The sequence below is a fragment of the Lynx canadensis genome, chromosome A2, assembly GCF_007474595.2.
Source record: "Lynx canadensis isolate LIC74 chromosome A2, mLynCan4.pri.v2, whole genome shotgun sequence".
NCBI lineage: Eukaryota > Metazoa > Chordata > Mammalia > Carnivora > Felidae > Lynx > Lynx canadensis.
Window position 1 is genome coordinate 26,311,202 of NC_044304.2, and position 142,272 is coordinate 26,453,473.

General features: G+C 48.4%; 2 protein-coding genes across 8 annotated transcripts; both read right to left on the reverse strand.

The window, feature by feature from the left end:
• Positions 1–7,199: 7,199 nt before the first annotated feature.
• FAM107A (family with sequence similarity 107 member A) lies at positions 7,200–61,881 on the reverse strand. 3 transcript variants are annotated; one of them, XM_030307119.1, is made up of 5 exons: positions 61,548–61,881; positions 31,062–31,125; positions 12,037–12,211; positions 10,307–10,463; positions 7,200–9,787 (listed from the first exon to the last, which is right to left on the reverse strand). In XM_030307119.1, exons 1-5 carry the CDS (start codon positions 61,569–61,571, stop codon positions 9,680–9,682), a joined length of 528 nt encoding a protein of 175 aa, XP_030162979.1. In that variant the 5' UTR covers positions 61,572–61,881; the 3' UTR covers positions 7,200–9,679. The 3 variants fall into 3 exon arrangements, with proteins under 3 accessions (XP_030162979.1, XP_030162980.1, XP_030162978.1); XM_030307120.1 differs by lacking the exons at positions 31,062–31,125; positions 61,548–61,881 and adding an exon at positions 29,014–29,092; XM_030307118.1 differs by lacking the exons at positions 31,062–31,125; positions 61,548–61,881 and adding an exon at positions 20,579–20,853.
• A 7,669-nt stretch (positions 61,882–69,550) lies between these two features.
• Positions 69,551–103,578, reverse strand: FAM3D (FAM3 metabolism regulating signaling molecule D). 5 transcript variants are annotated; one of them, XM_030307122.1, is made up of 10 exons: positions 103,515–103,578; positions 89,729–89,779; positions 87,824–87,931; positions 85,473–85,493; positions 81,426–81,543; positions 79,954–80,012; positions 76,863–76,913; positions 73,248–73,332; positions 72,411–72,537; positions 69,551–69,938 (listed from the first exon to the last, which is right to left on the reverse strand). In XM_030307122.1, exons 2-10 carry the CDS (start codon positions 89,739–89,741, stop codon positions 69,849–69,851), a joined length of 672 nt encoding a protein of 223 aa, XP_030162982.1. In that variant the 5' UTR covers positions 89,742–89,779; positions 103,515–103,578; the 3' UTR covers positions 69,551–69,848. The 5 variants fall into 5 exon arrangements, with proteins under 5 accessions (XP_030162982.1, XP_030162983.1, XP_030162984.1 ...); XM_030307123.1 differs by lacking the exon at positions 103,515–103,578 and adding an exon at positions 91,884–91,974; XM_030307124.1 differs by lacking the exon at positions 103,515–103,578 and adding an exon at positions 91,558–91,620 and having other exon boundaries at positions 81,426–81,540.
• Between the last annotated feature and the right edge of the window lie 38,694 nt (positions 103,579–142,272).

A 142,272-nucleotide genomic window follows, 5' to 3' on the forward strand; every position in this document is an offset into this window, starting at 1 on the left:
TGATGGGCAGTTACTTATTTTTTCTTGGCCATAGTTTCCACATCTTGATTGTTTTGAGATTAAACTCAATGTTCTTTTAATATTTGATAAATTCCATGTTTAAAAAGTTTCTTCATCAACCTTGGAGCTGACCCTGCTCTAAATGTTTTGGATGTGATTACTTTATTTTATTTTTTTAAGTTTTAAATTTTATTTTGACAGAGAGAGAGAGAGCACGCGCACAGCAAGCTGGAGAGGGGCAGCGAGAGAGAGAGAGAGAGAGAGAGAGAGAGAGAGAGAGAGAGAGAGAGAGAGAGAGAGAGGGAGAGAGAGAGAAAGAGAGAGAGAAATCCCAAGCAGGCTCTGTGCTGTCAGCATAGATGGGCCCAACTTGGGGCTTGAAGCAGTGCTCTAGGGAGGACTTGAACTCACAAACTGTGAGATCATAACCTGAGCTGAAATCAAGAGTCTGACACTTAATTGACTAAGCCACCCAGGTGCCCCATGATGTGATTAATTTGTTGCACCAAACTATTCAATTCTCTAGCTAAAACTTTTTTTATTTTGAAAAATTTCAAACCGATATTAAACAATATAACGAATCCATATGTACTTAACACCCAGCTTTAACAATTATCATCTCATCTTTCCCTATTCTTTGTGTTTTAACTTTTATTTTGAAATAACTTTAAGCGTGCCTGGGTGGCTCAATTGGTTAAGCATCCAACACTTGATATCAGCTCAGGTCATGATCTCATGGTTGGTGAGTTTAAGCCCTGCATCAGGCTCTGTGCTGAAAGTGTGGAGTCTGCTTGGGATTCTGTCTTTTCCCTCTCAAAATAAATAAACTTACTTTTTTTTTAAAAAAAGAAATAACTTTAGACTTTCAGAAAGTTGCAAAAAAATAGTAGTTTCCATATAACTTCCCTCAGCCTCCTCCAGTGTTAAATCTTACATAACCATAGTGTAGTTATTGAACCCAATAAATTAACACTGATCCAATACTATTAACTAATCTTCAAAAGTTATTTGAGTGTATTGGAGGGTCTCCAAGATCAATCTCAGGTTCAATGTTTTGCAAGAGGGACTCTCGGAACTCAGGAAAACTTTTATACTCGTGGTTATGGCTTAGTACAGCAAAATGATACAGATTAAAATCAGCAAAGGAAAAAAAAATATGTAAGGTAGAGTCCAGGAGGGACCAGACATGAGGTCCCAGTTATCCTCTCCCAGTGGTGCTATAGGGACAGTTTTTAATTCTCCCTCCATGAGAGCACACATGAAATGCTGATAACCAGGGAAGCTCATCCCAGACTCAGTGTCCATGGTTATGGGCATCGACCACAGAGGAATGGAATGCTGGTTACTCAGTCACTTAGTTACTTAGTACCTCAAAGGTACTAAGAAGGGTCAGTCCCTTCTTTGGAATGTGCAGGGTTTGAAGTCCTGCTGAGTTAGCCATTTACTGTACTTTGAGTTTTGCCACTTTTGCCACTAATGTCCTTTTTCTGGTTCAGGATCCAGTCCAGGATCTTTCATTGCCTTTAATTGTCTTTTCTTCTCCAACTTGTACAGCTCCTCAATCTTTGTCTTTTATGACCTTGACATTTGATGAGTACTGGTCAGGTCTTTTCTTAGAATGTCCCTCAATTTGGACTGGGGTGTGAGAAGGTATGGGGTGACACCTCCCCAAAAAGGGGGGTACTGGGAGAAGCAACGGCACTTTGGTTAGCCAGCCACGAGGGAGAGATGGATGCTAGACACGCTTAGGGACTAAGAGAAATGAATGAGTGGAGACATGGCTCAAAGATCAGTGACAGATATGACCAAGTAAGCTAGCAGGGAAATGGAAGATGAAAATGAACTTTTATTTTTTCTTTTTTTTTCTTTTCTTTTCTTTTCTTTTCTTTTCTTTTCTTTTCTTTTCTTTTCCTTTCCTTTCCTTTTCTTTTCTTTTCTTTTCACCAATGGAATTTATTGTTATTTTTGTTATTTTCAGCAATATAAGTAGCTTTGATATTTTCTGACAGACAGATCACACTTCAAGTGTCTCCTTTTGATAAAGCTCTTCTGTATCTTTCTTTCTTTTTCTTTTTAATATAACTTATGGTCAAATTGGTTTACATACAACACCCAATGCTCATCCCAACAAGTGTCCTTCTCCATGCCCATCACCCATTTTCCCCTCTCCCCCACCCCCCCATCAACCCTCAGTTTGTTCTCTGTATTTAAGAGTCTCTTATGGTTTGCCTCCTTCTCTGTTTGTAACTATTTTTTTCCCTTCCCTTCCCCCGTGGTCTTCTGAAGTTTCTCAAGATCCACATATGAGTGAAAACATATGGTATCTGTCTTTCTCTGACTGTTTATTTCACTTAGCATGATACCCTCCAGTTCCATCCATGAATACCTTGTATATATAAACCACATCTTCTTTATCCATTCATCAGGCGATGGACAGAAAATGAACTTTTATTGAGTGCTGGCCATGTGCCTGCACTTGCCAAACATTTTTAAAATTATTTATTTATTTATTTACTCATTCATACAGTCATTCATTCATTCATTTAGTAATCTCCGCACTCAATGTGGGGCTCAAACTCATGACTCTAAGATCAAGAGTCACATGCTCTATCGACTGAGGCAGCCAGGTGCCCCGTCAGACATCTTATATTTGTTAACCCAGTCCTGTCAGCGACCCATGAGGCTGGCACTATTGGAACCCTCATTTAACAGACAAGAAACTCAGAGATGTTAAATAACTTGTCCAAGGTCACCCATCTGGCAAGTGGCAGACATGGATCCCCCACCTGCCAATTTGAAGTCTGACTTTGTAGCTTGGACTCTTAACCAGTTATGCTGTGCCACCTGTCAAGGTATCCTTAACGGGGAGAGTGAGAGAGAGGAAGAAGGAACTTCCATCCCTTGAAATGAGCCAGGCCCTGGGCTAGGCACTTTGTGTCTGGTCTCTCACATTTTAGGACCTGCCGGGCATACGGTCAATGCTCAATGCGTGTTTCTCTCTTTCCTGCTCCTTCACTGAACTTCTTGGGCCAAGGGCAGGCATGTGAGCCCCTGTATCCCATTGGCCACTGTCTTTTCTCTGAGCTGTGAGTGGGGTAGGCCTGGATTCTTGTTTCTGGGGCCCTGTCTGCCAGATTGGTGCGGGCTGGGCTACCTGCTGTCAGGGAAGGAGAAGGAGGAAGGCCACAGGGCCTCAGCATGCTTGCAGAATGTTTCTAGCGACAGATGGGAAAACTTGAACGTGGGTGCTTTGCAAAACATCCTCTGCAGCCTCCACCAGCAAATGCTGCCAAGATAAATGTGCAGGCTCTGGTCAGGCAGACGTGGGTTCACATCTTGCTTCTACCACCCGCTGATTGTGTGCCTTTGGGAGGTGGTTTTGCCTCTCTAAATTGTGGGATTCTTCACCTGTAAAATGGAGTAATGACAGTCCTGGGGGATTAAATGAGAGAATTTATATGAAGTACTTATCCTACTCCCTGGCACAGACACTGAGTATTCAAGAAGTGTAGAAACCATTACCTTTGTCACAGATGTGGAAAATGTGGTCCAGCAAGTTGTCCAGGCTTGTGACAAGTAGGGATTGTCACACCTGGGGCTTGAATATGGGTCTGGGCACAGGATTAACCTTTTTTTTTTTTTTTTAATTTTTTTTAGTGTTTATTTTTGAAACAGAGAGACAGAGCATGTGTGGGGAAGGGCAGAGACAGAGGGAGACACAGGATCTGAAGCAGGCTTCAGGCTCTGAGCTGTCAGCAGAGAGCCCGACACGGGGCTCAAACCCACAGATCATGAGATCATCAGCTGAGCCAAAGTCGGACGCTTAACTGACTGAGCCACCCAGGTGCCCCAGGATTAACCTTCTTTACAGGGCAAGCCTGGGTCCATCCTGGGAGGGGGAGCCCTAGCTCGCTTGACTGTTGCCAGGCAGCCCAGGAGAGTTGTCAGGGTCCTTCATTGGGAAATCCTGCTCATCTCTCTATGAGTCCGTTCTGAGAAGCAGGTGGGCACTCAGTGCCCTTTCTGGGTAAATGCCCCCTAATCATCAACTCAGATCATCATTTAACAGCTGAGATGAGGGCAAGTAGCCATTGGGAGGTACAGGCTTCTGTTCTTACAATGCCAGCAAAAGGGGCACTGTGAGGCAAGGTCCAGGTGGAAGCAGGGCAACTGGGGGTTAATGGGTCTGGGGTCAGGTCAGGGACACTGAAATTGGCTACTCCTCAACCATTGGTCCGGTCCTGCAAGGGGGCAGGACTCCCATCACAATGGTAGGTTCTAGCATGTTGGTTGGCCACTGAGACTGGTTGGCTTTGGAGGTGGGGGCATGACATGTAGGCATTCCTCATCTCAGAACTCACATCAGTCTATGTTAGCCTGAGTCTGTTTTTATTTTATTTATTTTTGAGAGAGTGCAAGTTGGGGGGTGCACAGAGAGCAGGACAGAGGATCCAAAGTGGGCTCTGCTCTGATAGCAGAGAGCCCGATGTGGGGCTTGAACTCACGAACAGTGAGATCATAACCTGAGCTGAAGTTGGATGCTCAACCGACTGAACCACCCAGGGCCTGTTTTTATAGGTGGAGATCAGATCCCTCAAGTTCAGACAGAAGGTCTGAAAGTGAAGGTGAAAATAGGTCCTTCCTTGTATCTCATGGCAAAAGGTCAGAATGGCATAGGGGCTCTTTCTAAGAGCAAAGTCTAGCTATATTGGAGAAAAGGCAGACTTTGCTGACAGACAGCTCTGTGGGAATCTCATCTTTCCCCAGGTTATTGTTTTGTGACTTCTGGCAAGTCTTTTAATTTACCCTTTTAATTTACCTAAACCTTGGTTCATTAGTCTGCAAAATAGAATGATACTGAATTGTCATGGGCGGTAATACGCTGGCCTTCCATAAATGCAGATATCGTAACTGACACCCATTCACAACTTTTTTGTTCTAAGTTTATTTATTTTTGAGAGAGAGCGAGAGAGCATGTGTGTGGATGTGTGCACGCCAGCAAGGAAGGGGCAGAGAGAGAGGGAGAGAGAGAGAATCCCAAGCAGGCTCTGCACTGTCAGTGCAGAGTTCTACACGGGGCTCAATCTCATGAACCGTGAGATCATGACCTGAGCCAAAGTCAAGAGTCGGACACTTAGCTGACTGAGCCACTCAGGCGTCCCAGCATTCACAACTTGGTTGATACTGTACTGTAAAGGTACTGTAAAGGTAAGCACAGACAGGGTCCTGCCCTCATGGAGCTTAGAGTGAATATAATCTCAAGTGTGGTGAGGCTGCCCCGTGAAAACTCCTGGGTTCTGAGCGCTCCCCTGGAGTACATAATCAGGGAAGAATCAGGGGAGGAGGGTCCCTTCACCTCCTGAGGTCTTCTTTCTGTCCCCCAGGTTCTGTATTTAGCACTGGTCTGCCACTGCAGAGGGCTCTTTCCAAACCCAGACTGGGACTTGTGATCTGGCAGGCGTGAGAGAGGGCAGCCTCCTGTGAGAATGGGTTTGCTGCTCTTGGCTCTCCATTTAGGGCAGGGTCTGATGTCAGAGCTACTGCAGCAGTGCTTTCCTTCTCCAGGGTCCCCAGGACTGGGTGATGGCCTGATCTCGGCCTTCAGGGATGATCTAACTCTCTGGAAGTCCAGTGGAAGTCCAGAGAGTCGTGTGTCCGGGCCACACAGCTCCAGTGTTGGTCTTGTAGGCACAAAGGCGAGTAAGGCCCAGGAGTACTGTCAAAAGCCCCAGAGGCCAAAGGAAAGCTTCTGGACTGAACTGACATCTCTGGGCCAGGGTCAAAACTGTGGAGGAAGGCAGCAGGCAGGTGAGGGGGAGGTGGGGTGCTGAACCTGGGAGGAGGCTGGATGTATCGCTGTGGGAGAAGGGGTTTCCCACTTATTCATTCATTCAACAAACCTTTATTGAGCACCTACTCTGTGCCCTATGCTCCATGCCCTATTTTTTAAAAAATGTTTATTTATTTATTCTGAGAGAGGGAACATGAGCATGAGCAGGAGAGGGAGAGAGAGAATCTCAAGCAGGCTGTGCACCGTCAGTGCAGAGCCTGATGCGGGGCTTGAACTTAGGAACTGTGAGATCATGACCTGAACTGAAATCAAGAGTGGATGCTTAATCCACTGAGCCACCCAGGAGCCCCACCCCATACCTTATTTGGCCATGGCCTTTTCTCAAAGCCATAAGTGGGATGGGGCTGGATTCTTGTCTGTGGGGCCCATTCTGCCAGATTGGCACAGGCCGGGCCACCTTCTGTCAGGGAAAGAGGAGGAAGGATGGCCATTTGGGATGCAGCAGTAAACAAGACAGAAAAAATCTGTGCCCTCATGGAGCTGACGTTATTTCTAGGAGAGACACATAAGCTAAACAAGTAAAATATGTGTTTGATGGTGACAAATGGTGAGGAGGAAAACTCAGGCAGGGAAGGAAGGGATAGGAGGGATGTAGGAGATGTTGAAATTCAAATGGGTTGACCAAGGAGGACCTCATCTAGAAAGAGCATTAAAAAAAAAAAAAAAAGACCTGAAGACAGGGAGAAGACTGTATGACTCTCTGAGGAAAGAACACTCCTGGCTGGGGAACAGGAGGTGAAAAGGCACTGTGGTGGGGTGTGTGTGTGGTGGGCATGAGGAGGCCAGGCAGGCCGGGGCTACATGAGTGAGGTGGAGGGCAGAGGGAAGTAGGTCGGAGGTCACAAGGAGCTGGACAGGCAGGGCCTTCTAGATGGCAGGAGGGACTCTACTGAGGGCCAAGGGAGGGCTCTGTGCAGAGGCGTGGTAAGACCTGCCTTAGATTTTAGCAGGATCATTTTGGCTGCTCTCTCGAGACTAGGCTGTAGGGGAAGGGCAGAAGCAGGGAGACCAGTAAGGAGGAGGCCACTGCACTAATCCAAACATTTTGTTTCCCACCGTGCTCCTGGCACACAGCATACTTCCTGGCACAGAGCAGGCACTCAGCAAATCCTTACTGAATGATGTGTGAATTAATGATGCCCAAATGGTGCGTGGGCTATGTGGAGAAGATATAGAAAAACAGATCTCAGGCATTGATTGCTGCTGGAGATCCTAATCTAATTGGTTTCTAATGGGAAAGAGGTATCTGGATTTTCAGTACAGTCTGTTGGTAATGCTGGGCATCGGGGCTGGCCTTCTGTGTCAGGAATATTCTAGCTGCAAGTAACAGAGACTGACCAACAATGGCTCAAACCAAGAGTTTTCTTTTTATTTACAGTTATATTCTGGAGGAGGATGACTGCTGGCATCGGCTTGGTCAAATGATAGGGTCAGTGTCTCTGACATTGTCTTGGCTTTTCTCTCATTGTAGCAAGATGGCTGTTGTGGCTCCAGGCATCACATCCTCAATCAAGGCAGGAAGAATGGAGGGGCGGGGAGGTGTTACCCATGTCTGCCTCTTTTATCAGAGAAACAAGCTTTCCCAGAAGCTCCTGTAGACTTCCTCTTAAATTTCACTGGCGCACCTGGTCACATGTCACCCCCAGCTGCAAAGGAGGCTGGAACAGTGGGAATTGGGATTTACAACCTCTACAGTGGGAGGAAGCTAGGGAGAAGGGGTTGGGACTGACCACTGGGGAGTGGACGAGGGTGTCTGCCATGGCTCCGCGGGATGACGTGGTGCTTGAGGTCCTTCTACTTCCGGGACTTTGTCTCCATGCAGCACCTCTGGGGACTAGTGAGTGGTCTCTCAGTGGACCACTGAGAGAATCCAAGCATTCTCCCCAGAGGGGCCTACTCCATCCTAGATGCTCTTTTCTTCATATGTCTGAACGGCACATAGACCACTGGTGGAGACTTCTTTGGGGAAAATGGTGGTCTTTATTTGGGGGTTTTGCTTTAGCATAGCTCTCACCTGGCAGGCATCTAAAATAGCATCACCATGTTCTCACTAAGACACTCACATTCAAGACCCTTTTAGAGCCCAGCTTACACACACGCAGACAGCATGTCTGTATTTACACTGGCCCTGGCACCCCACCCAGGAAGAAGGCTGCGTCTTTGGTCATCCTTAAACCACTCAGGTAGGAGTAAGACCAGGATGACCCCTTTCCCCCCGAATGTCCCACTTTTGGTCCAAGAATGAAATAGGATTCCTGTGGCAGCTTTTTCTGGCAGTTTTGGGGGGGTAGGCGAAAGGAAATGCTTTTTTAGCACTGCCCTAGCACCTTAAATGATGGGTCTGCAAAGCCAGAGGCAGGGAAAAGCAGGGCTGGTTTATTCTATAAATCTTTCAGAATGGGATAGAGGCAAAAGGTTAAAACATTTGGTCTCGTATGGGGAGGGATTTTTAGGAAGAACGGGTGAGTTCACTGAGGCCGGTTTGGGTGGTAGAGACCACGTAGAGAGTGGGCGCAGAGGCTGGAAATGGGGACTCAAAGGAGCCAGTCTGTAAGGGTAGCAGTGGGGTCTTCAAACCACAGTTTGTATTTCCAGAAGCCCACTGGAAATCACTGTATATTTGCTCTCCATAGGCTTCAGGAAAAGGTAAAACAGAAACAATCTTTTTTTTTTTTGGCCAGAATTACATCAAAACAAAGTGGTAAGAAAATGCAGATTGGCAATTATATACATCTCCAGTGACAACGACAGTTATATAACCGACACAATTTGCTAGGCAAATGTCTTCCCAGGCCTGGGGTCCCTGGAATGGGGTGGGCAATAAGGAGCCCTTGGGGCTCCACAGTCAGGGTAGGGAACCCCCAGGGCAAAGGTTCATGGCAATTGGGGGGGCAGAGGTGGCTTCAGAGATGATGTTTCCAGTATTTACCAGCCCCTGGCTGCTCGAGCCTGCAGCCTAGGGGTCAGACCAGCAGCCTAGGAGCTTGTGAGACATGCAGAGTCCCAGCCCCCACCCCATATCTACTGAGTCGGAAGCCGTATTGTAACAAGATCCCCAGTGATTTGTAGGCACAATAAAGTTTGAGAAGCACTGTTCTAGACTTCTGGGAGCAGGAAGGCTGCAGCCCTGGTTAGATGTGGTTACAAGGCCCAGGCAGGGAGGCTGCGGAGAGGAGAAAACAAAAGCATGGGTGTGGGGGAAGCTGGCAAACTCTAAGAAGCCGTCCTGGTTAGTACTCTTGCAACCTGGCATCACATGACCCCCAAGGCCACCTTGTGGGCTACCCTGCCCTTCATCACCGAGGACAGCTACCCTTGAACCATATTCCCCTCAGCTGGCTTTCAAGGCAGGTGTTCTGAGATGCTCTACTTAGCTGCCCCACACCTGGCTGCAGGTAAAACCCCAGTCAAGGACGTTTTCTGAGACCTGGGAGCTGGGCTGCCCAGAGAAGCAGGGCCCCATGGGGCCTGGGCAAAATGGAGGGCTGGTCAGGCCAAAGAGGTGCCTGTCTCTCCTTATTCAATTCTGCCAGAAAGATCTCCCTAGAGCTCAGAAGCCCCTTCAAGGAGAAGTGCCTTGGGAAAGTTTACCCCGCAGTAGCTTCCTCTTGGAGCAAAAGCAGTGAGTGCTGAGAAGGAAAAGCCTGGGTCCCAGCTTTTGGTGGGCGGGAAGGAGGGCCCAGGCCCTCTGGGGCATTTTTACAAGAGCAAGCATGAACATCACAGAAGTCCCCAGGCTTGGGGCCAGGAATGCTAGATACAGAAGGGCTGGAGGAGGGTGTGGGGGCCAGGGGTGGGCGGCGCGGGCTGGAGTTTCAACAGCCTGCTCTACAGCGCTCTCTCTTCACTGGTCAGCGTGGCGATTCTCCGCAGGTTTTCCCTGACTTTGATAAATTCAGGGGCGTGTTCCTCTTCCTTTTCTGGTGGTTTTTCCAGCTGAAGGAGAGAAGAAGCAGACGTGTGAAGTGAGTGGGGCTAGGGGAATTTCTGTTCCCCAAAACCAGTGTTTGGGCCAAGGATTCTCTCTGGGGAAACAGAACCGGGGATCAGTCTTGCCACCAGCCTAGTAGCTGGAGCGACAGAGCCTGAGACTGCATTCTCCCTGTGAAGCCCAGTGCAAACTGTTTGCCTCACCTGGGCCTCAGGATGCTCATCTCTAAAATGGGAATGCCACCTGGCTCACAGGCAGGTGTGAGAATGAAATCAGGATCCGGCATGCACTAGATTGGGCTGATCAAGAAACTGAGGTTCAGAGAAGGGAAGCCACTGGCTCAAAGCCACACAGCAAAGTGCATGGCAGAGTGAGGACTCAGGCCAGCGGTGGACTGCTGGTTTAGTCCTCATTTTGTCTCATCTCCTCCCTCTCGCCAGTGGTGGCCACATGCAGACGTCCTCCCTGGGCCAGGAGACAGTCTTGTAGGAGGCTTGGGCCAGGGCTGGGTGCTCCCCACCCACCTGGTTCAGCCTCTGCTGCCGTCTCAGCAACTCCTGCTCAAAGGGGCACTGCAGCCGCTTGGCTTCTAGCTCTTCCTTCTTCTTCTTGATGAGCTGGTTCCGCCTGCGGTGCTCCAGGACTCGCTGCAGCTCCGGCTTGCTGTCCACGCCCAGGCCCCTGGTGCAGAGCAGGGAACTTGTCAGGAGACCTCAACTCCACACGCCCCCTGCCCCCAACCAGTCTCAGGGTTGCACCCGCTAGTGACACCAACCTATACCCTCCTGGCAGCCTGGGAGGTGGAACCATTCCTGGCCCATTATACAGAGATGGGAAATGAGGCTCCTAGAACTTAAGACACCTGTCCAAGTCACAGCCACAAAGGGGCTGAGCGATGAGCCCACAAAGGGGCACCCAGGCCTGTCTGACTTCAGAGACCAAGTTTTATATTATTTCTGGTTATGTTCTCAGGATAAGTGTTCTAGAGGTGGAATTCCTGGGTCAGACTCTTTTAAAAGATTTTGGATACACATTTCCATCTGCCTGTTAGGAAAGGTTATTCAATTTATACTCTGTCATCAGTGTCCGAGAGCATCTATCTCTCCCCACCATCACCATCCAGTCTTTTTGTATTTGAGAATCTGGTAGGCAAGAAATAATATCTGGTTTTCATTTGTGTGCCTCTGATTATTAGTTCTTTTGTGAACTAACTATACCTATATTTTGTTCATTTTACCCTTATGGATTTATAAGTAATATGTACATGTTAATTTTTTATCTGTATTTATATTGCAGGTGTTTCCTTGATCTGTCTTTAGGCTTTTAAAAAATTGTGGTGGTGTTTGTTGACATTAAAAAGGGATGACTCTAAGAAAAACATCTGGAGAAAATGCACAAGATATACTAAGGAGGAAAAAAAGAATCCACGGAGGATACACACAGCTGTAAATAGGATGAAAATCATAGCCCTAGCCAATCCCATAACAGGCCAGTAGAGGGAGCTGCAGAGACGCTGCTGCCTTCCTCCTGGTACTAGTGAGCTGGGAGGTATTTCCCAGGCCGCCTCCACATTCCCTCAGTTACTGAGACCTGGCCCTGCCACCTCGAGCCTGTCTCTTTCATTGCATCCCTGGCCTCCCTGCTCCACTCATGCCCCCTCTGTGGTTGTGAGACCCCTGCTTGAGACCCTTTCCAGGTCAACACATCTCCTCTGACCAACCTCAAAATCTATGCTCCAAACACCCTGAGCTACTTGTGTTTCCTGTCTATTTGCACATGCCCTTCCCTTTCCTAGGAACAGACTTCCTTCCACTAGCAGACTCCCACCTCCTAGTCTGGCTGACTCCTGCCCACCCTTCAGGCTTTAGCTGAGGCATCCTCTCCTCTCTGGGGTCACCCTGGACCTCTCCTAGTTGCCTCCTCTGAGGTTCCGGGCCCATTTATGCCCCCCTCATACCACCTGGTTATGCATAAGGGCAGGACTGGGCTCTGGACGCAGTGTCTGGCACATAGTAGGTGCTCAGTAAATATAGGTGGAGGGCAGGCATGAAGTGGGTAGCTGGGAGGGAAAGCAGGGCTTTTGGGGATTACTGGGCACTAGAACTTCACGGTTTCTGCAGTGACTGTGGGGTACCCTCTGCCCTCCTCAGCCTCTAGGAGACCCAGCACTACCATTAGCCATGTCTTCCACAAGGGGCACCTCCTCAAGCCGCAGCAGGCCCACTGGGCTGAGGCAGCCGAGCTCTATCCCTACCTTCTGTGGTTCATGAGCAGCTCTCGGTGCAGCTCCTGGTGGCTCCGGGACGCCTTCACAGGGTTCAGCAGCTTCTTGGGCTTGATGAGCTCTGGGTTCCACTCTCTGTACTCGGGCCGGGCCATCAGGCCCCCGATGTCTGCCCGCTCCCTCTGGATCTCCGAGTACATTGACGCTGTAGAGACAGGCAAGGGGGCTGGTCAGAAGGGGGTCCACAGTCTCACGCATCCCCGTGGGGCACAGTTGGAGGGCAAAGGTTTCCATGCTAGATGTACTTCAGTCATCTGCTGCCGTACCGTCACGGGCAGACTACCTGACCTTCTGAGCCTTGGTGTCCTCATTTTCAAGATGGAAATAATTGAACCTAGGCACAGGGTTGTTGGAAGGATTGGAGGTGATGTTTGCAAAGCGGCTGTAGGGGTAAAATGATCCTGGGTTACAAAATACAGGTTGACACATGCATGTTTTTAGCCTGACTTTGGAGAAAACAATATCCTATAAAAAGAATTAGGAGTTTCTGTTTTTCAGGGAGCTTTTATCAGAAAAAGAAAAAATATTTAAAAAGAGCAGTATATATTTGTTAAATTTCGATAAAGGGTAGTGATCAAAAGAACACATCGCTCCTTATTGTCCAGTTTCCCTATTCCTACTTCCAAATTCTCTGTGGAAGTGTCCATCTGTGCACGTTCTCCAGATCAAAGAGGAGAGTATGAAATCCCAGGATGGCTGTGTCTCTAATTACAAAGTGATGGTTGTCACCCTCAATGCAGATATCTGGTTTCTTGATGGCCTTACTTCTACCACAGCAGCTTAAAATTTGTCAGTTTACCTGAAATTCAGGCAGAGGGGCTCCCTCCTCTACAAGCTGGCTGTGTATCCTTGAAATGCCCAAAACCAAGCAAGCGTGTGTGCATGTGTGTGCGTGTGTGTGCATGTGTGAGAGAGAGAGAGGGGGGGACAGAGACAGAGAAAGACTTCTTAAGGAAAAGTCTCAACAGGGGACACCTGGGTGGCTCAGTTGGTTAAGCGACCAACTCTTGGTTTCGGCTCAGGTCATTCATTACCTCACAGTTCATGAGTTTGAGCCTCTCATTGGGCTCTGTGCTGTTAGCACAGATCCCACTTGGGATTCTCTCTCTCTTTCTCTCTCTGCCCCTCCCCGGCTTGTTCTCCCCTCCACCACCAAATAAATAAACTTTAAAAAGCTTAAAAAAATGTCTCAATGGGATGACACGTCCTGGCATGGACGTTAGCTTCTTGTAGTAATTAAAGTGAAAATTGAGGCATTGGCTCTGCTCCCTTCATGAATCCTGCTTTCCTGAGGTTGGGCCTCTACTATATGCCAAGCCCTAGTAGTGTCTGGTCTGGTACGTACTAGGTACTCAGTAAATATGTTGGTAATTGACAATTAAACTTTTGAGATTGTACAGATGAGGAAACTGAGTCTCAGAGACGTTGGTCCTGGGGACCCAGTGCCTTAAGTCATGTGGTTTTCATGTGGCAATTAAGGGGAGTGTGTTCCCTCTTCACGCACAAGGCTCAGTCCCCTCTCTTGAGGACCACCATGTTGCTTAGGGATAGACCCTCAATTCTCTCTCACTGTCCCTCCCACTGGGAAGTGGATGAAAGCCATTCTCTGGTGAGTGGGGTTTTATGGACAAACAGGAGTTCTCCAAGTGAATTAGATAGGGATGGTGGTTTGTGCATATTACCTGCCTGGAAGTAGGTAATAGCTCAGTGGGGTTGGAAAATACAGGAGGAGGGGGTTTTAAGGGTGTAAATTGCAAGGCGACATGTCTGGGAGCATAGGCATCAAAGGGGAAATTATGTTTTGCGAATGGTGGCTCGCCAGACACATGTTTGGCATTTCTATTATTACCCATTTCAGGGTGCTATTCAGAGGATTAAGTGAGACCACGTTTGTTGAGGTGCTGTGTAAACTGGAAAAAGTGTTAATTGTTACAAGATATTTTGGAAGTAGCCAGATGAAGTGTCAGAGCATAAAAACATATCTGCTAATTTTTTTTCTTGAATTCACATTCTCAGAACTGTTTCTAAAATGAGAATGCTAATTAATTCCCCTTCTCTTTTTCATAAGGCTGTTTGTTTTCAGGTTATATCCTTCCCAACTCTTTGGTTTTTGAAAGTTGTGGTAGTATTTGAAAGTTAGTTAAAAATAGATACTTGACAAAATAAACAGTTGGCTGTATTAACTCTCTCATCTTTTAAAAATGTGGATGTTTTCCTTTTTTTTTTTTAAGTAAACTCTGTGCCCAACGTGGGGCTTGAGCTCACGACCCCAAGATCAAGAATCGTATGCTGTACAGACTGAGCCAGCCAGAGACACCCCTAAAAGACGTGGATATTTTCTCAGTCTGCGAGTTTCAGTTGTCTGGGAGCTGATGCTTTAGAACACCTGGTTGTTGCAATTCGAGGAATTTTTTCCCCTTCTGCTGCCACTCCTGTTCCCAAGTCCCACCAATCCTTTATCTGAGCAGTTTTCAGCTTTACTCTTTACTTCCTGTGTCCTCAGCTCTCAGCCTATACAGGCTGTTATCACACCACACTGCTGTAGGTCCTTGACTGTTCATCCTGCCTCTGTCCCTTTGTGTGCCAAGCCTTCCAGAACTCCACAATTTTCATCAGTCACACCATCTCTAAAATAACAAACTCTATTGTCTGTTACCAAAGCCATAAAGCAGGAAACAAATAAGTTGTATAACTTTAGGAAAGGAGAGGGCAAATTAATTTGCTTAAGATATCACTATTGACCTAGAATTCCCAAGTGGATTAACAGAAAAGCATTTGGAACCAATGAGAGCATTCAATAATGTGGCCAGATACAAAGTAAGTACACAAAACCAAGAGCTCCTGCATAACAGGAATGACCAGGGAGAAAGGACACAATAAAAACATTCATTTATTCTACAATATATTTTGAGTTCCTACAATTTTCCAGGTATGGTGATAGACACTGGACACACAGAGGTGAACGAAGCAAACACCAGTTCCTCCTTTCCCAGAGTGGACATTCTATTAGGGAGGCACACAGTAAACACATACACAAACCAGTAAAAATAAATGATTGCAAATTGCCAGGAGCCCACTGAAGGAACCAGGGGGCCTGGATAGAGACTAACAGGAAAGCCCATCTTCAGTCAGGTGCACAGGGAGGGTCTCTCTGAGGAGGTGACATTTAAGATCTGAGGGTTGAGAAGAAGGAGGGGGGCTGTTTGGGGCAGAGGGAACAGCATGTGTGACTCATGTACCTTGAACAAGCTTGGTCTGTTCGGGGAACAAAAAAGCATAGTGTGTATGGAGTGGTGTGAGTGAGTGACAGGGAGAGTGTTTGGTGTGAGGGTGGACGGGTGGGTTCAAGTCCGGGAAAGATCGCATCTCATTCGATTTTTAAAAAGGTCATTCTCTCTGGTGTTGGGGCGGGGGGGAAACTGTCAGCAGGTTTTGGGAAATTTTTGTACGACTTTGGTTTCTTTCACTTCCAACAGGCACTCTCTGCCTTTCCCTCCTGTTAAATTCCAGAGGAAAAACATCTTATTGGCTAGGCTGAGAATCTTCAGCCCATAGGTCATCAGCCAGCCAATGGGCTGGCTGCACCCACCCCCACCCCCCCCCCCCCCCCCCCCCCCCCCCGCCCTACTGCAACAGCAGGGCTGTTTTAGGTTGAGTCTTGCTTAGAAGAGGGGGCCCTGCATATTATTATAGCCAGTCTTGCACCCAGGTCCAACCAGTGACCAGCTCCAGGCTTTTTTTTTTTTTTAGTGAAAATCAGCATTTCATTTTTTTAGTGAAATCAGCATTTAGCTGTGGGGGATGGTGTCTTCCTGAGGCTAGAGTAGTGTGGTGGTTCAGGCAGGGGATCCTGAAGGATGTGGCTGGTTCTTCAGACGGGAATGCAGGCTGGGAAAACAGCTGCCTTTTCCAAGTTAGTGTGCCCAGCTCCAGAAATGACACGTGTGAGATCTGTGGACACACGTGTGGGGGCCCTCCAGGGCTTAGAGAGCTGCTGAGATAGCCTGCCTGCCTTTTAGTTTAATTAAAAGAGGTCCCCCGTGTAGAAGAGCCTCACATAGGTGCTGGAACAACAGAGGCTGCTTAACAAAGCCCAGATGCTAGGCCAAGAAAATACTGGCCGCCCTGGGGGTCAGGTGGGCCTCCGGAGCAGAGGTGGGGGTCCAATCCCACGGCTGCTCTGGCCAGGTCTCTCAGGTAGCTGGGATCCTGAGAGATCAGAGACTTTCAGGGAAGTGGCCATGATGGGGCAGAGTGTTAGGTGGTCTCTGAAAAGACAGAGATGAATACCCAAAGGAAGAGGAACAGGCTAATGGAGAAGAAAGTTAAATGGCTAGTGAATATCTTTCAGTGGTTGTCAAAGAAATGCAGAATGAAGCTTAGGTGTATGGACACTGAAGCCTTGTGGACCTGGATTTGGATGTTGGCTCTACCTCTTCTTAGCCTTGGACGAGTTTACCTCTCCTCTGCAGCAGGAGTCCACAAACTAAGCGTTTGGACCAAATTCAACTGCTGGAACACAGCCATGCTCACTCGATACTTACTGTCTATATGGCTGCTTTCTGCTACAAGAGCAGAGTCCAGAAGGTGCTCTTGTTTAGCACCCTTCTTCATGACGTTGTTGCAAAATAAATGAGGGGATACATGCATGGTGCTTGGTGAGTGCCTAGCACAGAGTTGAGGACTCAGTAAGTGCTGCTTATCTGGGCAGCGAAATACACCGAGGCAGGTTGTGCACTGTGCGACTCTAGGGCCTCACTCCTGTAAATTAAACTAGGAATGGAGCCCCCAGAATTGCACAGGGTGGCCATCCCATTAGTTGTTATCAACGATTACTACTAATAAATCCCAGTCCAAGTCTTGGATGGAGCTTTCTCATCCTCTTTTAAAAAACTGCACTGATTCAATCAGTGGCTCTTAACCCTGGCTGCATATGGGCATCACTAGAGGAAGTTATATATATAGTGATGAAGTTTATATATATATAAATATATATATATATAAACTTCACCACATCTTTATATATATATATAAAATAAATATATATATAAAATAAACTTTATATACAAAATAAATAAACTTAAATATATATATTTATTTTGTTTTATTTATTATATTATAATATATATAATATAAAAAATATATTATATTTTTGTATTTATTATAAGTTTATTTATTTTGAAACAGAAGGGGGAGAGAGAATTCCAAGTAGGCTCCACGCTGTCAGTGCAGAGCCTGATGCAGGGCTCATCTCATAAACCGTGAGATCATGATCTGAGCCAAAAATCAAGAGTTGGACGCTTAACCAACTGAGCCACCCAGACACCCTCATCAGGGGAAGTTTTAAAGATACCAATGCCTGGGGGCACCTGGGTGGCTTACTTGGGTTAAACGTCCGACTTCGGCTCAGGTCATGATCTCACAGTTTGTGAGTTCGAGCCCCGCATCGGGCTCTGTGCTATCATTTCAGAGCCTGGAGCCAGCTTCAGATTCTGTGTCTCCTTCTCTCTCTTCCCCTTCCCCACTCATGCTCTGTCTCTCTCTGTCTCCCCAAAAATGAATAAATGTTAAAAAAAAAAGATACCAATGCGTGAGTTGCACCCCAGGGATTCCAATTTAATTGGCCTGGGAGGCAGCTTGGCCTTTGGTATTATAAAAAGCTTCCCAAGTGATTCCAGTAGTCAACCATCTTTGTAAACTGTGGAGTTAAAAAAAAAGAAAAATCAATGTTCGCTTTGGCGTGAATGATTTCAGCTGACTGACTGACCTGGTTATCAAGGGTAGGTCTGGTTAAGGTCATAGTTCTTAGCAGCTGTGTGACCTTGGATGGGTCTTTAAACTCGAGGACCCTCCTCCTCTGTAAAATCATGATGCTGTGAAGACTGGCTGAGCTGGGCAGGGGCAGATGCACCCAGTAGGTGACAGTTAAATTGAGTGTCTTGCATGACCACAAGATGGGCAAGTAATTCTTGCTTACTCCTCAGACTATGGGACTGACTTCATCCCTGGGGGCAGGATGGAGCGGGTAGTAATAGGTCAGGGGAGAGATGGGGAGCTTCTCCCTGGTTCTTCCCTGGTTCTTCTGATAACCCAAGAGGTCCCACAGCTTTCCCCCAGGGGCTCTGTGGACACCAGCCCCACACCAGGCAAGGCTCAACTGGCATCACTCACTACTCCCAGGGTGAGCTCAGCAACCGCTGGGGCGTGCCTGGCTAATGTTAGCGTGGTGGCTTTGAAATCAAGCAATGGTGCCCACCCTGACCACGGAAGAGCAATGAGGAGAGACTGAAGGGAAGTGACAGCGATGGAGACTCAGTTCCTAGGTCATCCTGAGACCTGCAGCACACTAAACTGTTGAAGGCTTTAATGTCCTCTTCTTCTGCCTCTCTGCCCTTGTGGCTCTGGTTCTGTCTCTGATGGCATCAGTTATAACAAATGACATGTGAGCCACTAAAGCAGCACGGTTAAGGCAATGTTTTGGTGGAGACAGACTGGGTTTGAATCACGGAGGCTCCCCTTACTTGCTGTGTGACCTTGGGAAAATACCTTAACCTCTCTGAGCCTCTGTTCAGTGGGGGAGAATGGCAATACCTACTCGTGGGGCTGTTTGGAGGGTGAAGTGATGTCATGTGCATGATGTGGTTGGCCCACGTCTGGCAGAGGGATGCTCACAGAAGGCAAACTGTGGCTCTCCTTTCCTGAGGGGAGCTGTGATCAGCAAACATTTGGTGAGGGCTCATTCACCTGCAGCTGGACCTCATCATTGCCCTGGGAGGCAGTCAGCGGTACTGTGCTATTGTTCCCATTTTGTAGATAGGAAAACTGAAGCTGAAAGAGGCCAAGCTACTTGTCTCAAGATACACAGAATAAATGGCAAAGATGGGACCTTTAGACTGCAAATTCAGTGCTTTTTCTCCCATGCTCTTGTGTTGTCATCCAGGTACAAAGTGTCTTTCAGTTAACAAAGCAGGTTTACATCCCTTTTCCCTTTCTGGATACTCAAGAAACCCAATGAAGAGGCAGTGTGAGCCCACTTTATAGATGAGAAAATGGAGGCCTGCCAACTGGAGAACTCGTAGCCCAAATGAAATACAAACTTACTGGGGGAGCCCCAGCCCGGTCCTAGCAGCTTTGAGCTGGAGCCAGAATGCACAGGTCTGTCTGCCCAGGGGCTGGTCTTTGTTTAGGAGGGGACTAGGGGTGTTGGTCAGTGTTCACTCCTCCACCCGCCCTCCCCGCACTCTGGTTCCTCATTACCATTCAGAACACACCTGGGGCCTTCTTGGTTCAACATTTCAAGAGGTGGAAGGACAGAGGAGAACTTTTTAAATAACCACTGGCAAAGGAGAAAGAGGCATTCAGTGAGAATGATAAGCCTGGCCACTAGATTTCCCAGCCCTTCTTGCTCTTTTCCCTCCCAAGAGGGAAAGTGCCCATTTGTATTTCACCAGTCAGCGACCAAAGAACAGTGTTTATGGGAGCCACCTCCAGATCCACCAGAAGCCTGTGGCCGATGCCTAGAATCAGAGCTACTTGTCCATTTGGATGCAATCTCCCCACCCCACGGGAAAATGGCTCAAAAGTCCTAAACATTTTGCCTTGGGTCCACTATGACCTCCTAGTTTGCGAGGAGAAGATCTGGGTGGGCATTCAGGGTTTTGAGTCAATTCCATAGCGGAGTCTAGAGCTGGCCATGGAAGGTCCTTAGCAAGGTTGGTGCAGTGTGTTATGCAAGGAAAAAGTGTCAGCAGACCAGATATTCCTGCTAGCCCACCAGTGCACGACACCAGCCATTCCACTTGGAATACGCCTCCAGGGGGATGATCCGGCAGGTACTTACCATCAGCGGAGCTAAGAGCCACTCAGGATCCAAGCCACTGAAGACACAGGTACCCCGTGCTGCCTCACAGCAGCGGTGTGTGTGTGTGTGGGGGGGGGACCAGCCAGGTTTGGCAGCATTTCCAAAAACTGATACACTGTAGCCCCTGATTTCCAGCAATCTCAGACTTGCCTCTTTTGCAAAGTGCTAAAGCCAAGTTCCCTGGAAAGGCAGGCAGTTCACATGTTAACGTGCACCATGTGTCACATACCCTGCTAAGCCCCTCTAAGCCATATCTCATAACATTCTCACCGCAGACTGAGGAGGCGGGTACTATTGTTACCCCTTTTCATAGATGAAGAAATTGAGGCTGGGAGGGGCCATCTAATTTCCCCAAATCACACAGCCAGTAAACGAAGGAGCTAGAATCTAAGCCTAGAGCCGTCTGATGCCAAGACGTGTCTTCTCTCACTTGTGCCCTGCAGCACTCCGGCCTTTTGTCTTTCAGTAATGAGGAGGATTAAAACTGCTCTACTATGTGGTAGTGGACTTGGGTGGGGGACACAGGCCGGGACCCAAGCTCAGACAGCTCAGCTCCCCTGACAGGCTGCTCCACAGCCCTCCTTCCCTTGCACCTCCTCCCACACTGCACCCAGCTCGACAGCCCGTGAAACAGAAGAGAGATGGTCTTACTTCTCAGTTGCGTCTTCAGGAAGGGACCTCGGGAGCAGTGTGGCTGGGTCCCTCGCTCCACTGGGAAGTCCCAGGCTAGCACGGAGGGCCGCCTCTGAAGGGCGGTTCTTAAACCCCTGGGGATCGCAGGCGGCTGCAACGTGCCAACGAGCGAGCGAGTGAGGCAGCTTTGCATTCCTGTTTATTCTGGTATCAATAAAAAGGAACTGTTACTATAGTAACAGATATTTCACTTGGTGCGTGGCCACTTCCACAATGCGGAACACCGTGGCCAACCCACATGCTCCAGAGGCACAAATAAATACCTATTTTGTCAGACTGCTGAGGAGTAAGGGACATGCCAAGCTTTGTCTGAGCTAGGCGGCTCTCGGAGAGGCATTTCCCTTGTTCCTAATGGGAGGGTCAGCAAGAATGCATTCCAGCACTTGGCCCCAGGAGGGAGGGAGGGCCAAGCTTCCTGCTGCAGTGGCCAGAGAGCACGGGCTCTGAGGTGTGAAGGGAGGGGGAGACTACACTGGGTCAGCTTGGGGTCTTTCACTGATGGGTCAGAATCTCCAGACGCGTCCTGTACTCCTTACTCTGAGCTCCATCTGAGCCTCAGAGAGGAGCAACAGGGCCACCGTGCACAGTTGCGGACGTTGATGGGCTCTGGGCCCGAGCAGCCCCTTCTGTCAGCCCCACTGGGCTCAGGCACCAGCCCTGTCGGCAGCCACTCAGCGGACCTCATTCATTTCTGTGTTTGTCAGATGTGGAGAATAGCCTGGTGGTTGGGAGATAAGGTAGTGAAATAACATTAGTGAAACCATGTAGTCAGTGCTCAGGAGACAGGACTTTTCCTGCAGAGATGGCTGGGCCCTATGTGACCCGAGGCCAGGGCCCCAGCATGTGGCATCATGCCTGGCCGAAGCTGTGCTCTGTAGATCTTGGCTCAGTGTGTGAACGTGGGAATGTTCTGCCCACCTAGAACACATGGAAATGCTGAAGGCTGCCCTGGGTGCATACAGATAATGGAAACATTCTCCTGATTTCAGAACTGGTGTTCACTTGAACATTTGGAAGTGTTTTCTAGTTTTGTCATCATCCTTAGTCCCCTAGTGAGGAAGCTGGCATGTGCCAGTTAAACTCGGCTCTCTTCCCACATTTACCTCCTCGGGAAGGGTCTTGGTTGGCTGGAAGGCCATAAGGCCCAGGACGTACATCAACCACGGACAGGAACATTCAGAAGACAACCTGTGTCTTTTTTGGCCTATGTTAGTAATTTAACCGACATTTATTGAGTGCCTACTGTGTTCCTGGCAGTGTTCCAAGTGCTGGAGCTATGGTATGAATGATATCCTAGGGCTTAGGTAACCTGCATTTACGGGTGTGGGGAGCCAGACAAAAAATAAGGAGACAAACAAGAAACTTTGACCTGTAATGAATGTCAGGCTGAAAGTAAGACTGGGTGAAGTGAAAGGGAGGGGCTGAGCTGGGGAAGGGTGGACACTGAGGAGATGACCTTTTAGGGAGGCTGGGTGATGAGAAGGAGTCAGCAACATGATGTCTGTTCCCATACAAGAGCATTCCATGGAGTGGGAAGAGCCAGTGGAAAGGCCCCAGGGTGGGAATGAACCTGATATGGTGGAGGAAGGCCGTTGGGGATGGAGTGTTGGCATGAGGGGGGACATGGGGCTGGACAGGGAGGCAGGGGGTGGGCTGTGCCTGGCCTGGGAGCCTTGAGCAAGCTGGCCATCCTGGAGCCTCTTCAACTTGGAGGGTCACCAATTCTTGGGTGTAAAACAATTTTCTAGAAACAACATGTGTTCCTTTTTGTTCCTTCTTCCTAAATTCTGCTTCTCTTGAAGTACTTTGAATGGTAGCCTCCCCCAGCTTCCCATCCTGCCTCGGCTTAATTTCACTAAATTCTGATGGGTGAAAGACTACCACTAAATTCTTGCCAAACCACTCTTGGCTGCCACATGGTGTTCTGCTGTGCAAAAGACTCTTCTGGGCATTTCCCAGGGCCCACAGTGGATTATTTGAACCAATCTCAGTGCCCTCTGACAGTGGGGAAATAGGAGGGATCCTGGGGAGCTGACAGCTTCTGCTTACCCCTTGGAGAAGACAGAACCCCCTCATCCAGCTTACTCCAGAGGAGCAGACTCTGAAAGTCCCCGTGCCAGTAATGACCTTCATCTCCACTTTCTTTTCCCTTTATTGGAAGACTCTGATGGCAGCCCCAGAGCAATGGAAAGCCAAGGAGAGCTGGGCAGGCATTGGCCGAGGTTGGGCACCATTTTCTCCAGGCCATTTTCTGCCATTCTTATACATCTTCCAGTAAAGCTCTTCTCACAATCCAGCCTGTGTAAAAACCCACCAGGCTCACCCACCAGACTGCCAGGCTGATGGCTGAGGCCTCACCTTATCCTTCTTAGTATTCCTGTCTTAGTACCAAGGTGCTCAATAACTATTGTTGACTTATAGATACCAAAGACATTGATACTTCTGAGCTTGTTGTAGTACCATCTTGATGTGTGTGTGTGTATGTGTGTATGTGTGTGTTACTGTTTATGAGATCAACAGCTACCATTTCCCAAGCCACACCCATCAGTAAGAAATGATGCTATACTGCATAACAGGATGCAGTCAATAGCATGTCTATTTATTGACTTAAAAAGATGTCTGGTACATGTTTGGTGAAAAATCAAACTTCAAAATCACATATAGAATGATTCTTCCCCTCCCTTTTTTTTTTTCCAAGATAAAAAAGTTAGTATAGTACCTTTTAGTAGAGGACCAATCTGGAGGCATATATCCTGAACTGTTAAAAGTGGTCAGTTCTAGATCAATGTATCTCAAATGTCATTACTAGCCATTATTTGTCAAATGAGTGTTAAAATGGAATCAAAATGGGCCACGCTCCTGGACTGATGTATTAGAACCTATGAGGGAGGGGTCCACTAAAATCTGGATTTTTAACATGTACCCCTGGGGATTTGTTTATAGCTGGGAGTTTGAGAACCACTATCCTACAGCATAATATTACAGGCCCTTCTCCTTTAGTCACAATATTTCTGTAATGTTTGTGGCTTAAAAACAAAACTAAACTTGGGGTGCCTGAGTGGCTCAGTCGGTTAAGCACCTCCCTCTTGGCTGTGGCTCAGGTCATGATATCATGGTTTGACAGCCGCACTGACAGCATTGAGCCTACTTGAGATTCTCTCTCTCTCCCTCTCTCTCTGCCCCTCCCCCTCTTGCTCTCTATCTCTCTCTCAAAATAAATAAAAATGAACTTAAAAATAAAAACAAGGGGCGCCTGGGTGGCGCAGTCGGTTAAGCGTCCGACTTCAGCCAGGTCACGATCTCGCGGTCCGTGAGTTCGAGCCCCGCGTCAGGCTCTGGGCTGATGGCTCAGAGCCTGGAGCCTGTTTCCGATTCTGTGTCTCCCTCTCTCTCTGCCCCTCCCCCGTTCATGCTCTGTCTCTCTCTGTCCCAAAAATAAATAAACGTTGAAAAAAAAATTAAAAAAAAAAAATAAATAAAAACAAAAACAAAGCAGGCATTGCATTTGCTATCAGAAAACAATAAAGATTAAAAATTTGAGAAAGAGCAACCTTTGCCAGCCAACTATAGTTATGGTTCCCATCTGGTTCAGTCATGTCCATTGTGCATATTGGAAAACAGAGGCCTTCTGGGCAAATGAGCCTTTTAGGAGTTTACTCCAGGTAATGGCCAAATTCAGCCCCACTTGCTGCCTCCTGCCTTGGTTGGTGGAGCTTTCCCTGGGGACCTTCCCATTCGCCCAAAAGGATGGACTCTGGAACGCCAGGGGCCTGGAGGTCAGAGTTCTTGCTTGGCCCCACTAGAGCTGAAGGGGGATCCCAGAGGTTGAACACACCCCTCCCACACTCCCTTCTTGTCCCTTTGAAGTTTGTCTTCTTGGGAACTTAGAGGAGCCAAAAGGAAGGGAGATGGTGAAGACCTGGAGAGGCAGTCAAGAGTGGGAGCTGGGGAATGTTCCTGCATCCATAGTGGGCTGCGGCTGCAGCTTGCATTAAAAAGAAGAAGAAGAAGAAGAAGAAGAAGAAGAAGAAGAAGAAGAAGAAGAAGAAGCCGCCGCCTCCAAAAACATCTTTCATTTCATTTTTTCTCCCCTTTCTCCAAGCTCACAGGCGCCTGGAGCAGCTTATCTGGGCGCACAAACATCAGACAAGAAGTTCCCATGGCAACTCAAAACTTCCTCCTCGGCCCTGTATTCAGTCTAAATCTCCAGGGTCCCTTTTCAAGGCCTCAATGAGGTTTCTGAGAAGCCACCCACAAAACAACCTTAGGATCCAACCTCTTCCCCACCCCAACACTCGGCTGAAAGGACACAGAGTGGGGGGAGAGACTGTATTGGCAGAAAAACTTGTCATGGGATCCACGGAGAGATTATAAAAGGAATGAGAGTTGCCTTTACAACAAGTTTAAACCAGGAAGAATTTACCCGGTGGAGGGATTTCAAGTGTGCAAACAGGAAAGCACCAGGGAGTGGGGAAAAACTAAGTTTTGTTTCAAAAAGCTGGCTCTCCACTCAGCTGCGGTTAGGCATGGCGAATCTGGTCTCTTAGCTGCAGAGGGGTCCTGGGGTGCCCCCCATCTGCATTTTCACTCACTTGTAGCCAGATAAAAGAAGGACAGCATATCTAGGGATGGGGAGAGGAGTGTGTGTGTGTGTGTGTGTGTGTGTGTGTGTGTGTGTGTGTAGAGAGAGGTCCCTGGGCAGACGATAGCTTGTCAAGCCAAGCAAACTTCTATGACTGCTGGTTTGGGGTTCCCAGACGTAGCAAATAAAAATGCAGTATGCTCAGTGAGATTTGAATTTCAGATAAGCAACGAATAAGGTTTTAGTATAAGCATATCCATACAATCGTTGGATTATATTTACACTAAAATATTATTCATTGTGTATGTGAGGTTTAAATGTAACTGGGAATCCTGTATTTTAGTTTGCAACCCTGCCTGGCAGGCAGGGACGGAGGCTATGGCTGCCCTCTCTGGCTGCAGGGAAGAAGCACAGTGGCTGATGTCCACAGGCACCTGGAGTAGTGTCCCTCTGTCCCTGCTGCAGAGAGATGCCTCCCTCCCTGCTAGGAACCTGGCCTGAGCTCCAGGTAGGATGTAGGTAATGAACCTCAAGTGGGCCTTTACTACAGCACTGCGCAGCTTACCAGGTGTGGCCAAGCGTGAGTTATTCCCCAAAGGTGACTCTTCCAGCTCAGTGGTTAAGAGCATGGGCTGTGGTGTCGATACAGACACTGTTCCTCGCTCTACTGTTGGACAGCTAGGTGACCTTCAGCTTCTTGTTTCCTCATCTCTGATATGGGGCAGACAGTCTTGTGAGGAATAAAGGAGCTACAGCATGGGAGGCCCTTCACACTGACTGTCACAGAGTCTGGGCTCCAAAGTGGTAGCTGTTACTTTGATAATCCATTTAGAAGCAAAAAGATTTTGGGTGCTTGGGTGGCTCAGTCGGTTAAGTGTTGACTCTTGATTTTGGCTCAGGTCCTGATCTCATGGTTCAGTTCATGAGATGGAGTCCCACGATGGGTTTGCGCGGACGGCACGGAGCCTCCTTGGGATTCTCTCTCTCTCCCTCTCTCTCTGCTCCTCCCCCCCCCAAAAATAAATAAACATTAAAAAATAAAAACAAAAGTGAAAAATCCACGTGAAAAAAGTGGGATTGAAGACTAGAGTTGGCAGGGGTGCCTGGGTGGCTCAGTTGGTTAAGCGACCAATTTCTGTCACGATCTCATGGTTTGTGAGTTCGAGCCCCGCATCGGGTTCTGTGCTGACAGCTCAGAGCCTGGAGCCTGCTTCGGATTCTGTGTCTCCCTCTTTCTCCGCCCCTCCCCCACTCACACTCTGTCTCTGTCTCTCTCTCTAAAAATAAATAACCATCAAAAAATAAGGAAAAAAAAGACTAGAGTTGGTACAACCTCAGTGATGTAAAACGATGTAAGACAGGCACAAACTATGCATAGCAAAGATAGGAAGGAGACATCTCCAAATGTTATCAGTAGCTGCTTATGGTTAGTGGGATTGTGGATAAAACTTCCCCTTTGTTATTCTCAATTTCTCAAAATATTAATGGTGAACATGTATTACTTTACGGTTAAAAAATTATTTTAAATAATTTGTGATGAAAAATTTTCTAAAAGTGTTATATTACTTGGTGCATAGGACTTGAGGCTACTGTAAACGAAGATGGCTACCATCTTGGGTTTGACTCTATGATCCCATCCTTGGGGACGTCTAAAGGAGGGGAGCTCTTCTTGCCTATCACTAAATGCCCCAGTTAGATCCTCTCCCCAACTCTTACTTCTTACTTTTCCTTGTACGAGACAACCAGAGTAGTGCTTCTACAGGCACATGGCCCTGGGGTTGAATCTCAGCTCCACCCCTGATTGGCTGTGTGACTTCAGACAAGTCATGATATCTTCTGAGCCTAAGTTTCCTCACGTTTAAAACAGGAGTTAATACTATTTACCTCCCTGAGAGGAGGGACATATCTGTTGCATTTATGAGTACATCCCTGTGCCTTGCATAGGGCTAGTGCGTAATAGTGGTCAGTAAATATTGGTTGGAGGAATAAATGAATCAAGTTGACGAGATGACAGGTATACAGCATTTGGCAAAGAGAGTGGCAATAACAAGTGGCCAACATCATTTGCTATCATTATTACTAGTCTCAGGAGGTGTGCAAACTGTGGCATAGATGGGACTAGGTTCGCATGTGTTTTCTACCCCATAGCGGGACAGAAAAGTTCTCTTAGGACCGTGGGCAAGCTGCTTAACCCCTTTGAGGCTCAGTCTCCTCATCTGTTAAATGGGGATGACAATCAGCAGTGACCTTATAGGGTTTATTAAGACGGAATGAGCCATCAGTGTTTAGCACAAAATAAATGCTCCTTCCATGAGGCCCCAGTCCAAGGCCTTGCTCCCTCCCTGGCTTGTAGCTGTGTGTGGCTTGGGCAAACATGTGGCCCCTGAAATGACTCTGATATGCCTGCTATTCTGAATAGGTTGTAGGTGAAAGATGCTGCTTTTGGAATGAGGCTAATGGCTGCGGTTCCAGGTTAGAGGGAATTCAGGGTCTTCAGATTAGACAGCCCCTCCTCATCTTTGTGAGAAGACAGGAACTGGCTGGGAACACTTAGGAGGAGTGCTCTGATTTGCAATCAGATTCATCTCATTACAGAGCTCCTCCCTTTCCGCCTGCCCCAGCTCAGCCAGATTTAAGACGCTCCCCCCAGGAAGGCGCCGCTAGTCCTGAAGTCTTGGCCAGTTCTTGCTTTTGGACTTAAGGGAACCGTTGTTTCAGTGTCCCCAGCAGTAGCTCCTCGTGGGGAACTCCCGGGGGCGGAGCCAGGCTGAGTAAGAAGGGCAGTCAGTTCCAGAACGGATGTCGGGCTGGGGCAGAAGCTCCCGCCAACGGCTCGCCTCGCACCTTCGGCTCCAGGGGTCTGCGGGCAGGACTACTGGGTGGGGGCGTGCTCCTTGCCCATGGCCGATCGTGGCTGTCCCGTGAGCCCGAGTCCCTTGACACTTTCTATTCCCGTACCCCCAGCTGGCAGGGACCACGTTCGGGCCCGATTTTCACCTTCCCTAAACCTCTTTCCAAGCACAAATCTGGACGGAAACGCTCCGAACGCTCACTGCCGGCATTGCTTTTCTTTTTTCTACGTCTCTGGTTTTCCAAATTATTTTTACAGTGACCGTATACCACGTTTGTTTCATTTTCCTAAATAACAAAAATCTCTTATCGTTCTGGGTAGGAAAGTAGTATGTGCTTATTGCAAATAAGTAAACAAAAAGACAAATAGGAGAAAGAGAAAAAAAACCCCAAAGCCTTGTCATCCAACGTTTATCCTTGAAAATAACCACCCGTGTGTTTCCTTCTACATGTTTTTCTCTTTACGCGCATATATAGAGAAAACCGCTTTCTCACCTTCCCCTCCCTTGGCTCTCTCCTGCCCTTCGCCCGCCAGTGGGATGCCTCGCTGGACGTCACCAGCGGCTATGCCTCTGTGCTTCTTCATGCGGGGCGGCGGGCTACCCGGGTCTCACCCATTTTCCACTCTCCCACGCCTCCACACCCTTCGCGCGCTTAAGAGACCCGCCAGGGGGTGGAACGTTGCGGGACTTAAACAGTTGGGAAAACGAGCGAGTGTGTTTGGGCTGGCGCGCACGCGTGCTCACACATAGGAATGAATCTACGCGTAGGTCCCCAAAGGGAAGAATGTGGGAGGGAAAGAAGGAATGAAAGGAAAACAAAAGTAATTTAAACGAATGAAACAAGGGAGGAAGGCAGAGAAGTGAAGAAGGACGGAGGTGCCCAGCGGCGGGATGGCCAGGCTGGGCGCCCGACTGTCCTCGCTGAGTGCACGAGGTGGGGTGGCCTTGCCCTCACTTACCCGACCTGAGCAGCACGGCCCGGTAGAGCCCGGTGGCCTCGGCGGGGCCCCGTGCCCGCTCGCCCAGCCTCTGCGCCATGCGCCCGCGCGCCCGACTGCAGTGCCGGCACTGCGGGCCGCAGCGCAGCGGCGGATACTACTCCGGGGGCCGGAGTGTTTCCGCGCCGGTGACGCGAACCGAGGCCCAAACCCAGCCGCGGATCGAGTTACCACGGCGGCCGCAGCGTCCGGCGAGGAGGCGCCGCCGAGGGAGGGACAGAGCTCTGGGGCAAGGGCAGGTATCCCGCGCGCGCAGTGGGCAGGGCGCGGGTCAGGGTCTGGGGCCCAAGGAGAGCCTATATCCTGATTTCTAGCCTTGGTCTCCCACTCACGCTTCTCCATTTCCCTGGCCGCTGGCCTCCTGGAACACTACAAGCAGGTGTGCGTTTCTGAAGTGGCACCCTGGGATCACGTCCTAGCGCCACCAGCTTATAACTGTGTGACTCCACCATTTAATTACCTACCCTCGCAGAGCCACAGTTTTCTCACCTGTAAAATGGGAATAGCCACAGTACTTATCTCACAAGGTTGTGAGATATGAGATTATACATCTACAGTATATGATTATATGTATTACATATAATCTTAGAACAGTGGCTGGCAAAGAACAAACACTATATACTGATATATATATATATATATATATATATATATATATATATACTTTTAAAAAGTATCCTAGGGTGAGTGGCACTGAGAAGCAGGGGCCTTTACTGTAGGAGGAAGGTTGTGGTAGGGCTCCACAAGATTGATTTTCCCCAATTTGTACAATCCCTTTAACAGCCAGAGATGGGAGGACCAACCAAAGGAGTCCAAAAGTGGAGATTTGGAAGATATAAGAAACTGACAATTTTAATTATCTACTCTGTCTGGTGCTGTGCTAAGTTCCTTCTAAAATAAAAACTACTGTTTATTGTGTGCTTCATGTCCTCTTTCATTCTATCTTCACAACCCTGTGAATTAGGGTCTATTAGCCTTCCAATTTTACAGATGAGGATACTGAGGCTCAGAGAGGTTAAGCAATTTATCTGGGATCACACAGTGTGGAGCTGGAACACAAACTCAGGTATTTTGACCCCAGACATGGGCCACCCTGCTCTACTACCCCTCTGTTATCTCATTTACTCTTCACAAAAGTACTGAAGGGTAGGTATTATTTCCAGTTTGGAGATGAAGACATTGGGGCTCTGGAAGGTGAGGTGGCTTGCTCGTGCTCACACAACTAGTTGGAGGAACCAAGACTCAATCCAGTTCTCCACCCACAAAACCAGTGCCCCTGAAATCTACAGACCCCTGGAGCTGTCCAGAGTACCAGATGGCCTCTGTTCAAAGCTGTGCCTGTGTGGGCCAGGGAATCTCGAGCTGGCTGTCGGAGCCTCTATCACATGGTACCGTCTCCCTGTGCCCCTGTGTCCTCTCTAGCCTTGGTGCCCCCTAGACCAGCTGCCAGCCAAGTGCTCTCTGGCCGGTCCTTTGCCACTTCCCAAGCCCAGCTTCTGTTGGGACTTGGAGATTTCTGTACTTCTCTGCTCCTTTGTCACCACCCGGGGTCCCAAGGATCCAAGTGACGCACTTTGATCTTTGGGGACGTCACTGATTGGTCAGATTGGTCATATGCCTCATCCACAACCAACCACCATGAGTGCCAGGCACGATTACAGATATTTACTATTGACTATTCCATATCCATTCTTTAGAGGATGAAATTATATATGAGTTATTATTCATCTCCTTTAATCCACTCTTTGATCAAGTATGGTTATGCCCCTTTTAGAGATAAGAAAAATAAGTCTCAAGTGACTTGCCCACGATCACATAACTAGTTAGTAATGGAGCTGGAATTGGAACCCAGGGGATGACAAAACTTTGCTGTGGAGGGGAAGCAAAGACAGCTGTTGAATAAGGTGAGGATTCAGGAAAATTGTGATGAAGTAATGTGCTTTTAAAGAGCAGAAAGAAGGATTAATTTTGGTTGCATCCCTGAGGAATTCTAGGTGGGTCTGACTTACCTTGGCCATTTAGTCTCTGCTTCTCATTTTCATGATGAAATATGGCCTGAGGAGAGTATTCTTTCTGTGAACAGAAAGAAAGTAGGTAGAGGTGAGGACCCTCTCTTCCCTGGCAGGGGAGGAATGAAGTGATATTCATAGGGTTGCTGAGTTCCCACAGGAGGGACTGATCAAGGTTGAAGTCCTCTCCAGAGAAACAAATTACTATAGTCCTTGGAGTGTGTGTGTGCGTGTGCGAATGTGTGTGTCCACACACGCACATGCACACATGTTGAGGGACATTTATAAGACATGCTCTTTTAAAAAAGTTAATTTTTTGGGGCGCCTGGGTGGCGCAGTCGGTTAAGCGTCCGACTTCAGCCAGGTCACGATCTCGCGGTCCGGGAGTTCGAGCCCCGCGTCGGGCTCTGGGCTGATGGCTCAGAGCCTGGAGCCTGTTTCCGATTCTGTGTCTCCCTCTCTCTCTGCCCCTCCCCCGTTCATGCTCTGTCTCTCTCTGTCCCAAAAATAAATAAACGTAAAAAAAAAAAAAGTTAATTTTTTGAAGAACAGCTATAGATTTAGGAAAAAACTGAGAAGATGGTATAGAGAGTTCCTTACATCATGCATCCAATCATTCTGTTAACATCTTATATGTATGTCGATGTACATGTATGTAGGGTGGCAGGTGTGTTACAATTATTGAGCTAATATCAATATATTATTATCAACTGAAGTCCATACATTATTCAGATTTCCTTAGTTTTTACCTAATGTCATTTTTCTGTTCCAGGATCCTATCCAAGACACCACGTTATATTGAGTTGTCATGTCTCCTTAGGCTCCTCTTGGCTCTAATAGCTTTTCAGACTTTCTTTGTTTTTGATGACCTTGACAGTTCTGAAGAGTACTGAGATCCATATTCTTTTATGTTGAAGTCTTATCCATGCTGTTGCCTCTACCTGAACTACCTTCTCCCTACCTTCCTGGCAAACACCTCTTCCTTCAAGGGCCAATTAAGACTTCAGGGTTTGGTCCTCAAGGTCGGTTCTTAGACATCTTCTCTTCTCTCTCTAAACTCTCATGACTTTTTTTTTAATGTTTATTTATTTTTGAGAGAGAGAGAGAGAGAGAGAGAGAGACAAAGCATGAGTGGGAGAGGGGCAGAGAGAGAGGGAGACAAAATTCGAAGCAGGCTACAGGCTCTGAGCTGTCAGCACAGAGCCTGACATGGGGCTGGAACTCACAAACTGCGAGATCATGACCTGAGTCGAAGTCAGATGCTCAACCGACTGAGCCACCCAGGTGCCCTGAAACTCTCATGACTTTAAGAACAACTCTAAGCTGAAGATCCCCACATGCATATTTCCAAACCAGACTTTCACTCTGAGCTTAAACTTTGGCTAACACGCTGCTTGACATATCCACTTGAAAGTCTAATAGGCCCTACTCACCATGGCCCAAACAGAACTGTTGATCACTCCAACTTCCAACATGTTCCTCCCCTGTCCCCCCTCTTGTCAAGTGACTCCACTCTGGCTCTGTGGCTCAGGCAGGATCCTGGGGGGTCCACTTTGCCCTGTCTTCCCACAAGTGCACAGTCCTCAGATCACCAAGGCATGATGAATCCACCTGCTGACATCTCTTCAATCCATCCAGTTCCAATGCCCCAATCCTACCCCAGGCACCACTGCCCTGTGCCCGAATGCCTGCAGTAGCTTCTCTTCTTTCAAGCTGTTCGCCACACAGATTCCAGGGCAAGTTTTTAAATGTAACTCAGACTCCACTCCTGCCCTACTGAAAACCCGTTGTTGCCTTCCCTTTGCATTTCGGGACACACCTTCTTCTAGCCTATAAGGCCTTCTCAACCCAGACCCTCCCTGCCACCCTTTCACATCCCAACAATCTGTTCCTTCAAAGGTTCAAGGGCTTGTGGTGGTTCAGGTCCTGACACACAAAGGTCCTGACCTTGTGAAACTGGCATTCTAGTGGGGGAGCTAGACAATAAGCATAATGAATAAGTAAAGTAGATAGTATTTTCCAAGGTGATGGATACTGTGGAAAAGAGAAATGAGAATAGGCGGGGAGAAGGTTAGTGGTAAGTGGGGGAGTAGGGGTAATAGGTGGCTGCCCAGAGGGCCTCATTGAGAAGGGGAGGTGTGAACACAAACTTGAAGGAAGTGGGGGAGTTAGCCAGACAGATATTTTGGGCAAGAGAGTTGCAGACGGAGGGAACAGCTGGAGCTAGGGTCCTGAGGCTGGAGTGTGCCAGAAGGTTCAGGGAAGAGCAGGCTGCCAGGGTGGCTGGAGTGGAGGGACGCAGGAGTGGTCACATGAGGGAAAGTCAGCGGAGAACGGGGGCCACCTTCCTCCACACGTCACACTCCAGCCACTGAGAATTCTGCTTGGGTTCCTGAAAGCCCTGATGTTTCTCACCTCCTGCTTCTGCACAAGCCATTGCCTCCACCTGTGCACATTCCCCAGCTCTGCCCAGTTCCTCCTGCTTATCCATTAAATCTCAGCTGAAATGCCATTTCCCCAAGGAGGCCCCCTTAGATCATGTGCTCCAGTACCCCAGACTTCACTTACATGACTCCTCACCACTGAGTTATGATTGTTCGAGCCCCACTTCCTCCACCAGACTATACAAGACTTAAGGGGGAAGACCAGGTTCACAGCTGTCTCCCCAGGGCCTACTCCAGAGCTGGGCTTGGCTTGGATGTGGGATAATGATTTGTTGAAAGAATGAATGAAGTGAATGAATGAATGAATGAATGAGTGAGTGCATCCACACAGGGAGCTCTGGTCTGTAAGGAGAAAGTGGGCAGTTCCAGAGAGTAAGCCAGGACCAGAACCCAGGGAAGTCCTCTGCTGTCTGCTCAAGGATTATTCAGGGTGCACAGAAGGGGCTGGGGTCCTGATATTTCCCCAGGGTGCTCCCATTTTGAACTCTGCCACCCAGGAGGGCATAAAAAAGGGAGGGTGTCTGGGATTTGGCCAAGCTTCTTTCGTGGTTTTTAACAAAGGGATTAAGAAAACAAGTGACTTCATCCATGGAAGAAAGCTCCAGAGGGCTTGAAGGGGATCTGAGCTTCTTCCCACATCTTCCTACAGACCTGGGAAGTGGGGCTGGGGCCCAAGGGCAACCTTAGACTTACACAGCCAGGATTTTATCAGGAGAAGCTCTAAGACCTGGAGTTCAAAGAGTTGTCCCTTGCACACTCTCCAACCTCCCTTGCACGAAAGATTTGTTGGAAAATCAGGCCATCACGTGTCCAGTAACACGCGATGTGATCCAGGCAGATTCCTCTCTCCCTTCAATAACTAGAGTTCAGTGAGCAAGAAAACACTCCACTTGCATGCAACCCCTTGCAAAGGCAAAGCTGAATCGAAAAGCTGCTTGGATCTTTTGCTGATGCATTACTGGTAACTAAGAGTCTTTCCCAAGGACTGTGCTCATAAATACAGCCAGTTCTCATTTGCTCACACAATTTAGGGACTGGAAGATGCTGGCTTAGTTATAATTTTGGTTAGTGAACATCAACATACATGATTGCCAGAGGAAATACTATTGTGTATGGAACAACATACCCAACTGTGGCTGGGCAAACTCAGTGTGTTTGCATTTGTATTTCTCCTGACTTCTCCGTTATCCCCACCTGCTTCTTTTTCATGTCTCAATTGTTGAGAGAGTTTTTTGGGGTTGGTCCCTGGGGACGTCCAATGAGCCTATCCTCCAAAGTTTCCTCTTCTCCACTTTGCTCTGCTACTTTCCCTGAAGGCTGATTCCTCTATTTGAGAAGTGCCAAGGAGAGTATGGACCCATCACACATCCTGCTTAGTGTTCCCCATAGGATACATGCACCAGGTAACACTTAAGTGACCTTGCTTTGTTTGTTAAAAATTGAAGTGTAGGGACTCCTGGATGGCCCCGTCGGTTAAGCATCTGACTCTTGGTATTGGCTCAGGTTGTGATCTCGCAGTTTGTGGGTTCCAGCCCTGCACTGGGCTTTGCCAGCACAGAGACTGCTTGGGATTCTCTCTCCCTTCCCCTCTCTCTGCCCCATTCCTGATTTCTGTCTCAAAATAAATAAACAAACATTTTTAAATAAATTGAAGTATAGCACACATACATAAAATGCACTAATTTCAATTGTGTGGCTCAACAAAGTGTTACATATGTGTTCACCCTCAGAGCCACTCCAAGATTGAGATATGAAACATTCCCTGCACTGTAGAAGACTCCCTTGTTCCCCTTCTCAGTCAATGCCCACCTTTTCCCAGAGTAAGCACTAATTCTGACCAATATCACCGTAGATTTCTCTTATTCTAGAACTTCATATGAATGGAATCATAAAATTTAGTCTTTGGGACCTGGCTTCTTTCACTTACCAGCATGCTTGAGATTCACTAATGTTGTTGCCTGTATCAACATCTCATCTGTGGATGGACATTTGGGTGGTTTTCAGTTTAGGCTATGACTAATAAAGCTGCTCTGAACAACTTTCTATGACTTTTGGGGTAAACACAGTGCTTGTTTCTGTTGGGGAAATACCCAGCAGTGGAATGGCAGGTCATAAGATGGGTGAATGTTTACCTCTTGTAGATGCTGTCAACCGTGATTGTATCAGTTTCTCTGTTGTGCTTTTGACATCTTCACGACATAGATTTTTTTTTAAACACCTTGAGATCACTTCTGTGCACAATCTTTGGGATCGATGGGGGAACGGAAGGAGGTATCAACAAAATTGCATCTTAGATGAACATAGATGGACCTGAATTTTGACTTTGGAAGAGATGAGGGTAGGACCTCAGAGTATTTGTCCTTGTAACCTGGAGTGTATCAGGTGTGTGTGTGTGTGTGTGTGTGTGTGTGTGTAGGCATCCTTTTTTATCCCCCCACTCCACACCATTAAACTCTAAACACCCTGAGAAACAGGAATGTGACTTATTCAGGAATATGTCTTCAGTGTCTAGCATATCCTGGCACATAGATAGGTGCTTATTTTAAAAAAACAGTTTAATAATTGTTGCAAATATTTATTGAGCATGTCCTAGAGCTGAATGCTGTGATAAGACTTTACCAATATGGCTTCACTTAAGCCTCATAATAGTCCTCTGAGATTCGGTAAGAGTGGGGCTCTTGTTTTATGGATGAGGAAGGAAGCTGGGACCTTCAGCAGCTAGGATACAAAGCTGGCAAGCGGCAGTTCTGCGGTTAGCCTGGAGGCAGTGTGAGTGTGTGGTCTTTGCCACATTCACAAACTGAATGTGTGTGTGCTTGCGTGTGTGTGATGGCAAGAGCCTGCACCTCATTGTACAGAAGAGGAAACTGAGGCTCAGAGAGGTTAAGGAACCTTTCTGCATGGAGTCAGCTGGGCCTGCCTCCCTGCCACGCTTTTTTAAAAATATGTTTTTTAATATTTAGTTATTTATTGTGAGAGAGAGAGAGTGCAAGCAGGGGAGGGGCAGAGAGAGAGAGGGAGAAAGAGAGAATCCCAAGCAGGCTCCACACTGTCAGTGCAGAGTCTGGTGTGGGCTCAAACTCACGAACCCTGAGATCATGACCTGAGCCAAAATCAAGAGTCGGATGCTTAACCGACTGAGCCACCCAGGCACCCCTGCCATGCTAACTCTTAAAGGTGGAATTTTTTTTTAATGTTTATTTTTGAGAGAGAGAGAGAGAGAAAGAGAGAGAGAGAGAGAGAGAGAGAGAGAGAGAGAGAGAGAGAATGAATGAGCAGGGAAGGGACAGAGAGAGAGGGAGACAGAATCTGAAGCAGGTTCCAGGCTCTGAGCTGTCAGCACAGAGCCTGACGCAGGGCTCGAACTCACAAACCGCGAGATCATGACCTGAGCTGAAGTTGGAAGCTTAACCGACTGAGCCAGCCAGGCGCCCCAAAGGTGGAATGTTCTTAACATAGACCTTTGGCTTCTACCCCCGACTCCCATTCCCCACTCCTGAGCTCATGGCCACTGGTTGTCACAGGACCCTCTCTGAGCCTCTGCCTTAGTGCCTCACTCTCACAAAGTCACTGTGCTGTGTGAGGCAACACTGGCCTCCTCCTTGTCCTTCATCCCCAGGGACCAAGAGAATCAAACCTGGCAATCCTTCCTTTAAAGTGCTGGGCACTGCTTGGAGAGGGCCAAACCCTGGGACTCGCTCCTTTCCAGGGGTCCACTTACATCACACTGGTGTTGGGTTCTCAGCTGAGTGCGGTAACCAGGGCACTGTCTTCCATCAAAGGAAGCCTCCGTGGTTCCGGTCTCCAGGGTCTTCTCACTGCTCCATTCATTTCAACCCCTCAGGCCCTGGAGGCCTGGAACTCTGCCGCTCCCGGAACCCAAGCTAAGGCATTGGGCCAGGAGCACCCCCTACCCAGCCGCCAGAAAAGCCTTCCTCTCCTGGCCTGAACTTGGTGGCTGGGCTGCTTAATTATCCTTGAAAGCTCTTAATGTATTTAAACATTTGGAATAACCTAATTGCACGCAAGTTTAAAAGTAGCATTTCTCCTTACTGCCCCTCCTCAAGCCCCATCTCACCCCTTCCCCAGAGTTATTACTGGTTTGTTTTTTTTGTTTTTTTTTTTTTGTTTTTTTGATGCTGTGTGTGTCTGTTTTGGTCATTTTCCTGCAGATTGCTTTTTAAACTCTATCATATGTCTTCTAGATATTTCTGTGTCAATACACATAGATCCTCTCGACTATTTTGATCCACTGCGGTGTATAATACAGGGTGATGCCTACAGTTGTTTGTTTGTTTGCTTGTTTTTCCCCAACAAATCCCTTTAGTTGGACATGTAAGTTGTTTCTAATTTATCACCATTACAAACAATTCTGCTCCAAACATCCATGTGTTTACCGCTCCATGCAGGGATGTGGGCGTTTCTCTAGGGCAGACACTGAAGTGTAAATGCCAGGCCAATGCTAAATTTTAGCAGATGCTACCAAATCACCCTCCAGAATGGCTGTACCATTTCACACGCCCACCGTCAGTGTCTCAGATTACTGGGTTGTCTACACCCTCACTAAGTCTGGGTGTTATGAATCTTTAAGTTTGTCTACTGAAAATGAGTCTATGATATTAGTGGTTACTGTTGTGGGAGGCGATAGTGGTTGAGAAGGGGCACGAGGGGGCTTTTGGGGTGCTATTGATGTTCTGTTTCTCGATCTCAGTAGCAGCTACACAGATATTTTAAATTTCTCAAAATTCATTGAGTGGTTACACCTATGATGGATTAACTTTTCTGTATGTATGTTATTCTTCAATAAAATGCTCAAACTGTTTCCTCCCTCCCCCAGTCTGATAGGTGACAAACAGCATCCCACAATCATTTTTTTGGAGGTTGTACCTTCTTTTGTTGGTCCATGGGCCTTCTGGATCCCTTCTGGAATATTTTAGTTCTGGGTCTTAGAGAATGGTTTTTCTGACAGAAGAAAACCCCTTTAAGAAAGGGGAAAAGATACTTGACCCTCCCTGAGCACCAACCATATGTTTTAATGCTCACAGCAGACTTTCAGGATAGATGCCATATACCCCAGGAGGCTGGGGCTCAGAGCAGTGAGGTGACATGCCCAAGGTCATGAAATTGTCTGACTGCAGAGTCCTACACTCCTTGTTACCCTTTAAACTGCTTAGGTGACAGGCATTGGGCTAACCATACAACAGGCATGATCGCAAGTAATCCCTGCAACAGCCCAGTGAGGTATCTATATTATCATCCCATTTTACAGATGAGAACACAGAGGCTCAGAAAGGTTAAATAACTTGCTCAGTTCATTTCTGTTAGTAAGTGGAGGAGCAGGGTGAGCCCAGGTCTGCCTGGCTCTAATGCTGTGATAAGGCAGTTCTATCCAATAGAATGTTCTGAAATGATGGAAATGTTTGATATCTATGCTGATGATATGGTATCCATGAGCCACAACTGGCTATTTAGCACTTGAAATGTGGTTCATGCTTCTGTGGAACCGAAATTTTAGTCTTATTTAAATGTCATTAATTTAAGTAGCCTGTGTTGGACAGTGCAACTTTAGAGTCAGGTCAGGAGAAGGAGAAAAACTGTAGGGTGTAAGTGCAGATGACCAAGCAGCTGCCCTTGTGGGAAGCCAGCCAGCCCACCGGGAGGGACCCCCTCCTAGTGGTCCTCACAAAGCCCACACACAGCTACTTCTCTTTTCAGGCACCAGAATCATGCTCTGCAGCAAGAGCCAAAGCTTTGTACTCAGAAGTGGCTGTAACACAATGGAAAACAATGAAATCTTGCCATTTGCAACTACATGGATGGAACTGGAGGGTATTACGCTAAGTGAAATTAGTCAGAGAAAGACAAATATCATATGACTTCACTCATATGAGGACTTTAAGATACAAAACAGATGAACATAAGGGAAGCAAAAATAATATAAAAACAGGAAGGGGGACAAAACATAAGGGACTCTTTTTTTTAAAAAAAAATTTTTTTTTTCAACGTTTATTTATTTTTTGGGACAGAGAGAGACAGAGCATGAATGGGGGAGGGGCAGAGAGAGAGGGAGACACAGAATCGGAAACAGGCTCCAGGCTCTGAGCCATCAGCCCAGAGCCTGACGCGGGGCTCGAACTCACGGACCGCAAGATCGTGACCTGGCTGAAGTCGGACGCTTAACCGACTGCGCCACCCAGGCGCCCCAAGGGACTCTTAAATATAGAGAACAAACAGAGGATTGCTAGAGAGGTTGCGGGAAGGGGGATGGGCTAAATCGGTAAGGGGCTTAAAGAATCTACTCCTGAAATCATTGTTGCACCATGTGCTAACTAACTTGGATGTAAGTTATAAAAAAATAAATAAATTATAGAAAAAAAACCCAGAAGTGGCCATAACAAACCTCTCAACCTAAGACTCCGTTTCCTCATGTATTAGATGGGTATCAGAATAGGGCTAGTTTTAAGATTAAATGAGAGAATACTTAGTGCCTGGCACATATGTGACATTCAATAAGCTATTTAACAGTCATGCTATTATCATAATTATTGATCACAGGCTCACTTGTAAGGTTTTTCATTATATAATGGTAAAGCATGGGGTGCCTGGGTGGCTCAGTGGGTTAAGCGTCTGACTTTGGCTCAGGTCATAATCTCATGGTTTTTGAGTTCCAGCCCCGCGTTGGGCTCTGTGCTGACAGCTCAGAACCTGGAGCCTGTTTCAGATTCTGTGTCTCCCCCTCTCTCTGCCCCTTCCCTGCTCATGTTCTGTCTCTCTGTCTCTCAATAATAAATGATAAAAAAAAAATAATGGTAAAGCATATTCATGCTAATAATTTAAATAATGCAGATGGGTATAAAGTGGGACCTAAAAATCCCCAAATACTTTAACCCCAAATCCCCCTCCCAGATGAAACCACTGTAAGTAGTTTCTTATGTGCCCATCCAGGAATTATTTCCACTTTCATAAACATCTAGAATAATTCTGATCTATCCTTTTGAAAAGTACAAAAGGGATCACATGAAATGCACTATTCCATTACTTGCTTTTTTATCACTTTATGATATCTCAAGGGCGTTTTTCCACACGTGTAATTCAGATTCACAGCATTATTTCACTGTCTGCACAATGTTTCCCGGTAAATGTCGTTCGTAACTTATTTTGCAGGTCCTTACTGATGGACATTTAGGCTGTTAGCATTTATTTTGCTATTGTGAGCAATATTTCAATAAGTACTTTACACATGTCTTTCTGTCTATGGGTAAGTGCACCCACCAGAGGGAAAATTCTTACCAGTGGTATCCCTGGGTCAATGGTTGGGATATTTTCAACTATGATAGATCTTGGCATATGTAAAATCTCTTTTTAAACCTCTCAGGAGCACTGGTCTTTAAAAGGAATGTTCTAGTAGTTTCTTCTGAAAAGATTCCTTAAGCCATGCTAATAATCACCCCTGGAATGTATTTGCTGGGTGGGTTTTGAATTTTGGAGAAATGTTTTCTTTAAGTAGATCTAGTTTGTATGGTCCCTGTGGTGTAGGGTCATGGACAGGGCAGGAGAGGGGAATTGGCCAGGGGCAGGGCAGGAGAGGGGAATTGGCCAGGGGCACCCGGAAGTCAGGGAACTGGATCCCCACTAATCCCACCCCCATCCTCTGGCTGGCTGCTGGAGCCTGAGGGCAAAAACTCTGCCTTCCTGTGAGACCAATCCTATAGGAAGCAGGGCTTTGCTGCTTCTGAACTGACACTCTAGGGGAGCCACTGAGCCTGTGGATCTGGTGGGGCAGGGGGAGGAGAGGAGACACCTGAAGGGCCTTGCCAAAGATTGGACAATGGTGATTCTCAGCAGGTGAAATCCAAACAGCCCACAAGTGTAAGAAAAGATACTTGGCCTCCCCAGAAACCAAAGAAATGCACACTTGGGGCAACAATGCAGTATTTTTCACCTATCAGATTGGCAAAAATTAAAAAAGAAAATTATACCTAGTATTGGAGACTATTGGGATACCTAGTGTGGGGAAACAGACACTGCTGCACTCCTGGAGGGAGTGTTGGTAGTACAGTCTTCCTGCAGGGAAATGTGCACATCCCAATATCTATACTTTTCCATTTCTAGGAATTTGTTTTCAGGAAGTAACTGAACATATGCACAAGGATATGTGCTCAAGGATTTACTTTAACCAGCATTATTTATTCATAATAGTAAAAAGATTGGCAATAGGGTGACTGTCTAGAGATAGGGGATTGATTAAACAGTGTTATCTCCATAAAAAGTAAAACAATCTTTGGCCAGAACTGATGCTGTAGACTTGTGTTTACTAACATGGAAGATATCCACTACCTCTATATGAAAATCAAGTGGAAAAAAAACAGGTTACAAAATAGTATTTGTAATTCCATTTTTCCTGGTAACAAAATTGGTTATATGTATATTATTACATATGCAGTATTATGCTATGGAGATAGCATATTAGATATATACATATGTTACACATACCAATTATATATATGTTTACATGTATAGATATGTGTGTAAATGTGTCTACATATGTACATTATGTGAATTTATGTAGGAAATGTTTAGAAGGATATGAATGAAAATGTCCCCAGTGATTATACTAAAGGGGTGGGAAATTTTATTCATTCATTCATTCATTCATTCACTCACTCATTTTTGTCATTCTCTGCATTGCCTGAGGGGTTTATTCATTTTTTGGCAATGAGCTTGTATTGTTTTTATACTAGGAAAAATTATATGTTAATATTAATTTATTAATATTAATTAATCAGCAAAGTAAGATGATAAATTTGTCTCAACTGTGTTAGCCAGTCTAAGTGCAACTATCCTCTCATACCAAGACAGTCCACAACTCCTCCACTTTAGAATCCCTCTCTGATCCCAGGACTGTCTTTAATTACAATAATAATAATGAGGAAGAGGAGGATCATGATGTCCATTTATTGGGCACACACTGCATGCCAGACATTGGCTGGTACTTCAGATGTATTCTTTCATTAGAGATGTAGATACTCTCATGTCTTTGGATTTCCTAGGAGAGCCTGAAATGGGGACTTTATGCAAGTGATTTATTGAGGGAGGGCTCTCCTAGGAGGTCTCTGTGAAGGAGTAAGGGAGGGAAGAGGATGGGGCAGGGTAAGTTCGGCAAAGATGGGGGTTCAGCTGAAGTCTAGTCTCAGTCTGACCCCACGAGGAGGTCTGGACTATACGTGGTACTACGTTGTCCTGCTTTGAGGCAAGAGGACTGGCCTTTTTTCCCTCTACATTAGTTGGTCATTGGTTGTAGGACAATGGGAAGGGATAACCAGGCAGATGGGCTCAAGCTCCCAAATACCTCTGGGAGAGGCACCTTCCATCAGCCAATCGTTCTAAGAGTGCAGCTGTTAGCTGCCAACGCTCACAGTACCTGGCGGCTGGGTGTGCTGGACTACTACAGGGCACCTGGGTAGAGCACTGACCTACATATTATTATCCCCATTTTACAGATGGGGAAACAGACTCAGAGAGGTTGAATGACTTGCCCAAGGTTATTCAGTTGGTCAGAGATGGAGCCTGGTTTTGAACTCCGGTCCAAAGCTCTTGCTCTGAGCCCTGAAGCCAGACTGCTGGTAATTTCACTGCCCCACCATGGGCCCCCTCCACTGGCTCTCCGTGCCTCACATTAGCGTCTCTGCCGATAAGCAGTTCCAACCTGGGCTTTTGAAGAAGGGAGCCACAAAAAGCCTTTGTGTTTCTGCAGAGGTCCTTGAAGGTTGTATGTTGGTGGAGCTGGTTGCTAGGAGACATTTCTCAAGAAAGTTTCCTTTGGAAAATGAGCTCAGGCTTTGCCCATAGCCTCACACTATTATATCTGGGAGAGAGACATCTCAGCCTGTGTTTCCTCTATGGTATTAGCTGTGGATCCGATTCCTTCTCCAACTGGTTTTTCCAGGCCCCAGCCCAGAGTGTATCCTGGCTGAAAACAGCTCCTTGGCCAGACAAACTCAGAATCATGGAGAGAAAGAGCCCTTTGAGATGACCTGCCTGCCTTCCCCATTATGCAAATGGAGAAACTGAGGCACAGGGAGTTGAGGAGTTGAGGAGCTCACCTTGTGAGCTAGTGGCAGGGTCATGATTTGTGTCTGATTATGGCACGAGGCAGCCCCCCCGGTGTCTGAACCCTGTATGGTGAAGACAGCAGGACAGGGTGCATTTCTCTTCATTAATCCTTGGGTTTCAAAGCCTTCTGTGGACAAATGATTACTTTGCTCAAATGGAGATGAGCAGCTGGCATTAACTGGGCATCTACTCTGTGCCAAAGCCTAGAGTAAGTAAGTGCTTTAAGGTCTTTATCTGCTAAATCTGACCTCTGGACCACCTTGGGGTTCATTTCTACTGGCTGTTTTTTCCTTGACTAGAGATCATGTTTTCCTGTTTCTTTGCATGTCTAGAAAATTTTGATGGTATACTGGATATTGTGTGTGTGTGATGTGTTATAGAGACTCTTGATTCTGTTTCCTTTTGAAGTGTTAAGTTTTGTTTAAGCAGACAACACAATCACTAGCTGATCCTTTTGAAATCCCATGCCCTTCATTCTATACTTGATTAAGGGAGATTCATGCAAAGCTCGAGCTGTTTCCCAAGCCTCCCTAACTTGGCAGGACTCACCTTTAAACTCTGGCCTCTGAGGATATTGAAGGATTTGGCTTTAGGTTTTGTTAGGGCAGGTCTAGAGGGGTCCTTACACTAGAGCATGGTCCTCACTGCGAGGGCACAGCCTTTCCGGTGTCTCAGCTCAAAGCCTGCAGTGAAGGTCTCTCCAATGTCTGCCAGCACTGCTTGACCGGCAGGATCTGTTTGCTCTCCACTCCCGTAACAGCTGGTCTCTGCTAAACCTTAGATGGTTTCATGCTGTGCATGCACAGCCCAGCCTTTGGGCAAAGACTTGTGGGGTGTGGGGGACCCCCACATAGACTTCTGGGGCCCTGCAGCTATGCAGCTCCTTCCTCTCCAGTCCTATGATTCCTTCTTTTTTTATTGTCTCAGTTGCCCAAACTCGAATCCCTGCCTCCTGAGCTCAGAGGGACTGTTGCATTCTGTTTAAGCTCCACTGCCCTGTGCCATGCCTGGGAGATTGTCCTAGGATGAGAACCCAGGTGATGAGGGGCTCACCTTGTGAACCCCATTCCCTCAGCATCACAGTGTCTATTGTCCACTGCCTGCTCTCTGAAGACAACTGCCTCTGCTTTTGAAGTGTTATTTTTGGTGGGAGGGCTGGTCTGGTACTGGGTCCTTCATTACAGCTGGAAAAGGAAGTCTACCTCATAGCTGGACACTCTCTCTCTACGTTTGTCTTGGAACGTTTACTAGGAGCCTGAGAAAAAGGGCTAATTAGCATCATTTAATAAGCAAGGAAATTTAGATTCAGAAGGGTGCAGTAACTTATCCCAATAGCAAAACAGGCCAAGTTACTGAAACGAGTTTGCTAGGGGCACCTGGGTGGCTCAGTCTGTTAAGCGGCCGACTCTTGGTTTCGGCTCAGGCCATGATCTCAGTTTCGTGAGTTTGAGCCCCACATCAGGCTCTGTGCTGACAGTGCAGAGCCTGCTTTGTATTCTCTCTGTCTCCGTCTTTCTCTCTCTGCCCCTCCCCTACCCATGGTATCTCTGCTTCTCTCAAAATAAATAAATAAGCTTAAAAAAAAAAAAGAGTTGGCTAGATTTCAGAGCCCATATTTTGTCCTTGTACTTTCAGTGGAAAAGATAAAATAAAAACTAAATTTCACAGTTACCATCACCAAAACAGCAGCGTTTTCTGAGCCAGTTCACCTATTTTCCTATATCCCATCTCTCACCGTGTACCTTTATTCCTGTTTCTGCCACTGGCCCCTGTTCTGGCTGTTGTCCCCTTTCACAGGGAGGATTATAGTTGTCTCCTACGGGGCTTCCATCGTATTCTTCCTAGAACACTTTTGCTGTCTTATTCTCTTGCTCCACTGACTTCAGTGGCTCCCTATGACTCATGGCCCTTCCCAAAGTGTAGAATTGGGAACTGCACCTTAGGGAATGCTATACCTCACAGCTCTCCTCTTGGAGATTCACGGCTGGAAGTGTGAACATGAAGAGGCTCTGTAGGAAAGAAACCTGTTTAATTGGGCTTCACCCAGTCTGTTGATCCTGAAACCTTTAGCTCATCTAACCCCTATTAAAATCTTGTGGAACGTATTAGAAAACTTTGGACCACAGAGTAAAGGCTAGTATTTTCTGTCTGCATTCCAGTCCTACATTTCAACCTACTCTTTCAATTTCATTCTCCATGACTTCTTGTCACAAGTCACCCTCCCCCCGTACCTATTTCCCCCTCCAGTCTTCATACCCCTCTAGCTGTAAGAATGATATAAGCCTGCAGCTGCTGGGAGTTTCCCTGGAGGGGGACTGGTTCAGCAATGAGGTCAACCAGAGGAAAGTGGAACCATGAGGAAGAGAGGGACCAGGTCCATTTAAGACCCTGGATGCAGCCTTGCCTGAAGCCATTTCTCCTAGACTTTCAGTTATAAGAACTGATGAATTATTTTTCTTTCCCTCTTGACTCCAGACTCCTGCAACCAAAAGAGCAAACAACAGCCTGAGAATCCTATGCAGGGCTCTTTCCAGAACAGCTCCTTCCTCATGCCTTAAATAACAACAATTAACCTAAGAGCCAGGCACCTCAGCTGTACCAAACCTGCAAGGTGATAAAAATATCCCCAATTTACAGATGAAGAAGTTGGGGCTCAGGGAGGTTGAGCCACTTGCCCAAAGTCCCACAGCTGGCAGGTGGGAGAGCTGAGATTTGCCTCCTGCATCTGGAAGGAACCACCTAGTCCACAGCATGCAAACCTGGCCTGGATTCTAACTACCCAGACTCTCACGGAAGTGGCATGGGAGACACCTGGGCTTTCTGGAACGGGGCAAAGGCAAGGAAATCAGCAGTGAGACCTGGCCCCAGATCTCATTACGCCAGGGGAGATCACGTTTCCCCCATTCCGGCGCCATGAGCAGGGCAGAGAAGCGGGCAGGCAGCCACTTCCCTGGTTATTCAAGTAGAAAATTACAGGTGCCCAAAATAGCCTGGGCATTCTTTTATTTATGAATAAGCAGCAACTCTGTGAAGCTGGAATGGGGGCTTATATGTATTTCTTTCCTTTGACCACCTTCCTGAGATCTGCAGAGATCCCTAGTTCTTTCGGGGGGCTCTCTCAGGAGTTGGGGGAGCTGGCAGGATTGGGGTGGAGGTGTTTTCAGGGTATGGTGATGAAAAAAGGAGAAATGAGGCCTCACCATGCAGGGGCTGGGGATGCCCCAGTCCTGAGGCTTGAGTTCCCAGAGGGTGCAGGGGATGGGATAGCAGACCTAGGTCTGTCCCAGCTATCCTCTGCTGTGTGGCCTTAGGCAAATGGCTTACCCCCTCTGGGCCTCTATTTCTTCTGTAAAATGGAATGAGTCCTAAATGCACAGAAAAGTGTATTTTCTTCTGAGCATAAAATTAATACTTGCTCATTGTAGACAATGTAGAAAGTGAAAAAAAAAAAAAACCCAAAAACCAAAAAAAACCAAACCAAAACAACCCCACACAAAAATGACCATTATATCCCCCATTGTCTCTCCCTAATTAAGATAATCAGATTAACCTTTGGTATATATCCTTCCAGTCTTTCTTTCCATGCATGCATTTAAAAAACGGTTGGTAGAGCACAATACCTGAGCCACTGTGCTCTGAAAATGGAACCCTCACTTATATTACAGTCAACAAATATTAGTCAGTCAACAGACAGTGTTGAGCACCGTCCTTGGCCCTGGGTGGCTTGGAGACAGCTTTATTCCAACATCCCCTACATCCTCTTTCTGTTTGTCCAGCCCTCTGGCAACAACCCCAACCCTGGGTCCTCCCTCAGAAGCACCTGAGGGGTTGGTGAGGCGGGAAAGTCATTTTGCAGGTCTCAGACGTGGATGTGGGGCCCAAGGTGAGGCCTGCAACCTGCTGGTGCGGACATCTGTGACCTTGCCCTCCGGCAGGCCTGTGCACAGAAGGGCTGGCCTGGCCATGGCGTCTGGACCTCTGACTGTCCTCCCTGCTGCCCTCTCCCGGGGCTGTGTGTTGACTAGTTGATATGTAAAGGGTGCCTGGCACATAGTGTACAATCAATAAGTCTCAGCTGCTGATAGGACTGTTACATCATTACTATTCCTTGTGGGGTCTAGGCAGCCTGAGGCCATTCCCTCTCAGAGACGCTGGTTGGTAATGAATCTGAGGAGACAGCTGAGTCACTTGCAGGATGGAAATAACAAGAGCATTAATGACGACCGCTTCCATTTATCAGGGCAGCACCTCGCTGAATCATTCCATTTGCTGCTTACAGCCACCCGAGTAAATGAGTGTCATCAGTGCCCACGCACAGGTGAGGAAACCGAGGCTCAGAGATTTCAGTTAACTCTCCCAAGGCCACACAGCTGGCAGGTGGCTAACAGGGACTTTATGCCAGATTTGTCCTGTGCAGGATCCCTGGTCCCTGAGGCTCAGCCTGTTGGGATGAGGAAAGCCTGGTCTCTGCCCCTGGCGTGCTCACCTGCTGGTGGCAGACGCCCTGATTTGGAACTTTAAGTTCCCTGTGTTTGCTGAGAGGTAGAGGGAACTCCGGGGTCAGAGGGAGCTCCAGAGCCCAGCTCTGGCTGGGGGCTCCGGGGTCAGACGGCCTTCATATAGATTCCTACTCCGACACCTTTGAGCTTTGTCACCTGCCTAACTTCTCCCCGCCTCAGTTTCTCACCTGGAAAGTGTGGATAATCAAAGCGTTGGCAGAGGCTGGAGCTGGATGACATGAAGCTCTTAGCACAGGTGTGGGGCGTAGTAGGTGCTCAATAAATACAGTGTTAATCACTTTCTCACTGATGTTATTCCCAGGGGACTTACTGAATTTCCAAAAGCCACCTTCCTTTGCACTAGAGTGGTGGGCAGGGCTGTGGCTGGTGTAGTTCAAGGAAACCCCAGCCTCCCGCCAGCACTTGGGGTTGGCTGCTTTGTGCCAGATGCTGCCCTCGGGCTGGGCTGCTGCAGACACGAGCCCCAGAGTGAGAGGAGGTGGCAGGAAAGAGGGGTTCCTGCCCAAAGGCTCTACTTCACCCACTCTACTTCCCCCTCCCAACCTGGGATCAGCAGAATTTTGACAGCCAGCCTTGCCCTCCAGAGATGGTGCTGTTCTGAGCTATGGCGCTCTAGCAGGGCCAGCCACGATCGTGATGTTTGCCCACCCTGGATGGCTCCTTCAGCCCGCAGGCACTCTTGATTTTCTGCAGTGCGTGTTTATAGGCGGGACCCTGACACGGGCTCAGCCCAGAGAGCCTTGACAACCTGACGGAGAAAAGCGGGGGAACTGCCGCTTCCGGGCTTGATTCCCGGGCTCTGGGTGGCCCACCCGTGGCCCTGGGCGGTGGTGTTCGGGCAAGTGTGTGGTTCAGACGGTGGGCTCTGAGGTGGCCTCCTGGGTCCAATCCCTAGGTTCACCACTGACCTACTGTGTGGCTTGGAAAGGCCCCTGACCTCTCTGAGCTGTTTCCTGTCTGTAAAATGAGGGTAACTGCAGCACCAACTTAATGGGGTTGTTGTGAGATGGTGCTGTGTAAAGTACTCGGATGGTGCTTGCCACGTGATGATTAACTAAATGGGAAATGATTATTTCCTTGAAATGAAGTTGTTGGAAACCCTGTGGTCCGAGGTGCCAAACTGCTCTGTGTGAGAATGAAGAAATCCAGGAGACAAGTCACACTGTGTGGGTTGTGTTTCCTGCAGCAGTGATTCTCGACTCTGGAAACAACCTCCCATAAGGGTCTGATGGCCACGTTCCCCCTCGCTGGAAAGTCTGTCTGTCCTCACGTACACACAGCGTTTTCCACCCAACTTCATAGAAACCCACCCAGCCACCTAAATGTGGAATTCATCCCAGGAAAAGGACATAGGATGTCTATCAGGGCGTGGAAGAATAAAAGAATAACTTAAATTCTCTCAAATCAAAGATTCTTCAAGCAGATCGTGGCATGTCTGTATCAGGGGAACACTATGTACCCACGAAGAAGGGATTGACATGAAAGGATGCCCCCCACCCCAGGGTTGAGTGCCCCAGGGCCATTACCTCCCTGTGAATGGGGGAGGGAGGGAACCGGGAGGAGGCCCCGCTCTCTGGAGACCATCTCTACCCAGCCCTCCCAAGGAGCTCAGCCTCCCATGACTGTCGAATCCTCGCTCTGGGGTTGTGGAGCCTTTGCTGGGCAGGAGGCAAAGGCAGGAAACTTTAGCCCTTACAGGCGGTCTGAGGTCTACATGTCACGCCTGCCGCACACAGCTTGCTGGCTCGGCTCCTGCTGGCGCTATGGCCCAGGGAGGCAGCCCGGAGGCTCCTGGCCGCAGCACATCAGGCTGGGGGCAGGCAGAGGGGTGCCCGCAGACCACGGTGCCAGTGGGCAGGACTGGACCCATGAAGTCACCCCAGGATGTCTCTCCCTCTCTCCACTGTTAACCTGGCTGAGACTGATGAGACACCCTTGGAAAAACTGCCACTGGAACTTTCCACTAACCTGGCTCTGGAATGACAGGATTCGGAGGAGAGGGAAGCCCATGGGCATTTCATGGCCAACTTCTTAGCGGACTGTGAGTCAGACGACACTCACAGAGAGATGTTTGTAGTGCACAGGTTAAAAATAATTCCAGTGCCTCCAGGCTGTGGGATCCGGGAGTCCTGCTTAGAATTTTTTTGCACCGATATTTATGAGTGGATTGGACTGTGATTTTCTTTTCTTTAACTGTCCTTGTTTAATTTTGATATCACAGTTATTTTATCATAGGGGCACCTGGCTGGCTCTCAGTAGAGCATGTGACTTTCGGTCTTGGGGTTGTGAGTTCGAGCCCCACGTTGGGTGTAGAGATTACTTAAAAATAAAAGCTTTGAAAATAAAATGCAAAAAGTTATTTTATCATAAAAAAGATGGGAAGTGTTCTCTCATTTTCTGCTGTTTAGAAGACAGAGTATAAAACCAAACTGATGAATTACTTTAAAGCTTAATAGAACACACCTATAAAAATGATGATCTGATGGTTTCTTTATGGGGAGATTAACCCATGGCTCAATTTCTCAAAGTGTTACTAACTACTCAGTTTGCTTATTTCTCCTTAAGCCAGTTGTTCAGCAATGTTTTCTAGATGTTTCTAGAGAGTTTAAAATTTTACAGGCATAAAGTCAGCTGTATCATTTTCTGCCATCTTCTTCAAAGAACCAACTTTGAGCCATACTGATCTTTGTTATCACATATTTGTTTTCCAGTTCTTTCATTTCTGCTCTAATTTTTATTTTCCAGTTACTTCTGGAAACTACTGCAACTACTTCCTGTTACTAGTTTTTTAGATTGGTTCTGCTGTTCTTTTACCAACTGCTTAACTTTGACATTTGGCTCATTCAATCTCAGCCTTCTTTTCTATCTGCTTTTAAGGTTATAAACTTCTCCTTAAATACTGGGTTATCTGTGTTTTGATATACAGTATCTGTATGACCACTGAGGTCTGAAGATTTTCTTGATCTCTTCGTTGATCAATCTAGAAGTGTTTCCTATCTTCCAAATATATTTTAGTTTCTTTTTTGTTTATTATTGTCCTTTAATTATGTTGTTGACCTATACCATGATGGGTAGGATACAGATGCTTTGGTATCCGGATTTGTTTTGTAACCTAGAATGTGGTCAACATTTGTAAATACTCCATGAGTGCTTGAAAACGTTTGATAGGTTTCCAAATACATCTTTTAAATCAAATCTGCTTTAAAAAAAAAAAAAAAGAAGAAAGCAAAACCGTAATGAGACACTAGTATCTATCCATCAGGGTCACAAAAAATTAAAAAGCGTGAAAAGTAGAAAACATTGGCAAAGATGTAGGGTAGTTGAACACTGATACACTGTCTGTGGGCATGTAGTTTGCTGTAACCGGTCTCCTTTATCTAGAAAAGGTGTGAAGGGCGGCAGCATAGGTGACCCCAAACTATGCCACTTTGGCATAAGGATTATTTTGAGCTAGAGACACTTGAAAAACAGCAGGTACAAGAAGGGTACTCTGCCCCCACCTCATCTTCCTGAAAGCAGGAGATAAGACTCCGGTGTCAAAGATGCCTTCCCTACACCAGGAGGAAAGAAACATTTTTATCACCAGAGACGGGATGGAGCTGAGAGAAATCTATACAAACAGATCTTGTTAAGATAACCCTTGTCTTCCTTTAATCTCTCTGTATGTTTCAGTCACTTTCCCACAATTGCTGTTTTTTTTCAACTTGGTGTAGAAGCACTTGGGTCTGTGTGCTTTTGGGGGCTTTGTTTTCCAATGGGGACTCTCATGAACCTGTGAAAATCTTTAAGCTTTTCTCCTATTAACCTGTCTTAGGTTGATTTAATTCTCAGTCCTAGCCAGATACCCTAAGAGGGTAGAGGTAAAATTTGCTCCCTCGGACTTAGTGATCCCACTTCTGGGTTCACAGCTGAGGGACACATGGGTCCCCTGAGACAGAGAGAGAGAGAAAATTCACAGCAACATTAGTGTAATGGCACGTGATCGCTTTGTGGAATACCAGTGCCAGTTCAAGTCCTGAACCTGTGGTTGGCAGAAACATCTGTATCGTTTTGAGATCTTGTTTTTTCTTCCTCGGCTCTGGGGCTGTTGGGGGTAGAGGGCTTCAGGGGTAGAGGATATTAGGACATCAGGAAGGGGGCTGTTGGTCTGTGGGGACATCTCCATGCTGGCATCTCAGTGTAGTCATTTGTAGATAGCATAATTTGAATTTCCGATTTGCTGGCAGCTAATGGTGAAGGCCTGTGAGAAGGATGCCTCTTCCTAATTCCTGTCAGTCAGTCATTGTGGCCTGTACTCTCTGTCTCCCTGAGCACACTGTGACTGCCTCAGGCCTGACGCAGCATCTGGCTCGGAGCGGATGCTCAGGAAATATTTATGGAGTGAAGGAGTGAGTTCCCTCTATGACAGCTATGGATTCATTAATTTATTCACTCATTCACTCATACCTATCGTATATCCGACCTGCACTAGGTCCTGAGCGTCCAGAATGAGTGACAGGTAAGGTCCCTGCCCTCAGAAAGCTGACAGGCTGGTTGGGAAAGCCAGGTATGAAACAGTTAAAGAAATAACCAAAGAAGGTGATTTCAGATGGTGGTAAGTTCTGCGGAGCTCCTACAAGACTGGAGACAAAGATGGGGGTACTTAGCTAGGACGGGGGGTGGGGGGTTGGGGAAGGCCTCTCTGAGCTGAGCCCTGCACAGGCCAGCCCTGGGGAGAGCCAGGGAAGAGTGCACCAGGAAGGAGGAACAGCAGAGGCAACGGCTCTGAGGTGGGGAAGAGCTTGGTGGGTCGGAGAAACACACAGAGTCCAGCATGGCTGGATTAGAGTGAGTGAGAGCCAGTGTCACAGGAGGCCACAGAGGGGGCCACATGGGGGTCACAGAGGGCCTGGTGGTTGTGGATTTCCATGTATCTGCTCTCCAAGGGTTTTACCCAGGAGAAGGGAGGACTAGGCCTGGAATCAAAATGACATGTGGGAAGTCACCCCACTGGACAGGAGCTAAAGGGACCTGAGGCCCCAGGAGAGCCGCTGGCAGAGGATGGATGGGTTCCAGCTATGCTAATGTATAACTTTAGATGCGTAAGAAGAGTAGAGGTCCAGTGGGGTGACGGTCACAGTTATGGGTTGCATTGTGTCCCCCCAAAGAGATATGTTGAAATCCTAGCCCCTGTACCTGTGGAGGTCACCTTAGTTAGAAGTAGGGTCTTTGAAGATGTAATCAAGTTAAAACGAGGTCATTAGGGTGGGCACTAAGCGAGTATGACCGGTGTCCTTATAAGCAGAGGAGACGAGACGCAGACAGACAGGAGAATGCCACGTAATAGTGGCGGTGGCAGAGACTGGAGTGATGTATTTACAAGCCACAGAGCAACAAGGGTGGCTCACAGCACCAGAACTAAGAGAAAGGCAAACAACAGATTCTCCCCTAGAGGCTTATGGGATCACAGTCCCGCCAACAGCTTGACTTCAGGCTTCTAGGCTCTGGAACAAATTTCTGTTGTTTTCAGCCACCTAATTTATGGTAGGTAGGTGGTTGGGGCAGCCCTAGGAAACCAGTATGTCCCTCCACGGTCCCCGGTTGTGACCACAGCGTCACCATGGGCCCTTCACAAACTGACTGCTTTGGGGCCTGCTGATGGCAGGATTCTCCATGAACATCTGCCACATCGTATACCCCAATATGACCCCGAAGTGTTCCCAAGAGCTCAGGTGCATAAGGAAAAACTCTTGGGTGGGTCCCCCACACAGCATCTCCATCTGGTTTCTGGCCGAGTTCTGCAGGTTCTGGGTATGACATCCCTTGTGGGACACCCCATGCCCTATCCTAAGCTTCCATGGGAGCAAGATGTCGCTAAGACCAAGCCAGGCTCTCCCGGCTTCCCTGGGGCACCTTGCTGTTTTCTTTGGTCTTGTCTTAGATTTTAGATGACAGAAGGAAAGTTCCAGCTCCTTGCCCTTTCCCTACCCCCCAGGCCCTGAGATCTGATCGCTCACTTAAACAAAGCCCCTCGTTCATGTCAGCTTAGGAGACACAATGTTCTGAAAGCAGATCCCTGGGGCCCAGGGAGGGAGCTGCCTTTTTGGATTCCTGCCTTCTCAAAAGCCGGCTTTTGATTTGGCCCCTCCTGCCCCACCTCCAAGCCCTTTCATGAAGGAAATTAAATTCTTCTGAACTTTAAGGTCGCTCTTCAACCCAGCTCCCAGTGGGACTGGAGCTACCACCAGCTAGTAACTCTACCCAACAAGGTGAAGATTTACTCTGGCTTTTGAGCGTCATGGTTTCATCCAGATACTTGAAAAACAAGTCAGTGAGCCGTGGAGCCAGAGGCATCTGGGTTCAAGGCCTGGTTCTGGCAGTTAATGGCTGTGTGGTCTTGAGCAGTGAGCTCAACCTCTCTGAGTCTGGGTTTTTACCTTGGTGAAGTGGGGACATACATATGTATGTGGCCGGGTTTGTAGTGAGGATTCTGTGGGAGTTCAATGACTGGAAAGCATTCGTATTTTTACCTTCAAGGGATGCCCATTTTACAGATGAGAAGGAAGGAGGCCTGAGAGGCCTGGTGACCCCTGAGACTGCTGAAGCATGTGGAGTGGATTCAGTTCAGCTTATGGGTGTAGGCCAGGGTTGGCTGTGCTGTGCAAGGTCTCTGCAAACCTTTGGCTTCTGGAGCGTGTGGGAGGAGCCTAAGGCCATCTTGCATTAATATGACTTCCTCTGACCCCTTCAGGGCTGTGAAATGGGGGAGACAACCCAGGCCGGCCTGCAGAGAGGGGCTATTGCCATCATGTATGTGGGGTCCTGGCACTGCATCCTTTGGGGGATGCATGTTCTCACCTCCCCGCTTCTCCCTGCCTCATTTTGCCCCCTAAAGCAGTGAGTTGCACAGCTACCAACCCTGCATTGACAAGGGAGGAGTGTGGAAGCCCAGAAAGGGAGACCATCTCGTCCAGGGTGGCTCAGGGCCTTGAGGTGAAGGTTTTTGCTTGCTGGTGGATGAAAATTGGATTAAGAGGATGTGAGTGATGTAAGGAAGGAATGAAAATAATGTCCTGCCCTCTACTGTCCTGGAAGGATTTGCCCCTCATGGTCTGAGCATGAGGTGAAGCCTGCCATCTTGGTTCCTTCTCCCCTTTTCCTGTCTAGAGGCATTAAAACACATGGGAGTGGAAAAGAGGCCCAGAGGGGCACTCAGAGGGTGTGGGGAGCAGAGGGGCAGAGGTTGGGGAGAACAGGCTTGGGGTCTGCTCATTCGGCCACCAGCAGACTTTCTCTTGGTGATTTTCATCTCTTGTGTCTTTGTCTCTCTTTCTCCCTCTCTATCTCTCTTTCTCTTGCTTTGTTCTCAGCTGTTTTGAATACTTGAGCAAAAGAAAGGAGAGAAAAAAAAATATTCTCCTTGATCAAAGAGGCTGAGGAAGATCCATATGTGGTTTTTGGGGGGAAGGTGTTACTATAAGGAAGTAGAGGGGTAGGTGGGGCAGTGGTGAGTTAGGGCCTCACTTGACCCAGGCCCATGGCAGGTCCCAACCCCAGAATCAGGGGTCAGGGCACTGTGCTAGGCTCAGGAAGAGTGGCTGCAAACCAGCAGATTCTTTCAGTTCCTGGATGCACCATGCCTCTTATACCTCTAGGCCTTGGCAGGTCCTACTGTGTCCCTGGACATCTCTCCTGGCTCCCAGACCTGCTTATCCCTTCTTCATTCTTTGGATCACAGCTTGGGCCTCTGGGAGCTTCCCTGGCCTCTTCTTGCTTTGTGGACCTCCTTCTGTGCCCCAGCTCCTCTGTGTTTCCCTTATCAGGGCACCCAGTACCTGCTCTGTCATCACCACTGACTTATTTCTCTCTTGCTGGGCTGTGCAGGGACGGGGCCAGAGTCTTATTCACTGGTCTGTCTCTGGCGCCTGGGATCCTGGTACCCAGTGGTGCCCAGTCAGTGCTTGTTGGATGAATGGTGAAAAAAATGGTTGGATGAATGGTGAAAAATCCCAATGAGGGATTTTGCATTTGGCCAGGAAGTTGTGCAGGTGGAAAATCTGTGTGTGTGTGTGTGGGGGGGGGGCAGCTGGAGGCAAGGTGGTGAATGTGGGAATTTGGGTCAGAGTCTTAAAGCTCTTGGAAGGTAAGAAGGGGATGTGTGGGAGAAATTGAGGGACTCAGTCTATGTCCTTCCTCTCAGCCTGAGTTCTGTGTGGATCCTTCCATGAATTTGGCCTTCAGCCCCACCATGGAGTTACCCCTATGGAGACCCAGCCGCCATCTCTCCCTCTCTCTCTCTCTCTCTCTCTCTCTCTCTCTGTCTCCCTTCCTCAATCTATTGGGTACTTATTATCTGCTAGGTGCTGGGGACACAACTGTGAGCCACAAAGTCAAACACAGTCTCCCTCCTTGGGGAAATCACAGAACTAAATCCGAGATTACAGCCTTGATCAGTGTGGTGGGGAGAGCGTGGGGAGCATAATGGGATTTGCCCTAGTCTGGGGAACTCAGGGGGAGTGGTGGTGCCATGGGGTGTCTGAGGGAGCTTTACCCCCTTCTAATCTCTCTGGCCCCTTCCCAGCACCGCTGGTGATCCTCCAGGCTTAGCGAAACCTGCAGCCTGTTCATGCGGATACGGCTCTGAGACAGGCTTGCTCTGGCATCCCCGTCTTAGCCTCTAGCCCTGCATAGACACCAGAGATCCACTTGGGCCAGGCTTCCGAGGAGAAGCGTCAGCTGAGCTGGCATCTTCCTTTCTTTCTCCTTCAATGTCTTTCCCCCATAAGCTGGGCTTCCTGCCATAAGGATGGACAGGAGAAATTTTAGTCTTGGAAGAGGTGATTGCAGGACTGTAAGTGATGGCACTGTGCAATCACAAAGCAGCATTCTTTCCTCTGGGCAGACCTAGCCAACACCTGGGTACCAGGATCTGCTGGTAGAGAGTGGACTGGATTCCACCCCTGCTCACCCATCCACTCATTGCTTTTGTGCATTGCCCAGCCTGTGCATCTGTTCGAGGCAGCCCGGGGCATTCAGCTTCTGAATTCCATCTTGGCTTGGGGAAGCCAAGGGCAGAGGAGGAGGAAAGCCCCATAGGGAAGCCTCAGGGAACAGGAAAACTGCCTTTTCCCTGCCTCCAAAGGGCACTGTGCCTACTTTCAAATGCCCCTTTCAGTTGTTGCCAGTACATAGCCCTACAGCTCCCAGACCTGGCCCTGTGTCCTTCGGCTCTCCTAGGGAAGAAATTTCAGCTCCAACTTTTTCAAGGGTCCCAGGCGAGGCTATTCTGAGAGTAGAGGATGAGGTGGAGAGGACAGTTCACAGTGGAGGGGAGCACGGGGTGCTTACCGGTTTGCTCAGGCTGGGAAGGAAAACATTCAGGGGCTTTCAGATCCAGGGGGTGAACAGATGGAGTAAAAGGGGGAGCCTGGACCTGAATGACAAAGTCCAGGGTTTGGCAAGCTGCTCACAATGGCGGCATTTGTGCTAGTGCCTAATCCCAGAGCCCCCAGGAGTGTGCCCTGCATGCCCAGATGAAGCCCCAGCTCCCATCAGGGAAGCGGTCAGAGGCGGTGGGCAGGGGTGGGGGGGAGGCGCATGGCATGGCATGGGCAGCGGGCAGTGAGAGCCTTCTAATGAGGTCCTCCGGCCCCACTGAGCGGCGCCGGGGAGAGGAGCCATCCATCATCGGTGGGGATAATTGTTCAGGGAGCCAGTGGGGCCCGGCCAGATGTGTGCCTTTCGGACTCCATAAGAACAAACACTCCCTTTCAGGCCATTTATCAAATTTAGCTGGATCTCTCCTCTTTTATTCCTTTTGTTTCAGTCAAGGAAACTTCCTTCTAATGAAGATGAATACAAAGCGACGAGTGACTTGGCAAATATCAACAGAGTCAGAATGTAGGATTCGTTCAGTGAAAAACCTGGGTGGTGCTGAGTTTGGAGACATGTCTTGCAGCATGCTGAGTGTTGAGGGCTTCAAGGGGTTCCACTGTGGGTCTGGGGGCACAGCCAGCCCCCTCTCTGCTGAAGCTCCACCTTCAGCTTCCAGAGCAAGGGTACTATTGTGTGCCACCGTTTCTGACACCGACTCTGTGCCAGGCACCTCTGCTCATCCAAGTGTGGAAGGGGAAATCGTGATCCCATTTAGCAGATGAGGAGACTGAGGCTCGGAGAGGTTAAGCAGGTGGCCCTGACAGGGGTCCCAGGTGGGATTCGAACCCTGTTCTTCCTGCTCCAGAGCCCACCTTCACACACGCCAGCAGTGGGGTTCAGTGGTCAAGGCTCCTTAGACCGCCTGCTTCAAATCTCGACTCCACTGCTTACTGGCTGGGTGACCTCGAGCGTCTCATTTAATCTCCTTTAATCTCTCTGTGCCTCTGATTGTTTGGGTAATGAACGTATCCACCTCAAAGAGCTGTGGGCATACTGAATGAGAGAATCTTTGCCGAAGCGCAATGCACATGGGCTGTTATGAGTAACGTTTTCTTTTTAGTATCAGGGTATCATTTAGTATCTGTATTTAGCATTGGGCGCTTTAAGGGTAGAAGCAGGATCATGCCTGGGGTGCTGGACTTGTGTGGGGACTGCCTGTAAGAGCCTGTGGGCCTGTGCCCTTCCTGGGGGAGGGGCACTGGCTGCTGAGTGGAGGCTGAGGACGGAGTGCCCAGACCCCGGTCGTCTGGTGTCTGAGGGCTGTGAGAGTTGCTGTGAGGGCAGGTATGCCTTTCCCTCCTTGGCCCAGCTCCTGGCACAGGTACCCAGTTGATGGGTGTTTATGGGAGGATGGGCTGGGAGCCAATGAAGATGTGGCAGACAGTTATATACCAGGAGAGAGTGCTCTAAGTGGGCAGGGGTCGTCTCCAAGGGGCGGCTCAGTCCTGCCCTGCATGGTGCGGGGGAAGGAGACCCACTGCCTTCCTGTGTGCTTCTGGGGCTGGGCCCGGAGCTGCCAGGCCTTGTGGAAACGGTCTGACCCTGGCTGCATGGCCCTGGCAAGTCCTCCCGCTCTCTCAGCCTCAGTCTTCCCAGCTGTACAATGGGGAGAGGATTGGAGCACATCACCAGGGGTTTTCCAGAGCTGTTATTTTATAACTGTGAGTAAGCCACCAGCGTGGGAGGGGTCTGAGAAGCCCCCAGGGACAGCAGGGTGACCTTTATAGGACAGGCCAGTGGGTGCTGGACATCATGTTCTGCACGGCTGGGCCTGTCATAGACATCCCACAGAGGCAGCTGGGCTGTCTGCCTCCAGAAATGAAGACAGAAGTAGGCATATGGGGGGTTTGGTGGGGTGATCCATGGTTGGGGGAGCCCCACAAAGGGCCTGGCCTGGGCATGCTCATAACCTATGCTCCAGGCCGGCTCTACCACTGACCAGCTGGGGGAAGTTATGTTTGCTTATGAATCAGTTTTTTCATCTGCTGTTGGGTGTGATGTTAATGCCCTCATTGGCTCAAAGGGAGGACACAGGTGTGAGAGGATCAAACGCAGAGAAGAGACAACGTTGACTGAGCACCTATTTTGTCCCAGGCATGATATCATTTAGGTTTTATGACAATGTGAGAAGGATTATTATCTTTAGTTTATCGAGGCAGAATCTAAGGCTCAGAGAAGTGTATTGTCTTGTCCAAGGTCATAGAGCACGCGGAGGAACTGACTGAGGTCTGTCCGACCCCAAAGCCCATGTTCCCAATCACTATGCTCTTGCTGCCTTCTCCCCGGAAGGCCTTTTCCCTGCAGGGCCGGAGAAGGAGCTGGGCTCAGGGTAGGCATGGCTTTCAATGTAGGGGCTAGTCCTGGCTGACTGGTGGGGGAGTCCTGGGATGCTGTGCTGAGGGGGATTTTGACGCCGTCTACACTTAGTGGGAAAGGGTACTGGGATCCGTTGGTGATGTTTGTCACAGGTGGGGGAAGAGAGGATGGCAATACGTGAGCTGTATTTGCTGTTGCTGCACGAGACCTTGTCAGGGTCTTTTCTAGGCCTGGAAAGCTATTCTCCAAGGTGACTCAGCACAGGTAAGATCTAGAGGCTGAGCTCATTCCCCCTCGGGAAAGGAGAGGAGCTGGAAGACTGTTCCTGAAAGAGGGGATGGGTGGGGCCAGGGCGCATAGTGTGGCCTGGCTGGGACGGCCGCTCTGGGCTGCTCAGATAATCTACCTGTCCTAACTGCAGGCTGGCTCAAGGGAACACTGCAGGAGGGAGAAGGGACAGCCACAGACATCAACCTTGTAGGATAATGCTGCTGGGGGTGCTGAGGGGCGGCAGGAGCTCCCAGGTCTGACTGCTTCTGAAGCGAAGGAGGTGGGAAGCAGAGGCTGGCACTAGGAGGCCCCAGGGGGTTATCTAACCCAACACTCATTTTCCAGATGGGGAAACTGAGGTCCAGAAAGGCTTCCTCCATCAGGTCCATGATGTGTTTTACTTTAAATTTGAAAAATGTGGCATGGGCTGGGTTGGCAGAAAATTTGGAGCCAAGCACAACCATGAGCTGTTTGAGGATTACAGCCCCTGTTTACTGGGCCCTCTGGGTGTTAGGCAGTGTGCTAAGCACTTTATAGGTATCAGGTCATGGAACTTCCCAGGAGGTGGGGACTGGCCCTACTTTACAGGTGAGGAGCCAAGATCCAGAGGGGTTCAGCTCCTTGGCGCAGTGGGTAGATGGGGAGCTGGGACTGGGCTGCCTGACCACACCATTGGGATCACTGTCCTGGACAACCTGGGCTGAAAGCATGCAGGAGAATCCCCAGGGAGCCCTGCCTCCCCTTCTCCTCCAACCAGGAGGTGTAGGCTGGCCCCAAGAAGGCTTGTGGAACAAGCCCCCTCACACGCCCCATCTCTAATGCAGACACGGGGGTGTATCGACCACATTTTCAGAAACACGCATAGGCTATGCTGTCTACAGAACCCCTACTGGGAGCTCAGATGTAGAAGGTGATTCATAATAATATGAAGAGCATTCTATAATAATATATAATAATAATATATATAATATAATATAATAAATATATATGTATAATTCACATAATTCATTTAATATTTCACTGAGGTAGTGACTATTGTCCCTATGGGGAAGTGAGTTACAGAAAGCTTTGATACCTTGCCCACAGACACTCCCCTGGTGCATGGAGAGGGGTGGCCACAGAGCCTGTATGTAGGAAAGCAGAGAGGCATATGTATAAGACCAGAGAGCCCGTGAGATTGGGCAGCCCCAGGTCTGTTCCAGAGATGGAGAGATCAGATGGCTTTGTCTTAAGCCCCAGCCAGGTTTCTAGATGCAAATCTTGGCTGTGAGCTCAGGGAGGGATGCCGGGGGGCAGTGGCTGGGTGAGGCCCCCCAGAGCCAGTGGGTAGGTGGGTGAGGGCTCCCACTTGGTAAATGCAGTCCCCTCCCCACGTTCAGGGACCCAACAGGACCCTCGGGGGCTCTTACCTTCTTCCCCTGGACTGTTCCCATGGCACAAAGTAGGCACCAGGCCTGGGTGGGCCTCGGGGGCCAGGCTGGGGGTCCTCCCTGCTGATGTTGATCTCAGGAGCCGGGGCCCAAGGGGTTCCCCGGGCCAGGGCCCCCTGTCCTCTCGCGGCTCATTCTCCTCAGGCACAAAGGAGGCTTTCACAGCTGTTCCTAAGCCCAGAGCTCCTCAGACAGGCTTAGAGTGATTGATCCTGTCAGAGGCGCACGGTGTCCGCATGTGGCCCACACGTCCTGTGGTCCCTGTAGCTCCTCACTTCCTGCACCCCTGCCTCTCTCAGAAAGGGAAACTGAGGCATCCAGGGTTGGGGGGAGAAGCAAAGCAGTCCTCTCACCATGCAGCCGGCAGCTTGGGTGCGGCGGGTGACCTCTGGCTGGCCTAGCAGGCAGGACTTGGCCTTCTTGCCAGGCTGGGCACCAATCCGCAGACAGGGCCCAGACAGTGGAGACTGTGTGGGACAGCTGGGGCATGGGGCTCAGGGCAGGCTTGTGTGGGCACGTAAACCTCGGGCTGGACAGCCCCATTAATAAGACACTTGGGGGCAAGGGCTGTCCCAGAGCAGAGACTCTGAGAGCAGAGCACTTCATTCAACAGGACAGTTATCCAGGCGGGGAGGGGAGGGGGGAGGGCTGGTCTGGGCTCAGGCCAGGAAAATATCTGGAGGCTGGATTCCAGGCCCAAGGCCAAGTTCTCCAAGTTACCCCAGCAGTCACCCTCCTTCTCACTTGCTACCACCTTCCTTTTTATCGCCAGCATGGGGTGAGGTTAAAGCCAGAATCACTTGGGCTTCCGTCCTAGCTCGCTCTTCACAGTTGTGTGACCCAAGGGGGCATGATTTGACCTCTGGGAACCTCAGTTTCTTCATGTGTGTGTGTGTGTGTGTGTGTGTGTGTGTGTTCCTATAATCACACTGCACAGTGTTGCTCTGAGGGCCAAAAGAGGTAGGTGTGTACAGCCAAAGCCATTGTTCTGTTAAAACAAATCAGATGATGTCATTCCCTGTTTTATCGTCTCCCACTTGACCGAAGAAGGATATCAACTGCCCCACCCCATGGGGCAGTAAGGATGAAATCTGGTGACTTGTGTAAAGCTCCAAGCAGAGGATGTGGACAATAGCAATTCTCCAGAGAAGTTTGGTGCTGCTGTTATAATGTTGTTAATAACACTGATGATAAAATCACTGCCTATTGGCAAGTCCCAGGTAACCAGTTTGATTAAGCCTAACACCCTTTCTTAAGAGGTGGCTGGGCAGGGAAAACCTTGCCACCCTCACTTTGCTCTAGTATGGTGCCTCACTGGGAAGTGGTGATGACTTATGACACAGATGATTTATGAAATGGTAGTTGGCAGTGAAGGCTCAAGGATTAGGCATTCTAGACCCAACTTTGCCCACAGAATGAAATTCCCCATGGCCTAAAGTTCTGATCTATCAAGTTTTTCTTGCTTCTTGGACATCATTTCCCATTCCCTTTTCTCCCTGACAATTCCTGGATCATACCACCTTTCTCCTCACCCCAGGACCTTTGCACTGGTTGTTCTCTCTGCCTGGAATGTTTCCCATCTCTCTCCCTCAACTCCATTTTTTAATCTTGCATAATTCTTTTCTTTTTATTCAACAGACTCAATTATCTCCTCCTCAGATAAGCCTTCCCTGACCCTCAATGCAAACTAGCTTCCTGGGTTCTCTGTTTATTATTTTTTCATTGTTCAGCTCCTGCACCTGAATGGCAGTTCCACAAAGCCTGGGACCTGGTCTGTCTTGTTTATTAGTTTGCCCCCTGGGTCTAAAATAGAGCTTGGCACATTGCAGTCACTCAATAAATATTGGAGAAGTGGGTGAATAAATGATGGAGGATGAAATGAAATAGTCTAAGTGCGTAGAGTGCCCAACACAGTCCTGACTCATTGTAAGAGTATTAGTACTGTCCCCTCTAGGCAAGCAAAAATGTGGCTTCTTCCTTTGCTCCTTCTTCTGGTGCAGCCCCTGCCTCAGCTGCCCCCCGTTCCTTTTCTCCCTGATTCAGTCATGGCTGGCATACCGCTTCTGATTTCCTGCAGTACAGAGAGCATTCACGACATTGTAAAGGGCAGTGACTAAACTGGCCGTCAGCCAGAGCAGTAAAAATGCCGTAAGTCAGCCCTGAAGATCAAACTCCTTTGGCAGCCATCCCATAATTATCTACCAGCTTGGCTCTTGGTGGGATGGGAGGAGAGAAAAGGAATTTTACCCGCTTATTAATTTTTCCCCATCTGCTTGGAGTCTTGCTGAAATATGACTTATGAGCTGCACTAAAATCTTGGTTGCCTGGAGGTCTTGATTGGCTGAAGGTCCGAAGCCTGGCTTCTGGCAAGATGAGGGTCTGAAATGCAACATTTGGACCTCATGCCATGGGCAGGAATGGGGGTGGTGGACCCAGAACCTAGCACAGGTCTTGGCACCAAGGAGTGCTTGGAATGCAGACACAGGTGATTTATGAAAAGACGGTTGGTGTTGCAGGGTCAAGGACAGGGTCTAGATCTGGCTTTGCTTTGTCTCACTGTGTGGCCTGGGCACAGCTCGTAGCCTCTCTTTCTCCATGTGCAAAATAGGCTGCAAACATCTGTTCCTTCCGGACTCACAATCTTGTAGAGGGGAGCAAGGCTTACAAAATGTGGGACGGTTTTGAAAAGAGGAGTTGCATATCACTCAGACCGACTCCCTCTTCGTCTCTCAAAGCAATGATGGTGGATTTTGAGAACGTTGACTCAGAGGTTCTGGGCAATTTTCAAAAGTCTTCAGAGGCATTCAGGAGGAGGAGGAGGAAGGGGAAAAGGAGAAGGAGGAGGGGAGGGAGGAGGGAGAGAAAAACATTGTTCATCCCTGAGGAGTTTTAGGGCAAGTATTTCTGAAGGATTTGTTTCCTGTAGTGACGTAGATGGACTGGGATTCCAATCCTTAATCGGAAGCTTTTTAGGCGCGTGACTTTGGACAAGTCCCTTGGCCTCTCTGAGCCTCATTTTCCTCATGTGTAAAAAGAGGTAACAATGGTCCCCACCACATAGGGCTGTGAGGATGAAATGAGGTAATTCATATAAACCTCTCCACAGAGCCTACAGCAGCAATTCCTAAAGGGGTTGGGTGCTGCTCTTATGCTGCTATTAGTGTAATAGTAAATTCACTGCCCATTGGTAAATCCCAGGCATCCTGTCTATTAAGCGGAGCGCCTTTCGCCAAACTGGGTGGGCAGAGGTAACCTTGCTACTCTTCCCCTTTCTGTCTTGGTCTGCCACCTGCTGGTGAGGACCAGAATTACAGCTGCTGGAAAGCCCTCCCCCTTACCTCCCCTTACTTTCCCCCTCCTCAGTCTTGGGAGAGAGGAATGGCGTCTAGGTGGGGAGAGGGTAAGGAGATATGAGCCCCAAATTCTGAGGCCACGAGAAGCTTGCAGAGATTCCTAAAGGCTTGTCCACCGCAATGATGAGAAAAATCAGTTCTCATGTCTTATCTGTTTTACTTCCCAAATAACTGCGACTGGTCCCCTTTGTTCCATCCCTGTGCATCTCCTGGTCCAGGCCACCTCTTGGGATGATACAGCAGCCTCTTCACCCTGGCCTCGCTTTCTCCACTGCCTTCTCCTTACGGCAGCCAGGAGGAATTCTCAAAAACCGCAAATCTGGTCGTGTCATTCCCCAGCTTCAATCTCTCAGTGTGTCTGCACAGCCCCTGGACAAAGTCCTAGCCCCGTCCCCCAGCCCACAAGGCCCTTAAGGCTGTCACCCCTGCCTGCTCAGCCCTTGTTATTCATCTCTTCCCCTCCCAGGCCTATCCAGCTTGCAGGCCTTGTTCATGCTGCTCCCTGGCCTGGCCTCCTTCCCCTCTTTGCCTGGGGAACTCCTGCAAACTCCCAAGGCTCATTGTGGATGCTGCTTCCTCCAAGAGACCTTCCTTGATCCCACAGTCTTTCCCAGCATAGCCCTTATCAAGTCATATTGCCTTTTGATCTCGGTTCCCCACAGGGACTCTGAGCAGGGACTGTGTCTGGTCTTCTTCACTGTGGTATCCCCCGTGCCTACCCAGTCCTTGATGCATAGTGGGTGAGTAATGACTGACTCAACTCTCTCCAGCCATTTTCTTGGACTCTCTGTCTTGCCCCAATCCTGAGCTGACCTGGAGGTCCCTGTAGTGGCCACAGTGCCCTGGCAATGATGTTGAGAACCTCATGGGTGTTTGGCATTTTGTGATGCCCACCCCAGGGGACCCTAGGGGGGCTGGTTCTAGAATGCCATCTCCTTGGTGGGTTTTGGTGGTACGCCTGATGGTCATCTGGGCTCCCTTTCATCATTTGGAGGATGTGCCAGCAGAGACCTGCCCCTGGTTGAGGAGGAGGGGAGGCGGGAGGGGGCATGTCCCGTAGTCTCAGCCTCATATTCTCCAGCATGCAACAGCACATCCCCTTTATTCATGGAGACCTGACCCTGTGGGTGACAATTCCTACATGCTGGGTGTCTTGTCTCCTAGCCCAGGCCCAGGCTCAGTCCCATCCAGTTGGCCTTGGCCACTGCCTCTCTTGGGATGGGTCCCCCAGAAGCCGACTTTGGGGTGAGGATTCTCAGGGAGGTGATTTAAAATTTTTTTTAATGTTTATTTATTTTTGAGAGAGAGAGAGAGAGACAGAGACAGAGACAGAGACAGAGAGAGGCAGAGAGTGAGCAGGGAGAGGGCAGATAGAGAGGGAGACACAGAATCTGAAGCAGACTCCAGGCTCTGAGCTGTCAGCACAGAGCCTAATACGGGGCTCGAACTCAGGAGCATGAGATCATGACCTGAGCCAAAGTCGAATGCTTAACTGAGCCACCCAGGCACCCTGCAGGTAATTTATTAAGGATGGGCTCCTGGGGGACACACGTAGGGGAGTGGAGGAGCAGGACAGGAAAGGGGAAACAACCAAGCAAAGGGACACTTTCAGGCCAAGTTCCAGCTTTGGTTCGATCCCATGGGGAGCCCTGGACTGTAAATTGCACCTCATGGTTGTCCTGCTGCAAGACAGGGAGCTGGGCTTTCTGGTTCCCAGCCAGGCAGTCAGGAGCTGTGGACCATCCTGTAGTGATGTAAACTCCCACACTTGCTGGCCTCTCTTTTTTGCCCCAGTGAGCAGAGGAGGTATGAATAACCTGAGGGCAGTTCTCCAAGAGGAGTGCAGACTGGTCGAGGGGACTTGGGTGGGGCACCAGCCATTCCAGTGTGCTGCCTTTCCAAGCTCCCCCTCTCCAGGAGACGCTGTCCCCAGTTCTCTGATTCATCTCATTGATGCTTTCTCAATCTTCTTTAAAGTGCTGTGTGAGACAGCTTTTAGAAGAGTGCCACGAATCTTCTCTCTCAACAAGGTGGCCATCCCATGTCCTTTCATTTTTTTATTTTTATTTTTTAAAGTTTGTTTATTTATTTTGAGAGAGAGAGAACACAAGCCAGAGAGGAACAGATTGAGAGGCAGAGAGAGAGAGAATCCCAAGCAGGCTCTGAGCTGCCAGCACAGAGCCTGATGCAGGGTCTGAACCCACGAACTGTGAGATTGTGACCTGAGCTGAAGTCAAGACTTGGCCCCTTAACCGACTGAACCACCCACGCACCTCCCATATCCTTTTAAAATAGGGACCACTGCTAAGAGCTCTGCCTAGCCCTAGCCATGGACTTACTTTAGAAGTCCTGGGGTGCCTGGGTGGCTCAGTCGGTTCAGTGGCCGACTTTGGCTCAGGTCATGATTTCATGGTCCGTGAGTTCGAGCCCCTCATCGGCCTCTGGGCTAATGGCTCAGAGCCTGGAGCCTGTTTCAGATTCTGTGTCTCCCTCTCTCTGACCCTCCCCCATTCATGCTCTGTCTCTCTCTGTCTCAAAAATAAATAAACGTTAAAAAAAAAAAGAAGTCCTTATTGGTTTTTTAAATAAAAAAATTTTTTTAATGTTTTTATTTATTTTTGAGACAGAGAGAGACAGAACATGAGAAGGGGAGGGGCAGAGAGAGAGGGAGACACAGAATCTGAAGCAATTCCAGGCTCTGAGCTGTCAGCACAGAGCCCGACTCGGGGCTCGAACTCATGGACTGTGAGATCATGACCTGAGCTGAAGTCAGATGCTTAACCACCTGAGCCACCCAGGTGCCCCTGGTTTTTTAAATTTTATAAAGTATTCTGAGAAGTGAGTCAGCTAAGTGAAGAGGAGTGGTGCGGTCAGGGTCCAGGGCCTGCAGAAAACCCCCATTCAGCTGGCCTCAGTCAGTCCTGGGGATGCGGAAGGAAGGGCGACTGGGTTCAGCGGGAGCCCTTTGTTAGCACTGACTGTCAGGTGTGAACAGAAGGCCCTGCCACGTGGAACAAAATGGGAGGAGTGGAGCACATCCAAGCTGCCAGGCATTCTCCACCATGCACATGTAAGGAAGGGTCTGCAGAAGAGTCAGTTGGTGGCGGGGGTGGGGGGAGGGGGGCACCTGGGTCGCTCAGTTGGCTGTGCATCTGGCTCTTGACTGTGACTCAGGTCACGATCTCCAGGTTTGTGAGTTTGAGCCCTGCCTTGGGCTCTGTGCCGACAGCACAGAGCCTGCTTGGGATTCTCTCTCTCCCTCTCTCTCTGCCCCTCCACTGCTCATGCTCCCTCTCTCAAATAAACTTAGAAGAAAAAAAAGAGTTAGGTGGGGCCACCAACAAACTCCCCCTTTAATCCCTGAGAGTGATCTGCACTGGGAAAAATGGGGGAATGGGATTGTGTGGTGGGGGTGGGGGGAGCGGTGCCTGGCTGGGTCCCCTCTTCTGACTTCCTCAGCTAAGCCTGCTCAAAGTTGTCCTCTCAGGCTTTGAGCACCGATCTTCACCCTACTGGGACTGCAGCCCAAGTCCCAGCTGCCATGGCTCCTGGCCGAAGGTTCCCACACTCTGTCCCCTCTACCCCAGGCCCTCTTGGCACATTTGAAGCCCTGCTAACCCCAGGGCCCCGCACCACTGGTTTACACAGGACTTGAGCTGCTGCTGGTCTGCTGCGTAGGGTGTTCGCACCTCTCTGTAGGTTTTGCAGCCTCTCCAGTTCACGCTCCAGGAGCCCGGGTACCAGTGCTTTCTGCTCCCATGACCCCCGCCCAGGATCTGGTCTAGGCACTCCCTGCTTGGCCCTTCTCAGAGACCGAAGGCAGGGTCTTTGTACATGTCCCTTGGGCCTTACCACCTCAGGGGGCTCCAGTGGCTGGTATCAATGCCTCTGGGCTAAGGACTCTCTGCAGAGCCACAGATGGCCACTCTGTCCTCTGTAGGGCGGACAAAAAGTGCTCAGGAATTCGCATCAGCCCCAACACTAGCAGCACCCTCCCTAGCAGTGACTGACAGGACTGATGCAGACGCATCTCAACCTCGCCCTGGCTAAGAGATCTCTGGTGTGTGTATTCTACACGGATTCCCGGGGATCCTTGTGGGACTGAGCTCCACTTACCCACAGCTGTAGCAGAGCCGATAACACACCCTTTACTGGCTACCTTCCTCCCCTGTCTTACTTCCACACCCCCATTGGTGTTTTCTAGAATCACTTCCCAAATAAGTCTCAGGGGCTGCTTCTGCAGAACCACTCAGAAACAGCCAGAAGGTCTTTCCTGCAGCCTGCCTCTTCCTCCCAGTCTTCCTTAGGAACCCCCCCTCCCCCGCCCCTGCCCGCCCTGCTCCCACTCTGGATTCTCTATCTCTCATTCCAGCAGCAGATCAAGGCAACATGCTCTGTGTCCGTCCTCTGGCTCTCTCTAGTCCTGTGGGTTTTACAGCTTAAGCTGAGAGCAAAGGATTCATTTACCCTTCAGCAAAATCTCTATGAAACCAACCTCCTTTCCAGCTGCCTAACCTGGTGCTCGAGGCTGTCATCGACCTGTCCCAGCTTGTGGCCCAAGCAAACCTGGCCTGGACCAGTTTGATCTCAGGGAGAAACACTGCACATCGGAAGGTCAGAACGTTCATTCAAAGTCAGCAAAAATAAAATTTAATTGTGCGCTGCAGGTATGGGCAGTCTGTCCTTCCTCGGGAGTGACAGCCAGCCTGTTCTCTCCAGAGCAGACGGGCTCTGGAAGGACCCCTGAGTCTGGCCACCTTGGGTGAGCCGCCTCAGCCCATGAGAGGGGTCTGCTTCCAAACAGGGGAGGTGCACAGTGCATGGGGATTCCCCCAGCACTTTCCACAGGCCTCTTGGCCCCCTTCTCGTCACTGCAGCCAGCTCTGACTCCTAGAGTAGCCAGGAGCTTCTTTGGTCCACAGCTACCCTACGGTATCTTCCGGGGAACACAGCCTTCCAGCTCCAGCAGCTCCGGCCAGCCCTCATACTTGTTTGTGTTTGGGTTGTTCTTTAAGAACTAGAGAGAGAGAGGGAGAGAGAGAGAAAGAGAGAGACGTGGCCCACAGGGGAGGCTGTTCAGAATTCACACCTGAATTGTCATTGTGCTTTTAAACCGCATGCCTTCACTCACTTTGTTCTGGCTTTGGCCCCATGGGGAGGTGGTGGTGTTGGATATAACCAGCCCATTTCATAGGAGGGGAAACTGAGGCTCAGAGGGACTACAACTTGCCCAAGGTTTTACAGAGAGGATCAGAGCTCAGTCATCCCTCAGTGCCTTGGGGGTGGGGGGCGGCGGGGAGCACCAAGCATGGGAGGTGGGCTTGCTGAGCATTAGCTCCTCTGCCAAATTCTCTATCAGCCCCTCTAGGACACCCCCAGACAACCAGAACAATGAGAAGAAGCATCCTAGCAATTCGTGAACACTTGTCCTATGCCAGGCACAAAGTACCTTATGTTTTTATTCCTTATGGTAGCCCCAGGAAGGGCATACCATTATCATCCCATTCTATACATGGGGAGCCTGAGGCACAGAGGCCCAAAGTAACTGCCTGTGGCCACTTAGTTGGTAAGTGGCAGAACCACTTTGTAATATTAATTAAAAGTAAATAGAATAAAATCAGTTAAGATTGTGTTTAAAGTGCCTGGGCTTAGTTTACGGAAGAAACGAATGTAAGTGGCAAAGTCTACCAGTGGGATAATCGTGGCTCACCCTAGGGAATAAAGTCATTCTAGATGCTGCTTCTCTAACGCCCAGCGCCCCGTGTGTGGGAACAAAGGACTAGGTGGTTTCGGTCACACCGTGGCCTCCAATTCATTTCCGGGTGATGGGTCGACTTGCGTGCTTCTGCTTTGCTGTCTTGGCCCGGTTTTGATGGGTTTGGAAGCTGGGCTTTATGAAGAACCGGGCCTGTGGCCTGAAGCCTCTTCCCTGCCTCCCACCCTGCCCCCTCCCTGCACCTCACACAGGGATGCACTGGAGCCCCCGCCCGATGTCTGTGGTCTTCACCCGGAGGCTATCAACAGAGGGCTCCCTCCTTTTCTCCTCCAGCACAAGCTACTTTGTACAGTGATTTTTAAAAAGTAATTTCTAACGACCTGAATTCATTCTCTTAGAAACTCACGCAAACAAGGCCAGCATTTTCTAGACAGGGCAAAAACCCTTGCAGCCCATTGTGGTCCCCCCCCAACCTGGAGTTCAGCCTTCTGACGCTGTCCCTCCCTGCCACCCATGGCCCCTTCCCTGCAGGCTGCTGTGCCTCTTGTCTGATTGCTGCCTGGGCCTCCTCCCTGCCTTCTCCACACTTCTCCGTGCTCAGCCGGGGAGGCTGTGCTAAAAGCATCAGGACGAGAAATCTTTGTGGAGGCAGGCTGACCTGATGACAGCTGCATCTGCATCGCTGAGTAGCTCAGACCTGAGCAAGCTGGTTAAAACCTCTCCATGCCTCCGGATCCTGGACTGTGAGATGGGAGGATAATTGTACCTGCTTCATGTGGGAATCAAAGAAGGCGCTGCAGGTAGCTTGCTCAGCCGAGCCTGCACAGAGCAAGTGCTTGCTGAATGCTAGCTAGTCTTTCTTATATATCAATTTGTGCTTGTCCCTTTCCTGCTTAAGCCTTCCATGGCTCCCCACTGCCTTCGGGATAGAATTCACTCACCTCACTAGACCTTTATGCCTGAATCATCGACTCTTAGCTGCCTTCTGGGCAGAACTGAATGTTGTCACCTCCAAAGATGGGGCTACTTCATGCCCGGGGAAGATGTGGCTAGTTCTCCCACATTTTGGAACTGCTCTGAGCTGGGGACGCACAGATGGGGGACAGGGAGAGAAGGTGCAGCATTTCCCTGCGAGTTCCCAATGCTGCCTTAACTCCCCTTTCCTCCTCTGAGCAATCCTGAGACTCCACTGCTGGGGGCCTCCCAGACCCTGCTTGGGGACACCCCTGGGTAGTGGAGCCACATGTCATGGACCCCTGCTGACCCCTTCCATATCAGGTGGGCTCTCCTGTGTCCTCCTCTTGATGCAAGTTTACTCTCTCCACAGGGAGCTTAGAAGGGGACAGCTCCTCTGGTCCAAACCTCTCTCTTCAGGTGGGGAGCCTGAGCCCTTGGGGGAAAAGGGGTGTGGCTTAGGTTTCCATTGGGACCAGAAGCTAGGCATCCCCCCTTCTCTGGGCTCCCCTCTCTGCCTGTCATGCAGGCTTCATCTCTACATTCCTTTCTCTTTTTTTCCATGCCTCTCTTGCCTTCATCCTTCTTTTCTCCTTTTCCTTCTCTTTTTTGGTACTTATCCGATAATTTATTATGACCCACCTCCTTGCAAAATAGTCAAGGCCACTTCCTGCTGGGGGATTACCCAGTCAGGCCACCCTGACCTCTAGGGGTCCCTACACCATTCTTCCAAGCCACCCCAGTCCTTGTCCATCTATCCCTGGCAACTTCCCCTCACCCCACCCACTTCACTGGGATGGGATGCCACCAGGAACCCACCTGCTCAAAGGGGCTTTTGTCCTTGAGGTCTTTGGCTCCTAAAAAGACCCAGCTATCTCTGAAGCCCAGCTGCTTTGCATAAGAACTGCCCAGGCTGGAGAGGAGCTTCCTGGTCTCATCATTCAGTCTGCAGAGGAGCAGAGAACACGGTGAGGTGGAGGGGTGGGGGAAGGGTCAGGTTCTCAGGCCCTTGGCCTACGAGCAGAGTTGTGTTCAGGAAGAACAGGGCTGAGTGGCAAGGACTTCTCTCAAGAAGCCACTTGGAGGGGGCTGGAGAGGTGTTAGTACAATTTTGCTTCTGTTTACAAATATACATGTTTATTTTGAAAATATGGAACATCACAGAGGAACTAAAAATTAGAGTCTCACCCCGCTTGACATAATCATTATAAAATTTTAATATATTTCCTTCATGTCTTTTTTTCCCCCAGGTACTGTGGGATCATACCAATGCTTTTACAAACTGCTTCTTTTTTTCCTCTTAATGCTAAAAGGTGAACATTCTTCCATATCCTTAAATTATTTTCTACATCATTTTTGATGCAATATATCCATATATATATATATATATATATATATATGTATATAATATGTCACCTACTAGCATGTGTCATAATTTCTATAACTAGTAGGTCTTTATTGGACAGGGACAGTGTGTCCAGTTTTTTACTGTTGTAACCAAGGCTGTGATGGGCCTCCTAGAACATGTACACTTGTCTGGTTATTTCCCTAGGAAAAGTTGCCAGAAGATAGAGCCAGCAGGAGAGTGGGAAAAGGCACTTAGGGCTTGGAAGCATTTGGTTTGCCATGGCCTGGCAGGTGGAGGTTCCCACTTACCTGGTTCCTGGGTCGTCATAGGAGGCCACCAGCACGAGTGCGCCCTCTGGAATTTCTTTAAGGAATTTCACCAGCAGCTTCACTTCTGCGGGAGGAAGGAAAGCAGGGTGCTGGTCATTTAGGGGAAGTGGCCACTGGTCATTCTCATTCTCTGCTACTGCTCTGATCAACCAGGAGTGGCCAGTGGCAGGCTGACACTGAGCTCCGTCTGAAGCTCGGGGGCCGGTGGGAGGTGGCATCTGGGGTGGAGCTGTCTGCAGCCCTTGTCCGGGGGAGAGCAACGTGCACAGAGCAGGGGTAGCCTCATTCAGGTGGTTAAGCGTGGACATTGGAATTTGAAAATTCCACAGGCAATTCAGATGTGCAGCCATAAGTGAGAGACATTGCGCTAAGGGCCCTTGGGGACCTACACCCAAGGTATGGAGGTCTTTGGCCCCTAAGAAATCATCTCTCAACATCTCTGGGCTCTTTGCATACCCTCCACCACCTCCTTCTACACTAGTTAACAACCCAACTTGTCTGTCCTGACTTTAGAGGATAGACCCACTGGATCACAGGCGACTCAGGTCACTGAGAGAGAACATTAGTGTCCTACAGATCCCCAGCTTACACCAAAGAGCAAGCTTCCCTTTGCATCTTGAACACCACACTGCAGGTGCAAAGTCTGTGCATTTAACAGAGACAGGCCTAGCTGCAGCATGTTGGGGAGGGATCAGCACCCAGCTGGAGCTTATCTTTATGGCCATCTTTGCTGCATAAAAAGTGATAACTTAGGGCAGCGATATAGGTTCCTTTTTAAGATTATTTAGGTTAAAAAAGTGAGCTGATTCAAAGGAAAATACTAATAATTCAGACGGTACTCTGGACATGGCATAAAGTATGCAAGGGGCTCTTGAATGGCTGAAGAAGTATGGGCAAGACTGGCCTAGTGGGAAAATCAGGGCTGTATCTGTCACACGAGGATGGTCAGTAGCACTGCCCAGAGAATTTTTGTAAAGAGCAAATGTGACGATGACTCTCGGGCATACAGAAAGTGCACTATAATGGAACTGCAATTCTTAGCAGCATCTGTAACATAATTTTGGGGGCCCGGTGCACAACGAAAGTGTGGAGCCTTTCGGGGCACCAAGCTGGCTCAGTCGGTAGAGCATGTGACTCTTGATCTCTGGGTTGTGAGTTTGAGCCCTACGCTGGGCATAGAGATTACTGAAAAATAAAATCTTAAAAAAGACCAGGAGACTTTTGTTAAAAAAATATTAAGAATTTCAAGATGGCAAAACTAGAGCATCAAACCAAACCCGAATTCGCTCTAAGCACAGGGCCCTGTATGGCCACTCCACCCATAGGTCCATGCCCATGAAGACAAGCCAGTTCTTATATTCCCTGAGGATCCCTTGGACCTAGGGGAAGAATCAAGTCCTGAAAGCCAAGGTCAGCTGTCAACCAGCTCAGTAACACAGAGGCCTGTGTAGTCCGTGACCACAACCTGTCCTCAGATGCTTCTGTTTTTGGGTCCCCGTCAGTCATGGTTACATTCAACTTGATAATAGGGCAATATAAAATTTAGGGTTTTTTTTTAAGTTATTTTTTCCCCCTTTTCATTCTGACAATGACCTCCTTGCTTCTGAGCCCTGTGGATGGAGTGAGGGAGAAGGGAAGGGAAAGGAGAACACTGAATGAGCCCCCCAGGTCCTTTCTCCAGCCAGGCAGGGCCCCTCCCACTGATTAGTGTGGGTTACCATTCAATCCCCGCGTCAGTCTCATGAAGCAGACACTGTGGATTCCCTCCATTTTACAGATGACAGAACTGAAGTTCAAGAGGTGTCATTGCCTCACCCTGAAGTCTTTGACTCCAGAGACTGGACCTTGTCCATAAACCTGGCCCCCGGCCACCCTGAACACCTGGGGGGGTCCTGGACAGAGAACAAATGACATCCTCTGGCCCTCGGCCAATAGTCTGACCCACGTTCTTCTCACCCCTGTCTTAGCTCTGTCCCGCACCAGGAGGGGACTTGTGTGCCTGCATGTGGACACCCCCAGTCTGCCGGTCCAAGCTCTGTCCACACCACCCTCCCCTCCAGCAACTGCCATGCCCTGGCCAACCTTCAGTCCTAAAGGTGTATCTGTGGCTTCTGCCCAAGGGGGGTCACACCTCGAAGACGTCTGCATGGGCCCTGATGCAGGCTTCCAGTAGGCACATCCTCTGGCCTTGCAGACCCTACCTGCGAGGTGGGACTCAGGTGGAGGATGGCCATCATAGGACCCATGGGATCCTCTGAAGCCCTGGGCACAGGACAGGGTGCCAGCTCGCGTCTCTAAGTGTGGTTACCTTCCAAACATTCGCAGCTGTGACTTCGGGCACCAGACTCCCATTTCAATGCCTCCTTTGTTTGCAAGGCCAAGAGGGCTTCCCACTTTCTCGCTGCCTGGCTTTGTCTCCTCTTGGGCTTGTGCGGTTAGGTGGGCACAGTAGGGGAGTGATGCCCGAGCCTGGAGCTGGGCCCTGAGGTTGCAGGCACAGGGGAGGGTAGCCTAGCTGAGCTGGGCTCTGAGAAGGGGGGTGAGCTCAGTTCACTTATCCTGATGGAAACTGGCTTTTGCAGGACCAGGACTCCTGCTGCCTGCAAGGGGCCACTCTGCTGCTTTTCCACTCCTTATTGAGGCTCCTGTGTCAGAGGGAGGGAGGTGGGTTGCCAGCTGGGCAGTGGGTGGCATAATGGGTCTGGGACTTATTCCACCATGTTTTGGAAGATATCAGGATTGTTGGGTGAGAGTCCTGCCCCCACCATGGCTTTGCCAGTCAGCCTGTGGGCGAGGAAGCTGCTGGTGGGAAATTTCAGCCCAGGTAGGTCAGTGTCCTATGCAAGGAGGACAGTGGGGTGGCTACATGCACAGAGAGGTTCAGAAAGCATGCCTGTGCACAGAGAGAAGAAAAGATGTCTGTAGAAAGATGCAGAGAGCTTGGAGCTTCAGAGATATCCTTTCTGGGCCTTGGGAGGCCTTGTCCTGTCCTTGGGCCCAATGGAGACCCTGCAGCCTTAAAATATAATACTCTTCACCCAGCAGAGCAAACTAGGCCGTATGTCCTTGCCCTAAGCACTTCAGTGCACACATGCCTGGCCTCCACCTGCCAGCACCCGCATATCTTTGCCTGAAGGTCTTCTCCCACCTCCAGACCTTCCTTTGTGCCCTGGGGCAGGCCAGAAGTGTGGGAAGTGCCAAGGAATTAGGGGCGGGAGCACCCCAGCTCCCTTGCCCCTTGAGACCTCTCTGAGGCATGTGTTGGACACTGGCTCCTGAGTTCCAGTTGCCCGCAGCATTCAGCATGATGACACATCGCACTGGCTATCTTCCTTTCCCTGTCTCACTTCCCGCTGATATTTTCTGAGGTCACCTCCTTCCAAGTCAACTGCTGCCCTTGAATCCTTGTCTCAGGCTCTGCACCCAGGAGAGGAGTTTCAAAGACAGCAGGGTGGCGTCCCACCGCCACCATGCTTCTTTCTGGTTGTCTCCTGCGGAAACCAGAGCCGAGCGTCCTAACACCCCATGGCTCTTTTGCCACAGGAAGCGGCTCAGCCCACCCTGTGACCTCAGTGCCAACAGAGAGGTGCCTACCTCCAGAGTACATGTCGAAGCATTTCTGTGTTAGCACCATTCCTGTGGTTCCTAGGGATGAGAGAGCAAAACTGTGATTTCCTGGAATGTGTCATCCTGCCTATCGTTTTGCAGAAAATGGCTACTCTTTAAAGTCTAAAAATAGAATGATAATGGAGTAAAATCAGGTCCTGTGGAAAGCATGCAGCACTAAGTAGGTGCCCACTAACCTTTGGGCTGATCTGAGAGGTATAAGAACACAATGGTGGAGGATCTCTGGAATCGAACGGTATCCAGCTAATCTGGGTCTGTGTTTTGCCTTGCCACTTCCTAATGCACCACTTAGTATTTGGACCTCAATTTTTGCATCTGAAAAATGGGCTATGGGAACTAAGTGAGATGTACTTCAAATAGGTAGTAAACACAAGATAAATTTCAGCTGGAAAATAGTAATAAAAAGAACTACAGCCGTCATCATTATTCCTACCTAAACAGGAAACCTGTAATTTGAGTCCTCCGATTCTAGAAGGCAAAGGGACTTGCCGTGGGCTGAACTGTACCCAGTACTCGGAGTCTAGTAATCTGAATGGCGTTTGTGGGTTTTGCAAAGGGTCCAAGTCCTACAGAAAACCAGGTGTTCTGGGGAAGTCGCAGTTCTCACTCTCCGCCACTAGATGGGGGTGTTGCAGAGGGGATGGCAGATCTACGTTTTCACCCCTGGTCCCTTCCCCCTTGCGTTAGCTTGGGGATCCGGGAAGAGGGTGGGGACAGGGGCCTGGGTAGTGGAGGCTCTCCTGCTGGGTGGGGGAGCTCACAGTGCAGCCCTTACTGGACTCTCAGAGCCACTAGTGTAGGTCCTTGGAAGGGGGGGAGGGGTCTATGTACACATGAAACTCCGATCATGTGCGTTTGTGGATTTTTCTGGAATTAGGGGGAAAAGGTGCAGACTGAAGTTTCTTAAAGGAATCTCTGCTCCCTAAAAATTGAGAACTACCAATATTTACCGATCTTTTTGATGGCTTATTATACAGTTGAGACTGTGAGGCCCTGAGAGTGATTTGTTGGACTTCCCCGCGGCTGGCATGCAGTAGGTGCTACATAGATGTTTGGAGAGGATTTTAGTCTAGGGAAGTAAGTAATTCAGCTGGGTGATTAAGACCTGGAGTCAGCCAGATCTGGGTTCAAATCTATTGGCTGTGTAACCTTGGGCAAGTTGCCTAACCTCTCTGAATTTCCATGTCTTACCTCCATACGGAGTCCATAGCTCCATTCTAGCATCGGGGTGAGGCCGAATGACATAGCACACAGTGAATGCTCTGTAACAGCTCTTGGTGTTACTTATGCCTGTGTTCGTCTTTGGGCTTTGTGAGGGGAGGAGAGGGAGGCCCCAAGCTAAGCCTGTCTCATTGGACACTAGTCATAGAGGTCGTCTCCTGCAGTGGCCCATTTCAGGGAAGAGAGAACCAGCAGGTTTCAGCCAGATGGGCTGCAGCCAGGGCCAGTTCCTGCCCTTTCCACTGGGGTGAGGGGTGGGGGTGTGCGTGGAGATTCGGTGAAACAGGCCCTGTAGACTGAGACCCCTACGGTCATCTGCTGGCATGCCCTCCCTGTAGGAAGCGGCCACCAATGCAGTGAGTCAGGTCTTGCTCTCCTTCTCAAGACTGGAGGAGGCGTGCCCTGCTCAGCCTCCTGCCCCTCCCAGGCCCCGCTTTTCCTGGGCTGCCTTCCGACCTCCCACTCTGGGTGAGGCTCCATTTTTGCTTTAGGCTTTGACCTTTCCCCTGACTCAGCAGGATTTCTTGGCAGAAGGGGAATGTCTCCCTAGGAGTCCCATCCTACCCTGTCACTTCCTAAGTGTGTTCATGTGGTCATGACACACACAAGCTTGACCTTTTCCTTCTGGAGCATCTGCTGTGCCCTTTTTTCCACCTGCCCTGACCTTTGTCCCAGGAAGTAGCTCTTAGATTCAGGGAAATGGCCTTCGCTCTCCATCTAAGAGCCAGAGGCAGAGAGAGAGGAGGGTCTTGGCTGGGGCAAACCACCTGGTCCTTACTCCACCCCTGTAAACCCACCCCTCCTGAAATGTGTCCCTGTTTCAGGCATGGCTAGAAGTTGGTCTTCCTGCTGGAGATGCAGGGTAGTGAGGCTGTGGGCCTTCCTACAGGTCTCCTTGCCCCCAGCCTCCCTGCTCCAAGCTGGAAGGAAGTTTCTGGAATGCAGGGCTGGACCCTCATGCCCTCCTCAAAGCCTTTCTGAGGCTCCCTACTGACTTTAGCTTCAAGCTCACACTTCTTAGTAGAAGGCTTAGTCCCTCATCCTCTCGCCCTGCCTGCCTCCCCTCCGTACCTGTCATCCTGCCCGCTTCTCTGTGTAGCCAGGAAGACCCTGTGTGGCCCCCAAGCCCTCTTCCCCGCTTCTCCCTTCTCTGCTTCCTCTACAGTGTTGCCCCTGCCTCGAAGGAGCCTCCCCCACTTTTTCCCTGGCCAACCCCCACGATCCTTCAGGCCTCAGCTGACCAGCACCTCCCTCTGGAAGCCTCCCCTGACTACCCCCATCCCCAGCTGTATGTCCCAGCTCTCAGAGCTGTGCTTCCTCCTCCTTCATAGATGTTCACCACATTGTAGTGGTTGTCAACTCCATGGACAGGCCAGGACCTGTCCTTCTAGTTCATGGCTGACCCCTAGTGCTTCTGTACAGGGCCTGGCCCACAGTAGCTGCTGACAGTATTTGATGAATGAGTGAAGGTGTGCAATCAGCTCATGATCTCACGTTGTTGGTTGTCCCGCAGGGTTTCGTGTGTGTTGGCTTAGGCCGCATGGATGGGCCTTGAGGATGGGCTCACGTTTCATAGGAGAAGTGTATCTTCCTGGGGTAGTTGCTCACGGTGGGGCCCTGGTCAAGACTCTGGTGGGTGGGACCAGGTCTTTTAGACCTTCTGTCCCTTGGGCTTTCCCTCTGGAGCACTGCTGGATGGCCCCAAGTGTGTAGTAGGAGCTGAGCCAGTGTTGGTTGAATGAATGTGGAACTACCTCCCCCCGCCTCCCGCCCCCCGCCCCCGCCCCAGTCCTAAGAGCATGGAAGGGGCTGTCTGGGGGATAGGTCAGCAGCTCACCGTTCACCAGGGCAATGTTCAGGCCTCTGCCCACGTTGTTTTTCACAGGACTCATGATCCTGACAAAGAAGAGAAACAAAATACAACAGTTGGGCCCAAACGTGGAACGAACACTCTGCTTTTGTGACTCGGGAACTCCGAGAGGGCCCACATGGCACTCTGCAGAAGCATCAGGAAACACACAGAATAATTTGGGCCATCTGTTTTCTCCTGGAAACAAGCGGTGGGCTGGATTCTCTGAGGAATTCTCATGGCATGTTTGGACCAGAACAGTCTGCTCAGAAAAGAGAGAAGGTCCCTGCCTGGGGCTCTGAGGTGTTGGAGGTGGGACCAGGCTACCTCCCCAAGCAGTGAAGCCTGGCTGCTGGGAAGAAGGCAGAACCCAGAACATTGCTGCCGTCCTGCAGCCAGGGATGGCTTCGTAGAGCCCAGCTGTGGCCCTACCTGCCCAGCATCCACACCCCAGTCCTCTGGCTCTCTTGGGAAAACTGTCCTGTACTCTCAGACCAGGTAGTTCTTGGGACTCACCTCAGTCTCCCAGGTCCGGACAAATAGAACATCCTGTGCCCCTGGTCACAGTGATTGAGCCTGGTATGGTCATGTGACCCAGGCCAGCCAATGAAACTCAGTCTTGGGCCTTTTGCAGGGATAATTTGGGTGGGAGAAAGCTGTCTTCCCAGTGGGGTGCCAGCCTGGGCTAATATGCCAGCCAACCAGTGGCCTCCCTCCTTTACATGAAGCAGCCCATTCTCATGTCCCAAAAACTGAATCTAACAGAGGAGAACAGAGCTAAAGATGGTATGAAAGGGACCCTTGATGATGTGGTTTGAACCCCTGGATCCAGCTGGTCCTGAAGCCCGCTGTCTCTGGCCTTTTGTATATATGAACCACTAAGTTCCTTGTTTTGCCTAAGTGAGTTGGAGTTTGGTTCAGAAACCTGACTAAAACATCTGTGGCTTCTTTAGTAGGATAAACTTACTGTCCCCAGGGCCTTTACTACCTGGCTTGGATAATGGGTACACAGTATTTCTCTTGAACCTAAGTAGAAGTCTTGGCACCTGCTGCATCTGAACTTTGGTGCCTAGATCTTGACTTTGAACCCTCCCCAGAGGCATCCCCCTTTATAGGAAGCCCAGAAGTCTGGGTATCACACAGACCTGAGTTCAAATCCTGACTCTACCACCAGTTAGCTGGGTAATGCTGTCTGAGCCTCAGTTTCCTCATCAATTATAGTCCCACCTCTGGGAGTGTTGGGGGATTGAATGAGATGAAGCCACAAAGCATCTTGCAAGGTGCTGGCAGATGGAGATGCTGCTGGGACTATTGTTATTTGTGACTCATCCACCCAGAGTAAAAGGAAGCCAGTGGAAGGTATGGGCTGCTTTCAGGGCCTGCCCTCGCAGCTTCTGACTTTGTGAATGAATGCATGAGTGAATGGAAGGAAAAAAAAAAAAAAAACACAAGACACTTACACCTGGTTTTCGAAGCACATGGTGGGGCCCACGACGTTAGCAGCCCCGCTGCTGATTTTAAAGGCGAAGAACTCTTTGGGGCAGGGCTTAGTGAGGCCACACTTGGCCCTCACGACTGCTGTTGAGGGAACAGAGCAACTTTAGCATTAGCAGCTCAGGAAGGGACCCGGGAGGAGGAGGGGGAGGGGCCCGGGATCAGGCGCAGGACTGAGCTCAGAGGCCTCCTCCCCAAGGAGCCTTTGCTGACGGCCCGAGTCTGGGGGGTTTGCCCCTGTGTTCCCATGATGCCTCCAACAGTCCCTGTCAAAGATGTAGGACACTGGTCGTGTGGTCTGACCACCCCAGAATTCATTTTCGGGGTTCCCATGGCAGCTCTAGCCCCAGCCCAGTGCCTGACTCAGCACACAGCACCCCCAGAACTAGTGTGGAGGAACGAGTGGTGGTTAATTACCACCCTGGTTATTACCAGGGTCGCTATGATGAAGGGGTTCTCTTGAGAACCTCTCTCTAGGGCCACAGCAGCCTTTTGAGCCCCCAGAGGCCCCCTGTTGGCAACCTCCTGGGGGCCCCAGCATGGTGGGTAGGACGCCTCACCAGCCAGGTTCCCGAGTCTTCAACTTCCTTGTGTATCAACATCCTTATCTGTGAAATGGGATAAATAGGGTGCCTTTCCCACTGGGTTCTTGTGAGGAATAAGTGGGCACAGGTTGAGGCTCAAGACATATTGGGTAGTCTTCTTTTTTTGAAAAACTTTGTTTTAATTATTTACTGATTTTTGAGAGAGAGACAGAGAGAGAGAGACAGAGAGAGAGAGAGAGAGAGAGAGAGAATCCTAAGCAGGCTATGCTGTGAGCATAGTCTGTGCAGAGCCTGATGTGGGGCTCGAAACCACGAACCATGAGATCATGACCTGAGCTGAGCTCAAGGGTCAACCGCTTAACCGACTAAGCCACCCTGGCGCCCCTGGGTATTCTTCTTATCACTCATTTAGTGATCATACTGAACACCTACTATGGGCCAGGTCCTGGGATACAATAAGGAACAGGCAGGTGGTTCTGGCCCTCTCTCACTCCGTGCTTAGAATCCACTGAGGATTCAGTACGTGGCACCTCTGATTATTGTGGCTGCCACTAAGACCTGTGCCTTCCCCGCGTGGGCCTCAGAGGGCAAACCCAGGGAGGGTGTGAAAGGCAGGAAACGTATACAGGACTCCCAAACACAGCCGCTGAGCCACTCAGGCCTCAGTCGACCCTTTGTGAGCTGGGACATCCGTCACCTGTGCTTTCAGCATGGCAGGCTTTAATTTACATTAATGCCTTGTGTTTTTGTTTTTTTAATACCACCTGACAGGAAAATACCTTTAGGGAGGGCTGGGTAAACACGGACTTAGAGAAAGTTCACCTGCAAAAGGAAGGTGGTGATTGGGCAGCCCCTTTCCTTCAGCCCTGTGCCAGGCATCTAGCTGAGCTATGGCAGTGCCTGCTTGGAGCAAACCCACAGTCTTCCTAGGAGAAGCTGGCACATGCCGACGGCTTGCTGCGTGCTGGGCACTGTGGCAAGCACTTTACATTGATTATCTTGTTAATTTGTGCCTATAACTCCTGTGCCTGGCATATAGTAGGCACTCAATAAATATTCACTGAATAAACCCACGGAGCATGTGGGCAGGGTGATTAGGGGCTCCAGGGCCCTTGGCAGCCTAGAGGGAGCCTTTATGTGTATCAGGGCAAAGGGCCCCTCCGGAGGAGACACAACCCACTGGCACAAGGCTTGGCAAGCCCATGACACCTCTAAGTAAGTAAATGTGCTCCTTCCTAGGAGTGAATGCCACCCACCCCAGGGTGCCCTGCTGCATTTCAGCTCATGCGCCTAGTGGGCAGCCCTGGAGGTCTGAGTGCAATGCCTGTCCTAGGCTCCCTGCCCTGCCCCCCGCCCCAACCCGGAGTTTCAACACACCCAGAGCTCAAACCAGGACATTGTCCCCAGAGTGAAGGCCAGGGATGGAGACACCCACAAGGGGCTGTCCAGGCCTGTGACTCAGGACAGAGAGGGCTGGAGACATGGACCCGACTCCCTTTCCCCACCTCCTGGAGGGGACCCTTCTCAAGAGGCCTAGCACCTGCCTGCGGGGCTGGCTGAGGATGAGGCGGGGGAGGGGTCCTCCTCTCCTATGAGTCTTGGGGCCCAACCTCTGGCCCCCGGGCCCCTCATGGGAAGGCCAGTTTACTCTTGAGACGAGAGGTTCTCACCTATGCTGGAGGGATTGTTCCAGGCCCCGGCCACCACCTGAGAGTGTGCCCAGAGCCTAATCAACTGCAGCTAAGTCTGATAAACCTGATGTCAACAGGCTGGCTTAAGCAGGCTTTTCTGGAATTGATTTTCTGACCATCCAGCCTTCACAGTCAAGCTACTGGATGAAAGGGATGATGTCCAGGGGTCTGAGCCACCGGGAGGCAGGGGATTTGCTCTCTGGGTTTGGGCTCGGAGGTTGCCCCCACCAGCCGCCTCAAACCCTGAGGCCTGAGCCCTCTGGGAACCCCGAGTGCTGTTGGTGAGGTCATGGAGCTCAGCCCTGGAAGGGGAGCAGTCAGGAACTGTGGGCTGCTCTTCAGTAATCTGCGGTGCGACTTGCCAGAAATCTCTCCCTTTACCTTTGCTGACTGTAAAATTGGGAGTTGGTTTAGATCAGGGTTGTCAAATAGCCTTTCTCTTTAATGTCAGTGGATCTGCTGTTAGAGGCTTAATGATAAAGCTGTAGAGGCTGCCTGTGGGCCTGGAGGGAGAGGGTGCTGGGATTGACCGGTCATGTCGACCAGGGGAGTGGGCAGGGCGGGAGGCAGCACGTGGGCCTGGATTTGCCATCCTCTAGCAGGTGACGCCTGAGCGTTTGGACCAAGGTGTCGTGACACTGTGTCTACTGCAGGATGTGACTCAGGAAGTTTCAGGTCAATGGAGTTGAGGGTGTGGGGCAAATGGTTCGTGTTGGTCCATACGGTCTTTGCTCTCTGTAATCCCACAGTGCACCGGGGCTCTTATGTCCTTCTCAGTCAAAATTCTGTTCCTGGAACCACCTCCCTCTTCAGTCACTACTATGTCGAGGTGCAAGAAGGTGGGCCTGGGAATGTTGCCTCTCGCCAGGAGGTGTTGAGACCGTGGGCTCTGGACCACCACATACAGCTGTGTTGCCTTGGCCAAGAGATTTCACTTCTCTGAGTTTCAGTTTGCCCATCTGTAAAATGGGGATGATTATACAGCACCCACACAAGGCTGTGGTGAGGATTGCAGGAGATGCCTGTAAAGCTCTGAACATGGGGTCTGGCACATAGTAGGCCTTCCATCATGGTACTTTTATCATCATCATTACTGTCCTTACTCCCACCTTCTCCACACTTCGGGAGCTTGGGTCCTGGCCAAAGCCCTGCTCAGACGTGTGCAGTGTCCCACATTTGGGGCCTCAGCCATGGGCTCCCCTGCAGCCCCACACATTCCTGCCTCTAGGCCTTTGCCATTCCCTCTTCTCTGATGCCTTCCATGACCCCATCTCATTGGAAGGGGGCAGCTCTCCTGGAGCCCAGAACACTTTGCCCCATCTCTCTTGGCATGTTTGGCACTTCTACCCCAACAGACAATCAACACCCACTTCTGTTTGCCCCTGGGGGCCTCTGTAGTGCCCGACATGGCCCCTCATACTTGGTAACAGGAACTGTGAGTCAAGCCTGGGGTCCCTGCATGATGATAATAAGCACAGCCCCCATCTTCTGGCCCAGGGGCCCAGTGGGGAGGCGGCTGTGCTCGGCCAGGTGCCGAGACGGGGAGGCAATCCAGACTGCAGGGCGAGGGGACTGGGGAAGGGAGAGTTGAGCCATGAGTTGAGAATCTATCAGTGGGCCACAAAGCTCGGGGGCTTCGGAAGGCAACATTGGGCCATGGGAGGAGAGAGCTGGGCAGACTCTGGACACAAAGATGTTTCCAGGACCTGCAGGGCCAGGAATAGCAGCCCTGGGACATCTCACCCTAAAGCAAAGGCAGGGCTGGGGTGATACTCACAGATCTCCTTGGTGACCAAACCTGCCGGAGAGAAGACAGATCTGGTTAGAGAGGAAGTGCTTTGGGTGCTCCCTGCTGGAGGCTGGGGTGTGGGGTGTGGGGCATGGCATTGGCCTGGCCAAGGGATCCTCCTCCCCTGCAGAATGTCCCGCCCTTTCAGGGAGCCCTCGCTCACTTGCCACTGCTACCCCTTTACACACACACACACACACACACACAGCACTTCCTACTCTAACAGAGCATGTTATTAAATGCATAAAATAAAATAGATTAGAAAGGAAACCAACTGTATATCAATACAGAAATAAAACATTAAAAAATAAATTTGTGCTGTGGTAATATATGTGCTTCTATATTAATGCATTAAATAATAAGGTGGGGTGTGTGCAGCCAGGCTAGGAACCCCTGAAGACAATGAATGTTGTCTTTCAGCGGCTGAACATTAATGGTTTTCGATGACCACTGTTCCCACTGGTGACATTTTCTGTCACCGTAAGCATTTCTCGAGACTCTGGATCATGTTAATGCACTTCTCTATATTCTGTAATTAAGTCTGTTTGTCTCCCCAACTCAGACCATGAGTGGGGGCCACATGTTAGGTCCCTGGGACCTAACACAGAATAGTTGCTCCATGATTGTTGGTTGGAGGTATTGATTTACCTCAGGTAGCTGAGTTCCGGGGTATCCTTCCTTTCTTTCCTTCTTTCTTTTTTCAAGTTTATTTTCTTTATTTTGAGAGAAAGAGAAAGGGAGAATCCCAAGCAGGCTCTGTGCTGTCAGCATGGAGACCGACAAAGGGCTCAATCTCACAACCGATGGTGACCTGAGCTGAAATCAAGAGTCGGATACTTAACTGACTGAGCCACCCAGGTGCCCCTGGGGTTTCCTTTCAAACACTGTTCTCTTTCTCACCTCAGGCTTGGGCTGTCTCTTCTAGAGGACACACCTGATCTCCACTCCTGCTCTGAGCCTCCTGTACTGACCTGGGCCCATCCCTTCCCAGGCTGTCGGTACAGCCGAGTCAATCTGTATGAAAGCAGTGTCCAGGGACATGTTGGCCACCATGAATCTATATAAATCATCTTGACATGGGTGTGAGCCATGCTTGACAAGAAGTGTATGAGGTGAGGGATCTCGGAGACTCCTCTGTGGGATGACTGGCTTCTCACAGCTGTGAAGTTGTGAGCTAGCCTGGGCCACTAGAGGTTATTACGTTTGATTGTGTCAATGGAGGTGGTTCTCTGAATCCAAGGAGAACAAATGCAGAGGCATAGATAGCTGCCTTTTCTCTCCTTCCTTTAAAAGAATTTGGACCTGTGAGACCACAGTTCCCATTCCTCCTGACATCTACAGGGAACATTTGGGCAAGTTTCTTAAGAAAAGAAGGAGATGAGGAAACTTACACCACACCATGAGGTCATGTATGAGTCCACTCCACAACCAAATCTTGGATCACCTCATGGGGCATTTGTGCAGATTATATGAGATTATTCATGTAGGTAACTGGTATTACTTACTCATCCATCATCCCCCCCAACCATCATCCACTCATCTGTTATCCACCCGTCCATCTGTCCATCCACCCATCTGTCACTCATTCATTACCCACCATCCATCACCTATCCATCCATCCATTCATTTTTCTTTCACTCATCAAATGTTTACTGAGTATCTGCTCTGCACCAGGTGCTAGAGAAATGGATGTACACAAGATAAAATCCTTGCCTTCAGGAAGCTGACACTCTAGGGGCTGGTGATAGGCAACGACCAAGTAGACAAGTAAATAAACACTGGTGAAGCTCTAAAGGAAACAGGCTGACATGAGAGGCAAAAGTAGGACAAGGGGGTGTGGCTGCAGCTGGGGTGTGCAAGAAAGGCCTCTATGAGGAGGTCACATCTGAGCAGAGACCTGAAGTCTGAAAGGAGCTGGCTGCAGAGAGATGTGCAGAAAGAGTGTCCCGGGCAGAGGGAAAGCAGCTGCAGCTGGAAGCCACAATGCTCAGTTTTCTCCCTCTTGGCCTCCCTCTCTTCCTCCCTCCTTCCTTCCTTCTTTTCTTCCTCCCTCTGTCCTTCCTTCTCTTTCCTCTTTCTTCTTGGAATCACATTTCCAAAATGACCCCTTCATGTAGGTGCGTGTTTCGGCCAGGGCCTCGGAACACTTCCGTGTTCCCCATGGGCTCCAGCCTTCCCGACAGCCTCCACCCCCACAAAGGCTGGGATCCCAAAGGCAGCCCACACCATGCCGTATCTGGTGGCCCATCTCCTGGGCCACCCACGGACAGAGGGAGGAATATATCCTTGGCCCCTTCCTGGTCCATAGGCCCTACCCCCCAGGAGTGGGCCCCACTCACTCAGCCAGCGGGGCAGACGGATAGTTTTCGCGTTTAAGCTGATGTAGCTGCGAATAAAGATCCATGTGGTGACCAGGGCAAAGATGAGGGCCAGGAAGCGAAGCACACCTGCAGAGCAAGGAAATGCTGCCATGAAGCCACATCACAAGGCCAGATAGCAAGATTCTTACCAAATCCCCACAGTGAGACCATGCCACGGGACCCCACTGAGGGACCCTGTGTTGTAGCTCCAGATCAAGACCCACACCTTGGACCGGTTCAGGGGACCACGTGGTGAGACCACGTGTGAATCCACGCAGTGATCAAGTGGTGAGATCACGCTACAAGATTACATGGCAATATTTCCCAAAGTGAATCCACTGGGAGGAAAAGGTAGAAATGCACCTTCCGGGGCTCCGCTTAGCCATCCAGAGACAGAATCATTGAGGGTGAGGCCTGGAATCTGCACTTTGGAGGCTGGAGAGGTGTGTTGTGAAAACAGGAGGCAACTTCTACTGCAGACAGCCCTAAGAGGCGAGCCTCCCGGCAGGACGTGGAAGGCTGCGTCCAGGGCCCCGGGCGGCCGGTGCTGCTGTGTGATGTTGGGCGGACCTCAGGATCTTTGGGTAGGAGTGCCTCAGTCAGAGTGAACATGGTTCAACACCCTTGCCTCTGAGCCTGCAGCTTGTCGGGAGGGATGTGACAGTTGTCCCTGGTAGGCAGCCTCCAGGGTGGCTTGGGGCCGGCCTCCCACACTTTCCATCACTCCCCCTGAAAGCCACCACAAATAGCCACACAATGCTCTCTATAGAAATACACATGGCCTTGCTGCCACGGCTTCCCTGGCCTCGTGGCCAGATTGCTTCCGCATCAGTGGGGAGCAATCCCACACACAGGACAGACCCCCACCCCCACCCCCCACCCCTCTGAGCTCCGTGTCCTGTCTCTTCCCTTACTCTCCCATGAGGGTCAGAAGCGGGTTCCACTATGCCTCCCAGCTCAGGGACCCTAGTGGCCCTGCTGTCATCAGGCCATGTTTCTCTAGCTCCACCCCTGACCTCCATGTGGCCCTGAAATCAACTCCATGGTCTCATGCTGGTTTCTGGCTACTTGGGGGCAGGGGAGAAGACTCCCTGGATCCTGGGGTGCAGGGCTCAGGTCTGTGGGAGTCCCTCATCTTCTGGGGTGCAGTGTGACCGTAGGCACCCATAATTCTCCCTGGGTATTATACAGTCATTTTGTTAGGGCACCAGGAGAACAGCTTTTACATACATTATTTCAGTTCATCCTCACAATAAACTTCTGTGTTACATACTATTGACTATCCCCATTTTACAGATGAGGAAACTGAGGCTCAGAGAGGTGGTCACTTGGCTGGTAAGTGACAACAGTGGGGTTTGAACCCAGGGAAGTAAGCTAACTCTAAAATTTGTGCTCTTCCCTACAGCTGTTTGGGAATATAGATGAATTGTGTCCATTTCTTACTTGGTGCCTCAGTTTCCCTATTTGTACAGACAGAGTATAGCATGAGGGCGTGGATGAGAAGGCAAAAGCTACTCCTTGTGCCCAGCCCCATGATGTGAGGATTCTAGACTAGCCCTCCTTGAGACAAATATTTTGTCCCTAATTTCCTACCAGGATCAGATATTTCCAAAACAGGGTCACTCCCTGTGATCCCAGCCAGATGGGATCATCGTGCCAAGCTTCTCTGGTCCCTCAGCCTAGAGGCAGGAAGTCTCCTTTTCTCCTCTTCCAGGCTCCCCCTGGATGGGTTTCCTCCTGGAATTCTGGCCTGACCGTTTGAGAGCACATATGGCCAAACAACCTGGGAGTCTAGGACTGCCTGCACTGCTGATCGAAAAATGATTCCCAAATCGATTTCAGACCTCAGCCTTGAGCCTAAGAATCCTCAGAGCCTGACCCTACCTGACACTCTCATCTTGTCCAGGTGAGGAGTGGCTTGGGGTCAGTGTTAGCCTGTGGAGAGAAGGAAATCAAATTGGAAACTGGCACCTGGGGTCTGAAAACAAATAAGGCTGACAATTAGGGACAGGTACCTCGAACTGAGGAGATCACAGACCTTTCGGTTTGGTTCCTCACCACCTGCCATCTGTTCCCTCTCTGCCTCCACCTCTCCTTCACTTTTGTCCCTAGAACTTTATTCAATTCAGCATGTCTTTTTTGGTGCAGACATTGGCCAGTGGAGGAAGGTGAAGTCGGCCAGCCACTGTCTCTTGGAGGGCTGGCTTATTCACTCATCCATCCATTCATCCTCCCTCCCTCCCTCCCCTTCCTTCCTCCCTCCCTCCTTTCTTCTTCACTCCCTCCTTTCCTTCCTTCCTTCCTTCCTTCCTTCCTTCCTTCCTTCCTTCCCTCCAGCTAGCCGAGAGACATTGAGCTTGAGCTAGCTAGCCCTAGTCAAACCAGCAGGAAGACAGAAGCTCGAGTGAGCTCGAGTGAGAGTACCAAAATGAAGAGTAATGAGGACTCTCCCATGACAGCTGAGTTTGCACAGGGTGCTATATATGCAATTGAATCCTCCTTGAATTCTCACACTCCCCCATTTTAGGGGTAGGTAGACCAAGACTCCTTATGGTTAAGCCCAGGATTATTCAGATTGTAAGGATGGGAGTCAGAATTTGGATGCAGGTCTCCACTGCCCAATCCCCACAGGGTCCCATTGCCAGTGCTTTTGTCTCAGGAGAGTCGAAATTGGGGTTTCCTCCCTTCTTGAGACCTGGGCAGGGGTAGGGTTGTCCTTGGACCCTCCTCCTTTCCCCTGTGCCACCACCCAAGTGCTGGGCAGTTACCAGTGATTTGGCAGCTTTGAAGACCCCCAGTAAGTCTCTAGAGACAGAATGGAGGGGAGGGCAGGGCTGGTGGTAACTGTTCCACGTCTGTGACCCGCTGCAGCCAGCTGGAGGGGCCCTGACCTCAAGGACTACTCCCACCACTCTTCCTGCCCCTCCCATCCCAGAATCTTCTTTATCCTAAGAATCTATCTCAACAGACGTGGTCTCCAAAGTCCAACTGTCAAGGACCCAGATAAGAGACAGGAGGCTTGAGGTCTGCCACTGAAGCAGTGGGCTGGGTCAGTCCTTGACATTTAAACAAGAGCAAGCACTAGTGCAAATCTGCATTTCCTTTTGTTAAGCAGGTATAAAAACGCTCCCCTCCCCCCACTCTGGCCCTGCCTTCCAGGTCCTTCCAGGTGAGAGAAGTGAGCCGTGCCTGACACCACCCACAGAGATTTTGTGGGACTTTAACTTCCTGAAATTCAAATTACCAACCCCCCCCCTTTTTTTCCAGATACGAAAGCATGTTATGCTTTTGAATGTTCATAGGATGTGACCTATAGTGAACAGTGACTTACAGAGAGCCCAGGCCAGAGATGAGGCTGGCAGGACATTCTGTGGGATCCCCATATGTGGAGGCTCCAGGAGAGCTGGGGGCCCAGCCGGATGGAAGGAAGTATGAGGACAGGGTCAGATAGATGAGGTGGCACAGATGAACAGATACTGATATTCGCAGACAGCGAGTCAGAGATAGAGCTTGGAGAGAGCAAGGACAAGGGGACAGGGAGACGGCAGAGATATAAAGAGAGAAAGAATGAGACAGGGACAGAGGACGAGAACAGATAAAGGGGCAGAGGTAAAGAGCAAATACTCACAACATGCACTTACCCAGATTCGAAGGGAGAAAGAGTGCCATTCAGAAAGACACAAGAAAGATAGGACAGAGGCTGGGGCACATACCTGGCAGGGGGCTAGCTTCTCGCTGGCATGCCCATGCCAAGCAGGGTTCTGGCTTCAGGGTGGGGGTGGGGAGGGGCGGGGCAGCGACGGCTCTTCCAGCCCGACGGGTCCACTCTGCACCTGCAGGGCTCTCCAGTCTCCTGAGTCCCTGGCCGGCTCACCCTGGCAGCCCGTGGGTGCTCTGGAGACTCCAGCTCCAGAGTCGCGGGCTCCGGGACTGGACTGCTGGGGGCGGGGAGGGAGGAAGACCAGCCCTTGGGACAGGTACGCAGGGTGGGGCAAAAATTCCCTCTGTAGCCACCCAGACCCAAAAGTCTCTTTCCTACCTGTTCTTGCGAGATTTGTCTGTCACAACCTGTTATTCAGGTTACGTAGCTGTGGGGCAAAGGTGCAGGGAGAGAGGTCTTCCTGCCCTTGCATGCTGGCTTGAGGCCTAGGCATACATATGGTGGCTCCAGGGTGGTAGGTGGTCACAAGGTCAGTGGGGTGGGAGGGTGGAAAGTAGGGGATGGGGGAGGAGAGGTGCGGAGTAGGAGGGCAGAGCCCCTTTTTCACCCTCGAGGTCCTTGAGCCTCTCCCTTTGTCCTGCCCCTCCCCTTGAGCCCCTTTGGACTGGTTGCAGTTCTTTTGCATAAGCCCCAAGCATGGTTTTCTTTTCCAAGGCAGGCCTTATCTCCTGTAGGTCTAGGGCAATGCTGAGCACGGAGGAGGTGCTCCATGAATATTTTGGGACTGAATGAACTCCATTCTTGCCTAGTCCTGAAAGGTTAGGACAGTTAAAGTTCAGAGAGGACAAGTGACTTGTCTAAGGCCACACAGCCAATTGTGGATTTCCTTTCTGGAGCATTCTCTGAGCACTCATGGCAAGGCAGGCTGTGTATTAGGCAGGGGTGTATGGCTACGAGCAAGACACACTCTGGAGTGTTCCTGGGCCTTTGCACCCCTAGTCCCTGTCTGTACACTGTTCCTCTGCCTCTTTGCCTGGAACACTCCTTCTTATCCTCGGGTCTCAGTGTAGGAGTCACTTCCTCTGGGAAGCCTTCCTGGACCCTCCACATCAAGGTGAAATACCTACGTGTGGTCCTGGAGGAGGGGACACTTGTCATGGCACCTCACCCTGTCATAAGGGGCTGGTCAGGGAGAGCACTGTGATTTCTTTGTGATTGGTTCAGAAGGGGGCATGTGACCCAAGCAAGACTAATTAGAGTTTTTCCTGGGACAGATGTGTGGAAACAGGGGAGAAAGAAGCTATTTTTTACCAGGTTACTCTAAGCTAGCCATCTGTGAGTCTGGAGCCATTGTAACACATCACCCCCTGCTGTGGGCAAGTCCCGCCAGAAGGTGTAAATGCCAGGGCTGAGTAGTGGGGCATACTTGAGAGAATCAGGGAGGAAAAAGTCTGTATTGTCAGGAAAGAGGATGGACTTTGGGTCCATTGGACACACCTGGGTTAGGCACTCAATACTTGTGTGCTTTGGGGCACATCTCTCTGGGCCCCAATTCGTCCTTTGTGAAATGAGGGTGATGCTATCTACGTGTCCCGAAAGGGGTGTCAGGCAGGGAGGCTGTCTGCCTACAAGGGTTTTGCTGGCCTGTTGGCCCCACTCGCCCTGATGCTTCCTCCTAGCACCCTCCTTGGCAGGATTCTACTCGGATGTTTACTTTTCCTAAGAAACCAAAATGTCATCACAGCCTGCTTGTTTGTGACATTCCTTAATGGCCCTCTAGGAGCTGGGAAATCAGCTTCTTCCTGTTTCCTGGAGCCCTCTTTACTCAGGTGCCTTGGAGCTTAACCTTTGAGCTCTGTCCCAGAGCCAAGATGAACGGAGGAGGGGTTACTCTCTATCCAGTCTAGGAGGGTTGAGGAAAGCACCTTGATTGGAAAGCACTTATTTCAAGTGGGTATTTCCCCTGCTTAAACCTGGTCTATGGTCCCGAAATCTCTCAGGATGAAGGCCAAAGTATCTCACGTGGAGGCCTTGGATGATTTTAACCCTGGCACGAGATTGACCTTACCAAGCTCATCATCTGCTGTCCCCACTTTGCTTTCTGCTCTAGACACTCAGAGCTGCCCTGAATGAGGCTCTCTCTCCCCCTCCAGCCTCACACATGCTGTTCTCTCTATGTGGACTGCTCTCCCCTGACTCATCCACTTGGGCAGCTTTTCCTTGTCCTCAGGTCCTTACCCAAGCAGCCCTTTGTCGTTGGAAAGACAGAACCTGGAAGCTGTTTCCTAGCTCATCCCAAGGACCCAGGCTCAGCCAACAGTCACTCCTGAATCAGCCCTGAGCCACAGGTAAAATGGAAAGAGCTCTGCAAACAACGCTCTGCATTTTCCCTGGCTTGGGCGTTAGCCACGGGTTTAACTTCGCTCTCTGATTTTCAGGTCATTTCCAAGGAGGCATGAACTTGAGGCCAGATACGGAGCTCGGAGAAATCAGATTGCAGTTAGCACCAACTGTTGCTTTATGGCTGCACTTTTATTTGCTTTAGCCCTTCAGCTTTTCCGGCACCTGCTGGCAATCAGGTTTCCTCCTCTCTGCCCGGAACCATACCTCAAATTGCTGCCCAAATTCCGGAGCAGGGAAAAACCCGTTTAGATACACCTGGGAGAAGAAATGGCGAACACATGGTGTGTGTGCGGCCTCTCATCCTCCTGTGACTGTGGAAGACATCAACAACCCATACTGATCTCGGCTTCGGAGTCTTTTCTATGTGCGGGGCACCTGGGCTGCTCAGTCGGTTCAGCGTCTGACTCTTAACTTTGGCTCAGGCCATGATCTCATGGGTTCATGAGATTGAGCCCCACATTGGGCTCTGAGCTGACAGCCTGCTTTGAGATTCACCCTCTCCCTCTCCCTTCTGCCCCTCTCCCACTCACACATGGGTACACACTCTCTCTCTAAATAAACTTTTAAAAAAGAATCTTTCAACGTACTGCTTTAAGCAGAAGCAATCAATTTCCACTGCTGTCTTAGAGATTTACTGAAGAAGAAAATAGCAGACACTCGCCATTCTAGGAAATACCGTTAGTGTGATACCCCACTTGAGGGGTTTCTCTTGGCTCCCCTGGTCAGGCTGGGAGAGTCAGGGAGTTAATTTCCCTAGGAGCAGCTCTCAGCTAGTATGGTTGAGAGTCTGAGGATCCTACCCTGGCTTTCTCATCTTAGGTATTTTTTTTTTTTTTTATAAATCTTTTTTTAAGTTTACTTATTTATTTTTGAGACAGAGAGAGAGAAAGCAGGGGAGGGGCAGAGAGAGAGAGGGAGTCAGAGAACCAATCCCAAGCAGGCTCTGTGCGGCCAACACAGAGCTCCATTCAGGGCTTGAACCATGAACTGTGAGACCATGACCTGAGCCAAAACCAAGAGTTGGAGGCTTAACCAACTGAGCCACCCAGGTGCCCCTAGGTGAGTACTATGGGCTGATTGTGTCCCCTGCAGATGTGTATGTTGAGGTTCTCAGGACCTCAGAATGTGACCTTATTTGGAAATGGGGTCATTGTAGATCTAATTAGTTACGGTGAGGTCAATAGGGTGGGCCCCTAATCCGATAGGACTGGAATTTTTCTTTTTTTTAATGTTTATATATTTTATCTTGAGAGAGAGAGAGAGAGAGAGTCCCAAACTGAAAGCGAGAAGCCCCACATGGGGCTCAGACTCATGAACAGTGAGATCATGACCTGAGCCTAAATTGAATCAGACGCTTTACCAACTGAGCCACCCAGATGCCCATGACTGGAATTTTTCTGAAAAGGAGAAGTCTGGGTGCAGAGATCCACACAGAGAGAGTGCCGTGTGAAGACTGGAGTCACACTGCCATGTGCTGTGGAACTACCAGGAGCTGGGAGACAGGCTTGGACAGCTTCTTCCCAAGCACCTCCAGCGGCAGTGTGGCCCTGCTGACACCTCGGGGTCAGACTTCCAGGCTCCAGGACTGGGAGGCCCAATACACTTATGGCAGCCCAGGCTGTCTCAACAGGGGCCATATCCGAGGTGGCTCCCTGGCTGTCGCCCATAGTTCCACTAAAGAACGGGGCCTCAGTGGCCCACAGTAACCTGTTGGACACAGCACCCTTTATGGGGTCCTTCCCTTCCCTGTCTCACCATCTGTCCCATCCCCTGCCAGTGCCACCTGGGAGCTCTCCCCAAATAAACTACTTTCCTTGAATCTTTTTCTTAGGGTCTACCTCTGAGGAAACCAACTCAAAATGGTGTAAGATGGACCTGTCCTTCCCTCCCCTTGGGCTTACCTGTGTGGGGCCTCCTGGCTCCACACAGCACCACCCTTCTCCCCGCTTCTGACCACGGCTCTCCCAAAGACCTGGCCCCACCTGTGATGGGGTCTCTCTTCCTCCTCTTTCAGGCCCACCTGGGCCTTCTCACCTGGGAAGCCCCCTCACTTTCCCATCACCTCTGTCTGGGAGTGACAACCTGTGTCATCCTACCCCAAGGAGGGCGAGCCCTCATCCGGCCACCTCCACCTCTTCCTGGAAGCATGTTTTTCTGACTTTTCTTCTTGCCTTAACCCCAGCCCCGGGGGAGCCCCTCTGTCAGGAGAGAGGGGCCAGATTTTTCTCAGTGAGCTCTTGAGAGCCAAACTTGCTTGAGCTAATAATAAAAATAATAAACTATCAACAAAATAACACAACTAGCTACCATTTATTGAGTGCTTACTGTGCAGCTGGAATTAGGCTAAGAATTTTATGTATCTGTCTCGCCAAATCTCCATGGCAACCCTGTGAGTTGGAAACTACTGTCTCTTCTTCTCAGCGGAGGAAGCTGAGGCCTGAAGGGGGTGGGTGACGTGCCCATGGTCTCCCAGCTGTGGTAGCAGAGGGGAGATCCACACCACCAGCTGCAGGCAGCAGATGGTGACAACACCGGCGGCTGGCAGGCCTCAGGCAGGCTCACACTCACCAAATCCCAACAAGGAAGGGAACTGGGTCCAACGGGGGTTCTGTGTGCCTGGGACTAAGGCTTGACTCAGGAAAAGGAGGTATTTTAACTGGAACCCAAAGGATAATTCTACACCAGGAGAGGGTCCTAACCTCAGGCCACTGAGGGCTCACATTTTCCTTCATGTGAGTAACTGAATCTTTGGCGCAGGGAGGGCACGCACGAGCCTTTGTGCAGCCACTCTGTGACCTCCGTCCATGGCTGATCTAATGAAGCAAGCACAGCATTTTTCTGGCTAGGAACAGAGGGGGCTCAGACTGACTCCCACCAGTCTCCTGGGGCTGGCACATGAGATTTGTCATCCTTGGAGTGGGGACTTCTCAGTGGGGGGCAAGGGCCAGCCTGACTTGGAGCTGGGTCCTCTCCACAGCATGGGCCTTCTGGAGCCAGAGGAGACATACTGGATGTGACAGAAGCCTCTCTCTTCTCTCGGGCAAGCCTGAGACAGCACGTGGTCGTGAGCTGAGCAGGTCTGAGGCTTCTGAGTCTGCTTGGTCAGGAGTTATTTGGGGATCTCTATGACATCTTTTTGTTTTTAAAAGCCAACTCAGTCATTCATCCTACATTTCCTGAGGCTCTCTTCTGTGCCATCACAATGCTGGGGGGCCTGGGACAGAGCAGAGAACCAATCAGGTTCTTGCCTTCTGGAAATACACAGCACAGTTGGGAGGGACAAGTATGTGGATGGTTACAGTGCAGTGGGCTAGGTGCTCTGGTAGGTGTTTCTCCAGGGGACTTCCTGGCTAGGAGGCTATCAGAGAATGCTTCCTGGAGGAAGTGGCATCTAGGCAGATAGAGTTCCCCTGGAAAGTGTTCCAGGCAGAGGGAGCAGCATGTGCAGAGGCTCAGAGGAGAGGTGGAACCTGATACTCTGATGGTAGAGACCAAAGTGAAGGGGGAAGGGGACTATTCATTAGAGCCATAAGGATGGGGCTAATGTAATGACCTTGGGCTTTGTTCTCAGGGTCATGAGGGGGCCATGGGAAGAATTAAACGGGGCCAGTGATAAATCCTCAGCTCAGTGTGGAGAAGGTAGCACCTCCTCCAAGAAGCCTTCCCTGACCCCTGGCTCCTGGCCTTTCAGTGGAGAATCCGCCATAAGGCACCTTGTCATGCTTCGTGGTCAGCCTGATTTGGAGGCCATCTTCCTCTCTAGGCTGTGACTCTTGAGGGCCTTCATCATCAGGTCCCCGGTGCTACCACCAAGGCACAGCAGGTGTGCAGTAAGTGTCATTAGAAGGAAGTGAGTGGCTTTCTGTTTGGGAAAGAAACTAGGGGAGAAAACATCCCAAACACACCAGAACTTGCTCCCTCCACCCAGCTGGCTTCGTCCTTTACCCCACACTCAACAGTGCTCTCCAAAGTGAACTCTGTCCAGAGGATGGGCTCAGACTTTGGAATCTGAGTAGCCTCTTCTGGCTAAATGCAAACTCAGGCTATTTTCCTAGTCATCCTTGGAAATTCCGTGGAGTTTGTCTCCAAAGGCAGGGGGCGCTAATTACTCTTCCATGGGCTTCTTTCTGTTTGCCCGTGGGGGCAGGATTCCTCACAAGGGACAAATTCCGCATGCTTGGGTGTGGGTGGTGGACGCTGCAGGGGGACAGGGGCCACAGTGCCTGAGGGAGACACTCAGCATGTAGACAAGAAGACTGAAGTCGAAGGACATGATGGAGTGGAAAAGAAGCAGAGACACGAAGATACTGAAAGTGACAGACATATTGACAGACACACATGCACTAGCATGTGGTCATTCGTGTGTGTGCACCCCCCCCCCCCCCCAATGAGTCAGGTGCTTCTAAAAGTCCCACCTGGAACCAGGGGACATGTGTGACCCTGCCCAGACCTGGTTGCCACTTGGCCTGAGTTTCCAGTCATCCCTGAAGACTGTCCTGAATCCAGACCACGAGGTCCAGGCCTGGGAAAGGTAATCCAAGGAACCAGAGGTTGCCTTTCATCCTCTAAATGGTCCTTCTTGTAAGCCTCCGGTATTTATAGGCAATTATTGATCATGTCACCAATACAGACGGACAGAAACTGCAAATAAATCTGTAAACAATAAGGATGGTGGCTTGAGCCATTTGTTCCAGTGACATTTATTTCAGAAGGAAATAAACCCATTGTTTCCATTATGGCCTATTTTAATTTTATTTATTGATTTTTGATGGTCTTCTCCAGCTCCGGCTGGTGCTAGAATTACTGGGCCATGCAAGGCTGCACAGCAGGAGATGCGAGAAGGTGTGAGGACACACAGGAGGCCTCTTACTCCCCAAGTTCCTGGGATGTTTCCCAGAGTAAGACAAAAACACATGTGCCGGCAGCTGCTCTGAGGTTTGCGTATTTTAACTAATTTAATCGTCAGCAGCTTAATGAGGAATTTGGGGAAACCGAGGCACAGAACCTCAGGTCACAGCTGGTAAGAGACAGAGGAAGAAAAGGATCCCAGTGATGAGCTCAGGAGCCCTTTTGCATCACTTTGACTCCTCTAGACCAGGGTTCTGCAGTTTTCTGCAAAGGACCAGAGGAAATATTTTGGGCTTTCTGGGCCATATGTTCCCAGTCACAACTACTGAACTCTGCCATTGTAGTGGGAAAGCAGCAGTAGGAGCAGTATGTAAATGAATGAATGTGGCTGTGTTCTAATAAAACTTTATTTATAAAAACAGGTGGCTGCTGGATTTGGCCATGGGCCTTAGACTGTTTGACCCTGATCTGGGTGTTGCACCCTCTTAGCCCAAGGGGGACACGAACCTGGAGCTCCTGAGCTTCAACCTGCCTGAGTTTGGCTCAACCATTGGTGGTGGAGAAGGAAGGTTTCTGTGGGATAAGAGACAGTTTCTACAATTCTGTTCCTCCTACCCAGCAGCCTGTGTCCTCCTCAGGAGTGGATCTACCAGCCCCCTGCTTGCTTAGGGCCCAGCCACCTGTCCTTGGACTTTCCTCCAAATTCACCTGACTGGATTGTCACCTAAGGTGCTTTGTTCAGTGCCCGGCACTCAGGAGGTACCCAGGAAATAGCAGCTCTAGCCATATATGCACCTTCGGGTTTGCAGAGGCTTCGTCTGGCCCCAGGGATATCGAGTCTATATAATATGGTAGTTGAATGCAGGCTTTGGAACCCCAACTGCGCTCTGTCATGGGCTGTGGATATAGTCCTCTCAGCTTTAGTTTCCTTATCTATATGTGGCCACCACAATCCCTAATTTAGTAAAAATTAAATTCAAGAATACACCCCAAGCACAGTACCTGCTATGGACAGTGATGGTTATTGAGCAAGTAGGCCCCCTTGCAGTCTGCCTTGGGGATGCACCTTTGCCTCCATCCTTCCTCCCGAGGAGGCAGAAATCCCTCCAGAACGAGAGAATAGTGTGCTCTGGATAGGGAATGGGTTCCTCCAGGCCCTGATAGAGCAGCAGAGAAAGGAGGAGGTCACCTGGCCAAACATGCAGCCCTTCCCCTTCTTCAAGGGCGTAGGGTAATCTCAGGTTGTGGGGCCCTTCCTGCCTCCTCAAGGGGGTGGGGTAATCTCAGGCTGTGGGGCATCTTTGGGTACGTTAGCCGGAGAGGACAGTTTGTGCCACCAGAATTTCTCTTTGCTGAGAGTCTGGCTGTATGTCATTGGAGAGAACTATTGTATTAGGATGGGACTGTCTGGAGCATCTCGGTTCATCCCCTGAGCCATGGCAGGCTTGCTGGTGGCCTGTCTGAATCTCTTCAGCAGGTCAAGCATGACAAAATTCACCTCAGACCCAGTGGGCAATTCTAATTCTTTCCAGGAGAGACAGCTGGGTCTTGGCCTCTTTGATTAATCAAGATGGTGGCCTCCACAATGAAGTCAATGGGGTTTTGGGAAGGCTTTGGGAGATAAATCTTCCCGAGAGATGTGTGGGATCCAGACATCTCTAAAGGAGAAATAATCTTAATAATAATCATAATAATGATTCTAATAAGTATTAATACTGTTAGTTGGCCAGTTTGGAGCCTGGTGTCCTTTCACTTAATGTTCCCAACAATATTGTGAGGCAAATTCTTTTGTTTTTTCTTTTTTAATGTTTATTTATTTTTTAGAGAGAGTGAGAGAGACAGAGTGTGAGTGGGGGAGGGGCAGAGAGAGAGGGAGACACAGAATCCAAAGCAGGCTCCAGGCTCTGAGCTGTCAGCACAGAGCTTGACATGGGGCTTGAACTCACGAACTGTGAGATCATGACCTGATCTGAAGTTGGACGCTTAACCCACTGAGCCACCCAGGTGCCCTGTGAAGCAGATTCTTTTATTGACTTCATTTTTACCAGTGAGGGGCTTAGAGAGATTAAGTGATTTGCCCAAGGTCACCCAAGTGGAGCGACTGATGCAATATTGCCATCCATGACTTTACTAACTGTGATGAAATGAAGTAGGGGTGGCTGGAGATAGACTGTGGTGGATGCCTGCTGCTTTGGCCGTCTTTCCAGCATCCATTTTCCCTTTGTCTGGCGCTCACCCTGATTTTCCTTTGGGAATCAAACTCCCTTCCTCTGCTCTCTGCTGTGCAGTTGGCTAGGGCTGGCCCCATTCCTGGCTCTAAGTGTGGCCATGTGGCCCAAGCCTAACTCCATTTCATGGTCACAGAGATGGGCAGACAACCGAGGCCCTCACAGGGCTTTGGACACACTTACCAGGAAAGAGGATCTGCCTTTCTGTGGGGATTGCTGACTTGAGATGACTTAGAACTGGAGATGTTGATGGGTATCTGCCACTGTGTGGGAGCACCTTGCCTGAGAACAAAGCCACATGGAGGAAAGGATCCCAGAGATAGAGTCAGAGTGCTGGGGATGTAACCGAGCTTCTAGATCCAGCCTTGCCTGAAGGTGGTATATCTCTGGACTTTTCCATATGTGAGCCAATATACATCCTTCATTTGTTGGGCTGGTTTGAGGGTTTTTGTTTTTGTTTGTTTTTGTTTTTTTTTTGTCACTTGTACCCAGAAGGGTACCACCTGATACACAAGGATTTTCTCATTTTCAGCCAAAGTTACAACCACAGACAGGTGAGGCAACTTGCCCAATGTAACACAGTCAGAAGAAAGGCAGAGCTGGGATTCAAACTCCAAAAGTGGTGCTCTATCCACATCTACATCTTTGTCTCCCCGTGCTACGCCCTTGGGGAGCAGACCTTGACATTCCCACCTCTGTTTCCCAGGGCCTCCCAAAGCAAGGGATTGGCACCAAGCATAGCAAGTGTCTGCCCTTTCCACGAGGCCCACCCTGTGGGACATCAGACTAGCTGGCGGCCGCCACCCCCCTGCGGGCTGGTTGCTGCCCAGCCAGTATTAGACAGACTGGTCTCACCTGAGAAGGAGCTGCCCAACCCAAACACATGCTGGCAAAGCATGGCTTCCAGCATTCCCTGCCTGAGGAGATAACCCTCGGCCTTGCAAGCTTCCAAATTCCTATTGGAGCGGTTGGGGGGGCTGTGTGTAGACATGGAGGTGAGCTCAGAGAGAGGGGTGTGAATGGTGACCGTGTGACAGAATCTGTGCCTTGTCGCAGGAGACCAGCCCGTCTCATACTGGCGGGCCTGGCGCGGCATCCGGTGGGCAGTGGCCAGCCTGAATGGCGAGCTGCCAGACGCACCAGGGCAGACAGACCAACGGACAGACTAGGGCAAACACTGGATAAAGCCAAACTCCCCCTCACAACTATGCTCAGCCTGGGCACGAGCACCACGCCATCCTCACCTCCCTTTGCCAGCGCCTGCCCCCTCCCTGCAGGACTGCCCCTCCTCGCCCCTCCTCCCTCTCCTCCTTCTCTTAGATCCTGCCAAATGCTCACCTCCCCTGCCCTCCTGCTCTGGCTGGCATTCCTCAGCAAATTTATGCTCAGAGAAGTCTGTCCTGACTCCTACCTCCTTTATGGTACACGTCCAGAGCATTTTGAAATGACTGTACAAATTGTTTTTTACCGGATGACTAGAGCCATACCTGTTTTTTAAAAATCCTGTCTTGTTAATCATCGTGTCCTTGTTTAACTGCCATGTAGGAAGTGCTCAGTTAATGCTCACTGAGTGAGCCTCCTGTACCGGCTCTGTTCCAGCCACGGACTTTGAGTCCACTGAAGCAGAGAGGCAGTGGTACCTAGTGCCGGGGGCATACATTTTGCAGTGACATTGCTCAGGCATTTTGAGTCTTTCTGTGCCTTCGTTCCTCATCTGCAAAATGGGAGTGATAATGGTGCCTCCCTCACAGAGGTGATATGAAGATTAGATAAGCCCCAGATAGGACACAGAGCCTGGCACATAATAGATGCTCTTTTATGTGTTTTTGTGATTATTATCCTAGATGCCTAGACAGAGAACTACAGGGATTAATAGGGGATAGCCACACTTTCACTCCCATTTTACAGATAAGAAAACTGAGGTTTAGTGAAGGGAAGAGACTAGCCCAAAATTACACAGCTAGAAAATTTATCAAGACTACAACACCTTTGGGGCACCCAGGTGGCTCAGTCGGTTTTAAGTGTTCGACTCTTAATTTCGGCTCAGGTCAGGATCTCAGGGTCGAAAATGAGCCTTGTGTCGGGCTCTGTGCTGAACATAGAACCTGCTTGAGATTCTCTCTCTCTCTCTCTCTCTCTCTCTCTCTGTCTGTCTCCCTCTGCCCATCTCCCCACTCGTGCACTCTCTGGTCTCTCAAAAAAAAAAAAAAGATCACATACTTTGTTGTAAGTTTTCAGATCATTATTTTCAGAGAAAAATGAGATTTGGGGCCTTCTCTGTTCATTCCTCGAATACTGGTGTGAGTCATGGTTGATGCTCAAATGTTTTTTGAATGAAGAGATGAACGAATGAATGAACGCCAAAGGGCTCCTGTGGTTGAGGAAAAAAGCCTACGATGCAGATGATCAGATCCCTGGCTTGCATGTCCTGCCTGCACGTTCCTTATCTTCCGTCTGCCCTACTTCTATTTTCATTTCTGTCAATAATGTGGAACCCGAAGTATAGCCCTTTCCAGGCTGGTGAACATACCTGAGGGTTCAAGTCTCCCACGTCCCTGCGTCAGTAGAGAAGATGAGATGTTCCAGCTGGTGCTTTGGGTCCTGGACCCCAGCCAGTCAACCCCCTGGGCCGGCAGCTGAGGGAGGCCAGCCTGCTGGTTCTTGGAGGGGCTGGGGCCTCCCAGGTGGTCTCTCTAGATGCAGCAGGCCCAAAGGTAGGGACAAAGTGGCTCATGGGCACTTGGGTGGGCTCCCCCTGGCCCTGCCCTGGCCCTGCCCTCCTGCGAAGAAGCCTGTGAAGAAACCCTCCCTGCCCTGTTAAACAATCTTCCCCGGAAGGAGGAAATTAATCTAAGGGCTCACCGGGAGGAAATGAGTCCAAAGTCTTGCCTGGTTGAAGAGCCACTTGGAGCCCTGGCTTAGGCCTGCGTGTAAGTAGGTGTCTCTTCCCCACAGATCTCTCCTGGCCTTGGCAGAGGAACTTCTGGTGGGGATTTGAGCAACTCAATCAGGAATGAAATACCACAGTCACTGTTTGAGAAAGCAACACAAAACACAGAATGGCACCATGGCCCAAAACAAACCCACCCCACGCTGGCACCCTTTCCAGGCCCTGAGGGTGACGAGGGGACAGTTCAGTGAGGCAGTGGAGTGCTGTCACCCGCTTTGAGGTTCTAGGCCAGGCTGAGCGCTGCCAGAGGAAGCAGGCGTGGGGAGGAGGCACACACCGTGGGTGGGGGAGGTAAAGGCCGCTGAGCCTGGATGATGGACGAGGGGCCTCCTCCACCAGGCGCAGGGAATGGTCTGCAGAAAAGATTCTGGATTTGGTTTGGGGCACAAGTTACAAGTTGAAGCCAGAGAAAGAAGGAGGGAGGGGAACAGAGAAGGGCCAACAGGTAGTAGAATTTCAGCACAACAGTGAGCGCAGCGTTAATCGTCTCTCTCTTTCCCTGGGACTCAGTGTCCCCCACTCCCCGTCCTGCACCCCCAAGCTTCGCTACTGGTCATCATCCTCATTCCCAAGAACGTTTCCTCTTAGGGTGAGTTCTTTCCCAGCAGGCACCGCGTTCCACGTAGTCCCCTGGGGGTCTTCCTGTTTGCTGGCAGATGGTGTTGCTCTAGTTGGTGGTTTCCACCCTGTTTCCGAGAGGATGTGCTGCCCTCTTGAAATGAATACCCAAGGACATGAGGTCAGACCGCTGGTCAGAGGATAAAGACACATGTCCAGGAGCTGCCACGAAGGAAGGGTGGCGGTGGCTGCTGCGTGAGGCGGTTCTGGTGCCCAGCGGGTCCCGGGGGGAGCAAGTTGGGGTGTGCTTTCCTGCATCCCGACTGGTTTTAGGCCTGGCCTTCTGTCTGCTCCTGCCTTCTGTCTACTCCTCTCAGGAGAGTAGTTCTGGACAGTTCTCTGCATGGCTGGTGTGTTTTTATCCTTCAGGCCTGACCTTCCCTGTGGAGACCCTCTGCCTTGCCTCCCAAAGTAAACAGGTGAGTCATTGAATTAAAATTGTGGTAAGTTCAGTGAGGGAAACTGTAACAGCGAATAGTAAAGAGCAGGAGAATGCCTCCCAGCAGGTGGTCAGGAGAGGCCCCTCTGAGGAGAGAACTGGGAGGCGCTGTCCTATATCCTAGGGCTGCTATGGAACCAACAACCACAAACACAGTGTCTTTATTATCTTTCAGTCTGCTAGGTCACAAGACTGAGGGTCTCACTGGGTTAAAATCCAGGTGTAGGTAGGACTGTGTTCCTTTTTGGAGGCTCCATAGAGATTTTGTTTCCCTGCCTTTTCCGGGTCCTGGAGGTGGCCTGCTTTCCTTGGCTCATGACCCCTTCCTCCAACTTCAAAGCCAGCAGTGTCTCATCAATGACGCTTCTTCCTTCTCTCTCTTCTGCTTTTCTCTTCCACTCTTAAGGATCCATGAAGACATTGGGCCCAGCCACATACTCCAGGACCCTCTCCCTGTCTCAGGGTCTCCTGATTAGTAACCTTAATTCTATCTGCAACTTTAATTGCCTTTTGCCATATAACTAAGGGCACATGTTTGCAAGGCTCTGGGTTTTAGGACATAGGCATCTTCGAAGGCTGCTAACATCAGGAGCAATCCTGTTTGAGTTTCTGTGTAGCACTTACAACAGCCTGAAATGATATTTCTTTTTTCTTTTTCTTTTTCTTTTTCTTTAGAGAGAGCGTGAGCGGAGGAGAGGCAGAGAGAGAGTGGGACAGAGGATCCAAAGCAGAATCCATGACAGGAGAGAGCATGATGTGGGGTTTTGAACTCATGGAGCCTGAGATTGTGACTGAAGTCGAAGTCAGACGACACACAACCCACTGAGCCACTCAGGTGCCCCTGAAATGATATTTCTTGAATATTTGTTCACTTGTCACCTGTCTTGCTTTACTGGAAAGTGAATCCCACTAGGGCTGGGGCCTTGGTGGTTCTGCTTACTAGAATAATGCCTGGTGCCCAGTACATGCTGAGTAAAGGTTTGCTGAATGAATGAATGAATGAATGAGTGCCAGCTCATTTCTGCATTGGTGTCAATACAGACAGCCCCGGTCCATGGGCCAGAAGCTGTGACCCCTACTCTACTCAGAGCATCTGTGTGACCCTGGGCCTCCTCTACCCTGCTTTGGGTCTCAGACATCCTTGCAAAAGCCTTGTGATGAAGAGAAGGCCCAGAGCAGTCTCCTCAAGGGCTTCATGTCTTGGAGGGGTTAATAACCTTCAGGAAATCATCCTTTCATTTTCCCTCCAATGGCAAACCCTCCCTGAAGCAGCAGCCTGAGCAGGCCTCCCAGGGGACATTCTCTCCAGTGTTCACTCAGAGAGGAACCAGCCGGGTCTCAGCACTGGGGCTGGTTCCTGTGTGCACCAGGGACTCCCCCGCACGGTCCGCGGTGTGGGTGGAGAACATGGGCTCCGACTCATACAGGCCTGGGTGTTACCTGACTCTGCTCCTGACCTGCTGGGTCCCCTTGGCAGGTGCCCTCCCATTTTCAAGCCTTAGTTTCCTCTTCTATGAAGTGGGATAGTTCTTGTGTCACAGGATAGTTATGAGAATTTCTTTGAAAAATGAGGCCCATAGTGGATGCTCAGTAAACTCCGTGATTATAATTACTTCTTCGTGTAATATCATCTGTGAGGTGGGCTTTCCTGAAAGAGCCAGGATGCCTTCTCTCTCTCTCAGATGTTGACACTGGAGGATTGGGGATCAGTGTCAAAGTCTGGATTCAGGGTATGGGAAGAGGTCTTAAAAGCACAATTATTGTTGTATGACAGTTGATTCATTTCCTTGGGGAGTGTTGGTGTGAAAGGCTGACCCAGTGACCGGGAGGGACCGGTCAGCATTCCTCCCATTGCTGACAGGTTCAGGGGACTGGCTCTGCCACCAGCACGTCTTCAGGGGAGCAGTTGTAACACAACAGCTTATTTCTTTTATCTAATTATAAAAATAATATGGTCCCATCACGGAAATTTTGGAAAACACCGAATAGTGTAAAGGAAAAAATATCAGGCAAGCATAAACTCTCTTGGGAACGATGTCAATATTTTGCCCTTTTTCCTGCCTCTGATTGTTGGACAGAACTCTTCCTGTCCATCCGGTTTTGTGCCCTTCTTTTTTCACTTATCATTACAGCTGAGGTATTTCCCACGTTGCCGAAAACCCGTACACGGATTTCTTAACGACTATCGCCTGTTGCAGAGGGCTACCTTCATTTACCCTCCTCGGCTGCTGGGTGTTTGATCTTTTCTGTGTGTGTGTGTGTGTGTGTGTGTGTGTTCTAAATACACTGTGATGAATTCTTACAGGTATATCTTGTGATCTTTGTACACCTATATTTCCTTTATTTTTTAAACGGGAACAATTAATTCCAGCCTTCCTATTCCACGAGGTTTTATGAGGCAAAAAGGGGAACACGGATATGAAGGGGCTTTCAAAACCATGGGGGAAAGGAGCTGTCTAGATAGAAGGCCAGGTTTTGAGCATTGTCTCTTCCAGCACTGTGTGTTCAAGGTGTGTGCATGCATGCGTGAGTGTTCCTAAAAGGTAGGAGGATTAGACGAGTGTGGGTCTAGGGCTAATAGCCACAGAATCAGCATTTATGTGGCATTTCCTATCTGCATGGCACTCCATTAAGCAAGGTCCATGCATAATCCGAGTTCATCCTGAACAGCCCTCAGAGGGAAGTCCTATCATTAGCTACAGCTTCTGATTGAGGAGCCTGAGGCATAGAAAGGTGAAGTAATTTGCCCCTGACAACACAGCGAGTGGGAAATTGGGGAGCGACACACACACCACCCACCAGCACCTCCAAGAGCTTCAGGGGCTCCGGAACAGAAAGGCAGGGCCCCCCAGCATTTCCCCAAATAAGGCGCTTTTTAAAAATGGAACATGGCCCTGTGTTCCTGGCAGACAGAGAAACTAATCTGAAGATTATTTCCCCAGAGCTGGGGTAGTTTCTGAATTAGAATGCTTCGTTCAGAGAGGAAAAGCCCAGAGGAGCAGAACCCACCCCTGGCATGTCTGAGATAAAACGGCAGAGCTGCGTCCCGGTGTGTGTGTCCAAGTGTGGGTCCCCATCATGTGAGTGCATGTGTCTTGGATACCCATAAGCATGTGTGTGTGCACGCACAGGGGTAGGCAGATGTGTGTGTTTGTGTAGGCTGTACTTAGCTTTCCGGGTGCCCAAAGACAAAAGAGTTGGTTTACTAATGAAATAAATGCTCACCGCACCAATTTTTCTAGTTCTGATCTTTGAGAAGAAACTGGACCAGGACCTAGGTTGGGATTTCTGTGTATTCCCTTCAGCATCAAATCACCAGCATGTTTTCACAGCAACCACAGGGCCTTGATAACAAAGGCAAGCCAGGTGTGTGTCGAAGCCAAGGGGGAAAGGCACAAACATTACTATGCCAAGCGGTGCCACCGGAAACTACAAATAATTTACAGTTTTCTGTAGCCTCGTTAATTGACCAAATCCAATGTAGCCACGTGTGCCTTGTGCCTTGATCTGCTATGTAATAAAATCAGTGCCTTGGCATGAGAGGCTCAGCAAAGGACAGAATACTAATAGAGTTAGAGATTCTGTTTGCAAGCATTAATAATTCATTCCTTCATTCATTTCTTTTAGTGCTGTGGCAGTTCCTTTGAACAGCAGCAACAGCAACAAAGAACCATCCATGCCGGGACTGGTGTGGGCAGCTGGCACAGAAGCTCGTCGGCTTGGAGCCCTAGGCCTGGGCAGCCTGGCCAACTGCATTTCTCGGGTCTGTGGCTCTGCACTGGGGGGTGGGGAGGACAGCGGGATCAGGTTAGAGTCTGACATGGCTCTACATCAGGGGATCACAGAGAGGCATCCCTTTCTGGAGGCTGTTGGGGGAAATTTGCCTTTTTCCCTTTTCCAGTTTCTAGAGGCTACTTTCTTGGCTCTTGGCCCCTTCCTCCTTTTCACATGTCTTTCTCTGACTCTCTCCTCCCCTCTCCCACTTAAAAAAAAAATGTTTATTTATTTTTGAATGAGAGATGGGGTGCCTGGGTGGGTCAGTCAGTTAAGCGTCCGACTTTGGCTTGGGTCATCATCGTCTGTGAGTTTGAGCCCCATGTGGGCTCTGTGCTGACAGCTCAGAGCCTGGAGCCTGCTTGGGATTCTGTGTCTCCCTCTCTCTCTCTCCCCCTCCCCCACTCCCATTCTGTATCTCTCTCTCTCAAAAATAAATAAAGAAATTTATTTTTCAACGTTTATTTATTTTTGGGACAGAGAGAGACAGAGCATGAACGGGGGAGGGGCAGAGAGAGAGGGAGACACAGAATCGGAAACAGGCTCCAGGCTCTGAGCCGTCAGCCCAGAGCCTGATGCGGGGCTCGAACTCACGGACCGCGAGATCGTGACCTGGCTGAAGTCGGATGCTTAACCGACTGCGCCACCCAGGCGCCCCAAGAAATTTATTTTTGAGAGAGAGCAGGGGAGGAGCAGAGAGAGAAGCGGACAGAGGATCGGAAGCAGGCTCCACCCTGACGACAGGCAGCCCAATGTGGGCCTCCAAAGAATGGAACCGTGAGATCATGACCTCATCTGAAGTCAGTTGTTCACGTGACTGAGCCACCTCAGCACCCCTTATTTCTCCCCCTTTTAAGGACCCTGGTGATTACACTGCCCAACCCCCCCCCCCCCCAGATAATCCAGGATACTTTCCCTATTTAAAAATTTTAAAAAAATCTTTATTTCTGAGAGAGACAGAGTACGAGCAGGGGAGGAACAGAGAGAGAGAAAGACACAGAATCCGAAGCAGGCTCCAGGCTCTGAGCTGTCAGCACATAGCCTGATGTGGGGCTTGAACTCACGGACCACGAGATCATGACCTGAGCTGAAGTCGGACGCTTAACCAACTGAGCCACCCAGGTTCCCCTAATTTCTCTATTGTAGGGTCAGCTGATTAGCAACCTTAATACCATCTGTAGCCCCAATCCCTCTTTGCCATGTATTCATAATATATGAATTCATAATATTTGTATTCATAATATTTGAGGTGGGAAAAACACTTCAAATGTTTTAGGAGTTAGAAAAGGCTCGCTCATGGTAAAATATTCGAAGCAGTGCAGAGGTGATAAAATCACCATTTAAAGGCCTACTTTTACCTACTCTTCAAGATGGATCTACTGTACACAATTTCTAAGGATCCTTCTGGAACATTCTCTGCACACACAAGCATATATGTGTGTCTTCTTTGTTCTCTTTTTCTTTCTGTTTCTCTCTGTTACTCCTCTTTTTTGCCTGCTATCCAGATGGTCATCCATCAATCCACTCACTCATCCACTCAGCTGGTATGAATTTTACTCTACACCACAGGTATAAGGATTGTCATATTTCTTTATTTTTCTAAATCAAGTTGAATCTCACTCTAAACCACTTGTCAGGGTGGCGAGAATTTCAGTATTAACCATAATTCAACTTTAGTACCAACCATAATTCTGGAGCTCCCTTCGTCATTCCTGGTTGCCAAAAAATAGGGGTGAGGAGGGGCTTAGTGATGTTGCAGAAACAGGATCTGGCGTCTCCTTTTCTTTCCACATAGTCATAGATTTCTAAACAGTATTCTGCGAAGGATTTCAATTAAACACCATAAAGAAATAGACACATATAGTTGAAAGGCTGCAAGAAATTCAGCCAAGTACCAACAGTGCTGTCTCTCAGAAGTGGGATTACAGCAATTTTAATCTTCTTCTTGGCCCAACTCTTCCCTCACCTCCTACATTTTCTATACCTAATAGATATTACTCTATAATCAGCACAATAAAGTTTATTATCAGTACCCTGTGTTGCCCCTCCACTGGCCTTTTCTTTCAGTTGAGTGTACCACTCCTCAAGACCATGGAATCCTCCTTAGGTGGGGTCCTCCTTGGGTGGGGGAGAAAGTTTAAAAAGCAGATAAATCCTTGCAATGCAAACTGGAGGCTGCCCTGATTTTTTAGGCTGTGGGGTGGGCTTGGGTGGAGCAGCGAGTCTGATGGCCTATATGGCCACCTCATCACTTTTTTTATTGGGGTTCACAGCTATTGTCCTTTCATTCCAGAGGCGAGGGCTCACCCCTCCCAGCTTCCAGGCAGCCATATTGGCTCAAACCTGCCCTTCTGCTCTGGCCTCTGCTCCTTCAGGGACCATGGAGGATGTGGGTGTGAGAAGTAAGGGAGATGATTCATTTTCAGAAATACCAAATAAAAGCTTTGCTGTCTAGTTAATGATAGGTTTACAACCTATTGGAAATATGTATGAACCCTCCCCACAATGGAGTCCCAAACCCTTAGATACTTCACTCACTGGTTCTTCTTCCCCTCCCCATTTAGCAGGCTTGTTTTCTCGGGCTTTGCGATGAGCATGTGCCAAAGAATAAAGGGAGGAGGGACTGAAAGTCTCTGTGTCACCTCGGGGAATATACATTTGTTCCAATCAGACTACTTTTTGCCTTACATGGGAATAGACACTGTCTGGGTCAGGCTTTAACCTGTGTAGTACTCAGCTAATGAGGAACCAGGGGAGGGACTTATGTGCTAGGAGATAAATTGTCTGCTATAACTGCCCTGAGTGTGCCCGTCCATCAGACACCTGCTCTTGCAAGAACGTTGATCCCTCCTTTGACTGCGTCAGTGGGCTTATTTCTCTCCGGGGAAGCACAAGTCCAGGGAGCCATGGCATGAGGAGGGTGACCTGGAGCTTCCCTCCCAGGTACTGGGCTCTGAGTGGGTGCATCCATCAGGATGTGGGCTGGTGGGTCTGGGGAAAGCAGACACTGAGCACATTTGGGAGTTTCTTCATTCCGATTGTCTCCAGCACCTTTGGAATGGGGAAGGGAAGGTGGTATGATCACCCCTTATGGCATTCATCCATTTAGCTGTTCACCCACAAATATTCAATGAGTACCTTCTCTGGACTAGACACCAGGCCTTGAGCACAGTGAAAAGCAAAAATATATCTACTTCCTGACACGGTCTGGATGCCGAAAGAGGGGCTCTGCCACTTGTTTCCTGCTGTCTTTCTTCTTCTTTGCTGTAATTCCCACCCCTAGAATATAGTAGGAACTCCATAAAAATTTGTGAAAACAATGAAAAATTTGTTTCTTGTTAGCTGAAGGAGGCAATCTAATAGCAAAGAAATCTGAGAGCCAAATGAAATGGAAGAATTTTCTCCCCAGTTCTTATAGATGCCTCATCGTCATCATCATCATCATCATCATGGATATGGATGAGGCCTTATGTTCTCCATGTTTTCCTGTCATGTTCACATTTTGTCTTCACTAAGATAATGCTGGGGAAAAATCCAGCCTCGCCCATCACTGTACTGTGCACATGGTCCATTTATCTGGGTTCAAATCCTGGCAGGGTGAGCATGGTTGGACAGGTTACTCCCTCTCTCTGAGTCCTGGTGTCCTCCTCTATAAAATGAGGTTGATAAGGCAGATGTTCTCACTGGGTTGTCATGAGGATTAAATGAGATGATGCAGGTAAAAATTCACATGGAGCCTGGCTCAGAGCAGAATGCTTCCTCCCTGTCAACTGATGTCTTTCTTTGTGAACCCTGAACTACACTGACCTTCTTTGTAGGAGGTCCTGATGGATGCTGAGGACTTGCTGCCTCAGGGATGTGGCCCTATCTCCCAGGCCACGAAGAGTTCTGGAATCGGGACTCCGACAGGGAGCAGCAAAGGGAACTGACAGCTTCTAAATGCCTTTTTCCTTATTGAGCTGCAAGGAGATGCAATGTTGGGCCAGACAATGCCTAGGCTGGGGAGAGGGTGATATGGGGAGCTGGTGTCTTACCTTAGTCTTTGAACTACACCCTTCCCAACCTAGTTGAGAACAGTGACCAGTGTCAGAAATCACCTCTCACACCCTTTTGGTCAGAGAGAGAAATCACTCCCTGCTACTGCCTCACATCTTCATTCACACTTTGACGATTGCTTTGAACTCACTGATAGTCATCTGTGTCTGTCTCCACCAGCTGATGTGCTGACAGAAGTTCACAACCAGCTCTTCAGAAAAAAATGTAGACATATCTACACATACCTAGGTTTATTATGTTGCATGATATAAAGGATGTATAGCAAATACACATTTATTTTTTTTAAGTTTATTTCTTTTGAGAGAGAAAGAGAGAGAGAGAGAGAGCATGCATGTGGGGGGGATGGGCAGAGAGAGAGGGGGAAAGAGAGAATCCCAAACAGTTTCCATACTGTCAGCACAGAACCAGATATGGGGCTTGAACTCATGAACCATGAGATCATGATCTGAGCCAAGATCAGGAGTCAGATGCTTAACTGACTCAAACACACATTGATTATTACATAAGAACAACATACACAATGTTCTTTCTTATAAATTTCATATGGCCATTGACTCTCACAGAATGCCTTCATCCATTTTTGCCTACTCTTGTTTTAGCCAATTTATGGTTGCAATTCAGGCGTGATGTGACACAATTTGACTATGAGTATGTACTTGATCACTTTCTGATCAGCAAAGAGGCTTTCATGTCATTGAATGAGCAAGTGTAGTTCTGTCATGAACTTTGATTGATATTTTCATTTATGTTAATAAGTAAGATGAAGGTAAGACACTAAAGACGTCTGTCGAAACTTCACTTGATTGTCAATGACATGAGTGAGTTTTTTGCTGAATTAGATAACAGTTTTTGAATGCTGGAAGAACATTTCTTTGATTTTTTGTTCAATTTAAATGCAATGGCTACAGCACATGGCACACTTAATGTTTGCTGCATGGTTTTTTGTTGTTGTTATTTTGGTTTTTTCTGTTGGGGGGTGCAGAGAGAGTGTGTGTGTGCATGAGCAGGGGAGAGGGGCAGAGGGAGAGAGAGAGAATCCTAAGCAGGCTTCGTGCTCAGTGCAGAGCCCAATGTGGGGCTTGATCCCATGACCCTGGAATCATGACAGTTCAAATCTAGAGTCAGATGCTCAACTGACTAAGCCACCCAGGCGCCTCTGTTTGCTGCGTTGTTAACATTTCTCCACCACTTTCTTAAGTGTAAATCAAGCTCAGATTTGTAGTGGTTGCCAATTTCTGTGGTGTAAATACACACACTATGGTCAGTTTGAAGCTGTCATTGTGAAATCATTAACTGTGGAGCTGGGAAGACACACACAGTAGCACACCACTGTGTAACATTTCCACCATACATCTACAGTATCTGCCTACTGCTTCAAGAGCATAGATAGAAGTAGATAGAAGTAAAATGTAGAAAGATAATTAGGAACTGCTGAGTTTTGAGTATTACCGTTTTAAAATATAATTTATTTAATTCATAAGTTGAAATAATTTAACTTTTCATAATGGCTGTGTTCAACAATTGGGTCACAAGATTACTGGAAATTGAACAGTTGGCTCTTGTGAGCCAGGACAAACTGGCTCCAGCTCTCCATAATCTGAGTGACACTTCAAGCTGAGCAGGTCCTTATCCGTCTCTGGCCACAGCACTTAGCCACTGCCTGCCACACTGGCAGATCTCTGTAAACATGAGCTGATGAAGGAGTGGCTCGCATTGTCTGTCCACCTAGCCTGTAAGCTCCTGGAAAGAAAAACAATATTATCGTCACTTTGAATCCTCATTCCCCAACAAAGAGAATCATACATCAGGGATGTTGTGACCGATTTTACACCCTGAGGAGCACCTGAAATGCTTTGTCTGGGAGCAGAAATGACCCATCACAGGGCCCTCAAGCAGGACATACAGAGGGTGGGTATTAATGAATCTCTAGTAACTATTTCCTGGGATTAGCTCATGTCACTGCCTGTGTTAGTTGTCTCTGCTGCTAACAAATTACCACATACTCAGTGGCTTCAAAAAACAAATAGTTATTATCTCAAAGTTTCTGTGTGTTAGGAGTCTGGGCATGTTTTAACTGGGTCTTCTGCTCAGTGTTTTATAAGACTGTATTCAAGGTGTTATATGGGTTGCATTCTCATCTGAAGGCTCAGTTGGGAAAGAATCTACTTCCAAGCTCATTCGTGTTGTGGTATGCTGGACGTTGTCACATATTTCCTTGAGGTTTTGTGACTAAAGGCCCCAGATGTTTGCTGGCTGTGGACTGGAGGCTGTCCTCAGGTCCTAGGGAATTCCCACAGTTCCTTGTTATGCAGGCTTCTTCACCACAGTACTTCATCAGGCCAGCAAGGAGAATCTCTTGCCTCAAGGAGAGTAAAGTCTGTTTTAAGGACATTCACTCAATTAAATTACACCCACTGAGATAAGCTATCTTCTGATTAAGTCAAACTGATTTAGGACCTTCAATCAGCAAAATCCCTTCATTTTTGCCATATTCTTTTGGCTAGAAGCAAGTCATAGTTTCCATCCACACTGAGGGTAGGGGTTATACAAGACATGAATACCAGGAGGTGGAGGTCACTGCAGGTCACCAAAGGCTCTGTCTGCTACACTGCTTCGTATCCCTGTCCCCAACCCTACCATGAGGGAGGACTTTAGCTCTTGAGAAGAGTCAGCCAGTAATCCCTGCATTTTCCTGCCTTAGAACATTTTACCTTTCCCTTGTTGAGGTGGTCGATCTATGTAATTGTGGTATTTATCTAATGATAAATGTCTGATGTTGGACACATGGGAGGAACCAAGTGGTTTCCTTGGCGCTAAGTCTAGTAAACCCAAATACTTCCGTTTCTCTGAGACAGGTCTTGAGTGTTCTATGATGTCAGGAGGCCTCAGGGAAAGAAGAGATCATCAAAAACAAACACCTCAGGCTTAAGAATGAAGGTCACAGTGGCAACGAAACTCTTCCCTCTGATTGGGCTGTCATGATGAAGAGAGAAAATTGTGAAATAATGCAATGAGGGGGTGGGCTCCATAACTGCACTGATATGTACTCCAATATCAGGAGGGGAGGAAACATCATTACCTTACTCCCACTGGGCCACTGGAGAGGGCTTATGGCATCAGTGAAATCATCCCTCTTTTGAGTTCCATTGGTTTGAATTTTTTAAAAAAATTTTTTAAACGTTTATTTATTATTGAGAGACAGACACAGAGCATGAGCAGGGGAAGGGTAGAGAGAGGGGAGACAGAGAATCTGAAGTAGGCTCCAGGCTCTGAGCTGTCAGCACAGAGCCCAATGCAGGCCTCGAACTCACAAACTGCGAGATCATGACCTGAGCTGAAGTCGGTCGCCTAACCAACTGAGCCACCCAGGTGCCCCAGTTTGAATTTTTAATAGCAACATCCTCCAACATTAAGGAGGACAAGACCTTAAAAAGGCGGAGTTGGTATCACTCACAATTACTACAAAATTTGGGGGGGAGGGTTGCCACTTTATCCAATGTTTCTGCAGTAAATACTTATTGGTCCCCAATTTTATGCCAGGCTCCATGGGAGGCAACAGTAACAGGGCAGAAAACAAGGAGTTTCCAGTCCGGTAGAAAGTCAACTCCTCAAGGAATTTCCAGTCTGATAGAAAGTCAACAGAAGAATTATATAACAAGATGAAGTGTGAAAAGTGCTTTGAAGGAGACAACGTGAAAAAAAAAGAATAATATAGGGAGTGCTGTTTTAGATGAAATGTTCTGGGGAGGTCTTCAAGAGAAGTGACTTTAAAGATGAGAGCTGAAGATGAGAAGACCCTAGTCATTCTAAATGTTTTTTTTTTTTTTCGAATTTTTTTTCTTAGAGAGTGGGAGAGAGAACATGAGCAGGGAGGGGCAGAGGGAGAGAGAGAATCTTAGGCTCCACGTTCATTGTGGAGCCTGACGTGGGGCTCAGGCTCACGACTATGAGATCATGACCTGAGCTGAAATCAAGAGTCAGATGTTTAACTGACTAAAGTCATCCCCAGTCACTCTTAATGGGGGGAAGAACATTCTAGGAGGGACCGGAGTATGCAAAGTTCCAGACTGGCAAAGTTCTGAGCACAGTGATTAAGAAGGAAAGGAGTGCTAGGTGAGGGAGGAGGTGTCAGATAATGAAGGTGTATTTGGGAGACAGGATTGAGAGCATTTGGCGGATTGGAACTGGAGAACAAGAGGAAGGCATCTATCATGAATGGCTCTTGGATATTCCCATGAGAATGAGTGGAGCCAGATACTGAGATAGCTTTCCAAACCCCACATTCCTGCAACCTTCCTTTGCTATAAACCGGTGGTGTGCTGGTTAACAGGTTCCCTGCTCCTTCCATGAGAAGCCCTGATTTGTAGCATTTGCTGATTTCTATGCTGTACATACTCTCACCATGGCCAGCTTGGAGCTAGCAACCAGCTTGCAAGAATCCTGCATATTTGATTTTAGAGCTGGTAGGAGCCTGCTCCAGAACTCACAAGCCACTACTAGGTCACAGCATATCCTTCTCTAGGGAGCATTTCACGAGGTGGTGGCTTTGAGGCCTGCAAGAGCTCCTTCCCTTCTCTGTCACCTCTGTACCTGTTTCTGTATATTTTCTCATAGCCACCTGACGTGGCAGTCACAAAGGAAAAACACACCGTCTCATTGCTGACTGCTCTCAGGGAGCTGTTCCATAGGTTTAACGACAATTGTCTAATTATGTCTTACACGCTCATTCCAGTAAAAGCTGATAGATAAATTAACGCAATTAGTTGGTCTTTACAGAGCATTTAGGAAAACCCAGGCTGTCATAAGAAGCCCTAATGTAGAGAGTCTGTCTAGTTGAACCTGTTGTGAATGGAGAGAAGCAGGAAGGAATTGCAGCCTAGGAGTAAGCCGAGGTCAGCTCCTGAATCTGCCGAGCTCTGCTCCTTGAATTCCCTTGGACGCACGGTGATCCTTTAACCTCAGCCTCAACATGTTCCAGGTCAGACCCATCAGCATCCTCCACAAATCAGTTTCTCTTCAGATTTCCCCCTTCTGTTGAGCACCCCACCATCATCCTGGTGTCTAAAGCTCAAGATCTTGGAGGCAACTTTGACCCAGCTCTCTCTCTCTTGTCCCCGACATGGATTCCACGTTGTGGTATTTCTTGTGTCTATTTCTTTTCTTTTATTTATTTAAATTCAAATTAGTTAACCTAGAGTTTAATATCGGTTTCAGGAGTAAAATTTAGTAATTCATCCTTCACATATAATACCCAGTGCTCATCCCTCGATGCCCGTCACCCATCTAGCCCATTCCCCCAGCCCATGTCCCCTCCAGCAACCCTCAATTTGTTCTCTGTGTTTAAGAGTCTCTTATGGTTTGCCTCCCTCTGGTTTTTACCTTATTTTTTCTTCCCTTCCCCTATGAGTGAAATCATATGCTATTTGTCTTTCTCTGACTGACTTACTTCACTTAGCATAATACATTCTAGTTCCATCTCATGTCTGTGTCTTCGTTGTCAGGCTCATTGCCATTCTCAGAACTTGAAGTCTCCAATCTGTCACCGGGTCTATCCCCACTTCTAATCCATTCTCACGACCCCAGCAGCCCAGACTTCCTACATGGCCTGCAGGGCCCTGGGAGGCAGTCCCACCTCTCCAGCTTCAGCTCATGCCACTGGCTCCCATGCTCTTGCTGCAGCCGGAGGAAGTATTCAGTTCCTCCAAGTTCCTTCGTTCTTGCCTTTGCACATTCTGTTGGCCCTGCATGGAACACCGTCTCCTGTTGGATCAGTTAGGATACGAGGTGATAATAAATTAACCCCTAAATGTCAGTCACTTAACACACTGAAGTTGATGTCTCACTCCTGTGAGGTGCAGTGTGGGTTGGGTGGTCCTTTTCCCTCTGGAGGGTGGCTCCCAGGTCATCCCCAAAGAAAAGAAGTTGGAGGAGGTGCTTATCTTTGTTTTGTTTTTTACTTATTTATTTTGAGAGAGTGGAGGAGGGGCAGAGAGAGGGAGAGAGAGAGAATCCCAAGCAGGCTCTATTCTGTTGGCACAGAGACCGACCTGGGGCTCAAACCTACGAAGTGTGAAATCATGACCTGAACTGAAATCAAGAGTTGGACACTCAACAGACTGAAACACCCAGGTGTCCCCCGAGGCACCCGTCTTTTAACTGTCTCAGCCTAGAAGTGTCACAGGTCACCTTCACTCACCCTTTATTGACCAGAATTGGTCACAGCTCCAAGCTAATTGCAAGGGAGGCTGAGTAATGTAGAGGAACACATGGATGCTTGGTGCCAAATCCTTCTCCTTTTCTGACCCGTTCTTCAGGTCATCGTGTCACTTTCTCTGGGAGGCCCTCCCTGACCACCCAGCACTGGGTCAAAGTTTCCTCCTATGTTTGCCCTATACACACCATTACCCTGGCACCTGTTCCCCTGAATGGTCCAGTCGGATGCCGATCCCTTGCTCGGTCGGCTGTGAGCTCTGCATTGCAGGTACCTGGTCTGTTTCTTACTTGAGGCCACCTTCCTCCCGGTGCTCAACGCGGTGTCTGCCATACAGCAAGGGTCAGTGCCTGATCCTGGAGTGATTGACCGGTCCTTACCCCAGCAGCCAGGGCTCTCTAGGTTCTGACCTGGTCCATGCACTTCTCTCTGTGCCTCTCACCCAGCTGCTCTGGGTTTTAGGTCTTTCGTGTACAGTATGGTGCATAAGCCCTCGGGCTTTCTGATGGGCAGCTCCAAATCTGATTATCAGCCCTAGTATTTACTGGTTATGGGACCCTAGACAAATTACTCCACTGCTCTGTGCCTCAGTGTCCTCATCTGTCAAACGGATTTCATTATACCCATTTTGGTGAGGATTCAATAAAATATTGCTTTTAAAAGGCATCATCATAAGTACACAGTATGGCAAATGCCATACTTCACGGATTCTCAGATGCACATCTTTTTATTGCCTTTTAAAACCTATCTGAAATCGGATGCATCTTAACAGTGGTTGTTAGGAAGACACTGCGTCATTGTTCAGTTCTTGGCTTTTGCTCTTTCTTGGTGGTACATGAAATACTGGTGTGGCTTAGATTCCATGACACATGAGAGTTAATAATAAACCATTATTAACTATTATTTTTGCCTCCTAAAATGACCTCCACCACTGGTAAATTTTTACCAGCGGACATTTCTCTCAACCTTCCAATCCTTTGGATTAAAATGAGTGTGAAAATTTGAGAGGGTGTCTTCTTCTCAGGACCCTCTAGTGGAGCAGGTGTTGTAAATTTTGCAGTTAAGGTGTCTCCTCATCCAAGAGGACTCCCTGCTTCTCTCACAAGCGACTCTCTTCCTTTTGTACTCCTCACTGAGCAGCACTAACCAGAGTCCACCTTGGACTTTACACAAAATTAATCTACTAAAATTAGTCACACCTAATTTTTAAGCACTGACAATGTGCTATGTTCTTTACAATGTCCTGAATCCCCGCAAACTACGAGACAGGCATTATTTTTAAGATAAGAAAACTGAGGCACAGAGAGGTTTGGTAATGTACAAAAAGACACACAGCCAGTGAATGGAGGAGCATGCTTAACTGGGTTCTATCTTATGGGAGACTCCACTAAACAGCCTCTCATATGTGCCTGATTCATCTCTTCGTGGCCTATGGTCCACGGCACAGAGCACTGGGAACACCACACAGCAGGTACTCAAATTATCTTATTTGCTAGTGAGCAGCCGAGGTCATCTGGGCTCGGCATCTTACTACACTTAGTGTAAGACCTCAGGTCTCCCTCTTGCATCAAAAACTGTATTAGAGTCCTCTAACCTTTGCCCCAAAGAGAAACGTTCTTTTTTTTTTTTTTTTTTTATTTACGGCATTTGCCCTTCCCAAAGCCATCATTTGACCAGTGTTCCCACTGTTCCCTTTTGAATAACCCCCACCCACACCTAGTATGCAATCACTTTATGTCTCGCCGCTCCCATTCCGGGTAGCCCAGCAGACTCTCTGAGACAGCAGCTGGTGCTACTGTACTGGATGGCTGCCCAATAGCACGATAAAGGAAGAGCACACTTACAGTTACCGAAACGCTTAAATGTACCATTCCGTCCCCTCCCCAACATATGGCAGGAGCTGCCTCTGAAAGCCGGATGGATACAGCCCCTAGGGTTGTTGGAGAGGCTTTTAAAAAATCTGTGGCCTCTTCTCATGCGTTTGTGAGCATAGAAAACCAGTCTTTGCCCATGAGCAGTGAGAAGGTGCTTACAGAACTGGGAGATGATGCCAGATTCTCTCCTCGGGGATCTAGTGGTGTTGGTGCACTTATTAAAAAGATGGCCTTCAGGCGAGCCTGCGTGGCTCAGTCAGTTAAGTGTCCAACTCTTGATTTCAGCTCAGGTCATCATCTCATAGTTTGTGAGTTCCAGCTCCGTGTCGGGCTCTGCATTGACAGTGCGGGAGTGCTTGGGATTCTCTCTCTTTCCCTCTCTCTTGGCTCCTTCCCCACTCATGCTCTCTCTCTCTCTCTCTCTCTCTCAAAATAAATAAAATAAACAAAAAAAATTAAAAATGGCCTCCAGCTGCAAGTCTAACGGGGACACCTACATATCTCAAATGAAGTCCACTTCCTGGCAGGCTGCACAGACGAGGTCTCGGGGAAGAAGGGAAACAAAGAGAATGAGCATTCACAAGTACCTTTGCCTTTCATGGTGGCGGCAAGCTGGTATAGGAACTAAAGGCTGTGGTCTCAGGACTCCGTCAGGAGCCCTGGATGATCTGTTGCCCAAACAGGCTGTGGAACTGAACCTGTGCTTCCAATGGCCAAGGCTCTGGGCTCAGGCTGAGGCAACATTGTCACTTCCTTCCCTTACTATTCCTTCCTTTTCCTTACTTGCTCCTTGGTCTTCCTTGGCCATTTCTTCAGGAATTTTCTGTAGGGGAGAGGTAGCTATGGCAGGTCCGGGTCCCTTTGGAGCAGGTTGTGGGTTTAACTTTGCCTGAGGCTTCCCACTCCGGATGGAGCCTTATGATTACTTCATAATTTTAGGGCCTATGAGAGAATGTGTCTCTACTATGTTCCACTACTCTCTGGGTGTCGACGATTCCCAGGGTGTTCCATGGAAGGTGGATAAACTCTGGATAATACAAAGAAATTTCCTGATGTTGGTGGAGGATTGGGAGAGAATGAGATGGGCTCTGGGTCCTTCCAGACTCTGACTTTCTATTTATTCACTTGTTTCTCACCCCATAAGATGGTGTTGCATCCGACTATGACAGAGATGAGTGTTTCCTGCCTGTCTTTCCTGCTAAATTCACCTCTGACCACCCTGATCTGCCTTCTTTACATTTGACACTTTCTCCTTTTCCATCCAGGACGGGTTCTGTGTTTGCTTTCCCCGTTCTCAGAGATTTTGTCATATATACTGTCAAGAAAAGGTAGGGAGAGATTGCCAGAGAAGAAAGGGAGAAGGATGTAGCTGGAGAGGCTGAGCTGAAACATGATATAACGGGCTGGGATGTGGGTGAAGGAGGGAGAGAGGAAAAAAGTCCTTGAGGCTTGGTTGGTTGCGGGGGAGGGTAGAGGTATGGAGATGTTGCCTGGAGAGGCTGCTGGCTGTGAGAGACCCTGGGAGAAGAGGCATGAATACTTGGGGGTGATTAACTGGTGCCCCTCTCAGGTTTCCTGAGAAACACAAATAAAAAGATTTCTTTAAAAATTTTCTCTTACATGGGGCACCTGTGTGACTCAATTGGTTAAGCAGCTGACTTCAGCTCAGGTCATGATTTCCCGGTTTGTGAGTTTGAGCCCCACATTGGGCTCTGTGCTGACAGCTCAGAGCCTGGAGTCTGCTTTGGATTTGGTGTCTCCCTCTCTGCCCCTACCTCGCTCTCACTCTGACTCTCTCTGCCTCAAAAGTAAATAGACGTTAAAAAAAATATATTTAAAAAATTTTCTCTTAGAAGCTGGACCATGCTGACTTGGGTCTGATTCTGCAGATGGGCAGGGGAGGCCCCTGCATAAACAAAGGTTACAAAAAAATTTCATTGCCTCTACTATGCCAGAGTCTGTGCTAGGCAGGTGCTGGGGAAGCAAATATAATAAGAAATGATCCATGCCCTGGAGAAATTTTTGGAATTCATTAATTCTAAGAAACTATGCTTCCAAGATTCTAAAATTTTAGAATCCCATTTTGCTGAAATTCTCCGAAATTCCCTCAAGGGGGCTGGGCAGTACATTTCTAGCACTTGAGGCAGGGAACAGAATTTCTGGGAGAAAGGATTGGTGTCCCCTCTTCCCTCTCTTAGGAAAATCCTGGGCTTTGCAGAGGTTCTGACACCAAAGCCCAGTTGCCTTTGGGATGATCCTTGTCTCCGACTCAGAGGATAACTTTTCCCAGGACAGAGAACCCCCTGTGGCTTACCCATTGCTCTGGCTCCATTTCTGGTCTTTGTCCCAGCCCTATCTTCTCTCTTGGCTGCTTCTCTGTGCACACTTGGCCACCAACACACAATGCTTGAAATCCACTGCCTGGGCCAACCTTGACCTACATCCATAAAGAGCTGAGTAAACTCATTACCTTGAGTCCTATTTAGAGTCTCTGTTGAAGGATGATAGCTTTTAGTTTAACTAGAACCCCGGACCTTGATGAGAAATGTTGTTCAGAGAAAATATTGACTGAGGTTTTGTCCCTGTTAGACAAATTATGTGTATACAATTGGCCAACACTCACTTGTGAGTCTTAACCTTTCAGGGAGCAGCAAGAGTGCAGAGATCTCAGCAGATGGGCAGATGGAACCTGAATGAATGGGTGTGCCAACTGTCTCTTTTTGCTCAACATTAGTATCTTTCCATTTCCCTGAAGTTTCCATTTCCCTGAAAATATCTGTCAATATTTTGGTTTATGTCACAAACATGTGTATCCAACACTGGTCTGCTTTGGACTGTCATTTGCTAGAAGCAATGATCTTAGCCTCTGTAATTCTGTTGGTGATTAATAATCAGAATTAACAATAGCCATTCCTGATATCTAATTATCACTTTATGGGTAGCACAGCAATTTCACTTTGTATCACTCAACCTGACCCTTGTGAGGTGGGAGGTGGCATGGCCTGGTGGTTAGAAATATAAATTTTGGGGTCCGAGAGACCTGAGACCAAATCCCAGATTGACTATTGGCTAGCAGTGGGATCCAGAGCAAGTTGTTTAACGTCTTCACCAGCTTTTAGGTGTATTTAGTGTAACTGTATTTAGCCTGCTGCCTGGTGCATAGTTGAGGTTCACTGTGTAGGAACTTCCCAGGATCATTGTTTCTATTTTACAGGTGAAAGTGAAGTCAAAGGACTTGCCCAAAGTCAGACACTCCCAGTTCAGGGTTCTTTCCTCCCTATGAGGCTACCTGACATCCCTCCTTGGAGACAGGCAGGCACCAGGGATGCTTGAAACTCTGCTCAAGAGATGAGGTCAACACTCGCCAGCGCTTTGAGGGGTTATCTTTTCTCGCTCCCCAGTGAGATGAAATACAATGTCAGGTGATGCATAGACTTTGCCTTTCCAGGCCCTGGCCAGTGGTTTAGTTTATCCTCACCTCCTGCCAGCTGATCAAGGCCAGCCAGTGCTTACGGGGATCCCATTCCTTACACCATGATTGGGAGTGAGTTCTCTTGCTTCCTGTTCTGCTCCCTCTATCTCTGCCCACACCTACAAAGTGTAAACACTAAGAGCAAATGTTTGAGAGGATGCTTGTTCACAGACCTGGATGGTTTCAGGTAGCAGGAAGTTATCATTATTAAATACAGGTTTGTCATAATTTCCTTATATCAAACACATGTTTTATTGCTGGGCTTATTCTCTTCTTCACACACAGCCCACCTATAGCATAACTAGGGGCCATCCAGGTTTTCACAAGGGCTTAGCTTTGCGCCCTGGCTGCCAACTTGCACTTTTGCTCCCGGAACTGAAGCAGATTGAGACAGGAAGAAACCAATGATGTTTGAGCAAGGGTAGGTTTTCTTGAAGCTTTTTTTTTTTTTTTTTTTTTTTTTTTTACAGGCTGGACTCTTCTGAGGGGATGGGAGGCTTTAAAGGCCAGGTGTTCTGGCTGAAAGCAGTATGGGGAAACTTCCAGGCATGTTTGCCACTGGGTGGGAAAGTGCTGGTTGAGCCCTCATTCAGACCTACATGTGGTGAGGCCCCTAAATCAGGCTTCTATCTTGTCCAAAACACAGCTTAATCCAGGTGGCTTTTCACATGCCCGGTATGTTTTACACTGTACAAATGGGCTTCTGGAAAATATTTCCCTTCATCCAGAACTATTTTTAAAGAAAAGTATTTTCATCTCCTTTTTTCTCCTTCATAAAACAAGACATAAATTGGAATTTAAATGCCTAAAGGAGATTTTAAAAACTACATGACCCTGCCCTCCAGAAAAATACCACTGTAAACCCACCCAAACTGTGTCCCCTCATCTGGGCGTTTATTCCACACATGCATGCTTGAAACAGAAACGGGCCAAGTTGAGAATTTTAACAAGCACAGTGCTCAGCCACATTCGGATGTGTGCATGTGCCTGTGGGCTGATGCACATGTTAGATGTGACCTTTTGGTGATGAGAGATGGGCATCATTTCTTTCAAAGCATGATTGGCATGTGCTCACTTAAATAAAAGGATTCTACTGTTTGACCTTTGGCAAGGCCAAGGTCACGGCCAATGGGAAAGAGGAAGATGAAAGGGCTGAGAGGAAGGGAAGTTAGGAGAAGTACTTCCTGTCTCCATGAAGAATACCTGCCCCTCATCTGTTATGAAAAGAAACCCCACTTAGGGCGTGTTAGCTGCCATGGTCAGGTGAGGCCCCAGAGGCTCCAGTGCTGTCTTCCACCTGCCCAGAATCACCAGGGCAGGGAGGAGTTATAAGTGCCCTGACAGCTGGAATACCTGTCCCTAGTGACTCAGGACAGTTCATTTAATTAATGACCATCCAATGGGGTTTTATACTGCCCCAGGTTGGCCATGCTAGAGTATGAGTCCTCTCATCCAGCATAATGGAGATCTGCAGTGGGAGGTTAATCAGAACATCAGTTCAAGTGGGGAATTGGCTGGAGAGGTCAGAGAGCACCCTGAGAGCCGTAGAGAATGTTCGGAAAGCCATGGGCAGTCATCGCTGTGCACCCGAGGGTATGACTTAATGGAGTGGACTGGGCGAGGTGGGCCAGTGACCAGAGTTTTCATGGTATTATTATCCTCATTTGACGGATGAGGAGACTGATGTTCAGAAAATGTAAATGGATGCTTAAGCTCAAACACCCCTGTCCATTTTAATTTAGCTCTTTTTCTTAGAACCATGTCTTCTCTTGTATGGTTCTTTCCTTCCTTCCTCCCTTCCTTCCTTCCTTCCTTCCTCCTTCTTTTCCCTGAAATAGAGGAAGAAACATGTCATATATAAGTGCCTACAGTGTGCTTGGGCACTTTAGACATTACGTTTCTAATTCTCACATCAGTGCTAAATTTGGAACATCGTTATCTCCATTTGCCAGTGACGAAACAGAAAGAGACATTCTGTGACATGGCTGAGGTCCCACATTTAGTAAGTGTATTAATTTCCCAATTGCTGCTATAAAAAATTACCACAGACTTGATGGCTTAAAACAACACAAATTTATGATCTTACAGTTATGTAGGTCAGAGGTAGAACACAGGCCTAAAGTGAAGGTTGGCAGGACTGCAGCTCTTTCTGGAGGCTCTAGGTGAGAATCTGTTTCCTTGCTTTTCCCAGCGTCTGAAGATCACCTGCATTCCTTGGTTCATGGTCTTCTTCCTTCATCTCCAAAGCCAGAAATGTGGCATCTGGCTGATCCCTTTCCCGGTCCTCATGTTTTTCTTTCTCTGACCACTGCTGGGAAAGGATCTCTGCTTTTAAGGATTCACATGACTAGGTTTGGGCCCGCCCAGATAATCAGAGATAATCGCCAACCTCCAAGTTCTTCACCTTAATCACATTTTCAACATCCCAGTTGCCATACAAAGTAACATGCTCACAGCTTGTGAGGAGCAGGATGTGGACATCTTTGGAAAGGTATTATTCTATCATCATAGTAAGAGAAGGAGTTGGGATTAGAAATGGGTTTGGGGTGCCTGGGTGACTCAGTTGGCTAAGCATCTGACTCTAGATTTTGGCTCAGGTCATGATCTCATAGTTCATGGGTTTGAGCCCGGTGTTCTGCTCTGCACCGACAGCATAGAGCCTGCTTGGGATTCTCTCTCTCCGTCTCTGTCTCTTCCCCTCCCTCAATCATGCTCTCTCTGTAAAAATAAATAAATAAATAAACATTTTTAAAAAATGGGCTCTGCCCATGTTAAAATTTACTATACAATACATCTTCAAACACTGTGGTATCAAAGGAGGGACACATAGATTAATTGAACATAATAGATTCTAAAAATAAGTTCACACAAGTATGGCCAACTCATGTTTTACAAAGCTACAAAATGGCAGGATAGTCTTTTTTATAAATGGTGTTGGTAAAATTAGGCTAAATAAATAAATAAATAAATAAATCTTGACCTAAATCTCATGCCTTATACAAAAATTAATTCAAAATGGATCCTAGATCTAAATGTAAAGTGTAAAACTATAAAACTTTTAGAAGAACATCTTTGTGACCTAGGCTAAGGCAAAAAGATCTCAGACATGACACCAAAAGCAAAGTCCATAAAAAAAAAGAATTTGAAAAATTGGACTTCATCAAAACTAAAAGCTTTGCTTCGTGAAAGTCCCTGGTAAAGAGATGTAAAGACAAGGAATAGGAAGAAATATTTGCAAGTCACATATCTGACAAAGGACTTATATCTTAGATGTATAGAGAACTCTCTAAACTCGAAAGTAAGGAAACAAATAATCCCATTATATACCTACAAAAGACTTGAACAAACATCTCACCAAATGGGGGTACAAATGTCAAATAGGCACATGAATATATGTTCAGCATCTCTTGCCATTAGTCAAATGCAAATTAAAACTATAACAAGATATTACAACACACCTGTTAGAATGGCTAAAATAAAACAATACTGACAATACTAAGTGCTGACAAGGATGCAGAGAAAGTGGATCACTAACACATTCCTTGTGGGAATGAAAAATGGTACAGCCATGTTGGAAAACAATTTAGCTGTTTCTTATAAAAGTAAGTATATATTCACCATGCAACGTAGCAATTGCCTTGCTGTGTATTTATCCCAGGAAAATGAAAACATATATTTACACAAAAGCCTATACACAAACGTTCATAGCAATGTACTTGTAATATCTGATAACTGGAAGTCACCCAAATATCCTTTAGCAGGTGAATGGTTACAAAATGGTGTTAAATCTGTACAACAGAATGTATTTAGCAATAAAAAGAAATGAAGTGTTGATACAGGCAACAAGTTGGATGGATCTCAAGGATATTATGCTGAGTGAAAAAAAGCCAACCACAGGAGTTATGTATGTTTACATTTATATAACACTCTTTTGTCATAGTTTTGCCATAAACTCTTTTGTCACACTTCTGCCATAATTTATATGACAAAATTTTAGTGATGGTTGCCAATGGGCTGGGAGTGGTAGAGGGTGTGATTATAAAAGGAGAGCCTGAAAGGGTTTCTTGATGGTGACAAAACAGTTCTGAATCCTGATTGTGGTGGTGGTTGTGCAAAACTGTCCATGTGATAAAATGTCTTAAGTCTATATACCAAAAAAAGGTGTATGTAAAAACAGATGGAATCCAAGTAATGGTTTAATTAATAGTGCACCAATGTCAGTTTTGTTTGATGATGTGGCTATGTTAGATGTTATCATCAAATTATGTTAAGTATACATGGGAGCTCTGTACTGTTTTTACAATTTCTTGTGGATATTAAAGTTTTTTTTTTTTTTTTTTAAAGTAAGCAAATAAATAAAACTAAACAGAACACCTTGAGTCTTCTCACTCCATGCCTGAGGTCCCTACCTGGCAGGTCACTACCTGGCAGTGATGATCACATCCAATGCTTCATTATTTGCCTTTACCATAAAATCTGAACAGAAAAAGAGAATAAATCAATATTTTGGCTGAAACAGTATTTTTCCCAGAAGGTTCTGTTGAACACTAATTCAGCAACATTTCACGTTAGGCAAGAATAAACATTCTGTGTCCAGGCACATTTGGGAATTCCTGGGCTAACTAGGTTTCCTTAATGAAAGGCTGCTTTGTAGGACATGAGCATATGTTACGGATCTCCATGAGGGGGCTACAGAACACAGTGATTCTTTAACTTTTTGTCCATAGGACATATATATTTTTTTCTCCTCTGGGAATCCCAAGAGCCTAGGGATCCATGTACTTGAGAAATAGTGAGCTAAAGCATTTGTCAGAGAAAAGAAAAGCAAGGAGCATGGCATCATTTTCACCATGGAGCCAGGCGTTTGGCTTCAGGCACTGGATTCTCTCAAGCCTTTTGCCATGTGGTGAGTATCATAACTTATAGGAGATGTGTTGGAAAGAAAGAGGGTCAATCCTCATTGTGTGAAGGGTCTGAGTTTTATTTTTTGATTTTCCACTTTGAGTAGAGACTTTGGAGAAAATTCTTCCTCTCTTTTCTCCACTCTTAGGGTTGGAGGTCCTATTCCCCATCTGACATTGGAACTGGATGGATAGAGAATGGCTAACAATCCATTCTGGAAGCCAAATGTGAGGAGATGGGTCTTTGGGCAAGTGGGATGGAGGGGAGGAAACAGATCTAGGAGGAGAATTTTCTGATGATTACAGGGTTGGCCATGTGGTGAAACCCTAAGTTTCTAAAGAGGCCTACTCATTAGGAATGAAACTTGGAGATGGAGAAGACACTTTGAGTAGACTGAAGAAGTCACTCCATATCTCTACATATCTGTGCACTCTTTCATATGGATTGTAACATATCTAGTATATTAGTTACCTCTTACTGCATAACATATCACCCTCAAACTTAGTAGTTTAAAACAATAAAATGACTATACTTATCATTGTGAAAATTGAATAATGTATAGAATTGTTGAATCACTATGTTGTATACCTGAAATTAATATAGCATTGTATGTGAACTATATTTCAGTAAGTTTTTTAAAATTGGTTAAAAAAACAGTAATAAAATTTATTACCTCATGTAGTGTTTGTTGATAAAAAATTTAGAAGTGACCTAAATGGTTCTGGGTCATGGTCCCTCATGATGCTACAGTCTTCTAAAGTTTTTTGGGGGGCTGGAGAATCTGATTCCAAGATGGCTTACTAGCATAGCTGACCTGTTCATGCTAGATGTTGGCAAGAAATCTCAGTTCCTCACCATGAGGACCTCTCATAAGGCTGCTTGAGTGTTCTTACATCATGGCTTACATCTTCCAGAACAAGTGATCCAAGAGGGATCAAGGTGGAAGCTGCAATATCTTATGATGTAGTCTTGGATGTCACATGCCATCATTTCTGCAATACCCAATTATTTATATGAGCTCTATTTAGCTCTATTCAGTGTGAGAGGGATTACACATGGCATGAATTCCAGCATGAAAGAATCACTGGGGACCATCTTGAAGGCTGGTTACAAAAACCTATAAAAGAAAGAAATTATTGAATGAACATCTTTAAATGGATGATGAGTGTTCTTGAATGGCTAAGTGCGTGACCATTTTTAGAGGTTGTACCTCTCTTCCAAAGAAGAGGCATAATTCTGGGGTCACAACTTCCCCATTCTTTCAACAGATATTTATTGAACACCTACTATGTGCCATCAGTTTTCTTAGGGCCTTTGCAGGGGGAGCCTTGCTAGAGAAGCATGTCCTGGAAGCATAGTCAGCAAGCACATTGTCAGATAGATAAGCTCAGGCAGAAGTACTGTGTTGATTCATGACCAGATCAGCATATTTGCCATTCATCCTAATCATTCTTTTAAGTAGGGGCCTCAAAAAATCGCACCAGCATGAATAGCATATCTACCCTTTGTTTGTTTTTTGGATAATGACTTCATTTCACGTGCTTTGCTTAAACGGATTGCTCTCTTCTCCCTCCTCTCTCTCTGGTCATAATTCTTTCTGTTCCCATTTCAGGTGGAGACAGGTGCCCTCCAAACTACACTCCTCACATTTATCAAAGCTAAATGGCTTCCCGCTGCCTTCTCCCATCTTTTTAAAAGCAAGCTCCTCTTACCTTACTTACTCAGAGAGCCTAACCTGAGGAGGAAACTTGATTAACGCACAATTTATCTCTTCCCTCAGGTTATTTATGCCTCACTCAAAATTCTTCGTTGCCAGCAAGAAGCAGACTCTGGTCATCTCCAGCATAAAGGAATTTATTAGAAGGACATTAGAGTTCTCAGAATTGATAGGTGGCTTGAAAACCAACCTAGGAAATGAGAACCAAGGGCTTTCTGTAGGGCCAGGCAGCAGGGGCAACATGGTCAGTGTGCTGTTGTGGCCACTGTGATAAGGCACCTTCATTTGCTCTTCCTTTCCTTGCTTCATAGCTTTAAGGTTCAAAATTCTGGGAAATAATATCAATTTGGCTTGGCAAATGTCAGTGCTGGTCGCAGGCTCTAAGAATGGGAACAAGCAAGACTCGATCCACATTGTAAAAAAAAAAAAAAAAGGCATAGGTTTCTACAATTCACTAATTGAATTCACTAATTCTCTAAAAGGCTCTGGCTGATTTGTTACCATGCCATTCAAACTGAAGTTCTCCAGTGCTCAATAAGGAGTCAATTACTTCACAGTCCTTAGGATCCACCCAAGCCTTGTATTTTCCGTAAATGAGCCCTCCAAATTGGCAAACACTCTTGGGAAGTGTTTCAATTGGATATTCTGTTAATTTACCAATAATCATCTCCTAATGTCATTTATTACAGAAAATTAGATGAATGTAGCACGAGCAGAAAAATATTGATTGCTGCTCTCTGAATTTTTAATATGAATATTTGATTTATAAATTAATTCTTCATTTTATTAATTACAAGAGTGAGGCAGTTTCCCAACCCAAGCTATGATGCTGAGGATTATTGTGACTTTCTCATCAGCAATTTTAGGTAATGGTTCATTAAAATGAATTTCTTTCCAGGTTTTGTGTCCTGTTCTTGCAAGGTGCCTCACACTTGCTTGGGTTTGTGGTTACCTTTTTATGGTCCTTCCCTAGCCATTTTTTCTCAATCTATTTGCCCATTCTGGCCAATTTTTTTCTGAGCGTCTTCCTCAGGGTGTTGGCCTGGTTGACCTCTACCATGCCCCAGGATCCTATAACCTCATTTAGAAAAGCATTTGGCTCTAGTTGGCTCAAAGGGCCTCTGAGTGTCCAAATGTCTTTCCCCAAAACCTAGCCACAGCAGGCATGTAGCAGGGGCACCATTAATTACTTGTGGAATGACTGAAAGAATGAGCAAGTGAACAAATGCTTGTTGTTTTTTCAAGTATCTTCCACAGTGACTCTCCTGTTACATGTTTTAAAACAAACCCCAGATATGGAGAAAATGCAGCCTTTTTGATTAGAATTTCAGGTTCCAGAGTCAGACAGAATCCTTTCTTTGCTATATACAAGCTATGTGACGGAAGGCAAATAAACTTACCTCTCTGATCCTGTTTCTTCATCAATAAAATGGGCATAATGAGATTCTCTATAAAACTGGGTTTACCTTGTGGAGGTCTTGTGCAGAGGGCAGGACCAACTTCCCACAACCCAAAATTGGTTGAAATGTTGAGATTAATGATGTCACAGATGTACCAAAATGGTATGAAAATATTTATTGCATCATGAAATGGTCTAGGGGAGGACTGGGCAGCTCCTAAATTGGTCTGAAAGTGGCTTGAAGGGCCAGTGCCTCTGGCTTTTCCTGTGGTCAGGGGATGGGACTAGAGTGAGTTTCCATACATGGGCAGGAGTTCTCATGGTTTAAATTTCCCTTCTGGACAAGGGATGGAGTGTCTGAGCCCTACAGTGTAGGGCTCAGTATTTAATAAACGGATTATAAATGCAATGGTTGATTTAATCCTTTTAGAAACTTTTGCACCTACTATGTATTTTCCTCTTTATAACAACCCAAGAAATTGAGAGACTGGGTCCAAAGTAGAACTTGTACAAAGGTCAACAAATGGTAGCTGCTGACCTCACTATTGCTATTCCCATAATCTTCGCCTGCCTTGCCATCATCACCATCACCATCACCATTATTACCATCACTATCACCATCGCCATTACTATTGCCATCTCCACCATTACTCCACCAAATCTCCAGGCAGTAAGTACTATTGCCATCTCCATCCTTACCATCATTGTCGTTGTCATGGCCATCATTACCATTGCCATCACCATTGTTACCATCATCATTGCCATCACCATCATTACCAATGCCTCTGCCACAATCATCAACAGCATCATTGCCATTATCATGATCTCCACTGGCATTGTCATCACTATCGTCACAAGATTTCTCTTAGACTATCCACTTTCTTAGGTTGGAGACCTCTATTTTCTGCCTTGTTGTGGACCAAGTGACATTAGTTAAGAGTAACAAAAGCCATAGGGTCACCCAGCTTAAAAATAAGGACTTTCATCTCTCAAGGAGCTATAAGTCTAAGAAGGGTGGTTCCCAGGGGCTCAATGACATCTTTAAAGACCCTGGTTCTTTTCTTCTTTCTGCTCTGTCATCCTCATTGCGTTTACTTGGTCCTTGGCTGGTTCATAAGATGAAGGACAGCAGATCAACATTCACACACAGAAACGTGCGTTTGGTAGAAAAGGGGACTGTTTCTTTCATTAGTTGTTTTGTTTGTTTGTTTTTTATTTATTTTTATCAGCAAGTAAAATCTTTTGCTCCTTTACTGATATCTAGTGGGTAGAGGTCAAACATGCAGCTAAATATTGTCCAATGGTAGGGCAGCCAGCCCACCACCACCTCCAACAAAGAATTATCTGCCACAAATGTTAGTAGTGTCAAAATTGAGAAATTCTGATCTAGATAATTAACTGAACAAATAAAACAGGCATGCCTTTCAACCTTATCTCACAGGTGATGTTCACTCTCCCTGTTTCTGTCTCTGCCTCTCTGTCTCTGTCTCTTTTACACAGTCTTTTTTTTTTATAGTGTCACTTTATAAGTGGAGAGAATTATGGCAGAGACTGAAGAGACGGCATTTTATTTCACTGTATCTCTGTCCTCTAACACCTCAGTGCTCACAGCCCGGGGCCTCTGGTGCCCCAGCATAAAATCTGTGAGATTTAAACGTATACTATGAGATGCCTTATAAAACATACAAAATATGATCTGACAAGGTCCTTTCCCAATGCCCTCTTCTGCACAAAATCTCCAGGCAGTAATTCAATTTCAGGGCCTTTCTCCTGTTAAAATAGGTGTGTGACGTCACCCAAGCCCTGGACCAAAGCACAATCTTATAGTTGGCACTGAGCATTTCCTTCTTTGGGTAATGGATTTTATTTTGCCAAAAATGAGCATTAAAGAGCTTCGAAGGAGACACCATTGTTTTTAGATGGTTTTGTTTGCCTTGGAAAATGTGAGACGTCACTGCATAATGATAACAGCCATTAAGTTCGGGTTTGTTCTGGGGTTAATGGATTACTATAACGCTGTGGGAAATTATTTTCCAATAAATGTTAAATTTCACTTTTTTCTGAGCCTCTCTCTCTTTGCCACATGTTCAGTGTTTTCTTCTTCTGTGTTAAAGATGTGCAAAGCCCCGAAAAGGGGGCTGATAAAACCTGCTGTTTTATCCTTTCTGTCTCTCTCTCTCTTTTAAAAAAAAAAAAAATTTTTAATGTTTATTTATTTTTGAGACAGAGAGAGACAGAGCATGAACAGGGGAGGGGCAGAGAGAGAGGGAAACACAGAATCTGAAACAGGCTCCAGGCTCTGAGCAGTCAGCACAGAGCCCGACGCGGGGCTCGAACTCACGGACGTGAGATCATGACCTGAGCCGAAGTCAGATGCTTAACCGACCTAGCCACCCAGGTGCCCCTCTCTCTCTTTTTATTAGTTTGCCTTGGGGAAAAGGAATGGTACTAAGTATGTTTCCTCAACAGAAGAAGCTTGGTGAGCTTTGTGGATACTTATTTCTGTGGGGCTCACATGCATCGAACATTGGCTTTTTCCACAAAATTCCCAAGTTCATCTTGGTGGATTACGATCGTTTCGGTTACCAGTGTGATCCTTTTAAATTCATCCTTTATTACTGTGGTGGCTGAGAATAAATCTGTTAGGCTGACAGGACTGCTTCAGAAGGGCGTTCGGCACAGGTGTCTCTGTCACATTGCCAGCAGTTTCGGGGCGGTGGCTTAAAGTTTTCAAAATGGGTTTGAGGAAATACACAGCTTTCCACATGACTTCTTCCCCTTATCCGATTCTTCCTCCTGCTCTCTGAGGTGTAATCACCCACTGCTTCTGTTGAACAGCCCGAGGCCAAAAGGTCAGTTTTTAGGATGAAACAAACTGCATTCACTCTGTGAACGTTGATGGAGCACCCAGGACGCTCCAGTGCACAACACAGAGACACCCTGAGGGTCCTGACCCCAAGAAGGTGACTGTCCATATTCTCCCAGAGTCTCTACACCTCAAACTCTCGCTAGACCCAGGGTGCTGAGATAACACAAAGACTGGAGTGCCGAGTCAGACTTGTGAGAATCCGAGCCAGATCTTTCCTAGTATCCAGCTTAACTGACAATTTAAGGACACAAGTTATTGCCAGGCACGGGGGAAGCCGGGAGAGGTCAGAACCCCCATGGAGTCCCCAGGCCCCCCTCTTGCCACAGTAGAATGCTCCCTCCTCCAGATGTAACAAATGAAGTCTGAGCAATGCCTGTGGGGGCAATGCTTACATGAAAAAGCTATTTTGATCGCGAAGCATTTCTATTTTACACTCCAGTGAGCACAAAGGTTACCTGACGTCTTCTGGGCGAGGTACACCCCATAAATCCAGGGATTTTGGATTTGTTTGCTGTAAGCACCCCAGATACCTCAGGTGCGTCCCGCTGAAAGCACTCCATGGGGGAGGACTCTCTCCCAGTAAATACATCATCTGTGTTTTCCAGGTCAGTCACTGGCATGTTCATGAGGGGATTGCCTGGGTCACTTTCCTTGCTCTGCCAAGGCATTCTCTGAAGAGAGAGAGAACAGATTGCAGGCATTGTTCATGTGTCCTCCCAGGAGCCACGACTGACTAGCAGGGTCTGGTGCAGGTGCTTGGGGACGAGCTTGGGTGTGGCAGCAAATGTGTGGCTCTGCGCTCCTCTGAGCAAGCCTGTCCTGTGCATGCGAGGCCTTCAGAGCACAGCCAGTTGCTGAAGGTCTTTAACTCAGTTTGGCAGAGAGAAGAGACTCAAACCAGGGTCCCGGCGCTCCAAGGCTTTCCAACAGTGTTCTTGTGTATCCCACTGGATTAAAATTCAGACTCTGGAGTGAAAGCACCATGCACCCTCTACTCCTCACCAGCTACAATCTTGCTCACCTTTCGAAATCCAGAAAGGTGAAGGACATTGCCAGTCTCTTTTCAGGGCTTATTCTGGGCCAGATGCTGGGCTCAGTGCTTTATGACTACAACCTAATCAAATACTCCTCGCTCTCCTATGGGGCGGGCCCCCTCATTATTCTCATTTTGCAGACAGAGAAACTGAGGCCCAGAGAAGGTTAAGTGACTTAGCCATGGCACATATCTTAAATGTGAAGAGAAGGTAGTCAAAGCCGGACACACTCTTGACCGGGGCATTTCAACCACACACTGCGTTTGATTAGAGAGGATGTCTTTGCAAAAGTGGGTTCATCAAATTGCCATTTGTCATTTCCAGCCATTCTACCCCCCCACATTAAACAGTATGAGTTTCCAAGGAGCCCCTCTTCAGTTCCTATCCTGTGGAGTGTGAATGGTTGTTATAAGTAGAAAGCGAGGGCTTTCAAACAAGTTGAAGGAAAAAGTGCTGAAAGTCTAAGCAAAGAATTGAGAATGGGTTTTATGTGCCAGGACCCTGTGTTGTGGCAACACTTATTTGAGTTTGTTGACAAAGATCCAACGTTTGTCGGATGGCCATCAAAATGCATGGCGCCACTCCTTGGTCAGATCATGTAACAGTAACAGCAGCATAGGGAAAATGGAGCAAACTCTGGCCTCCAAACCTCTCAGGCCACCTGTGACCTGTCTTTACCTGCTTCTCTCCTCCTTAGGGCTCCTTTTCTCTACCTGCTGGATGAGACAGCCTCTGAGCAGGCCAGCTCAGTCCTGCCAGCTCTGACCTGTATTTGGCCAGCCACTTCCTCCATGGAACTTCTGATAGAGTCTGAGCATATTGCAAACACAGATGTCTCACAAACATTATGGGTGGTGGCTCTTTTATCTTTTTGGATTCTTGATCCCACTTGGGAATCTAATCACATGGGAAACCACAGATCCTCTCCCTAGCAAAATCTACATATACCCAACATTTGGCCCACAATTTCAGAAGATCCTTCCTCCAATGCCCATGGATCTTAGGCTAAAACCCCCAGTGTTAGGCAACAATATACTTGCAACTTGGAGACAGAAGCGCAGGAAACTGTGTTCAGAAATGCAATTCATGCATAGAACATGAACAGAGTTTCACAAAACTCCCCATTGTGGTAGGCAGTTATTGGATGGCTCCCAATGATCCTTGCTTCTTGGTACTCATGCTCTTGTGTGATCCCCTCTGCTTGAGTATGACCTGGTCTCAGTGGCTTGCTTCTGATGCACAGAATGTGGCAAGAGTGAAGGGATGCCACTTTGGAGATCAGGTTATAAAAAAACTCTGGCTTCACTCTTGCTCACTCTCCATGTGTGGCTCTCTCACTTGCTCTCTCTAATGGACACTGGCTGCCGTGCTGTGAGCTGCCCTGTGAAGACATGCATGTGGTCAAGAGCCAGCCAGAAGTCTGTGAAGAACTGAGGGTCTTCATCCAATGATTCACAAGGAATGAAATCCTGGCAACAATGATGTGAGTGAGCTTGGATCCGGATCCTCCCTCAGTCTAGTTGTAAGATGAGACTGAATTTGAAACTGTAGTTCCAGCTGGCACCTTGGTTGCAGCCTTATGGGACACCTTGAGGCAGAGGCCTTTAGCTAAGCTGTTTCTGGATTCCCAATCACAGGAATGCTTATTTTCTTAAGCTTCCAAGTTTTGGGGTAATTTGTTACATAGGAATAGGTAACAAGTACACTCACAGTCTAACTCCAGGTGCAAAATATGACACAAAAGCCCATGAAGCCTCTGAAAGGGACACTCAGGAGACTCGGTGCCTTTAAGAAGCATGAAAACAGCAGCCATGGGATCCCAGGCTGGGGAAAGTGAATGACCTTAACTCCTTAGGACTGCTATGCCACCCAGCCACTGCCAACGCTAGGTTTCTCATGGTATCTGAGGCCTCCTGGCTTTGCCTTCTTGGGTTCTGGGTCTTTTTCACAGACAAACACAACAGCGAAAGAAAGTTGATTGGCTCTCATCATAACGAATGATGAAGTGGTCATCAATTCATTTCTCCAGGGCAGATGTTCTGTGGCCACAGAGAAGGGGTGACCTTTGCTCAACCCACAGATAAGACATTATTTTTTTTTGGCTCCCCAGTCAACGCATGGGAGTCATGTCACAAAAAGCCAAGAGGCTGTGGTCTGGACAAATGGCTCTGGGCAAACCGGCAGCTGTGATGAAGGGCAGGTCATCCAGAGGTTGGGCATGCCAAGCTAGTTAACCATCAGAGTGCAAATCATGCCAGCAGAAAGACATAACGTCAGCCACCATAAAGCAAGGAAACTACCAGCAAGGCTCATGCAGGATGGAGGTGGGCTGGAATGGGGAAGGCTTGCCTGAGGATGATAACAACAGGTAGGCTAAAGAGGCTAAAGACTCCATTAATATTTAAAACTTTCTGGCCCTGGGGCATCACGCACTGATAGAAAGGAAGGCATTTTCCACCTCATTGTCTGGATGTCCTGTGAGTAGTAAGAAAGCCCAGTTGGAGGGAGACTAGTGAAGGAGGCGGAGACACTGGGTACCTTCCTCTAGTTTCCTCCAGGGTACCTGCATTTCAACAGGGGACTCTTCGGGTTAGGGAAAAAAAATTCAGATTGAAGGGAAATGAGCTGCAGAAGTTGTGCTCTATTCATCACTGTCTCTACTCTTGGTTCTAGAAATTACCATCCCTCAGAGTTGCCCGTGCCTCAACTAGGAAAAATGGGAGGATTACTTTGGAATTCTATTGTGCCCCATGCAAAGAAACCTGACCACAATGCTTACCTTGATGGAACTGAGGTTCTGAACCTTTTTTTCAAGCCATGACCTTCTTTGGCAGTCAGGGGAGTCTTGTGGAAGAATATTTTTACATGCATTAAATAAATAAATGAATAAATAAATAAATAAATAAATAAAATAAAACAAAACAAATGTAGGACTACAAAGGAAGCCAATTATTAAAATAGTTATCAAAATAATTTTAAAAATCCAAATTTGGGATATAGTGATAATATGTGCTTTTAAATTATGCATTAAATAACTAATAAACCACCAGGATTTCAAAATAGTGATAACTGTAAATGATAAATCAAAATAAGGTCAACAATTGTAACGTTAAATGAAAATGTCTGTGATTTTTATTCACAAAGTCACAGGCATTGTTGATACTCTTCTGGTCTGTTGCCCACACTCACAAGGGGTAGAAATGCAAAATGTTAGAGGTTTATAAAAAAAAGGTGTAACTTTTCCCCTGCAAGTTTATGAGACTCTAAATGGTTTCTCACTATGATTTGGGATCTGTAGATTCAGAAAAAAAGATTTATTCTTCTGATGGGGAATATGTTTTGGGAGTCGCAGTCCAGGGCTGGTGCAGCTGCTCAAGGAAGAATCAAGGGTTCAGACTTCTGGCTTCTTGTTCTGATATCCTTAGTATGTGACTTTGGTCCTCATGGCTACAAAATGGATGTAGCACCTCCAGGCTTTGCTTCTGCATTTCAGTTAGGAATAAGAGGGGAGAGGAAGAGGGAAAAGGTATGTGCCATCTGAGTCTGTCTGTTATCAGAAAAACAATAATTTTCTTGGAAACCCCTTTCGGTTTTCTTCAGTTGACACCTCCTTAGCCAGAACTGGTGACTTGGTCAACTCCAGCTACATGGAAATCTGGGGAGAGAGTATTCTAACTGGGTACACTGCTGCCCAAACGAGGGTGGTGTTAGCAAGGCTAAGGGGAGGGGACATTGGGTAGATTAACCAATGTTGGCTATAACTATTGTCTAATTTTTATTTATTTATTTATCTAATTAATTAAATTATTTTTAATGTTTATTTATTTTAGAGAGAGAGAGAGAGAGAGAGAGAGAGAGAGACAGAGCACAAGTGGGGGAGGGGCAAAGAGAGAGAGGGAGACACAGAATCCAAAGCAGTCTCCAGGCTCTGAGCTGTCAGACAGAGCCTGACACAGGGCTTGACCTGAGCTGAAGTTAGAAGCTTAACTGAATGAGCCACCCAGGTGCCCCTAATTTCTTTCTTTCTTTTTTTTTTTAAAGATGTGTTTCTTTCCTTTTTTTTTTTTTTAAGTTTATTTATTTATTTTGAGAGAGAGAGAGTGAGAACGAGAGAGACAGTACGAGCAGGGTAGGAGCAGAGAAAGAAGGAGAGAGAATCCCAAGCAGGTTCTATGCTGTCATCATGGAGCTCGATGTGGGGCTTGATCCCACAATATGTGAGATCAACACCTGAGCCAAAACCAAGAGTTGGATGCTTAACTGACTGAGCCACCCAGGCACCCCTGTTGTCTGATTTCTTGACAAGTTTTCTCCTCATAATCTTCTGATTTCCATCATTCCCATTTGGATTAGCTGTGGAGGGATTCAAGGTCAGCCTCATTCATTCATTTATTCATTCATACATTCATTCACTGCTTATTGAAGGTCCTGCTAGGCACTGAGTCAACTATGTTGAACAAAACAGCCGTGATCTGGAGTTCTCATGGAGATGATAGAAAATGTTGTGGGATTATAAATTCATGAATGGTGAAGAAACACAGCTTCTTTATTTCCTATAACTTGTCCATCCTACCTCTTAACCTTCTCCTGCTGGGAAGAGACCAAGCTTAAAGGAGCCAGTTAATAATATCTCAGGTTCTTAAGGTTTCAACGGTCTCTTTTCAGTTTAAATATCCAGTGTGTTCAAAGTTCACCTGCCTCCCTCAGTTGGTCCCACTCCAGAGCATGTGGAAATAGCAGGGGTCCTCCATATGTCCCTGAAAACGGTGGGAGGCTTGGGAAGCCAGACCCCTGCCCTGCTCCACCTTGCCATGTGCACCCTGTACACCCTCTGCTGCATCTAGTGCCTGTGAATTGGGGCAGATGATTCTGGACAAGAGCTGATCCCACCAGCGCAGTGAATGTGAAGTAGGCAAGGCCTCTGCCATCACCCGCCTAAGATACCTTCTCATCCTGGGGCCTTGGCTCCAAGGGCAAAGCTCCACCCCCGTGTCCCTATCTGTTCCTTTCGCCACTTCTCAGACGCCTGCATCTGTCTCATTTCTCCCTAAAGCTGGCAATAGGGAGCCAATAGCTCCCTAAAGCCAATAGCCAATAGGCAATAGCTCCCTAAAGCTCCCTAAAGCTGGGAGTCCTCTGTCCCCTCCACCGGTCTGCTTGGTATGTGAAGAAAGATCACATTAGTTAGAAATATTGGTCTCTTCTACCTGCAGAGACAAGCTAGCAGGTCAGGTCAGTTTTTGCTTTCTCAGTAAGATGAATGTACTGACAGCTAGGATCTCGGGAGCAGGACTTAGATGTGTGTGTGTGTGTGTGTGTGTGTGTGTGTGTGTGTGTGTTTAGATGTGTGTGTCCGTGTGCATTGGTGGGAGGGGGTGGGGATGGGGATTGAAAGACATTCCTTTGCTATTTGCGGTCCAACATCCCTATTACCCAAAGAATTAATGTTTAGAAACTGAGTTTTTTTTTTATGGTTATGCTGGACATGGCACTATAGCTTCTAATAAAAATTCAATCAATCTATAAGCAAGGAGGCAGGGCAGTGTTTTGATTAATTCTCTGGTTAACCAAGGATTAATTTAAATTCCTGCTTTGTTCCAGAATTGTAATGCAAAATCCTTGTAAAGTGTTAGTGTCCTCCCTTTCTCTCTTCCTCTGCTGACAATTGCTAGTGTGGACTCTGAAGTCACCGCCCTGTAGGTGTACAGACGAAGAAAATGCCTCAGGGCCACAGCTTCCAGAAGGTCTTGGAAAAGCTGCTATTTTGACTCCTTGCTGGATTTAAACTCATTTTGCCATGTGCCCCTTTATCCTGAGTTAGGGTAACAAAATTAGGTTCCCTGTGAGTCAAGTTCTAGTGCATCGGGGTCTTAGGAGGCTGTCAACTCTGCAGGGATGGGGGCAGTGTCTATCTCGTGTGCCAGCCTGCAGGGCCTGGCACACAATAGATGCTTTATGATATATCTAAATGAG

What these genes read in the sequence shown, in the direction of transcription:
- FAM107A (XM_030307118.1), bottom strand. Translation starts at nt 20,753, where the DNA reads ATGCAAAGCTGCCTCACTCGCTCGCTCGTTGGCACGTTGCAGCCGCCT. An exon ending in CCTGAAGACGCAACTGAGAA is followed by an intron (nt 12,212 to 20,578) that starts GTAAGACCATCT and finishes CTGTCTCTACAG; the next exon opens with CGTCAATGTACTCGGAGATC. An exon ending in GGCAGCAGAGGCTGAACCAG is followed by an intron (nt 9,788 to 10,306) that starts GTGGGTGGGGAG and finishes TCTCTCCTTCAG; the next exon opens with CTGGAAAAACCACCAGAAAA.
- FAM3D (XM_030307122.1), bottom strand. An exon ending in ATGTGCTTCGAAAACCAGGT is followed by an intron (nt 80,013 to 81,425) that starts GTAAGTGTCTTG and finishes CTTCTTTGTCAG; the next exon opens with GATCATGAGTCCTGTGAAAA. An exon ending in TATGACGACCCAGGAACCAG is followed by an intron (nt 72,538 to 73,247) that starts GTAAGTGGGAAC and finishes GCTCCTCTGCAG; the next exon opens with ACTGAATGATGAGACCAGGA.